This window comes from Nyctibius grandis, chromosome 24 (genome assembly GCF_013368605.1).
Source record: "Nyctibius grandis isolate bNycGra1 chromosome 24, bNycGra1.pri, whole genome shotgun sequence".
Taxonomy (NCBI): Eukaryota; Metazoa; Chordata; class Aves; order Nyctibiiformes; family Nyctibiidae; genus Nyctibius; species Nyctibius grandis.
The window spans coordinates 2,763,718-2,873,336 of NC_090681.1; the positions used below are offsets into that span (position 1 = coordinate 2,763,718).

Here is a 109,619-nt window from a genome sequence, read left to right on the forward strand (position 1 = left end):
CTGGGCCCCGCTCTGCTACTGGGGTGGGGGTCATGGAAAGAAGCAAAAGGGATGATGCAAGGAGGCTGGGTCAGCCTTGGCCGGGTGCCCCCTGCACCCCCAGGGATGGAGCTTGCAGTGAGGGAACCAGGGCAGAACAAAACGGGGGACAAAGCCTCTGTCCTCCCTGTGGCAGGGCAGGTAGGTGCCATGTGCACCCTTGGTGAGATGAGGAGGAGGAGGAGGAGGGCAGTGCTGGAGGTTATTGCAATTATACTGACCCCTGCCCTGCTCCTGGCCGGGCGTGCGAGGAGTCATCCTGCCCATGGCCGTGACCTGGCTGCCTCCGAGGGGTGTGCACAGTGCTGCTCTCCCCAAGGATTTGCAAGATTGCTGCTAGCTTTTCTCTTTCAAAGAGTTTCAACAGAAATTGGGGACGCTTCATTTGTTGCCTCCACTTTTTTTTGGCTCTGCGGGGTTCACGAGGAGTCTTTGTTGAGGTTTTTTGCAGCCAGCTCAGGAGACTAAAAGCACACTGAGCTTGAACAGGGGCCCAGACGTTCCTAGCTGAGCACACCTCCTCTATTTGGGGCTTTTAAGGAAATAGATGGGTTTAAAAAAATGACCATGGGAGTTGATAGCACCGAGCCCTGGGCAAAACTCCAGCCCTAAAGCAGAGACGAGGTCTTGCTTCAGTCGTGATTACAGAGGGCTTTCAGTCCAAGCATGAAGAAAGCCTCTCTGGCAGTCCCCACGGTGAGAGCAGCCGTGCTGTGTCTATTTACCCTACAGGGACAAGTGGAAGTGTGAAAAGCCTCTCCTTGCAGAGAGCAAGAAATAACCCCTTCCTTATCCCCAGGGAAAGGGCAAAGAGCCTCGGGTTTATCTTGCAGCAGGAGAGATTTATGAAACTTTCAAACAGCTGCTGGTGGGGACGGTTTTCCCTTGGCTCCTGGGCTGGAAGGAGCCGTGTGCCCCACGCTGCAGCAGAAACCACCCAGGGCTGGTGTCACGGGCACTTCAAGCTGAACCAAGCACAGGTTCCCAGGGAGAGGGGGGTCTGACAGCGCAGCCACCCCGCTGTGCTCGTATGGTCTCTGTGGGGCTGGATCAGGGAATGGATCCAGCTGGAAATCAGCTCAGCCTGGGAAGCTGAGATTGTGCTCGGGACAGAAGCACTGACCGGCGGGTCACAGCGAGCAGGTCCACCTGCCCGGCACGCTGGTCCCTAGGTGGGCTGGGCTCTGTCACCAGCTGGGCAAGGCAGAGTTAGCGCAGGGCCAGCTGCGCAGTGAGGGGTGCGGGATGGAGGCGTTCCTGGGTACGGCTGTCCCCAGGGGTCACCTCGTCCGTGCCACCCGGCTGAGGTCACTCACTTCATCTGCAAACAGAGACTGAAGGCTACCGACCTGTTTTGGTGGGCTTTAGTTAATGTTTGGCAAACCCACTGTTTCCAGGATGGAAGCAGCCAAGGTGCTGCAGTACGCGGCCAGAAACCGATGGGGCAGCGGGATGGTTTCTTACTACCAAGAAACTCCCTTTTCCCAAGGATTAAGCTTTAAATTGCTTTGCTGGGAAAGGGAACGCTGCATGCAGGCTGGCGCTCAGGCTCAGCCTTACCCAGAGCCGGCTCAGGACTGCCTCGGCCCCTGCCAGGGCTGTGTTGGCTCCTGCAGAGGAGTCGGAGGCTGCTGAGCAGGGCAAGGAGCTGGGCTGGAGCTGGGACAAGTGCCCTCCTCCCACCACAGCAGCGCAGGGACAAGGGCTCACCGGCTGCGAGAAGCCAAAGGGCGCTGCCTAGGGCACACAAAGGCATTTCGTGGCCATTTCATTGTAGCCCTTTCATGGCTAAGAAAAGGAGCAAATATTCCCGTGGTGCTTGGAGGACAGGGGGATGAGGCACCAGCCACCTGGCAGCAGCATGGGGAAGCTGTAAGCTTTTCCCTGGAGACAGGACAGTGACGGGCACAGGCTGGCATGGTTTATGGGCACTGGGATCCCCCACAGAGCACTGACCTGGTTTACAGTCTTCCTGTAAATAGGCAGCCCTTCCGTGACCCGGCCTTACCAGGAACTTGATCTTTGCTCCTTCAGGATCCATGTTCAGCTGAACAGACCCACCCCAGAAGCAAACACACCAGCGTGGGGCTGGGTTGCAATGTCCCCTGTGAGCCACGCTCTTCCTCTCCCCCTTCTCTGGTTATTTCTAGTTCCTCTCCCCAGTCTCGCTTCCTCCTTGCAGACGCAGCCCGGGGGGATGGCTCCTGCCTGTGCTGCCCACCAGGATTGCCCCTGCCCCTGCACCGCTGTGACTGTTATAGGGTGCTACAAAATATAAGTCATTGGCTGCACAGAAAAGAGGTGGTTGTATCTTATTTTCTATTTTGCATTATGTCAATTGATCCTCAGCTGTCTGATCATGATGGGGACAGCTGCAAAAGGCAGATCAGGTGTTGGCAGGGTGGAAAATGAGGCAAGAAAACCAGGCGAATGGCATTGGTGACTGCAGGGAGCTGCTCATCTCCTCTATAGGCTCCAGCCTAACTGGGAAGGACAATGAGAGGGCAATGGTGCGGGTCTCGCTTGGCTCCATGTGCTTTGCTGGGAGCTGGGGGGGGCTACACGGAGGGGAGTGGGGGGATAGGGGTGAGCCGTGTCTTCACCAAGACAACACACAACCCCTACCCGCTGGCTGCTCGGAAAAACCAAACCCTCAGGAGGTTTTGAACGCCTGCCCAGCTCGCAGGGAGCCCGAAGCCGGAGGAGACAACCTCACTAGATGTCAGCAGAGCCACGCTCCTGGCCACCACGCTCCTGGCCACCCCACTCCCGGCCCTTGGCCCATCCCAGGCTTGGCCCCGCTCCCACCTGCCCTGGTCAGGGTCCCGCAGACGGAGCCCGGATCCCCGCCCGGGAGCTCGGCGCTGGCCGGGCCCCGCTCCCACCCCGCGCTGCAGCAGACGTGACCATCTATGGTAGCGGAGCAGAGGGCAGGAAGCGGTGGTAAAGTCAGCCGACCTCGCTGGGTTTTCTCCTCCTTCCCATCCTGCCAACGTGTCTCAGCCCTCGCCGGGACAGATGCTCTGTCTGTTTGTCTGCACAGACCCCCTGCTCCCAGGGCGGCTTCAACTCCCTCCCCACAGCTGCTGGGACCCAAAACACAGAGCAAAGCTCCGGGTCCCTCGCAGCAGGCAGGGACAGCGGCTGCCCTTCCTCTAACCACAGCAGCAAACACCTCTTCAGAGCCAGGCCTGCCCTAATGGCAACAGCAGACAGCGGAGCCTTCTGTGGGGACAACCCCATGTTGACTCTGGGGATCTCTTCTGACTCTGAGGTACTTTTCCCTTGACCGCCTCAGTCTCTCCAGGAACAAAGCTGGGACAAGAATATTTACCCAGCCTCTGCCAAGCGCTTTGAGACCCTCGGATCAAAGAGGGTCTGTGAGAATGGGAGCCTTGTGAGAGCTCTTTGATGCTCGGGATGAGCCACCACACACCACAAGTTAAACCATCTCTGCCGCACAGAGCCAGGGATGACACCCAAGCCCGGCACAGAGCGCCAGGGGCCCAGAGCCCCCCAGGATTTACCCTGTGTAAGGGTGCAGCTGTTTCGTCAGCAGTTCCCCAGAGGGACCTTTCTCCCATCCCACACCCACCAGACGCAGCTTGGAGAGGCCTTGACCCCAGCTCCCCCTGACACAGCCAGATGCCATTCCTGAGGGACAGGACAACCCAAAATCTCCCTTCCACCCCCTCTGGAGCCCCAGGCCGCCCCGCTCCCCAGCCAAGCCCTGTCCCTGCAAGGCCAAGATGATCCCCCTCCCCAAGGGGGGCTCGTCCCATCCAGCCCCACCCTGGGGTCCCAGGTTGCATCCCCCAGCCACATCTCTGAGGCCCCAACCTCCAGCCTAACCCCTGTCTCGGGGGTCCCTGCCTCCTCCCAGCACCCCAAACCACCTCCAACCCCTCTCGGGGGGTCCCAGACCTCCTGAGGACCCCACTGTGGCAAGAGCCCCTCCTGGGGGGCCTGCAGCCCTCCCCCAGACCTGCCCGGGGGGGGTCCCAGCTGCCCCCGCTGGGGCTCTCAGCCCCTCTGGGGGCACCTCGAGAACCTTGGAGCCCCCCCGGCCCCTCTCTGAGGGCCTCGGCCCTCCCTGGGGGTCCCGGAGCCCCCCCAGCCCCTCTCCGGGGGTCCCGGCCCTCCCCGGGGGTCCCGGCCCCCCCCAGCCCCTCGCCCCGCCCCCAGCCCCTCCGTGGCTCCGCCCCCAAGCGAGACCCCGCCCCTCCACCCCCACCCCTCGCCCTCTTTAGCCACGCCCCCAACCCCACCCGCCAATCGCAGGGTGGCGGCCACCCGAAGCCCCGCCCCCCCGGCGCCGCGCTGCGCCGTGCGCACTTCCGGCGCGCGGGGCGGGGGCCGGAAGCGGCGGGCGCGGGGAGTGCTGGGCGGCGCCGGGCGGCGGCGGAGCGGGAGCGCGGCGGGGAGGTGAGTGCCGGGGCGGGGAACCGGGGGTGGATTCAGGGGCCTCCCTGCGGACCCTGCTCTGGAGCCGGTATCGGCGGGAGGAGACTCCCGGGAGGCAGCCGCCAGCGGCCGCGCCGGGCCCCGGGGCTGGCTGGGGGGCGGCGGTGAGGGGTCGGGCCCGCCCGGGCTGGGGCGGGGGCTTCGTCCGCCTCTGCCAGGGCCGCGCTGGGGGAGCGGGAGGGGCTCCGACCCGGCTGCTGGGGTTACATCCGTTAAACGCGGTGGTTTCGGGTTAATTTAGTCACGGAACGGTAAAAACTGCCTGTCGGGGTGTTACCGGCGCCCGCCGCCGCCCGTGGCACCGGGCGGGGCAGCCGCGGGCCCCTCTGGGGCTGCCTGCGCGGAGCGGAGGCGCTTCCTGCCGCGGAGGCCCGGCCCGGGGGTGTCTCCGCGCCCCAGTTCTCCCTGGGCGGGGGGGGAAGTTCCCGGGGTCCGTCCCGCTGCGGCGGGGTGCGCCGGGCCGGGGCGGGGGGTCTGTGCCTGCCCCCCCAACCCCAGCGAGGGGCGTGTGATGCTGCCCGCTGTGGGCCCGTCCCCTGGAAGCGGGGTCGGGGTGTGCTGGCGGCCGCTCCAGAGCCGCCTGTCCCCGGTGGTGCGGTGGGCGAGGGGCCGGCGGGGTACCGGGGCCGGCGGGTTACCGGGGCCAGCAGCGCCTGGGTCACTCACCCGGTGTGTGTGTGCCCACGCGGTCCCGGCAGCTTTCCGTGACGGGACGGGTTTGCGGCAGCCTCAAGCAAGGATATTTCTATAGTTTGCGTTTCCCACTCCCGGGTGCTGTCCCGGTCGCACCGGGGGGCCTGGGGTCGGTGTTACCGTTAGCCTGTGCTGGCTTGTGCCTCGTGCGTTTCGGTGGTGCTTGGGATGGGGTGAACGTGTCGGTGATTGCTTTGGATTTGTGATGGTGGAATGAAAAATAAGCGATATTTTGCGTGTCAGGTCACAGGATTTTGCACGTTGGGTTTTGCACATCGCTGAGAAACCGGGAACCGGTGACCTCGGGAAACTGCTGTATTCCCTTTCTCATCCCGAGGCGATCCTCACGTGTCTGGAATATCGCTGAGCTTTCCGAAAGCCAAAAATACCCCGTTATTCACGTAACGAAGTTGAGCCAAGCAGCCTCTGCCTGAGCAGGCACAGCTCGGGAGCGATGGTGACGAGGTTTGATGCTGACGAGGTTCGATGCTCTGAATTCCTGAGCTGGAGCTTGGTTCTGTATCCAATTTAGCTTCGATCTGGGATCCTCAGTGACTTCCCTGGTGGATTCATCGCCCTGGCGGGGAATGGAAATGAGAGGAACGTAGCAACAGAGTCTGGCAAGTGCAAATCTCCTGTTTCATATAATTGTGATGAAAAAGGAGTCCTTGCGCTGGCTCTAGTGTGGAGTGAAGCGATGCTTTAACTGTCTCTTAATGTTTGAGTAAAAATGCCAAATCACATTTTTAATGATTTCAGTAGCATTTGTTCTTTGAGAGAGCTGAAATAGGGTCCAGATGGATTTTTTTTTAAAAAAAAAGCGCTTTTGGTTTTCTAACTAAAATAGATCTGAAATACCAGAAGTAGCCACCGTGGGTTCTGGAGCAATGTGGACGAGTATTGTACTGTAAACAGCAGAGATCTCTGCCTTGGCAGCCGCTGGGAATAGCAATAGCTGTCTTGTGTTCGTGGCTGGTCCTGACAACTGGCTAAATTCAGGCATTTGAGTCCTGTCTTGCTTCAAATAGTTCCTTACTTGACGAGCTGAACTGTTTAAAAAAAAAATTCTTTGGGCTTTTGGAAGATATAAATGTTAGAAATCATCTGGTAGCAGATCCCCTGAGATATTCCAGTGTCAGCTCAGAAATAAACTGTGGAATGTTCTTAATTTAGTTGTCCCATCTTTATTCCTTTTGCCTGTAGAAACAGGAAGTAGCTGATGCAAATGTCCTGTTGCTGACAGCAGTTTGTGGGGCTTCACCAAAGCTGAACCTGAGCAGAGGCGTAGGTTTGACTTGCTTTGGTTATAAAACTCACATTTGTGTCTTGCAGGATGCCTGTGTGAGCTCTCAGGTTAGCAACCAGAAGAATTTAATTTATGCTGTTTAAAGAGAACTTCCTCCTCTGAGGAAGGGCCTTTGGCTGGGACATGCCGACTCCTTGAGATTCTCCAAACAGGAAACTCCTCTCGCTGTGCTGGTGTAGGGGATCGGCTTTGGGACAGCGAGTGTTTTTACAAATGAAATCCCTTCCCTTTGTTGCTCTGCTCAGTATATCAAAACAGTCTGGTTGTAGATGAAAGCCTGTTTGCTGTGCAGGGTGTTCAAAACCGTGTTCCCAAGCTTTGATGGAAATAAAGGTTAGTTAATAGACGAACCAAATGTGCTATGAAAATGAATGGACGTTCTGGCCCAGGGTGACGTGTGTTTGCTGCAAGTCGACAGCTTCCGCTCCATTGATAATCAAAGTTCAATTGAATTTAAAGACGACCTTGATTTAAATCCTGCATTATAGTGCCAAAAGGGAGAGCTTCACCTCAGCTCCGCTTGAGGCCAGCTGGAGAACTCTAACCCCAGGTGCACGCCGTAGCTTGAAAGCCTTTCTCCTTCCTGCTGAGCATGGGACAATGCGCTGAAAAAATTGACTCTTCAGTGATCTGTATGTCTCAGCGTCCTCTTTAAAGAAGGCAAATGAGATCCCATTTATTACTGAGATCTGTGAAGTCAGTTTGTCGCTTACTGACAAATGATTCTGCGTTCAGAGCGATCAATAGTCAAAACACCGTTAGATGTAGCCCAAGCAGGTCTACTTTGGGACCTTTTTTTTTATCCCTCACTAAACATTAATCACTCTGGATTGCAGCCTCTGGCTGTTGGTTCTGGTCTGTACAACTAAATATTTTTATTTCGTTCCAGATGGGTTTGTAGACAGCAGAAAGAGCTGCGTCCACAGGGCAAAGAGCATAGAAAGGGTGAGTCCAGATAGCTTTAGCGAGGAGTGAGTGAGATGTAGCTGCTTGCTCTAGGACTTTGCTGCCTGCACTTAGTTCTGATTTTGCTGCCAATTTACCAAGTGACTTATCTTGTGAGTTGTGCTAATGCTGCCCATGAAACAGAAGTTAAAATGAGTTCACCATCTGCCAGGTAGTGCCAGGTTTACAAAGCTGGTGTCGAGCACTGTGAGTTTATGGCTTCTGTCAAGGAAACCCACTGAGGCCCAGGAAGGACGTGTCAAACAGCCAGGGGACTGGCAGGAATCGGAGTCTCACGGAATTGTCTTGTTAAAGGACATTAATCCCGCCAGCGTATCTAGAACTGATGCAATATGCTCCTCACAACAGCATGTTTTATAGCTGGGGGTCGGGAGCAGCTTTCCATCTGGACTTTCTGGTTTGTAATCCTGATTTGAAATGCAGTTTGTGACTCGGTAATGGGGCTGATCTGATTAGAGCCTCGGGTGGAATGTGGTGGGGATCAGTGGTGCAGAACAGCAGCTTTGTCTGCCCAGCGCTCCGTAAACCTGGTGTCCTTCCTGAAAGCCCTGCGTTACACCCCTCTGTCTTGCTGCACCCTCAAAGCACAGGAGAATTTCCTTAACAGGTGGCTTTTTTTTGGGAAAAAAAGAAACAACCCACCCTTCTTTTAGTGTGCTGAGAGCGGGGGCGGCAGAGCCCTGCTCTTGGCTGCGCTCCCACTTGAAGGCGTGAGCCCCATTCTGGATGCGCCCGCCTCGGCTGCAGCAGAGCGCTGACGATCCTGCGGTCGGGATTTCTACATTGTACAGAACAAAAAAAAGAGATATTCGTTACTGTTGATTATAGGGGTGACCGCCCACGAGTTTCAGCCTCTCTGAACTTTTTTTTGGTGTCTGGAAGCCATCCAGTTACTGCTGTCTGGTTTTATGCACAGTGTCTCCTCTGGCTCGCTCTTGCACAGAGGAGGAAACCGCTCTCTTCCTCTTGGAAGGGGGGGTGGCCTCTCCCCTGCCCCCCACATCAGCGCTGCTTCTCCTGATGCAAGCGGGAGAAAGAGGGGTGGAAAATGGCCTTGTTTGTCTTGTGACATCAGTGCTGCTCGTGACTAATGCTGGGTCTGCCCCACATCCTCTGGAAATTGGGTGAAAACATGCACTTTGGAGCAGGGCTGAGAAGGCTGGTGAGCAAAAGCAAAACCTTAGTTAGAACTTCAGGTTTCTTTTCTGAGGGAGATCTTGTATCAGTTTGTCAACGCAGCTGGGTGAACCCTGCCTGCCTTTTTGGGTGTGCTGGGGAGGACGTTCTCCTTCAGGCAGGGTTTTGAGCTCTCGCAGGCTGTTGCAGTAAGAAGGAAGCTGTGTCCAGGCCATAATTGTGAGTCACGTTGTAAAATCTTTTGATAAGATAAAAATGCAATTGGTGACTTGCTGCTCCCTCCCTGCATTCCCCGTGCATTCGTGTGCTTGGAGCGTGACTCGTCTTGCTCCGTGGTGCTGAGTCTCTGCAGAGCAGTAATTAATGGAAAGTTTATATGACACTTAAGACTGTTCTAGATGAGACGCTTCAAATGACTTATGTGCCTGAATCGCCTTCCAGTGCAGTGCTTGCAGAGCAGATTCTGCAGTTCAGATACCAAAGGCTGCAGAGGGAGGGTGTGAACAGGGGCACATTGTTGGAGAAGCAGCTATGCCGCCTTAGCTTGTGCAGCTGCTCGTCTTGGCATGTGCCAGGGTGGCTCTTTCTGCACGCTGATGCTCTGTACTGTAGCAGTGCTGGAGTTATAGATGTTCCTTGGAGGAATTCAAGGCTCCGGGAGGTCCCCACGGATGCATTTGCAGAATCAAACCCACTGCTCCTAACCTGAAGCGCGTGAACTCCCAGCGAAGCACTCGATTTGCTGTATGGTCACAACTGGGACTTTGGCCAAGAACTGACTGCAGTGAGATTCTGTGCAGACCTTTGTTTTATTGAGTGGTGTCAATACAAGGTTAGAAGATGTAAGTTTTAGTGTCCTTATACGTGTAAGAAATCCTTACAATGGAATAAGACTGTGTAGCCATTAAGGAGTGACTGTGGCAATTGTGTAATCCGAGTGTCCCTGCTAATTTGAGGGTACCCCGCTGCCCACCATCAAGGTGCAGAGCTAGGTAGAAATTATTCTGCTGGAAGAGGTACCAGCTTGTACCAGACAGCTGATAAACCCTCTTTGATATTTGGCCTACGAGTTTCATGCCGTTGGAGGATGCGAATAACTGTATTGTGTCCTTGCAGGTTGTGGACAGCGGTAGATATGGAAAGGCTGGTTGAACGGTTGGAGAAGGCTGTGGAGCGCCTGGAGACGGCGTGCCAAGGACCTGGCTTGTGTGGAGATGGCTCTTCCAAAGGTAAGGCCCAGAGCACCTCCCCAGCAGCATCACCCCACGGGAGGGCCTGGGCTGAAGCGCTGGGCGGTGCGGCAGCGTGGGACATCAGCAGTAGGTGTTGCAGAGCAGGCGGCGCTCGTGCAGGGCATGCAGAGGGCTGGTAGATGAGCTGGCTGCGTGCAGAGGGAAGTGAGTTTCGCAGCAGATACTGCGCAAACGCAGAGAGGCTTGTGGTTACCGTCCTGCGAAGGTGAGGGCTTCCTGAGGCTGCAGCGCTTCCCTCGTCTGCGTTCAGCTTCGGGCTGAGCCCCCTGCGCTCGGTCGATGTGATCTGGGGGAAGGTTCAGCGTGGAGCGGGTGGGAGGTGCGGCCCAGGAGCCCACCCAGCGCCTCTTGGTGATACCTGTGCTCTGGTTCCTTCTCCGCAGGAGTGGCTCAGTACGTGCAGGCTTTCGATGCCCTTCTGGCTGGCCCGGTAGCTGAGTACGTCAAGATCAGCAAAGAAGTTGGCGGGGATGTGCAGAAGCATGTAAGGACTCGTGTTCTCCCTCCACTCTAAATAGGTGCTGCTTGTTCTTCAGGGCTGTTAAGGACCAAGTTTGCTGTCAGTGTTCACATTCCTTTAGCGCTGTGTTCTAGGATTTTTATAATCCTCAAGGATTCAAAACGGATGCAGATGCCCAGATAACCTCCAGCAGATTGCCACCTACACACCATGAATTAAACCTCCTTGAAATCTTTGTTAGTTAGGTGCCTAGCTCTCATTACATTGGCGCATGCCTTTAGGAGGCCTGTAAACCACCCAGCCCAAGAGCTGTTACACCCCTGTAAGTTTTCTCTGAGGATGGGTGTCTCCAAGAATACATGCTGGGAGATCAGCGCAGCTGCTTTCTTACAGACTAGGTTAGCGTTACGCTGGGTGCAAGGGAAGCTCTCTCATGTTTCTCTCTGTTCTAAGGCTGAGATGGTTCATGCGGGCTTGATGAGCGAGAGGGCTCTTCTGGTGACGGCATCTCAACATCAGCAGCCAACAGAGGTAAGTCTGGGAGATCACGCGTCGGAAACCGTGTACGCCCTTACCTCAGAGCAGGGGATCAATGCCACTGTAGGGGAATCTGGGCCATTACAGTTCCTCCAAATGAGGACCCAGAGGAGGACTGGAGGGGCTTGCATCCATGAGGTGGCGCTTGCTAAAAGCATGAACTGTTCTGGGTGCTCACCCAACACTGGTCAAAATTCCAGAGGCTGATCCTTAGAGCTGCAAAACTGGCATTTTCCAGTCATTAGATGAACAAGTTTTCTGTAGCTGTCAGAGCACCTTGTGAGTGTCACCTCACAGCGTCTGTCTCGAGTGTCACCTGGCACCAACACTGCACAATCACTGTTCCCTCAGATGCAACCTGCAGACAGGAACTTGTCTGAGACAGGAGCCACAGTGGGATTTGCGTAGAGCGTGCTTTTCATTACGTGACGCTTTATGGGCTTTCAGGCATTAAACTCCTTCTGAAGTATAACAGACACTTGTCTCTATTGAATGGCCTCTGAATAATGGCCAGGCTTTTAGGATTGATTTGTCCTTAGTAATTAATTTAATGCTTTACCCTAGGCTGCTGCTTCTCAGCAGGATGTGTGACTGACAATCTGAGCCTGAATGCATTGGCTTTTCCCTGCCGAGAACTGCTTTTCCTGAGCAACAGGATCCCATCTTGCTTTTCTTTGCAGTTATCTGCCTCAGTCATGGCTTCTGCTGTTACACTGTGGTAGCTGGATTGCTGTGCTACTTCCTTATTCACTGCAAAATATATCTGCATCTTTTTCCCCAAATGCAGCTCTGGTGGGTTGTTTATCTTTCACCAGGCTTGCTGGGATGCTGCTCTGCATAGCCTCTAGTCTGAGAATCTGCTTACAAATTCCACTGACACGTTATTTAAATTGCAAAATTATTTACTCTTGCAAGAGTCTAGTGAGTTCTGGAGTAGCCAGTTTAAAATGTAAAATATATGAACTCTCATTGCTTGTGGCAAGGAATTCCCCCAACCTGTTACTTGACAGTGGCGCTAGGCTGGAGCTTCTGAGAGCGTAGCCTGGCCAGTGCTGCTCAGAACCTCTCTGTTCTCATCTAAACAGAGGAAGGGACAACAAAAGGAAAAGCTGAGGCTTTGAAAAGCAAGTTTTGCCCAAATTTGTCCTTCACTGCTGCCACCAGCAGGAGACTTTCTGATCTTAAAGGAAAGAAACGTTGCCTAAGAGGTATCTCTGGAAATGTGTGATTGGCTGCTCTGCTCTGACCTCAGAAGACTTCTACGCACTTTCAGTCTGGACAACACACAGAAACAATTTTTATCATCCAAATACTAAAGGCTGGGATTGATTTGAGAAGTAAATTGAATTCTGAAGTCTAGCTTGATAGGGTGACTTGAGAACGTGATGTGACATCCATTGTAATGCAGGCTGTAGATCCCAAACTGCAAAAACCTGCACAGCACCCCTTTCTCTGAGGGTGAAGGAGAGGAAAAACTTGACAAACTGTCTTGGAACAAAAGAACCCAGGAAAGGCAAATGCTATTTCTGTCCTCGTTACTAACAAGCTTTGTCAGTGTCTCTTGGTTTGAACATGAGTCACAGTTCTTGGCGTACTCCCATAGTACCAATCCGGCTGGGAGCTATGACTTCAGCCCTGGAGGAGCTCGGCTGTGGGACCGAGCTCGGCTCGCGGGGAGGGCCAGGCCTGGACAGGAGCTGTAGCAGTAACTTGTGCCAGTTGGAATCTTCCTATGAGCGACCATCATCTCAGCAGAGCCGCCCATGAAGATGTGCAGCCATTCCAGAGCAACACTGATGTACTTAATTGTTATTGTCCCTCTTGTCCTGCAGAATGCGTTCTCATCGCTTCTGAAACCCATTTCAGAGCAAATCCAGGTGGTGCAGAATTTCAGGGAGAAGAACCGTGGTAGCAAACTGTTCAATCACTTATCAGCCGTCAGCGAGAGCATCCCAGCCCTGGGCTGGGTGGCCATGGTAAGGACTGTGGTGGGAAGTGGTTGTCTTGGGCTGGTGGGAGAAGTCTGGCTCCCTGGTCAGCTGTTTCATGCCAATGTGTTCGTTCTTCTTTAGACTCCAAAGCCTGGTCCTTACGTGAAGGAAATGACCGATGCTGCCATGTTTTATACCAACCGGATCCTCAAGGAGTACAAGGATGTGTAAGTTCACCTTCTCTCTTAAAGACATCATTGAACACAGCTAACTGGGTGTGTAGGGGCTACTCTGGTATCTAACCACAGCTGCCTTGGTCTTTAATTCATTCTTCTTTTTAAAGGCAGGGTATATTTATAAAGCCTCACGTAGCTGTTCTTTCCTGATCCTTAGGGACAAGATTCCTTGCATTCATGTTGCAGCTGGAATCTGGTAGCAAGTGTATTTGCTGCTCTTGTCTCAGCTGAACTGTTTCCCAGGGCAGCAGGTTGTGTCTCGGGAATGGGTCATGTTGGAAGTACCAGACTCCTCAATTAAAACGGGTCACAGTGCAGAGCAGGCCTGGGGCTTCAGTAAGATTAATACTGAAGCTAGAACGTGGCGCTGGAGGTGTGACGCTGCTGTGCTGGTCCAGCTGTGTCTTGCCTGTAGGCTGAGAGGTGGAGAGATGTAAAGAACTGTTTGTAGTCATTTGGGTTTTAAATGGCAAATGCACCTGCTTGCTTCTCATGATCTCCTTGTGTCCTCAGAGATAAAAAGCAAGTGGACTGGGTGAAGGCTTATCTGAGTATCTGGACAGAGCTGCAGGCCTATATCAAAGAGTATCACACCACAGGGCTGACTTGGAGCAAAACAGTAAGTGCTGGCTACATCTGCAGGAGCTTCTTGGATGAGTGTTGCGTGATTATTGCAGCAGATATGGAGCTTGTGCAATTGCCTTTCCTTTTGCTGGCCTCCTACAGGGTCCTGTAGCAACAGAAGGGGCTAAACCACCCTCCGCTCCCCCAGCCGGGGCTGCGCCTCCCCCACCAGGCCCTCCTCCCCCGCCTGCCCCCGCCTGCTCCAGCACGGATGACTCTGCCTCCCGCTCCGCGCTCTTCGCCCAGATCAACCGGGGAGAAGGCATCACCTCTGGTAGGTGGAAGTAGCTCGGGGAGGGATGGCAGCTGCGAGCCAGAGTACTGGTGTGCTGCGAGTCCTTGTTCTGCTGCTGTCCTTCGATACACCTGCTTCGAAAGTAGGATTGCAGAACAAAAGGCCATCTGCTCTGAGGATGAGGCTGGGAGCCAGCAGCAGCCCTGAGGCAGCTCACAGGGACAAAGGGAGCACATCTGAGGTAGAATTCTCAGCCTCGTCTGCCAAGTGTGGCAAGAGATTAATCTCTAGCTGGAACAGAACGAGTGAGCCCTTCGGTTGCCTGCAGGTCTCTGGTACAAAAGGTGCAATTTTGCACCTATTATTTGCACAAAACTTCCCCCTTTTGTGTGTTACCTGGTTAGTGGATCAGGACAGACATGAAACAAAGGTGAGGTGCTTGGCTCCGGGCTTTTTCCAGCTGCAGAGTGGAAGAGCTGGTGCCTTCTGGTTCTACAGTACGTCTTGTGTTCTCATCAATGTTGTGTCAAGTGTTTCTTGCTCCCTCTTTCACCTGCTGTCACTCATGCTCAGGCTCAACTTAGGCCCAGTCTCAATAATTTATTTGCATTTTGAAAAATGTTATCGTGCTGGTTGTGCAATCGCTGATGTCTGGTGTTTGTGAAACTGTGTTCTCGGAGCAGAGCTGGAGCTCAGCTTTGACTTTTCTTGCAGGCTTAAGACATGTTTCAGATGACATGAAGACCCACAAGAACCCAGCACTGAAGAACCAAGGGGGTCCTGTGAGAAGTGGACCCAAACCTTTCACTGCTCCCAAACCAGCCTGTAATGCTAATCCCTCCCCAAAAACCTCTCCAAAGGCACCTGCGTTGTTAGAATTAGAGGGCAAAAAGTGGAGAGTGGTGAGTGCCTGGTGTCTGCATGCATGGGTTGGAGGGATGGGAGCTTTGCAGCAGGGAAGGAGGGTCTCCTGAAGACCTTTCCTGTAAGAGGCACCAGCCTGAAGATACCTGCAGTTTGCTCTTAAAGTGGCTTTTCCCTGCCTTTTCAGGAAAACCAGGAGAATGCCACTAACCTGGTAATCAGCGACACAGAGTTGAAGCAGGTAGCGTATGTTTTCAAGTGCACAAATAGTACACTCCAAATCAAAGGCAAGATCAACTCCATCACCCTCGGTAAGTGGAGAAACCCTGAAAACCACTTCTGCTTGCTGGTCTGTTTGCAGAAGGCTGAATCTCCAAAACCTTTCTGAGAGCTACTCTGTTCTCTGCAGATAACTGTAAGAAGCTAGGGCTGGTGTTCGATGACGTGGTGGGCATCGTAGAGATCATAAACAGCAGGGACATTAAAGTTCAGGTGAGTGCGACCTGTTCTCTGCCTGGAGTATGACTGATGCACTGTACAACAGGGTGTCTGTAGCATCTGCTTCTTTGAGTAGTTTTATTTCCAGAATAGGAATGTGCATCTGTGGAGAACATTCGTGAAACACCATCTGTCCTACTGCTCTGCAGCTCACCCTGCCCAGCTCTTAGGAAAGGGCTGAAAGTTGCCTCGCTGAGCTGCTCTAGATAAAAGATGAGTCTCTGTGAGGCGGGCAGCACAATGTGACTGCCAAAGGAGGAGGCCAGCAGTACTCTTGATTGCAATTTTGGTATCTGATTTGGGATGGTCAATTTGCCCAGCCGTGATTGTAGTTTTGTTCTGAAGAGATCCAAACAAGAAATAACTTTGGATTTTTGCCAAAGGTGGGAGTGCTTGAATCCAGCGTGTCTGCAGCGGGAGCGGGGCTGGAGTCAAACCTCTTGCCTTGAAGGCAAGCGCTAAAGAACGTTGTGGTTGCCCTGTTCAGGCTAATGCTCCTGTAACTGCTGCTTTCACCCCCCTGGTAGGTAATGGGTAAAGTGCCAACGATTTCCATCAACAAGACAGACGGTTGCCACGTGTATCTGAGCAAGAACTCCCTAGACTGTGAAATCGTCAGTGCCAAGTCATCGGAGATGAATGTCCTTATTCCCACAGAGGGTGGTGACTTTGTAAGTGTTAAGTTTTGAAATCATTGTGGTCTGCTCGGGGTTGGGGTAACGCAGGGCAGGAGTTGTATTTTGCACCCTGCAGGGAATGTCACAGTTACAGTGAGGCCTGGAGGGACAATTCTAGAGTCTAGACTTGGAGGTTGTGAATGATGATCTGATGGTAGAACAAGCAAATCAAGTTGTCTTTACGGTGGGATAACTTGCTGTTTTGTGAGAGTTTCTTCTTCCTCAGGATCTTCTGGGGGCAGAACAGGCAGCGTTTGTGATACAGGAGGGGACATAGCATGTATCTGAGAAAAGAAATGCCTAAAGCAGTGGGAGTAGTTACTAGTCTCAGTCATAAACTGTTTTTTTGACAACAGATTTTTATTTTTACCCTCCAGACTGAATTCCCTGTTCCAGAACAGTTCAAGACAGTGTGGAACGGTCAGAAGCTGGTTACCACTGTGACGGAAATTGCTGGCTAAGCAGAAAAGCTCCAAGGCTCATGCCCTCCCCTGGCCCTGCTGTGGGACAAATCTGCTTTCAGATGATTCTTTTAGATTTCTTGTACCTTTCTGCTCTCAAACTGCTTCTCTTCTACCCGAGAGACACAGCTACCTGCCGTCACTGAAACACCTCTGCCTGGGGTTGGTGTAGGTGGCAGGTCAGTTATCGTCCACATCTATTAGCAGGAAGGTGTATTTTTTTTTTCTCCCCTTGTCTGATCTAACTGCACCAATTAATCAAGTCAGATTTTTGGTGACCTTCACAGCCAGTACTGGCAGTTGGCTTTCAGAGTGGTGTTTGGGGTTGTTTTTTGTATTGCCTTTAAGCAAACTGTTCATGTGAGAGAGGAATGTCGTACGCTTTTTAACAAATAGTGGTTTATGTTGGGGTCCGGAGTACCCAGTTGCTATGGCAGATGTCTCGAGAAGGTCCTGGAAGCTGCTAATTCCAGCTCTATGTGCTAGTTGGTGGCATTACAGGACACGGGAATGGCTTTGTCGGACCAAAGGCTGAGGAGCTGGGCCGTAGCATTCCACTTTTGATTTCTCTTTCATCATTCCTTCTAGCTCAGTGTATTTCTGATTGTGCCATGACAGGAGGCTTTATATTAACCAGTGCCACAGGAAGACTGCAGCAGAGTAACGGCAGTTACCCCCCCCAGCAGTCTGGCTGGTAGCTTGGAGCTGAGCACCTCTTATTCCATGAGCCTTCCAAGGGAATCTTTGCCCCTGGGCTTCCTTCTTGGAGCAGCTGAACTCATGTTCAGTCTTCCAGGACAGTTCTTCTGAACCTGTCCCCTCCTGCAGAGGGTCTCCTTCTTTCCAGGGTCAGTAGTGCAGTATTGTAAATACCTGGGTTGGATCAAGTCGGTTCATCACTCTCTTCCTCATCTGCAGTCAGTTCCCATAAAGTGAATCCTCTCAACCTCTCCTTTCCCCTGTTGCTTGGCTCTTTACTTGGGTGGAAGCTTGTAGCCTCTGTTCCAGGGCCCTGGAGCAGAGTGATGGATCTAAGACACCGTACTGTACTGACCCATCAAGGGAGCTGCACGTGCTTTGACCTTCATTTTTCCAACGCCTCGGGTGGCATAAGCATATCTTAAATGCATTTCCTCTGTAAAGTGTCAATGTTCTTTTTCTCTAGGGACAAAACTTACAAAAAAATATGCAATTTTTTTTTTATTTTGAGACTGTCCTGTGACTTGTACTCGTTTTCTCCTGAGGCTTGTGAGAAAAGCCTTTCTTATGTACTTAAGATTATACAGAAGATAGAATAAAGTTAATGCCAACTTGCTCATTACAGTGGCTCTTGTTTCCTCTTTGGGGGCACACACACAGGATCTCAGGTAGGACGAGATGCCCCTTGCTCCCTAACCCTGCCTCGAGTGCTTTGAATGCTTTGCCCATGGGGAAGTACACACTTCCCTCAACTCCCCTTGAATCAAATTGTCAGTAGTTGTCAAATCTCACCTTTTTTTTTAGTTAGTTAGATGTAAAGTTCTTTATTGATTGCAGTTGCTGTACAAAAGTGCATAAAACAAGCCAGTAGTTGAAAACCGTTCAAGCTGTTAATACCCGTTTAATTTAAACCCTCCTTTTTCCCCAGAAACCCCTAAATTTGGCCCTTTTCCCTATCTTGAAGGAGAGGCTGTACTACTGTTCCCCTGCATACAGCCCTGGAAGTCTACTTGCCGATCCCCTGAAGAGATGCAGCATTCTTACACTAGTGGTTTTGGTTAATACTGCCCTTGCGTCCTGCGAGGAACAGGCGATGGGGACAACAAACCTCTCACACAGCTCATCCTTTGGCCACCACCACGTGACCAGTGCGGCCACAGCTCTGAGAACTGAAGCAGACTGACCAGGGCCTGTGCAGGATGGAGCGTTCTGTTCAGAGTCAGGGCAAGGCTCAGTCCACCCCTGCTGGAGTGTAATTACATCCAGAGAAATCCTGGTCTCTTACTGCAGTGTGACACTGTGGAACTGCTGAGCTAAACCCCCTCCTCTTCCCCTTCCCCAGATCCCCGCAGGCTCGTACGCAGAAAGTGCTGTTGCACGGTAGCAGCTGCGTTAACTAGTGACAGACCCTGCCCCGTGCTCTCACAGGGTGCCTCCCCTTAGCTTCACTGGAGGAAGGGGAGGATAGCAGTGTCAAACCACTCTTCTGAGAAGTGCAGGTGATCCCCTTTCACCCCCAGGAACACCAGTTTTCCTGCTTTGTCCATCTCCTGCAGCCCCAGGCGATCCTGCAGAGAGAAGCATGACCGTAGCTGCCTGGGGTCCTGCCACAGCCAAACGCTGGCACTGGCTGAGGAACCCAGCACAGAGAAAAGGGCTGATGGTCAGAGTGGCTGCAGGCTACAGTGGGTCCACCTCTGCTCTTCAAAGCTTCTCCTCATAGAGGGGAAAAAGCCATTTTGGATGACTCTTACAGCAGGGCTTTAAAAAGGAGCAGAGTTCATTAAACACATGCTGAGCCAGGCATGAGACCACCACTGTCATTCCCACTGCCAGGACTGGCCTGGAGGGAAATGCCTTCCCAAACAGCTACTGGCAAGAGGAGGCAATGCCCCAGGAATGGCAGAGATGGTGAGCAGAGCAGAGCTGTGGGGTTTAGAGCTCAAGGCCCCAGGGACGCTACATTCTCTAGAGTGGGAACAGCAGAAACCCCTCAGCCTCCAGCAGAACGTACCTCTGTGTACAGCGAGGTGTCCTTCAGCGGGACAGTCTCCTTGTCTTGGCCACTCTTGTAAAACCCAAACCACTGTCAGGATAAAACAAGGAAACAGTTGCTGGAGGGCTCCCAGGGGAGGGGCAGGCTTTCACCAGCTTCTGCTGGAGACAGGGCAGTATCAGGCCCTTGTTTGTGCTCAGCCTGCTCCTCGCCAACCTCAAGTTCTGCCACCCAAGGACAAACCAGAAACAAGCCAAGCAAGAACCAAACCACCACCCAAAAGCAGCACCCGCCCTGCCTGCCTCACCTCAGAGATCGGAGGGTCCACCATGGTATCATTGAGAAATCTCACCATCACAAACTTTTTCAGAGCCATCAGGTTTTTCTTGTACGTCTCATTGATGCCCTGGATGAAAGCAAAAGAGAACAGATCCAGGTCACTGGAAAGCCCACGGAGACAGGTCAGGGGAACCGCCTGCTGCAACTTGCCCTGCACCTGCAAAGGAAACCCTGGACTGCATCAGCCTCGGAGGCAGGAGTGTGTGTTTCTGCCAGCAGCCCCCCTTGGCTGTGCTCAGGGCATTCAGCCTCATCTCCACGCTGCAAGGAGGGGATGGGCCTCCCCTGCCTTCCCAGGGGAAGGAGAGGATTTGCCTACCTGAAAGGTGGTGGGTGGACTAAGCACATGCCATATCTACATGGCCCACTCCAAAAGAGTGCAGTGACACAGAACTGCTCTGCCATGGACAAGTCTCATTTATAAATCTACCAGCAAAAACACCTTGTACGCTCCTGCAATGCAGGGGAGAAAATGCTCCCCTTTAACTCCAGCACAACTACTGCCAGGGAGAGCTAACGTGAAGGAACTCGCTGCTAAGGCTTCTGCTCTCCTGCCAGCACTGAATCATCAGCCAGGTCCTTACCCTCTCCTGATTTATGTCAGCCAAAAAGATGCTGTTCTTCCTGTAGTCCTCCTCCTTCAGAGGGTTGTGCCAATACTCTGCTTGTACCAAGCTGGAGAAGAGAGAAACCAAAGATCAGATTGGAAACCCAGAGTTTCTCACGTGGGCCCGGCCCCGTCCTTGCAGCCTGATGAATACACTCACTGCTCTTGAACAGCTTGCGTGTAGGCGCCCAGATCCAGTGTCTTTCGGATCCAGTCACAGATATGGGAGCTCTCCCCAGGACAGCGTGGAAAGCCATACACACCTGGGGTACGGAGACATGTGAAACAACTCGGTGAGCCAAACTCAAAGCCCTTAATCCCTCCGGCTGGTAAAGAACCACCCTCTCACAGAGCAGTGGCAAGAATTACCCAGGGAATCAGACGGCCTTTAATCCTGCAATCTCATTACACAGCCCTCCTGCCCCTGGGCACTACCACACACACAGATAATGATGATGTTCTCGAGCTGAGGGTATTGCTCTGGAGAATGGGGGCATGCAGCAAGTGGAACACTGCCCAGCTCGCCTGCTGTGTTCCCAGGAGGGCTCAGGATGGTTCGCTACAACTCTTCCCACTACACTACAAAGAAATAGACTCAAGCCATGGAGCGTCTCAGGGGAGAGGATTTGAAATTCATTGCCAGCCACTCGTAACTGTACACCTCTTAAACTCCATTTCATGCAGCCTCTTTAATCTACTCCAAAAAGCACCTCCCTTTCCTTGGGGCTTTAGCCTTCCAGCTTTTAGCCTGCTGATTGTAAAATACCCTTGTGACCCAGCAGGTGTAGTTTCACAAAGGCTTTGCTCTGTAGTTAGAAATTTATTCTCTGGAAACAACTAACCCCAAGTGCTTCTAAAGTATGTAAGAACTCTACGCAGACAATAAGTCATCTGCTTACAAAGGTCCCTTCTCATTGCCAGTTAAGCAAGACCAAGACAGAAGATAATGTACACATCTAACAACTGGGCCAGTGCAGACCACCAGGTTCAGACAGGAACAAAGGGACAGTTTAATTCACAGGGAAACAGTCAGTTCTTAGGAAAAGGCCAAAAAAATCATTCCTCCTGCCAATAAGAGCCCCCCCCCTTCCCAGTGGTTAGGAGGTGTGATAGCTTAAGAGGACACTACCTTGGTGCTGCCCCCCAACGGAGATCAAATTGAGCATGGGAGGAGAAGGACACCTCTGGGCCACCGCCCTCCTGGGGAGAAAGATGAAGGAGCTGAGCTGGCAGCTCAGCATGCCCAGGCCACCAACGCTGCTTCACACGCAGCCACTGCGTGGGCTCAGGCGCTTGGGTAAGGTTCACAAAGAGAATTAACCCTTCCTGGTAGAGGAAGGTACAGGCAAACACATTCTCGCCTCCTTTGGAGGGCTCCTACCTTTATGAAGGGGTTGGTCAGTTTACATCTGCTTAAAACTCAGAAGAGTTTTAAATCAGAACCTAAAACCCAACGGAAATCACTGGAAAGGGAACAGAAGTGTAAACTTACAGGAACTGGCCTCCTTGGGAGAAGCCCATGGCGTTGTAGCCTCCTTTCAGGTGAGGGTCCTTTGCGAGCTGGCCGCACACCTCTCTCACTTGATCGTTCACATTCATAAAGAAGCTGTTCTCCATATCCTGGTGGATCAGCCAGATGAGAACGTGTAACTTGTACCTTTACAACGGCTGATGTTATTTTAATCTCTGTAAACAGATCGCTAACAGTCCTGCTTGTGAAAGAGGACCTTCACTTTCACAATATGACAGAAGTGAAATTCAGGTTTTGAGACTTCCCTTCACCAGGTCTTTGTTCCTACTCTGCCTGGTGAAATCATCTCACACAGAACACTGACACTTCCCCAAACTCCTCGACAATTTGAGTCCCTTCAGATCCTGTGTGTATATATATATAAAAAAATATATAAAAAAATTAAAAATCAAACTTCACCCATCTTCCCCAGATCCCAGAAAACAACACACATTGCCTCCTGAGAGGCTATTTAAAGAAATTCCATAGGGCTACATAAAACTGTCAAAACCCACGGAGGCGCAGAAGTCTGTATCTCGATTATACTGAAGTTGTGTAGTGAACAAACGGCTGTAAATCAAAAAGGATGGCAAGGGGTAAAGCTCTGCTTCAGCACGATACCTTATCACATGCCTTTGGATAATAACCTGGTGTGGTCAGAGAGTGCTAATCAGTGGATTTGCATATTAATCCAATTTAGACTCAGGACTTGTTTTTCCCCAGGTATTGTCTAGACTTTTTTAATTTCTACCTGTCAAAACTGTTTACTTCACAATGAAAAAAAAATTAGCAGGGAAAGCACAACATGAATCCTTGTGGAACCACGTCAATACCAGAGACTGCAGTAACTATCGCACCTTCGATCCGCACACTGGCCACCACCCTGCCAGGCAGAAACGCGAGTGACAGCAGAGTTAATTACCTGTATCATGTTGCTTCCAATCTTCAGAGACAGAACATAAATCCCTGGTATTTTATTCTCCACTATTTTTTTAATGTAGCCCATGCTTTGTGGATTGCAGCAACTGTCTCCTGTGAAAGGGAACACCGCGACGCACTGTCACGCCACGGCCCAGGCCCTCGCCTCGCCTCCAGAAACACCCCACCAGGACCCCGCCGCTGCAGCGGGGCCAGGAGCTGCCAGCGCACACACGGGCCCGGGGGAGGAGGATCAGCACCTCCGCAGAAACACGCAGGCTGGAGGAAGGGGACCGGCGCGGGGCCGGGGGCGGCCTGCCAGCACCCCTGGGGCCTGCTCGCGTCCCGGCACGGCCCCGTCCGCGGGCCGGCCCAGCTAAGCCCTGCCACCCCGCCCACGCAGCCGTTACCGGAGGATGGTCCCCGCGCCCCGCTGCCGGTCCCCGCTCACCCATGCCGTGCCAGATAACCAGGGGGACGGCGGCGGCCGCGCAGCCCAGGCAGAGCCCCAGCAGCACCAGCACCGCCGCCCTGAGCGCCGCCATCTTGTCTGGGCACATGACTCGCGCGCGGCGCGGGTCAGGCGGCGGGGGCGGGGCCCGCGGGGGAGGGCGGGGCCTGGAGGGGGCGTGGCCTGGCGGCGGGGGGCGTGGCCGCGGGGTTCCCACCCGAGCCGCCGGTTCGAGCCCCGGCCCTGCTCTATCCCTGAAATCCCAAATCCTGCCGCAGCACGTGGCTGCGTCCCGCTCCCCGCCCCGGGACGCGGAGCCGGGACACCCACGATCCCATTGGTCCTCTCTGGGCTGGGGGAGGCACCTCTACCCATACGTGAGCTACCCCGGGGGGACGGGATGGGGTGGGGAAGGCACCTCCCTTTGCACCAGCCGAGGGAGGGCAGTGGGTACCCCCGGGGTGTCTGCAGGAGCACCCCGGGGTGAGAGAGACCCCGCTGCCCTGCCAGACTGTTGCGGTCGAGGGTTATAAACCACGGATGCAAGTAAGGCCGTGCCAGGGTGGTTTGAGGCTCCCGTCAGCCTTGGCCACGGGAAGAAACGCTGCAGCGTGGACAGATCCTAAACAGGACCCGTGGAGAGCGGGTAGAGCTGGCTGTCAGCCCAGCTCTGTAAAGAGCCTGCAGCTATTTCCAGCAAAGCTGTTCTTAGATGAAGTAAATCGATAATGAAGCAGCAATGTTACTTTTTAACTAGTGGCTTCTCACGCCCTCTGCACAGAGACTCTTGACACTTTTTTTCTCTTCTTAATGAGACAAGCTGATTATTCATTCAGCCCTCATCCCCTTTTAGAAGCAGCGGGGGCAAAAAATAAGTGAGGGTGTTACAGAGTTCAACCTGGCAGCCCTGAGCACAGCCCCTGGGAGGTGGGGAAGGTGATAAGCAGGGAAAGCCTTGAGCTGTCATCCTTACAGAGCGAGGGGCTCATTGCAAGCATTCAGCTCAGGACGTGGCCACTGAACGAGATGTTTGGACCCAAAACGGGGTGTGAATTTGGCTTGCCCGCTTCCCAGGGGAGCTGTGTTATGCTCTGCTCCCAGCGGACTGCAACGAGGGTGTGAACTGCGACTCCTCCCTCGCTCCAGACTGAGTCAAAACACGGCCGCGCACCCCCGGGACCCACGGCAACCGGCCGCGGCGCAGCGCCGCCCTCCGGCCGCCAGGGGGCGCCGCCGCTCGCGCCGCGCCCTCCCATAAGACCCCGCGGCGGCGCCCAGCTCCTCTCTTCCCCGCCCCCATCATGGCGGTGAGTGGCGGTGTCTACGGGCCGCGGCCGGGCGGTGCCGTCTCTATCCGCCGCCATCCGCTCTCGGCGGGGCCCGGCCGGGCCACGGCCCGTGCGGGCGGGAGCGGGGGAAGCGGGGAGGGAGAGCTGCGGGGCCGGTGTGGGCAGGGAGGAGCCGCTGGGGAAGCGGCTGCCATGACAGGCCGCGGCCTGCCCGGTGCCTGGGCCGCCGCGGCGGTGCCTCAGAGAGGGCCGCGGCGCCGGGGCTCGCCCCCGGAGTGGAGCAGGGCTCGGTGTCAGGCTGCGGTAGCGGCCTGGCGAAGCCTTCTCCGGCCGCCGAGGCGAGCGGTGAGCTGTCTCCCGGGTGCCCCGCATTAGCCCCCCTTCCCCGTGTCGTTTCTCCGCAGCAAGACCAAGGCGAAAAGGAGAACCCCATGCGGGAGCTGCGCATCCGCAAGCTCTGCCTCAACATCTGCGTTGGGGAGAGCGGGGACAGGCTCACCCGAGCGGCCAAGGTGCTGGAGCAGCTGACGGGCCAGACCCCCGTCTTCTCCAAAGGTGAGGGGTGGGTTTTCCTGCGGGCTTCCAAGGGGAAGCTGCGTGTGCTGGGCGCTGCGAAGGAGCAGTTTGTGTCCTGGCTTCGGCAGTGGTTGTTTTCCTTCGTCTCCTGAGCGTGAAGTGGCAGTGTGGCTCCCAGGGAAGAAGCTCCTTGGCAGAGCCAGTGTGAGGAGGTCTGCTCCAGTGTGGGCCTTGTGAGAGCTGAGGGTCTTAAATACTCGGGTGCTGGTGGTTGTTTCTGTCAGTTCAGTTCTGCCTCCAGACTGGGGCTACTGCTCTGCCCTCATCCCCACAGAGGGAATGTGTGGTTGCCTTGTTGTTTTTTTTTTCTTTCCTTTAAAGTCATTGATCTTTTTAAGCAAACTCTGAATCCGCTGGGTGGGAATTCTTCAATAGCCTCTAAGTGTACTTATTGCTGCCTACAGCACGATACACTGTCAGATCCTTTGGAATCAGAAGAAATGAGAAGATTGCTGTTCATTGCACGGTTCGTGGGGCCAAAGCAGAGGAGATTCTGGAGAGGGGGTTGAAGGTAAGAATTTGCTGGTCTGGATCTTTGATTTTTGAGAGAGCGAAACTTCATCTATACCTGAAAAGATGTGTGCTTTGAAATGTTGCACCTGATGTAGTTATGGGTCAGTCGTGGATGTTCAGGGTTGGGGTACCAGCTTTGTCTGCTGTGTTTGCTGTTTCATTATCTGCTTGCTGTTTCATCCTTAATTAAGAGCCAGTGGGTGCAGTTTCTGCTTTCGAGGTTCTGTCTTGGCTGCTGTGATTTATGAGCAGGCTTTGGGAGCAAAATCTTAGGGCTAAAGACGTAGTAGCATTTAGTGAGTTGTGGGTCTGGGAGCAGTGGGAACACACAGGACTTCTTACTCTGTTTGCAGTCAGTAATGAAATAGTGACTGACAACAAATGTTTCAGGTGCGAGAATACGAGCTGAGGAAAAACAACTTCTCAGACACTGGGAACTTTGGCTTTGGAATCCAGGAGCACATCGACCTGGGGATTAAATACGATCCCAGTATTGGTATCTACGGCTTGGACTTTTACGTGGTGCGTATTCCCCGCCTCCCCTCAGCTACTGGTCTTGTGTGAAAGCTCTGGCAGGAACCTAGAACAATAACTGGCTCACAATAACTTCCTGCCTAGCGCTGGAAGATGGAAAAATATCAACAAAATCCAAGTCTAAACGGAGATTCCCAGGGCTGTGGTAAAATCCTCTATTTATGACATGTCTCACAAAGCCTCTTCAGAAACAAATACTGTTGTTAGTACCAGTACTCTGGGGGTAATGCTGAAAGAGCTGTGCTAGGTTTGGGGAAGGAGGGAGCAGCAGGGGCTTCAGGAACACACTGAAAGATGGGCTGCATTGCTGGAAGGTTCTTCCTGTGTTTAGAGGGCTGGGTCCTGTAGCAGTGGTGGTGGCTGGCGTGTTTGTTGTTCCATGCTGCTGTGCCTCACTATAAGTCCGTGAAATAGAGGGAAGCTGTTCCGTGTGTGTTAGCAATGCTGTTCAGTGTATCTTTTCTCGAGAGCTGAGGCCTCTGGGTATGGAGTAGTGTGTCTGCTACACACATTTTGGTTTCTCTGAGTCAGTGTATGTGCTAAGTTGTCCATCCTAGGAGCTGTCCCTGTCAGTTTACCTGGCTGCTCAGGACTTAAGTTTAAGAAAATAAATAAATGCCAGAATGAAATAGTGCTGTGGGTCTCCTCTCCTGGCAGGTGCTGGGCAGGCCTGGTTTCAGCATTGCTGACAAGAAACGCAGGACTGGCAACATCGGAGCCAAGCACAGAATTGGAAAGGAAGAAGCCATGCGCTGGTTTCAGCAGAAGGTAAAGTCTGTCTTTATTTTTGAATCCCAAGAGTTTCCTAGTAAGTATCAGCAAAATGCTTCACTGTTGAAGGGCTGAAACAAGTCCCTGGGCAGGAGGAGATGGTGATCACTGCTTGAATCATTGATTTTTACTGCTCTGGGGCAGTAGAAGCTGCATTTGAGCGTGGGTGCTGTTCATGCGCCTTTTTTTGTGTGCTGAACTGAAAGAGCAGCTCTTGCAGGATAGCTGAAAGGACCAGCTCTTGTGTAAATCCATCTCCCACAGCTTTTGGAGGTGTTCTGTGTACACTGAGCACAAGGGATGAGGTTTTCTGCCCAGCAGTACTGCGCCTTTACCTGATGGTACTTTCTCACTTGGTTCTTTCTTGTTTTTTCCCTCACAGTATGATGGCATCATCCTTCCTGGTAAATAAGCAGCTCCTGTTACCAAAAAAGCAAATAAAATTTTTCTAACCCCTAACTTCTGTTGTGAATTTTGTGGGGGCTCTTCAATGGGAAGCCAAAGGAAATGGTGCACATATTCTCTTAACAAAGCAGAGCCATAAAGCCAAAATGTGGCTGAGGGTTCTTTGTCTAAGCATGACAGGACTGGCAGGAAGGGGCCGAGGGGATGGGCAAGGCCTGTGGCGCTGGCAGTGCCCGGTGCTGGTGAGGCTCCTGAGCTGAGATTCCAACCTGGTGCCCCGAGAGGAGGCTGGACCAGCCAGCAGAACCCCCCCATCCATGCTGCTTCCATGGGTAGTGTGGGTGCCCTGAGTGCCTGTACCTGCAGCTTGTAGGGTTGTTTCCACCCCAGACTCAATGTGCTGTAGAAATCCTGAAGCAATTACTGGATGTGCTTGGAACATAGAGGGTGAATCTTGACTGGCTTCTTAAAATGTTTCAGGAGTGTGAAGTTACACTGCTGGAATTACCCAGCCAGACAGTTTTCCTCTGCAAAGGAATGGCCTTTATTGTTTAAAGAGAAAATTCCCTGCAGGATAATACAGCTCACACAAGTGGAGTTCAGCCACACCCTTGCCTCTGCTTCTAGTGTTTGGTTCTCTCCTGCATCTTACAGTAAAAAACTGTAATAAAATAATCAAGGAACAAACTCATTTCCATCCAAATCTGTGCACACTAACACCAGTGACTGTGCAGTGTTGTCTCAAAGACCAGACTGTTCTGTTGTCAAGCCTGTTTGGAGTTGCAAACCAGGGGAGGTTGCCAGCGCTGTTCAGGATGGAGCCTGCTCCAAAGTACACAGGGCAGCGTGTGCTGTACATGCTGAAACGCACAGAGGGAGGTGGAATTGGACCAGAAATTATGTTCTGCCTCGGTATAGCTTTATGCTTGATGTGAACTTGAGCAGAAAAGCTCTTCTGTCCTGCTTGCTTCCACGTCTGCCTCGCTCGAGCAATCCCTGCTTGAGGTGCAGGCAGCTCAGAAGACCCTTTCCTAGAGCCCAACACTTGCCATGATGGAACAAGAGTGAGACTTTGCAGTGACTCCAACCATCAGCGTGCCTCCCCATCCAGCTACCCCACACTCCTCAGCTCTGTCTCCTTCCCTAGCTGCTGGCATAAGCCACAGGGCACCCAGGGCTCTTTACGTGCTGGCTGCTGCTGAGGCCACAGAGCTGGCCCAGGACCTGGAGCTCGGGGAGCGTGGTAGGACAATAGTGCAGCACGAGACACCCACAGTGGCCTCGGGGAGGTCCTCGTCCTCGGCCCACTCGTTGAGGTCGGGATTGTAGCACTGCACACATTTCTGATACCTCTTCCTGCTCTCGTTCCAGCCACCCACCAGGCACAAGCGCCCCTCCAGCAGAGCCACCCCCGCGGTGCTGACCCCCGTGGGCAGGGGCGCCACGTAGCTCCACTGCCCCGTGACTGGGCTGTAGCACTCCACGGGCATCACGTCCACCCGCTCGCCCTGGGGACCCAGCTGGCTCCCACCCAGCACATACGCTCGGTTGGCCACGGTGGCGGCGCAGTGCCAGCCCCGGGGGGTGCTGAGCCTTGCCTGCTCCCTCCAGGCGTCAGCGCTGGGCTCGTAGCAGCACGTGGTGCGGGAATAGGCGTGGCTGATGTAGCCGCCGGTGACCAGGAGCTTGCCATCGATGATGGTGGTGGCGTGGCAGCAGCGGGGCGTCTCCAGGCTTGCCTGGCTTTGCCAGCTGTTGGTGGTGGGGACGTAGCACTCGACAGATGCCAACGTGCCCTCGGCGTTGCGCCCTCCGACAGCGTAGAGGAGCCCGTTGGAGGCGCTGAGGCTGAAGTGTGTCCTCCTGTGCTGCATGCTGGCCAGGTGCAGCCAGGTGTTGAAGCGCGGGTCGTACCTGGGGGACGAAGGGCGGATCTGTCTGTCCAGGACTAGCACCAAAGCCGCGGGGAGAAGAGGGGCCTGCCAAACACCTGCCTTCAGAGGAGACAACTCATGCTCTGGAAGAGCCTCTCTGTCTTCTCCAGCAGTAAAAAAGCATCTGGACAAGCGGTACAGATGGAGATGGTGGCACTGCACAGGACTGGATCCTACCTGCGACTGCTGGCATGGTTGCCACTCTAACCCGTGGCACAGCCCAGCATTGCTTCTGCCACCACAAGCTCTGGCCTGGCTTGGAAATGGTGAGTGTTACCGGCCTGAGATGTCCCCAAACCACCATCACTGTCCCCTCTGTTGGGTCTTGGCAGGTAGAAGACGACCTAGGGGCAGGTCTTCCCTGCCCACCCTGCCAGGCCAAAGCCAGGCACATGATAAGAAGCTGGGTCCTTGTGTGTCCAGGAGACAGCAGAGGGAACTGGCACTGCTGTGTCCCTACTGTGGCCACTGGGAAGGTTGCAAACAAACTGCTGCATGTCCAGTTGCCATGGTTCCTCCTCCTTTCTTTGAATAGTAATCCCTTGGCTATCGAGTGACAGGTTTATGGGGATTTAGGAAACAAACCTTGTCATTTAAATGATGAAAAGAGAAATGGAGATGGAGAGAAGAAAACCTGAAGGGTAACAGGAGTCCTACAGACAGTAAATCTACCTTAAAATGAATCCAGACAAACCAGAGACTAGATCAAGGCTTGCACTGGCTGGAGGAACAGCCAGCAGGCACAAAGGGGAGCTCCCCAGGGTTACTTCTAAATAATGAGGGCTCCCATTTCTCCAGGAGCCTCACAGCTTCAAAGAGGCCCTGCCTCACCCTCATCCTGCACTGGTGCTGTGCGCTGCCAGAGGACGTGGGCAGCACAGCCCAGGTGCCAAAGTCCCCAGGGGAAGCCCAGGCTGGGGTCACGCAGACCAAATCCCTGGAAGTGGTTTCCAGGTCTCGCAGTCCAGCACCGTGTGCTGGGCCTCGCTGCATTTGTCCCTCCCTGGCAGCATTACCCCATGGGCCAGATCCTCCTCCTGGTTACTGATGGCAAAGAGGAACCTTTCTGAGGCGTTCGGCCGTCACCCCGTGGTGGGTGCTGGGGCACAGACAGACACGGCACAGCTCTGAACCCCTCCCCAGGGCCTGCGTGGCCAGGTGGAGCCTGTCTTACCTGCTCAGGCTGCTGACAGCGTGCTTGGCCTGGTTCCTGGCGTCATTTTGGTCTTCACCTCCCGCAATGTAGATGAATCCATCCATCACCACCACACACTGGTTAAAACTTTTTGCTGGCATCTCCGTCAGCTTGTTCCAGTTTCCCTCTGTGTCCCTGTAGCTGATCTCCCTGCTAAGAGCCTTCTCGGTCAAAGCTGGACGACGCCCAACTGTGACGAGCACCCTTTGGCCTCCCCGTATCCTGGTTCTCCGAGACTGAAGGCTGTTTTGCTGGTGGGGGAGCAGGTGGTAATTCATAGCATCCACGAGGAGCTTGTGGCACTGCGGATCTTGCATCATGCGTGGCACAGGTTGCACGTGGTTGACCAAGTCTGGAGCCGAGATTGTGCCGAATCGAATGTTGCTCAGGAGGTCAGCAGCATATCGGACCCGTTTCGGGTCAAACTCCAGCCACTTGACAGCGATCTGAAAGGCGGCGACCTCACTGGGTATCTGCAGGCCATCGTCCATCAGCAGCTCATTGATCTGATCAAAGGGAAGTTTCATGAACTGGTCGGTCTTGGAGAACTCCAGGAAGTTTTCCTGGATGAATTTCCGGGTGGCGTCTTTCACCTGGTTGAGGCCGTAGGTGGACGAGATGTTGGCGATGTACACGCAGTTCTCCACGGCCATCTCCCGAACGAGGAAGTCACTGCACATGTTCAGCAGTGCCGGCACCTGCAGCTGGGTAGCGGTGGAGATGGTGCTGCCAATGGTGTACAGCGAGAGGCTCAGCTTCCCCGTGTAGGCGTAGGTGATGAGGGAGGTCAGGCCCAGTGGGGACACGTCATGGAGCTCCACCCGGTGCAGCTGAGGGTCTCTCCGCAGCAGGCGGTGGAAGTACTCACTGCAGGAAGCCAGGAGCAGTTTATGCACCTCGAAGGACTTGGTTTTGGTGGCAATGGTGAGATCGCAGAGGAACCGCTTCTGGCGCATCTGGTTCATCCCCTCCAGAAGGCTGGCTCCGTGGTCCAGCGCCTCAGCCTCTGTGGCCGTGCAGTGGAAGCCGTCGGAGCCGCTGTCGTACAAACCATTCAAGTGCTTGAGGTGTTCGACATCTAGCAAAGCATCTTCCACCATCATCGGGGTGATGGATGCATCTTTTTTACCCACCTTGGGCTTCTTGGGGGTTTTCTTTTTGGGTGCCATCTTGGCAGGATCGGAACAGGACCTGGTGAGAAAGGAGAGGTGAGAAGCCTTGTAGCAGAGGTACAGGTGTCCTTCTGCTCTTTGAGACATTCAGTTAAGCAAAGGAAAAACTCCCAGTGACTCATAAACCCTTTGGGTCAGGCCAAGGGAAAGATGGAAACTGCCTCACAAGCCCTGTACCCCCCTGAGCTGCATTAAAGGTGTCAAGGGCCATGACTGCGAGAGGGGATCCTCAGCTCTTAACCAGTACCAGCAACTTCACTGTGTTAAAAAAGGACTGGGGATATTGGGTGGTTGCCTTGGGAAACTGGGAGCACCCACTGGTTCCTCGGGTGTGGGGCTGTGCTCGGCCCCACTGACAGTTCTGCTGTCTGGGGTGACACAGACTCCAGGCAGAACGAGGGGGTGATCGCAGGGTGTGTTTCACCTCAAGCGCACACCAGATGGGATGAATCAAGTCCCAGTGGTTCTGACAGAGGTTCCCACACAGCAGCAAGATGAGATGAACCCCAGCACTGCAGGACTGCATAGAAAAGGGCGGTCATTTCCCAAATTCCAGCTTGAAACTCCAGTCTGAAACCCGGCAGTGACCTCAGCTCCTCCGAGGGAGCAGCCAATGTCTGAGGGAACAAATCTGCCAGCCAGAAATAGCTGTTACTGCGCTGTCTCACATGTCTGGGTACTGTTTATTACGCTTGGCCATAAAGATCAGGTTTCTTGGAACTGAGTAATCAGCTCGTATTTAGCACTGGGCAAAGAAGAAGGGGGGCATTATGAGATTTCAGTAAAAATATGAAAAAGGGAAAAGTTTAGTAAAAGTCCCTGCCAGGAAAGAGGATTCAGGGCTGAGTCTGAGGGGGAGGGCAGCAGTGATGGCCGGGGTGAGCAGAGGGAGCAGGGACGACACAGACACCCACAGCCCCTGCTCTCTCCTGGCTTTGCACAGAAGCCAACAGGATTCAGGAGAAAAGTCCCAGGCACTTGAGCCGTCCCTGGTATTGCAGCGTTTCATGGGGCTACCCCAATTTACACCAGCGAGGGCTTGTCTGTCACGGTGTCATATCCTGGAGCGAGCGTCAGCCCTTCTGAAACTGGGACGCAAATGCTGCTCTCTGTGCGTTTGGACACGAGATGGTTTCTGACACCCAGCTCAGGCTTGGGAAAAGGAACTGGGATTTACCCTTTCAGAGCAAAAACACTTTGATGTTTCCAAACACACATTTTGTTCAGACTATCCATTCCCCAGGAAATGTGCAGTTTCAGCTTTTCAGATGAATTTGAAGTGACAACATAGGTTAAATACTGGAATTTTCCAGGAAAAGGAAATGTTTTTCCAGGCCTTCTCTCCAGATCCCTCAAGGGAGCAGATCTGTATCTCTCTGTGATGCAACACTGCAAAAACCTCCTTCCTGCTGAACAAACCCAAAGAGAAGCAGGGCTTGTCCTGGAGGGAGGTGGCCGTCCTGCTGCCCCCACACTGAGACCAGTCCCAGCAGGACGGGGGCCAGGTTGGGGTCTGCAGCCTGCCGGCGTGGGAGGGTTTGGCCTTGTGAAATAAGTGACCTGGGTGTCAGCTCCCACCGGGCTGCGCTGAGGATCTGCCCCATCCCTTCTGCTCCCCTGACTGCTTTCATTTTGGCCTTTTTTTTTTTTACAGAAACAAGCACAGTGTCTGCAGCAACCCACTGTTTCTGTCCCTTTGGGCACCTTTGACAGACTCCGATTTGAAGCACGTGTTCATGTTATTCCCGTGTCTGGCTGCAGGAGGGCAGAGCGACCTTTACTACCTGCAGTTAATTTAAAATGGGACATCATTGCTTCTTCTACCACTGTGGTGACTTGAAAGGGATATTTCTCCTACATAATCCTGGCTGCTGGATTAATCTAGGGAGCTGGAATGGTTTGAAGAGATTTCAAAGGGCCCAGACAGAATGGAGGGAAGACAGGGCTTTTTTCTAGCTCTTTAAACTTCTCTTAAAAGACAGTAGTTGTCCCCACATCCTTTCAGTGCTGCTAGTCCCAGCCCTGCACCATACTATTGAGCTAACAGCAAAGCAGGACCTATGCTGGGTGATACTGTGTCTTCAGAAAGTTATGGCAGGCTTATTGTCTTTAATAGCTAACCGAACAGACCGAGTCCCTCTCCTTTACCTGCGGTGCCCCCAGCCCTGGGTTCAAGCAGGGTCTGAGTCACAGCGAACACAAGCTGGCCTGGAAAACTACCTGGACACTGCAGCTCTGGGCACTATTTTCCTGCCAATAATTCCTCAAGCCGCATTTTAGAAAACAACAAAGGCTTTCTCCATGCCATTATTTCATTATTCAGCAGTTCCCGTGCCCCACGCAAGGTCTCTGCAAATCCTGCCAGGCGAGCCCTGGTTCTCCGTGACTCATCTACAGGCTGGGTCTGCTCCTTACCTTGCTGTTCAGACCGGTTAGTCCGAGGGGAAGCTCTGACCAGCACAGGGCTCTGCAGGTTAAGAGACAGAGACCCTCAACTTTCCCCACGCGACATCCTCCTCCCTCCTCTCCCCTCCCAGCCAGCTGACTGCTCTTATCACATCTACGTTTACAGCAGGCTTTTGGGGTGATGCAAGGACAGCTGCCCTCAGCCGAGTCCTGAGAGACATGGAAAGGGCTGGATTCAGGTAGCACTGCTCCGGCCAAGGGCATCGTCGCAGCCAGCACCAGGAGAAGGCAGTAAACCAAAGGCCGGGCATGATTACCTGGCCACTGCCAAGGCCGAGGCAATGAGGAGGCAGCCAAAGGCCTGGCTCCACTGCAGAGGGGTTCACCAGGGTGTGTGGGGATGAGTTGGGGGGACATTGATGCCTTCCCCGCTCTCCTGAGCCGAGGGGATGGCAGCTCCGATCCCCGCCCTGAGTAGCCCCCAGCCTGGGCAGCTGCGGCCCTGCTCTATTTGCCTTTGGCCACAAATTAATCTAAACCCTTACTTTCCACTCGCTCCCAACAGCTGTGGTGGAGCCGTTGGGAGGCAACGGGAATAGGTATGAAGCGACATTTGTCTCAGGAAAGACTGTCCTGACCGCGGCGGGGCCCGAGGCGGCACCACGGCCCCAGCGAGGGGCGGCCACGGCACCCGCGCCCCGCCAGCACTCAGGATGGCGCTGCTCGCCGCCGCTGCCAGGCCCCAAGATGGCACCCGCCGAACTCTGCCCGCACCCGCCATGGCCGTTACCGGCCGGGACAACGGCTGCGCCGCTTCCGTTTCCTGCCCTCAGCCAAGATGGCGGTGGCGGTGGGGAAGCGCCGTGTGGCCAGCGGGCGGTGAAGCCGCTTCCGCCGCCGCGGCCTCTCCCGCAGTAAAAATGGCGGAGTCGGTGCTGGAAGTTGTGGGCAAGCTGCAGTCGCGGCTGGCGGGCAGCTCGGAGCCCAAGAAGGTGACAGGGGCGGCGGCGCGGCCGGGGCTCCCCCTCCCCGGTGGGGGCGGCGCAGCGGGGCTGGGGGTCGGGAGGGCCCGGGTTACCCCGCGGTGGGCACGGGGAGCGGAGCGGGGCCGGGCCGGGCCTGCCCTCCGCCGGGCCCTCCCTTCCCCCCGAAGTTTCCTGCCCGGCGGGGGCCGCGGTCCGTGGGGCGAGGCGGGCGGCCCACTGTCCCCGAGCCGCGGCAGCGGGGCAGGCCCGGGGGGTTGTCACCGGCGGGAGCCCCCCGCGCTGCTGCCAGCCTGGTCCGGGCTCGCAGGCCCCGGCTGCCCCGCGGGAGGCCTGCTGCCGTGTGCCGGGATCGTGGTGCGGGTGCCCCCGTGGCACGTCGGTGGGGTGCGGTTTGAGAGGCAAGCGGGCAACGGGAGAACTTGCTGGAAGAGTCTTGCCCTGGTGACGTGTTCATGGTGGAAGAGCCACGGTGCCCGGCGTGAGGTGACAGGGAGGCGCAGCCCTGCCGTGGTACCGGTGAGGTCCAGGACCGTGACAAGGGCATGACGATCGCTGGCGAGTTGGGGTCAGGGCAAGAAGCTGACGAGTTTTAACTCGGGCCCTGGTGTGGGTTCGCTCTCGGGCCTTGAGGAGGTTGTGTGACACCTCTCGCCCATCTCCACGAGGGAACGTGCCAGCTGCCAAAATCTGCTGCCCGCAGCACTGCCCTGGAGCAGCTGCCGTGTGCGTGCTGCCCTGATCTGCGCTTGTCCTCAAATCTGTTCAGGGACATTCGGCTGCGTCTGTTGCTGACAGCAGCTCTGCTGCTGGGCACCACGGTTCTGAGCTGTTATTTTCAACTGAAATTTGGGATTAGGGTTGAGCTCCGGTGTGGGCTCGCCGCGTGCTGTTATCCCATTCTCTAGGATGTCATATTCTGTAGGGGGAACATCTGCTGTGACCACTTACAGGTGTTTGGTTCATGTTTCACTTAATTCACGTGAGCAGTGAGGGCCACGCAGCCACCCTGCACTTGTCTAACTTTAACTGAGGTGAACACCTGCAGAACCACTCGCTCTCCAAGGCCTCCCACCACCCATGAAGAAGGATGGACACCACAGTGCTCAAGTGCTGACCCTTTGAAATGGAGGCCACTGTACCCAGCTCCAGCCGAGCTGGGGGCAAAGCGATGGGGCGTCTGGTTCCTTTTGTCACCCTCTCAGCCAAGACCAGAGCAGGGTTTAACCGTTGGGGCCCCGAATGGAGCTGAGGGACTGCTGAGGAGTCAGTTCCAGGGGGTCTTGGGCTCTTGGTGCTGAGAGCACGTGCAAGACTTCAAATATTGGCTCAGCACGCTGTGCACAGAGAATCACTGCTCCTGTTTCCTGACCCTTGTGTCAGCTTGGGGCAATAACTGCTGGTCTGTGTTTCTTGGGCATTGTAAGTCTTCGGGCACTGTTTGCGCAGGCTGACTCTTTCTCCAGTAACCTTGCGGTGTTAAGTCACTTCTTTCTCTGTTGATCCTACTCAGTTTTGCCAGGGGAGGGAGAGGTGGTCAGCATTTGCAAGCTGTTACTAGCGAAGATAGTGACTTTAAACTTTTCCCTTCCCCAGCAGAAAGGTCCCATGACCTGTACTCCTTATTTCTGATACCTTTTCAACTATATCCTCGGAAGTGTTAGTGTTTCTAGGCTTGAATTTAGTTGCCATTGCATTGTCTTGGTAGGTTGTGTATCTTCTGGGCACCTTCCTGTGTCAGAAAATGGCTTTCGGCTCTTCTGCTGTAACTGTTTCCACTGTAGTTCTGTAGCAGCTACAGCAGGACAAGTCCACAGCACCTCTGGGTGCTGCCCATATGTTACACCATTTCCAGGCTTCAGTTTTCTTGCCTTGTCCTTTTGAAACATTTTATCAGTAAAGTGAAAGAATAATATTTGCCCAGTATCCTGTACAACTCTATATTGCCTTGATGAAAGGTGTTAAGTATTAATATTGGTTTTGGGTGAAAATCGGGTTGCTGGCACAGAACTACATGAGTGAAACTTTGGATGCTGCTGTAACAGTTTGGAAACAGTCTTTTTTTTCCAGCAGAGAAGATACAAACTCTGCTGCAGGAGTGTTTCTCTTCTGGGGGAAGAAAGAGGGTAAGGGAAACATAAGAGAGCATCTTCACGGGGAGGAAGAGGCCGGGCTGTGCTGTAGTAATTTGATATTAACGTGTGTCGTTAGCATTGACTGGCCTGGCTGACTTCTTTTAGAAAAAAAAAAGCAATCACTCATATTAAACAAAACTTTATTGGAGCTGGAACTAAGCAAAGTTTTTATGGTTTGTGTCTTGTGGCTGATTGACTGAAACTGGTTTCTGGTGAACAGAAACTGTCCTGTGGTTCTGCTTAAGCTAGATGAACCCTTCTCTCTGAGTTGAGTGTTTTACCTCTGAAAGTAATAGCACTCTTCAAATAGGTTAAAGAACATATTTCCTTCAAAAGGAAGGAGACTTCTAAACCTCTTTGATCCTTGCAGGGTGGAAGTGGGGATGATCGGAGTAGCTTAGGCCAACAGTGCTAATTTGAACATGAGCACAGTGCTTTAAAGAGAAGATCTGGATGAGGGACAGCCCTTTGTATGGCGTATAGCACAGCGGTGCTGAGCAAAGCCTGGGCTGTATAGGGGCTATAATAATGGGAACGCTGACGAGGCTGGTCTGTGGCTATAGCTGAGCTGCGGGAAATAATGTGAGGGGCAGCGGTGCTGTCAGATGTGCGTTGCCACGTACTGTAACTAAAAAGCCAGTAGATATCGCTGTGAAGCGATGTCCCAAGCCACCTGGGTGGCAGAGGTACAAGTACGTCCCCTTCACCTGCAGCCCCTCACCGGGGTGCAAGTCGGAGAGGGCTCCTCTTCCCTCCCTGGCCTGCGGAGCAGCTGTACATGCTGGCAGGGCCTTGCTTGGCAGCATGTGTGTGGAGGAGAACATTTTTCACTGGTGTATGGTGAAGGGAAGGTAAGAGTGGGGCAAGAGGCAGTGGCTCTGGAGGGGACGGGTTGCCTTTTTATCACAGACTATAGCCGAGAGGAGAGAGACTGTCAGCAGCACCGACAGAGTGGAGGGTCTGCGGGGGAGATATAAGGGTTCCCTCTTAGATCTTTCAGAGCATCTAGAAATCCTCCTTCCCTCAGTGTCTGGTTTGTAAAACCTCCGAAAGGACTCAATGTTTTTTTTTCCTCCCTCCTCTCAACAAGTGATGCAATTCTCAGCACCACCGTCTGAGAGTCACAAGCTTCCAAGTCCTTTCTTCCACTTGCCGTGCAACAGTGTTGTGTCTCTGTTCCTGATGCTTTAAGCCAAAGATAAGTTGCAGTCCTGGGTGAAGAAAGCATTAATATTTGCATGTGTTTTAAGATTCTCAGATGGGCTCTCCTAGGCAAAGAGGCGGTAATTTCTTTATAGTTGGCCCTTGTGTTCGGCTTCTGAGGAGCTTGATTTGGAGCAAGACAGCAGCTGTCTGCCACTTGGGTCTTTCTAACAAGCTCTCATGCAGTGCAGAATATTCTTCCTCTCTACTCGCAGTATGACAAGTCTGAACGCTTTCCTTCTTGTCTCTACAGCTGCTGAAAAGTCTGAAGAAGCTGTCTGAGTTGCCCATCACAGTCGACATTCTTGTGGTAAGAGCTGTGAAATCTCTCACACTTTCATCGTGTCTGTCAAGTCACAGGATAACTGTTTGCCACAGAAATTCCCTGGAATGGGGCGTGTTGCCTCGGACACCTGCTACAGCCTGATGTCCCAGGCGTGATTGTGATGAGGTTCTAGAGCTGCTAGGCAATGGGGAAGGAGGGTGTCAGAGCAAGTGTGAAGCCGTGGAGGACAGTTTGTCATCCTCCATTCTTCCAAAAGCTTAACACTTGACTAGGATATGAGAGTCGGAGCAGTTCCTAACGATAACTGGATCAGCATGAAATTAGGAAGTGCTAATCCTTAAAATTATTAGTGACTTCTGTCTTCAAACTTACCAACAGTCATGGTAAATACTAACTTGGTTTATTAATACAACTAATTAATGTTTTACTAAGGCAGAGTTAAGTCTTTGATTTACAGAACTGTAGTAAATGATACAATGACCACTGAAAACATAATATATTATATGTGATATCTTTGCTGTTTACATCAAGGAAGTTTATTTCTACCTAGCAGCGATAGGTAGCGGGTTAACTTTATTCACTTTGTAGGAGGTTTAGCAGAGGTGAGAATGTGACTGTTTTGCTAAGATGAATTCATGTCTTGGCTCTCTCGTGAAGGAGACGGGTGTTGGGAAGACTGTGAACAGTTTACGGAAACACGAGCTGGTGGGAGACTTTGCGAAGAATCTCGTAGCCAGGTGGAAGAAGCTAGTGCCGGTGTCCCAGGAGGCAGAGAGGTGAGTGTTGGGTTATCGTGGTGGATAAGCTTTGTTACATTTTTTCAGTAGAGATTATAAACTTCTGTGACCAGGTAATGAAGTGAAAGCTCTGGAGAAACTTGTGACACAAGTGTGCTAACTCTGCATGCAGTTTTTGCCTTGTTTTGGCATAAACTTCCTGCCTCTGCTAGCCACAGAGCGCTGGGGTGCTGACGGCTGCAGTTTTGCAGGAAAGTAGGGACCGATTTTCAAGAATTTGCAGTTTGATGAAGAGATTAACAGTAGAGGCCAGAAAAGTGCCTTTAATAAAGCGAGAGATGCAATCTGCTTGCTTCCCATTTTATGATGCTAAAGAGAGGAAGTTCTAGGCCCGAGTAAAGGAAGTGGCTTCTTTGAAAGAAGGCTTTTATGTGCAAAAATCCTGTGGAAACTGAAAGTTAATGCTAGGCAGCATGTTGTAGTAACAAAGCTGTGCTGAACCCAGCAATGAGATCACTTAGATGTGGGTGATAAAGACCCAGTTACGATAATTTCGATGGCTGTGGTATCCCTGCATGCTTAACTGGCAAACTGGGGGACCTGTTTCCCCTAGGCACCACACAGCCAGGACTGTGTAGGCATGGAGGAGGCTCTGTACACATCTGTCTCCGATTCCCAGTGAACTGTGAAGTTTCTAGTCCTAATAGAAATGCTTAATCAATTCCTGCACGAGAAATGCAGTTTCTAAATCCCTGAATGTTGCTGTGCCTGAGAGAATTAGTGGTATTCTTGCCACAAACCTACCAAATACAACCTTAGTCTTCTCTAAGAGAGGTTCCCGTCCACAGAGTCCGTGGGGACTGGCTCTTTTCATTTATCTTGGGAAGTTTTAGTCTAACTATTTTGGTTTTTTTATCCCTTCAGAAATAACCTAGATTCTGAAGACCGTGACTACGAGAGGAGCAGCTCCAGCAAAAGACATCAAGAACCCTCCCTCAGAGAGGATGAGGAACCTGACCAGGAGTATTCAGAACCCTTTCAGCCGTCTTGCAGCCAGTCCTATAGCCCAGATCATAGGGAAAAGAAGTCCAAAAGGTATCCTAGGCATGAGAGAGCCCATGAGACTTATGGCTATAGCAGCCACGAGGGGAAGGGTTGGGGCAGATCTTCCCCAGTGCTCTCTTCAGATCAGGAGTACTCGGACTATGGACACGCTGTGTCACCTGAGCCCAATGAGAGCCCTCAGGATACGTACACAGACCCTTACGCCTCTGAGGAGCAGGAAGAACCGACAGTATTTCATCGGAAAGCCAGTAAAGGCCACAGCTTTCAGGAGAAGCTGGAGGCAGGCCGAGAGAGGAACCCCAGTGAGTTCTCTGACAAAGGGAACGTGAGCCGAAGCAAAGAGCACAAGTCTTCTCACAAGAAGCAGCGACTTGATGGCAGAGCGGAGGACAGGACCTCTGCCTTCAGCCCAGAAAGATTGCACAAGACCTCTTTTAAAGAGCAGCTCCGAGAAGCCCCCATGGCCGGGGGCAGCAAGGAGAAGCAGAGGATGTCAGATGGTGCCAAGAAGGAGAAGAACCGAGAAAGCGGCACCTCCAGAAAGGAGAAGTTGCACGTGTTGCCGCACTTGGAAGAGTCTTTGGACAACCATGTTAAGAAGCAAAAACATCGAGATTCTGAAAAAAGCAAACTGGAAAAGCCCAGGCTGAGCCTGGAGACCTCTAACACAGAGCGGGAGAAACGGAAAGCTGAGAGTGACGTCTCAAATAGGGTTAAAGAAAAGGTGGTTTCTGGGAGCTTAAAATCTTCAGAGGGGAAGCGCAAAATCTCAGACATGGACAAAAAATCGACGGGCTTTTCCTCACATTTTGGGGAGGGGGAAGCGGAGGATGAATTTGAACAACCTACAATGTCCTTTGAGTCGTACCTCAGCTACGACCAGCCCCAGAAAAAGAAAAAGAAAGTGGTTAAACCCTCTGTGCCAGCTGTGGAGAAAGACCGAGGGCACAGCAAACAGAACGGATCCAAAGCCAGTACCAACAGCTCAAGCTCGAGTCGGAAAAGTCCAAGCCACAAGCGACCAAGTGAGAAAAATGCAGACAAGACACTACCAGAGCCTCCTAAAGCAAAGAGGGTAAGGTTTTGAAGGATATGAAAGTGAACAAAGACGGTGGGATCAGCTGCTTTTGGTTCTCTGTCATCTGGAGTTTATTAGTTTTCCCCTTGGAGGTGCTGGGCGCTGCTCTGCATCAGGGTGCACTGCGGTGTCTTGGTGGTATCTAGGTCTGTGACTCCTGGTTCCTGCTGGGAGACACCGTGTGTTTCATACGCCCTGTGCCACAGGCATTGCTTTGTGCTGTTAGGGTGGAACTGCTGGGAAAGTGGGTGAAGAGGGAGGGGGAAAAAAAAATGCAATAGGCAAAACCCTTGTTTATTCAAAAATGGGGAGAGTGAAAGAGAACCTTCAGCTCAACACACCTATGAAAACATATTGGACACGATGCACTTGTTAAGCATTTAGAATATCTTTAGATATCTATAGAGAAATGGGAGAACTGGTGTTGCAATGCAGCTTATTCTAGAAGACAGACCTTTTGTGAAAGCTTGAAAAATGAGCAGTATTTTGTATTATTATATGTACAAAAAGGTACATATCCATTGCCACATGGGTGCCAGGGTTTTGTATATAAATAGGAACTAACGTGTAAAACCTTTACTGCTTAATCTTTTTACTCAACTTTGAAACCCTTTGCTCTTCAAAAAGTGTTTTTTATAATCTTAGCAGCATTTTAAAATCCTCCTTTGCCATTCATTCTAAGTGCCTTATGTCAGTGTTTTTGGATTCCCTCAGTTTGTGAGGTCCCCCTCCTCCACCACTGCAGGGTTTTTTGCAGGAGGTGGGGAGGAGAAGAAGAGACAAAACGGATAAATGAGTGTTTGAGATCAAGGAAATGCTTCTTCCAGCTTCCTCTTCTGTTTTTTCTCTAGTTCTTTGCATTGTTAATGTGGTTTGGGTTCTTGTCAGAGGCCTTCAGCACTGAACCTAGTAGGTTAAAGATGCAGATGGCTCTTACTGGAGAGAGACGAGTGATTCGGATCCAGAATTTTAGCTTGTGTTGACAGCCTGGACAGAGCCACAGCACTGTGGCAGAAGTGCAGCCTCCCCCTGAGGCTATTTCCTGGTGCAAGCTGATCAGCATCGAGCGGCTTAGTCAAAATATCAAAGAAAATGCATTTCAGTGCTGTTTGTACGCTGGCAGGGTGTAACATTCTCCTGTATTCTTGGCTTACTTGCATGTACATCCTCTCCTTGCAGATACTTTTAGATGTGGTACCAACGTTACCAGACATCCCACTGCCACCGATCCAGGCCAACTACCGCCCTCTTCCTTCGATCGAGTCCATTACCTGCTCCCAGACAAAAAGGAAAGGTATGTTGGGCTGGAAAATAGGTATGGGATGGGCTGCAGCCATTGGTTATGGGAGTAGATGCTAGCTGGGTTCAGGTCTTTCTGTTGGGGTCTGGTGTGCCGCTTCTGATGCGCAGAGCCTGGGTTGGCAGCTGCTTTCCCACGTGCTCTAGCAGAAATGAGGAAGATCCTTTGCTGACCTTTCTTGAGGCTTGGGCTTTGGACTTGCCCTTCCTGAACGAGGTTGCAGGTGTCTTAGAGAAGACTTAGCCCTTTAGGTTGCTTCTGGGCGACTCCAATTTGTGTCTCCTGTGCCATTCATCACGGTGGGCTCTTCTTTTCTCTGTTCCCTTCTTACTCCAAGTGTTTCTCTTTACAGCACTGTCCTCACCAATCGAAGATAGTGAAGCAGGTTTTACAGGGCGACGGTTGAATTCAAAGATGCAAGTGTATTCAGGCTCTAAAACTGCCTACCTTCCAAAGATGATGTCTCTGTATCAGCAGTGCATCAGAGTCCTCAGTAACAACATTGACGGTAAGTACCTTTCCTCTTCTGTTTTAAAGTCATGTTGCTGTGCAGGTACACTGATGTCTTAGTAACTTGTTTGTATATATCCCAGCAGCATGTGGCTTGGAGCATGGGAACAGCTGGTTGCCCCTTGTCACAAGACAAACTAATGTGGGAGGGATCTCACTGAAAGCTCGGGCACTTCTTAACTTGGAGATGCTGGTGCCTGATGACGCACTAGAGCTATTGCACCTACGGTTCCTTTCTCTTTTCCCTCATATTGTGTAGTTGTGTGCAGCACTGCTGGTTTTTTCCACTGCATTTCAGGGTGTCAAGCCCTTTCCTTGGCAAGGAAGGAGCAGGATAATACTCTGTGTATCTTGCTTCTCTCTAGCAATCTATGAAGTGGGTGGTGTCCCTTTCTCAATGCTGGAGCCAGTATTGGAGAAATGCACCCCAGAGCAGCTGTATCGCATTGAGGAGTGTAATCATGTGAGTGCCTTGGCCTGGGGAAGGGATGGTGACATGTGGGAGTGATGTTCTGTCCTCATCTGCAATAGCAGAATAGTAAAGAGTAACGTTCTTTATAACAAGAGGTGGCTTTTGCTAGTCCTGAGTTCCTGGATTTGCCATCTGCCCATCTCTGGCTGCAAGCTGGCCCCTAAGCTGTCTTGCCCTCTGTGGTATTCCAGTGATGGTGGCACTAGCTGGTGCTGAGGGAGAGGGGAGTGAAGGTGTCAGGAGGGATCCCAGCTCACGTGTGGGTTTGCTTCAGGTCCTCGTTGAGAGTACGGATCAACTGTGGCACAATCACTGTCTCCGAGACTTCAAGAACGAGAAACCAGAAGAGTTTGAGTCCTGGCGGGAGATGTACCTTCGACTTCACGACGCACGGGAGCAGCGGCTGCTCATGTTAGCACGGAACATCGGCTCAGCTCATGCCAACAAACCCAAAGGTAGAGTAGGGCTGAATGGTCAGAGAGGGGTCTGGGAATGCTGCCTAGGGGATATCTTTGTGTGGGGAAGGTCTTTTGGAATGACTGGTTTAAATCCAGTCCAATTTAGGAGCTGCTTAGCTCTCTGTTCGTTATATGGTGGTCTTTTCTTAATGGCTTAGCAGGCTCTTGATTTCATCCATCGTGGTGTTGATGCAGACTAGACAGAGCAATATTTTGTGTAGGGCTGCAGAGGCACCTCCTGTTCTAGAGTGGCTTCTCCATGCTGGGGCTGAAGAAAACCAGAGTGGGGGGAAGCATTCCTGCTCTTTTGGTGAACATAATAACTACTGACCTGATCAGTCTGATTTCTCACAACCAGTGTTGTCACTGCAAGAGGTTCAGACCTTAGGGAGGAGGCTATCACCAGAGCTTTGGAATGGATGGATTGTGGAGGGGTGGTTGGAGCTTGCTGGAATAAGACAAGCACTGAGAAGCCTCCTTTATAGTAAGCTGGATCTAAGCAATGTTTCCCTCTGGCCTCCCACAGGTAGAGTGGCCAAAATGGCATTTGTGAACTCTGCAGCAAAGCCCCCTCGGGACGTACGAAGGAGGCAAGAGAAGTTTGGAACTGGAGGACCTTTTCTGCCAGGGAAGACCAAGTGAGTGTTTCTCAGTAGCACTTGCTGTTCAGGGCCTCTTTTCCTGTGGGCTCCTGCCAGCTTCCCCCTGAAGCTCTGCATCCTGACAGGAAAGGATACTGTGGGTCTGGGAGGTTCTTTTGCCGTGAAACTTGGAGCTGTAATAGCCTCTTTCTTGCTGGGAAGCGTGGAGATCCTGGTCGCTGCTGGTTCCATGTGGTATCAGCCATGCTGCTGTTAACAGATGTGGCTTGTGTCTGAAGAATTGCATCAAACCACAGTGACTCCTTTACTGAAATGTCTGTCCCGTCTCTGTTTCAGAATAAAACCAGTCCTGTACACATCTAGCAAAAGCCACACTCGTGTGAGTGAGGAGCAGTCCTATGATGGGCCCAGCACCAGCAGTGCCCATTCTGTCCCATCTTCAGGTAGCACCTTCTCCTCCTATGACCCCAGGAAACCACCAGTGAAGAGTAAGTACAAACCGCAGAACACCTGCGTCTCCTAGAGCTCCTCCTTTACAAATACGTGAATCTGCTGCTTCTGCTGTAAAAGAAACCCAGGCTGTGCAGGAGGGTTGATGTCAGTGGCCTCTCTCCTCTCCCTAAGGATTGGGTAAAGGCTATTCAAACTCCTTGCACAAGAAAAAGCATAGGGAAGCATCTGATTCACCTGCCTGCTCGGTGCAGAGTGGATTCTCCTCTGTCTGTGACCTGAAAATACGATAGCCCATGATCAGAGAGCACACACCCAGCCTGCCTTGCATCTGCTTTGCCAGGGCTGCAGCTTTGAGTTGCTTTCTGCTCTCCTAGTCTGACTGCTGCTTTCATGTGTGGGGGTTTTTTTGTTTGATTTAGGTTTTTTTTTTTTCCTTTCTCTGTTGCAGAAATTGCACCCATGATGGCAAAGACTATCAAAGCTTTCAAAAACAGGTTTTCTCGGAGATAAGTTTGCAGTACAGATCTGGGACTTTCCCTCTCGTGGGGGAGTGGCACTGAAGGGGGAGAAGGTACCCAAACAGCCCTTTTCTTTGAACTCTTTGGAGGCTGCAGCTGCTGGGAGAAGCTTCGATCTGCACAAGACGACAGCACAGTATTTTATCTTTTATTCTTGTCCCTTTCTCAGTGTCAAGCCCCCACTTTTTTCCCCCTGCCCTTAACATCCTCTTTCTAGCTTTGTCATCCATCAAAAGAAGGGTGTACAGAATCTCCCGACACAAGAAAATGTGAAGTCTTGGCACCTGCTGAGAGTGGAAGTTCCAGAGACTATTTACTATTTAACCTCTTAATAAATTATAAAATGGTTTTAATTAATATTTTGCCCCTCTGTCCCACTGGTATTATTTATGTTGCTCCCAGTAGCCTCCTCCCTCCCCATCCAGTACAAGGGCCAGCCTCTCTGTGACTCGAGCTGTCAGGAATCCATCTGTCTGAGTGGACACTGGGTGTCACGGGAGTCTTTCCTAGTGAAGTGGTACCTGCTGGGCCCAAAGTCGCACATGGACTCTGGGACAGGTAGGACTGGTGGCCCATCTGCTTGTCGATCCTTTGGCAAGCGGATCAAGTCCTGAGGCTTTGCTCTCTAATCGTGTATGTTAATAAAATCTTAGCTCTTGACCTTCTCTCTGCTGTTACTGTAGATCATGTACAGATGCTTATGTTCTTGTGCAGGGATGCCAAGAGCCATTGGGGACTTTGCTGCTGTTGTCTTCTGCTGGCTACTGGGAATAAAACTATGAAGAGTTTGGGGAGAAATTTTACTGTGCACCAAGTCAGATTTTAACTTTTTTTTAATAGAGAGATAGGGGACTTTGTCTATGGAATTGAAAACAGTTTTTAAATATCAGTGAAGGCATCGGTTTGCCTCTTTTAGTGGAAAGAAGGAATACTTTAATCTTATTTTCTGTGTGGAATTGGGCAGGATTTATTTCCAGTTTGGAAGCTGGTGCTTAAATCCTGTCTTTTCCCTGTATGTTTTGCCCTGCCCCCTCTTTGGAAAAAGCAAGGATTTTAGTCTTTGAACCTGAAACCACTTGACTGGGGTTGGAGGGAAGTGAATAACGGAATGTGGTTTGTTTTTAATGCGTGCACACTTCATAGCAGGAGTTCAAAACTCTTGGTTGTACTTGGTGTCTGAGCAACTGGAGCTCTGGAAGGAAAGGGTGTGATTGAGCTGGTGGACCCAGAGGATGGGTTTGGTGGAGCGTGAGGAGGTGCCCTGGAGCACGGCTCCTCTGCGGAGGTCGGGAGCCAGAGTGCTGCATGAGGAGTGTGATTTCAGGTGGACTCGTTGAGGCTGTAGCAGAGAACGGGAGCTGGACACAACTAGGCACTGGCTATTAAATGTGAAGCCTTCTTGTGGTGAACGTTTCTGCCTGTGGGTTACGTTTGCCTCGAAAGTGAACTTACCCAGAGGTGGTGCAAGCAGAGGATGGGGCTGGTTAGAGCCAGGTCGTGTGGTGAGGGAGCTGGCCTCTCTGTTAGCGCTCAGAGGTCTGACTGGATCAGAAAGGGGAAAGGTTGTCCTGTTCCAAGCCATATTTGCTGCCTTAGGACTTTGCTGTCTAGGGGTAAAGGTGCTGGTAGTGGATGCTGTTGTTGGTGGCAACTTTTGAGAAGCTCTGCTGCTGCTTCTGTGGCTGCCACGTCCCGAACCGGTGGAGCTGTCTGTGCACACTGACCGGGGGAAACCTTGCTGTGAAGAGTCCTCCCTGGAGGGCTCTAGAAAAATCCCTGTATGCTTCTGTTTCTGTTGGTTCGTTTCTTTTTGTCCTTTTTTCTTTCTTTCTTTAAAACAATCCTGAACACCTGTCTCTTGTTTATTTGGTCTGTTCTCTTATTTTGAAGGTCTTGGAAAAATGTTCTCAGACTCTTACGTGCTGTAAGTTTGTTACAGTCCCAGATGCTTTAATGTTACCGTGCAGCATTTCAGTGTAAAATAATGGCTCCTTACTCTTGCGTTTTTGCTGTATTTAGTTTTGCTGTATTTTTAATTAGACAACAATATATTATCTTCTGCTAACTCTTGTGCTACCATTTATTTCTCCTCTGTATGTGGGGTAGGGGCAGAGGGGAGGGAAGCGGAGTCTGGCATCGTGTTCAGGCTCCAGTGGAGCCTTGAGCAAAGGATCTGGGTGAGGCCCAAGAACAATCTTGTGCACTGCTCTACTGCCACTTCATACTACAGCTCCATACTCAGATGTGGGTATTGCCCAAAGCATCGCTGTTATGGGGTGATACACCTTTCCTCTCAGAGCAGGCTCTTCCCTCTGGGCTTTGCCAACTGTGTCTGTATTTTAGTGTAGCTGGATTGCAGGGACGGGGGGGTACACAGAGGATCAGACGTGACCCAGTGTCTGAATTGATTCCGCTCTGTGCTGAGTCAATTCTCTCTGTCTCCCTTCCTTCCCCTCAGACACTAAAACTGCACAGCTGGAAGAGGTGGGCACTACCAGAGGGGAGAGATACTTCCATGAGCCACAAACTAGGCAAAGTCTAGGGGGAAAGTGCTTGCTCCGGTCCAGTCTCTCGGTGCCCGGGGTGTTACACTTGTGCAATTTTTCTGTGCTACACTACACAGGGCGGAGCTGAGCTGCCTCTTCCCCCTTGGCCGCCCTGCTGGTGGTGGGATGAGTAATGTGGGCAGGAGGGGGAGTGACTTTGACTTGCATTTGTATTTTGGTCCCTAACTGTGTATATACAATTTTCTATGTTCCTTTTTTTGTGGTAACTAAGATGAATATTTTAATTAGATAAGTTATATGAAAAGAGGAAAATCATGTCTCAATAAAAGCCAAACACTGGACCCTCTCTGCTTGTTCTTTTCTGTCTCTAAGCAATAAACATTAAACACGCCAGCAGCAGATCCAGCTCTCCGGGGCCCCGAGGAGCGGCAGCGGGGGCTGCTCCCGTCCCCTCTCCTGCCTGGCACCCCGGGAGCACTTCCGGGCGCTGCTGGAAAGCAGCTCCGCTCTTCCCGCAGCGGCTGGCGCAGCCCGGCCTCCCCCGGGGGCCGGCCGAGGCCGGGCCGGAGCCGAGCTCCCGCCCGGGACCAGCCGCTCGCTGCTGCCCGGTTGACCGGGGCCGCGCTGGATCCAAACACGTGCGGCGCCGAGGACCGGCCCCTCGCGCGCGGGCGGTGGGCGGGGCCACAGGGCGCGGTGGGGCGGTGGCAGTGCGCAGGCGCGGTGGGCGGGGCGGCGGCGGTGGGCGGGGCGGCGGCAGTGCGCAGGCGCAGTGGGCGGGGCGGCGGCGGTGGGCGGGGCGGCGGAAGTGCGCAGGCGCGGTGGGCGGGGCACGGCGCAGTCATGGCGCACGGTCACGGCCGGTGCAGCTGCTGCTGCGGGGAGGCGGCGGCGGCGGGCGGTGGGGAGCGGGGCGCGGCCTGGGGGCTCTACCTGCGTATCGACCGGCAGCGGCTGCAGTGCCTTAACGAGCGCCGCGAGGGCAGCGGCGCACTCGTCTTCCGCGCTTGGGAGGAGCGCGGCGACCGCGCCCAGGTGGGGCCGGGGCCGGGGCCTGCAGCGGCGGTGGGGCCGCCTGAGGAGAGTGGGGCGGCGGGAGGTGGGGCGGGAGTCAGCGAGGTGGTGTGAGTCCCCGCCTTGCCCCTGCGCCCCTCCGGGGTTACACCCCCCCCCCACACCGGTCCCTGTGTTCCCCCGGTGCGACAGCCGCGTACCTGCGCGGCCGGGGCCGGCCCTGACCCGCTCTTCTCTCTCCGCAGTTCGTAGAAAGCGACGACGACGAGGAGCTTCTGTTTAATATCCCGTAAGTTCTTTCCCTGCGCCCCTTCTGGCTGCTGGCAGGGCTTGTTCCTCGCCTTTATGTGCCTGGGCGTGAGGCACGTCTGTGTGCTCCCGCAGGAGCTGATTTGGGGAGAATGGAGACGAAAACGCCACTTCTGTGTCTCTCGGCAGGTTTACGGGCAACGTGAAATTAAAAGGAGTGATTGTGATGGGAGAGGATGACGGTACACATCCAGCAGAGATGAGGCTGTAAGTGAAATGAGCATTAACTTTGCTGGAGCCTAAACTGAACTGATTGACTCGTAGCTAACGAGGAGAGGGATTCTCACGCTGTTGGGTGCCCAAGCACCCAGGGAGGGTGGGCAGTGTTACTCTGTGGCACCTTGGTCACGCCAGGGCCCTGGAAGGAAAAAGAAACTAATGTGTGCGGAGATGAGCGTGGCTGTTTGCTGCCTTGTCTCTAGAGAAATGGGGCACGGATTTTGATGAGAAGAGAGTGTTTGGGTGAGACGCTGGCTGTGCTGTGAAGAAACCACCCTGCTGCTGGCTCAGCGGGCTGCAGAAGGATCGAGGGGCCGAGAAGGGTTATGCTCTGTGGGGGAACTCTGAGGCTTGGGAGGGAGGGACAGGAGTGACGGAGTGTCCTGCAGCCAGGTGGGGTTTGTAAGGCTCTTGGCAGTCGTGGCCTGCTTCAGCTCCTGAAGGGAGAGCGATCCTTAATACTGTTTTGTTTAAATGAAATTATCTGTCGAGTGCTCTGCAGTTCTGGCTTGTGGGGAAAGAAATACACCCTGATCGAGCCCCTGTTTTCCTTGGTCTCCAGTGTCCTGGGGTCTGGGTTTCTCCACGTACCCAAGCGTGCCAAGATCTGTATCTCCCAAGCTTTGTTTCTTGCTCATCCTTGTTATCTCTTCAGGGTGTTGGGTATTGTGAACATGGTGATGCTTTGTGGTGGCGTTGGTATTTTCTCCTGTAGAAGACAAAGCAAATCCAGCTTCTTATTGTTGAGAAGAATCTGGGTAGTGCTAATGGATGAGGAGGAAGCCAATTAGCTGATCTGTGTGTTATTAACTTCCTGGGTTTCCTCCCTCTCTTCCCAGGTTCAGGAACATTCCTCACATGTCCTTTGATGACACAGCCAGGGAACCGGACCAGACGTTCAGCCTGAACCGGGATCCGACGGGCGAGCTGGAGTACCCCACCAAGTACGATTCGGACCCACACGTCTGGGGGTGCGGGGGGCTGCTCCTCCCAAGTCCAGGAGCTGCTCTCTGTCCAGTCTGCTGACACGCTGCCTCATTTTAGGGAAGTGTTAGCAGAGGGCAGTTCCTTCCCTTGCATCTCAAAGCTGCCCAGAGCAGAATTTCCCTCCCCAGCTCCATCCTGCCCTTGTCAGGTGAGAGCTCTGGTCTGAAAACCATCTCCCTGGAGCCAGGGGGGTTCCTGTGCCTGTGACCCAGGACTTTGTGGGGTACAGAATCATCCCAGTGTTGTGTCCCCTGCTCCTGGCCCCAGTGACAGCTTGTTGCTGGCCCACTCACTGCACCCGTGAGGGAAGCTGCTCCTCCTGCACCCTCAAGTCGTTTGCTCCCAAGTCCAAGTCTGACTCGGATTAGGGTAGCTACGCATGGTGTGGGGCCACGGCGCTGTGCTGAGAGGAGGTGGCAAGGCAGCGGAGTGGCAGCCTGTACGTGCAGCTCTGGTTTCAGAGTGTGTTTTCTTTCAGAATTGCCCGTTTCTCCAACGTTTACCACCTCTCCATCCACTTTCCGAAGAACTTCGGAGCAGAGACAACGAAGATTTTTTATATAGGCCTGAAAGGAGAGTGGACGGAGGTAGGTGAGAGCAGAAATGAGCGAGACTGTGCTAATAGTGTAAAAAGGGCTTTAAATTGTAGCTTAAGTTGAGCTCTAGTGGTAAGGATGAAGTGGGAGTAGTGTGGGGGGGTCTGTGATGAAAAATATGTAAGATGGGACCCTGCTCAGCTCTTGCTGGTCAGGTGTTTTAGGAGGGACTTGAATTCTCTGGACTAACATGTTTAATCTTAACTCAGGCTCATCGCCACGAAGTCACCATCTGCAATTACGAGGCATCAGCCAACCCAGCTGATCACAAGTTGGAACAAATCACCCCACAGACTCACTTCATCTCCTAACAGTGCTGTCGGGAATCTCCCGAAGGCTGTGGTACAAGTGTACGGACGCGATGGGCTGACTCGGACAGAAACGGCTTCCTGAAGCGCTGGGGAGTGTTCAGTTTTGGTCTTTGCCTTGGAAAGCAGAGCGCTGAGCGTGTGCAGTGCCTGTACGGAGGTGGCTGCTGAGGGCAGCGGCGTGGTGGGTCCTGCAGAAGGCAGTGGATCTGCCCTCCTAACGGGAGAGCCGGTCTTTAGGCAGTGGCGAGCCGGTGCCGTTTACTTCTCTGACTGCCAATAAAGCGTGTGCTGAGGCGCAGAGCCGCCGCTGCGGCCTGGTCACCCGGATCGCTGTCCCTGAATGCGGGTCGCAGCCTGTGGGCGGAGCGGCCCTCCTCTCCCCGCGGGGAGCCGGCGGGCGCGGGGCTGAGCGAGCAGCGACAGCGGGGACGGCTCCGGGGCTGCGGTTGTGTGGTGGGGAGGGTGGGGTGCTCCGTGCGGGGTGCGGGCAGGGCCGCTGTGGTAACGGCGCGGGAGCGGGGCCGGGGCTGCCGCGCTCGCCTCAGCCCCGCCGCCCCCCTGCCAAGATGGCGGCCGCCTCCCCTCAGGGCCGGGCGCTGCGTCACTTCCGGCGCGCTGACCGCGCCGCCGCTGGGCGGGCGGAAGTTCCGGTGGGAGCGCGTCGGGGGAGCCGGGAGGAGAGCGCGCGCCGGGCCCGCGGGAGAGGTGCGGGGCGGGGGGGGGAGCGGGACGTACCCCCGGGGCGGCGGGAGGCCGGGCGGGCTGAGGGGTCCGTTCCCCGCCAACCGGGGGTGGGGGGGGGAGCGCGGAACGGTCGCTCAGCGGCTGGTGCAGCTGCGGGCCGGGCGCGGGGAGGCCGGAGAGATCCGGGGCTCAGCGGCCGGTAGCCGAGGGCGGGTCCCGGGGGGAGTCCTGGCGACCTCGTGCTCGGGGCGGTGGGGGGAGCCCCCGCTGCCGGTAACGGGTCCGCCCCACGCAGCGTGGAGCCGCCCCACAGCCGCCTCCCCCCACGCCCAGGGCCCTCGCGGGGGTCGGTACGAGCCCTCCAGGCTCCCACCCTTTGGCAAAACCCCCCGAAAGCCCCGTTTCCACGGAAAACCGGCGTTCCCGGAGCAGGCGGGAAGCTCACGGGGGGCGGCCGAGCCGGGTGCGGGGTTCAGGCCCCCCCGGTCCCCCCTCCCCGGTCCATCCGCCTCCAGACGGGGTTTCTCCAGCCTCCTGTTGCATTTCCCCCTCCGCGCCGGTTCCGCTCGGCCGGGTCGGGCCTGGGGGAGCAGGAGAGGCTGGGGCGCGTTAATTAAAGATAATTAACGACTTGCCCCACTCCATAACCCCAGGGCCGGGCCGGGGGTTTCCCGGTGGGCAAGGGGCAGGTATGGGGTGCGAGAGCTGAGGGGCTGCCGCTGAAACAGCCCAAATTGGTCACATTAATTAAAAAATTAATCTTTTTGTGTGTGAGGGGGTGCTTTTATGGAGGCACAGACCCGTTTGGGGGGCTTTATCCTTCCCCTTACAGCTGCCTCTGCTCGATCTGTGCTTGTGGAGGCAGCCCTGGACCCTCCTGTAGATACCCCGGGAGCGGGGCAGAAGCACCCCAGAGAAAGCTGGGGTGGCCCGTGGGGTGCTTGGGGCAGCCGTGACCCTCGACACCCCCCGTTTCCCCGGAGCCTCTGTGAATAAGGCAAAGACGTGCGGCTGTGTGGGCTCCGGGAACGTGCTTCGGCGTCTCCCATCTGTTATGGAAGATGCTTTTATTTATGGCTCTTCTTGCCAGGGATTTTGGCAGGTGCTGTTTTCCCTCGCTGGTTGTTTTGACCCCGGAGTACACACGAGCACGTGGGCTGTGTGTCTGCGAGGTTCGCCAGACCCGAGGAGCTTGTTGTTCCCGATGTTTTTATTTGAGTCGGGGAAACAGTTGATGAACAGTTGGTGAAACGAGTCAGGCAGGTCTTGGCCCAGGCTGGTAGAGGAGGAGGCTGGTTCTGTTGGGTAAGGCTGTCTGCCGGGATACCGGGAGTTCGGGGGGGTTCGGGTGGTCTCGTGCCGTCCGAAACCCTCTGGGGATGGTGCTCGCTGCGAGCTGTGAAGACTTGAGCGTGTCGTGGGGTCTGATCTTGCTCCTGGCAGAGCTGGGAGATGATGGCAGCACTGTAAACGTGCTCTGATCTAATTAGTGCTGGGCGGTAAGTGGGGGTTAGGGCCTGTCACGTGAGGTGCCGTAGTTTTAGTGATGTGCACTGGACTGGGAACAAACACCATCGCCAGTCGTGTCCCAAGGCGGTGTCGTGGGGCTGTGAGCTCGGCCGGAGCCGCCGCCCGCAGGTGACCGGGATCCGGGAGGTGACAGTCGCGGTTCGTGGTTGCGGTGGGGACGGCGGTGGTGGCCTTGGCTGGCTGCCCGGCGGGGAGGGACAGGGATGGCCTCGCTGTGGGGGCACAGGCTCCGGGAGGCAGCGCCAGGCTGGGTGTCTGGCCAGCGCTTGAACGCTCCGGTTTATCCCTAAACAGCTCCATAAACGAGGGCTGGACCTTTTATTAGTGCTGCTGCGCTGCTGCGTGCCGGCGTTTCCTGCTTCCCCCTCGGAGCAGATGTGGGTCAGGCTCCTCCTCGGCTCTGCTGGCAGCTGGGAAGGGATGCTGAGGCTGTGCGCCGCCCGGCCGCCCTCTGCCCACATCCGTGCAGTCACAGAAATAACTTTGGCTTTGAGGTGTCGCAGAAAGAGCTAATTTTAACGCTTCCAACACCCCGCTCACACGCATCTGGTGCCGCGACGTGGGAAGCATTTGTTGCTTCCTGGGGTTGCCGGGCTGGGGATGGAGCGGGGCTGTCCCGAGGGCTTAAACATCAAAGCCTTCACGCACTCTTTAATTTGTTCCCTCTGGAGCAAATTGTTGCCGCGGGGGAAGAAGGGGAGTGTTTTCCTGCCTCACCTTTGTCCCTCTGTCCCGCAGGTGCCAGTGTCTGAGTCCCTCTCGGTGTATGTGTGGTAACAACATGTCTGTCCCCCTCCTCGCTGACGCAGTGACTGTCTCAGGGGCAGAGCGGGAGACTGCTGCGGTAAGAGCCGGACCCCTCCTGCCTCACCTGCTTCTTCCCTTTGAGCACTCTCGAGGAGAAGGAGCTGCTTGCATGGGGTTGAGAGGGGCCGTGAGCCGAGCCCGTAATCCCTCAGCTCCTCAGATGTACATCTTGGTGCATTAAAGGGGGTGCAGGACCAGCAAGGTCTCATCTTGCTGGGGAAAAGTAACTCTCCTTTGGGCTGGGCTGTTTGTTTCTGGTGGAAGCACGGGCACAGCCTTACAGCTAGGCTTGGTCTGCAGGGACGTCAGTGGGAGTTGGATCTGATTTGGCTATTTAAGCTTTTAAAAGTAAATCCCCTAAAGAAAATCCTCTGTGGTTCCCTGGGGCCCCGCAGGCTGCCTTCCCTCTGCTCCCCGTTGCGTAGGGGCTGCTCCAGCCTTAGACGAAAAGCCTGTAGGGGTGGGTTTGGTGGGTCCTTGGCACGCTCAGCCCCTGCTCAGCGTGGTGCTGTGCAGCCTGGCAGGGCCATCCATCGCTCCCTGGCCTTCTGCTACGCTGGGCAGCCACGGGGCCGCCGACGCCCACGAACCTGGCCGTGGCAGCAGGCTCTGTGGCACGATGATGATGATGATGATGTGCCTGTTCCGCCCATCCATCATGCTCAGAGGTGCAGAGACGTGTCATTAGCATCGGCTAATTTCTGCCTGTTTGAGCCTTTAGTTAGTGACTAAGTGGCCTTTTGCCACTTCCCTGCCAGCCCAGCCCTGCCTGCTTCCGGGGCACCGGCTGTCACACCAGCTAATTCTTTTGTTTTTCTGCTTAATTTAACAGGTCATTTTTTTACATGGCCTTGGAGACACGGGGTGAGTATTCCTGGGGCTGGCGCTGGCTGTGATATGTGGTTTGCTGAACGTGGGCCCATTTTTCTGTGAGTGGTGCTGCTCTCCCCAGGGGCAGCTCCGAGATCTGTCTGGGGCTTTGAGCTCGGCTCGGTAGCCGTGCTTGCGCCACCCTCATGGGGAAGCGCCGGCCAGCAGCTGCCTGCACTTGAATATTTATGATCCCAGCGGCCTGGCAGTCCCTCGCCTCCTGCGGGTTTGGTTTTCTGCTTTCTTTAAGGCAAGCAGATAAGCACTGTGGTTTTTACAGTCCTTGGGAGTTTGGTTGTGTCTACGCAAGAGCATCTCTCTAACGTGCAAGGCCACCTTAGAGGAGAGCGTGAGACCCGGCAGCAACAAAAGGCTTCTCCCTGAGCAGGAGACTCTCCTTCCTCCGCTGCTGCTAGCAGCTCCCCTGCCTCCAGCCGCGGGGCTTTGTGTGCTGCCTTCGCCCTGCCGCGGATTCACGTTGGGATTCAGGCTGTGGGGTGGGCAGGACCTGGTTGGAGCAGGGGCAGGGGGCCAGCAGCCTTGGAGAAAACCTGTCCTTGGGGGGAATCCGTCATCTTCGTCAGCATCCTCTAAAACCCTTCAGCAAGCCTTGACCTCCCTCCTCTCCTCTCTCCCCAGGCACAGCTGGGCTGACGCTCTCTCCTCCATCCGCCTCCCCTACGTGAAATATATTTGCCCTCACGCGTAAGTGCCGTCCTCGCTTCAGGAGGGGCCTTGGGGGGGCTGTGACGCTGGTGCCCGCTGCTGAGACTGTTTAGGGAGGCAGACGGTGGCCTGTGCCCTGACCTGCCCCCAGGGCTGTGTGGCAGGGCTTGCTCCCCTGTGGCTGGTTCGTTCAGGGCCCCAGCCCTATTTTCTGCCTGCAGGCAGAGCAGTTCCCCACCAAGCTGATTGGTGCAGGAGCTGCTGCTCTGAGCCTGTTTTCTCCCCTCTCCTCTCCTCTGCCTCTCCCTGATGGCTGCAGTGAAAGCCAAAAGCACTGGACCTCCTTCCCCATCCCCCTGGTCAGGCAGGAGGGGACTCAGCAGAAAGGGAACGCTCCCCGCTGCGTCCCAGCGTGGGTAGCAGCCCGTGCGGGGGGCACTCACCGGGCTGGGGTTGCTCCGCTGCGGCGGCGTCCCCGGCAGCAGGGGCTCGGCTCCCCGGTGTCCGCTCTCAGCAGCAGAGGCAGCGGCTCCGTCAGCATCTCCTGGCTCGGCAGCAGCAAACAGGGGAGGGACGCAGGTGCTCTGCTCCCCAGCGGGGCCCTTGGCAACGCCCTGGAGCTGCCAGCACAGCTGGCATCTGCTTGGGGCTCACGGATGATCCCTGGGGCCACCTTGCAGCCCTCAGGCTGGGGCTGGTGGCACCCACCCGCTGCTGTCCCTTGGGAGGCGTGTCCTGCGGCTGCGGACAGGAGGGCCTGTCATCCTGCTTCCCTTGGCTCGGGTTTTCTTCTCTTATGCTTGAACTAAACCACCCAAACTGTTCTTTCTGCAGGCCCCGGATCCCAGTGACCCTCAACATGAAGATGGTCATGCCCTCCTGGTCAGTGCTTTGGGCGGCGGGGGGGGGTGGGACCCTTCTGAGCTTGTATTTCGGGGAGTGAGAGGGATGAGGGGACTGAAGAGCCAAAACACACTGCCCTGTAGGAGGGAGGGGAAGGGCAGAGCACACCCAGTTCCCACCTCCCCACACCCTGGGTGCTGAGAGAGGTTTGGGCTGACCCTGCTTCTTCTCCCAGGTTTGATCTGATGGGGTTGACTCCGGACGCACCCGAGGATGAAGCTGGGATCAAGAAAGCTGCAGAAAACAGTAAGGAGCTTTGGGGAGGGGGAAGCGCTGAGCTCCTGGGCACCTCTCCCTCGCTGGGACAGGAGCAGGTGTCTTCTTTCCACGTCTCCTTCCTTTCTGCTCTCCTGTGATCCCAGCCCACCTTCTCGCTGGCTGAAGCCAAGTGTGTTCAGTCCCTGGGACCTTGGGCATCTGCCTCTCCCTGACGTGCTGAGGGTCCTGTGTGCACCCCCAGGCCTCGGGTGCTGCTCTTCAGCCTCCCCCTGCCTTTCACTGACCCATTTCTCTGTCTTCTTCCAGTTAAAGCAATCATTGAGCATGAGATGAAGAACGGGATCCCACCCAACCGCATCATCCTGGGGGGCTTCTCACAGGTGAGCTGAGCTGCAGGGGGCTGAGGTGGAGCAGACGGAGGGTTGGGTTCCCTCTTCCCCCTCTGAAGACACCCCTCAAAGGCAGCATCCGTGGCAGGGAGGCGGGTGGATGCCCCAGGGCTGCGGATCCCCCCGTGGCACTAACGGCCCTTCCTCATCTGCTGCAGGGCGGTGCCTTGTCGCTGTACACGGCTCTCACTTGCCAGCACCAGCTGGCCGGCATCGTGGCGCTCAGCTGCTGGCTCCCGCTGCACAAGGCCTTCCCGCAGGTACCCCGCGCTGCTGCTGCCCCGCGTGTCCGCAGGGAGGGTTCGGGGGGGGGGATTTTCCCGTCTGGAGTTTGCTGCACTGTGAGCCTGGGGCTGCTGGAGGCACGAGGTGCCTGTGGTGGGGGCTTCATCCCACTCCCCTGCTTGGTCCGTGGCCGTGTGGGAGGAGGCGGCTGGTGGCCGGGCAGCAGGTCCTGTGTGTGCAGCTCTCCCGCGTCCCTCTGGAGGAGGGGAGCTGCCAGGTGACGTGGACGGGGATGCAGATAAAGCACCTGCCCCCTTCCCCACTGGGGATCTCCCCTCCTGGGCCCCCCTGAGCGTCTCTTTCCACGCTGCAGGCAGCGAATAACGGTGTGAACAAGGACATCGCCATCCTGCAGTGCCACGGGGAGATGGACCCCATGATCCCCGTCCGCTTCGGGGCCCTCACTGCTGAGAAGCTCAAATCTGTCGTCACCCCCACCAAGGTCCAGTTCAAAACCTACCCCGGCGTGATGCACAGTTCCTGTCCTCAGGTCAGTACCTCGGGGCGGAGAGAGGGGACGGGGCTGTCAGGGGCTGCTCTCGCCTTGGGGACTGACCCCAGCACGGTGGGTTGGGCAGGGGAGGGGAATTGCTGAGCCCAGACCACGCAGGGTGTGGTTATTCCCCGATTCACCCCGGGGCGGCTGCACAGCCCCTGTGCCCCTGCGCTTGGCACAGCGCCCAGCCCTTGAGCAGCCCCGCAGTGACGGGCCCTGTGCCCTCCGCAGGAGATGATGGCGGTGAAGGAGTTCATCGAGAAGCTGCTGCCCCGGATCTAAGCGGAGCCGGTCGAGACTGTCGCAGGGAAGGACGCTGAGGTCGCAGCCACCGATCTTTCCCCCGTAACCCGTCCGCTGCGAACGGAAGCCATGGCACCCCACCGCACCTCCCGCCGCGCCCCGGCCCCCGCCGCTCCCCGGCTCCTCGCACCGCGTCCTCTCCGGCTGGGGGGGCCCCGTCTCTCCCTGCTGCTCTCGGAGCTGAGATTGAAGCTGTCTAAGGCGAGTCTTCGCGTGGCCTTTTCTCTCCTCCTCTTGCTCCGAGCAGTTTCTGTGGAGGTCACCATCCCCTCCACTCCCCGTTCGGGCACCGCGGTGTGTGGGGCTGGCATGGCACAGGCAAGGGGTTTTTTTGTTGGGTTTTGGGGTTTTTTTTTTTTGTAACAGTATTAGGGGTGGGACGTGCCCCCGTGCGGCGGGAGGAGCGGTGTGGGCGCAGGGCAGGGCTGGGACACCCTCTGGAGCCCTCTGTGGCCCAGAGCAGCCCGTGCTCCTCCTCTGCCCTTGGCCCATCCTCTCCACGGCTGCTCTCGGTCTCCGCTCAGGCGACTCACGGGTTTTCAATCAGAGCTCAGGAACCCGGGACTCTCCTGCAGACGCCTCAAGGCCCAGGGAGAGGCTCTGCTCCAGGCTGGTACCGCCAAAGGCTGCCCCATCTCCCGGGGCCGGCAGAAAGGCGTCCGTGCAGCTCCTGCACCTCCTGGCACGGGGCCCCGGCCCTCGCCCTGTCGCACACGCACACTCCCCGCCGGGCTCGCCCCGTGCTCCAGCAGCCTCAGTCCCTGGCTTGTGGTAGCTCTGCCCTCAAGATAATCACCTCCTCCTTCCTCCTCCTCCTCCTCCTCTTGTTGCTTTTACAATCTCCTCAGCCTGGCGGGGGTCCCAGAGGTTCCCTCTGCGCCCTCAGAGCCCCAAAGCGCTGCCATTTACAGCCGGTGTCCGAACGGCTTTGCCATGGAGCCTGCCCGGCGCTGGCCCGGTCCTTAACGTCTCTCTTGCTGCTACTTCTCCTTCCTTTTGGACTCAGGCTGGCTCAGGGAGGGAGAGGAGCAGCGAGGAGAGGCCCCCGGCCCCCAGGGATGGCTCCTGCGCAGCTGGAGGAAGCAGGTTTGCTCCCAGCCATCATCTCACCAGCACTGAACGCCTGGGTGCCGCTGTGCCCTGTCCCGGGGGGCAGCACGGGGGTCTCGGCGCTCCCCAGGGCCGTGGGCTCTCTTGGCCTTTCCATGTACAATCACAGGTTACCCCAGGCGCCCTTGCGTGGCTGGAGGCTGCAGCCAAGGCTTGTCCTCTCCTGAGCGGTGGGGTGCGGGGCCAGGCTGTCCCCACCAGCACAGCAGCTCCCCGGGCACAGGGCCCTGTCTCCTCCCTGGGTGGGCTCCTGGCCGCCCCCTCCCCTCCCGCAGGGCTGAGGGCAGGTGCTGCTGAGCAGCGCTGCCCTTCTCCTCGCCTCTCCTCCATGGGCTGAGCCCACCGTGCTGTTGGGCCCTTCGGGGCTGGAGCTGTACATGTCTTTTAAAAAAAAACAACCCCCGCCTGGCCTGAGGGCTGCCGCTCCCTCCGCCTGCTCTTGCTCTGGGGGGGTCAACACCCCATCCAGCCCCTCGCCCCCAGAGCCTCTGCTCTGTGCCCCTGGGCCAGCAGCCGGCTGTGGCCAGGCTTGTGGTCCCTGGGCCGGCACCTCGCCGAGGGTGAGGGCTGCTCCGGGGGGGCCCGGCGCTGGCACCTCCAGCCGTGCCCTCCCCGCCTGGGATGTGTGAAGCAATAACCCGCTCTCCGGAGAGCCGGATCTGTCGGACTCATCCTTGGTTGGTTTCTCGGGTTGTTTTGGGTGGTTGGGCTTTGGGTTTGTCTTTTTTCCCCTCCCTCCCTTTAGGAAGTCTTCAATCAGCAAACCTGCTGCTGGTGTCGGGGGGAGCCCGGCCCTTCCCCTCGCTCTCGGGGTTCAGTCCTGCTGGTTCTTCTATGTTGTCTGTTTGAAAGCTGCTGCGTCCTCCCCTCGCTGCGCTGGGCGGGGGGGAGGCGAGAGGGGCTGGCTGGGACGGGCACGCAGCTCCCTGCAGCTCACCGAGGGCTGGCAGATGGACAGACTGACCTATTTGACTGTGAACTGGAACTGTGTGCGTAGCGGGGGCCCGGGACTCGTGGCCATCCCTGGGCACGGGGCGGGTGGCCGCGCTGGCCCCTTTGCAGAGCGTTCCTGCTCGCTCCCTGCCTGCGTGGCACGCGCCTGGCCGGGGCCGTGCTGGGGACCCAGGAGGGAGAACAGCTTCTCTCCATTCCTCAATACAGCTATTTTTTTTTCCCCCCCTTCTTCTCTCTTTTGTCTTCCTTGTAAATGCTCGGGGTTTTATTTTTTCTTTTGTGTATGTGTGTGTGTTCCACAGAGTCAGAAACAAGGTGAAATAAATCCTAAACCTCGCCCAGAGCTGAGCTGGCGTCATTCGTGGCCGGGCAGAAAGCACCATCAGCACCTCTGTAAGGGAGGTTTGGGTGAGCAGGAGGCCCCCGAGTGCCATTTCTGGGGGAAGCAGAACAGAGCTGCCACTTAGAAAGTAAGAAAGTTTATTTAAAAAGAAATCAAAAGCTCAATTCATAATTTAGTAGCATAAGTTATTAATCCAACTGGCAGCAGCCTGGCCTGACTGCGTCATCACCCGTTAGGGCCGCCCGGAATAAATAGGAGCAGTATTTGTCAGCTGAGCAGAGCCTTCTCCTGGGCAGCGTTTGGCACAGGCAAGGTGGAAGCTAAACCAGGCACCAGCCACGTCTAACAGGAGCTGCATGAGCCAGGCGAGGCCGGCCGTGCCCAGGGCTGGCACAGCCACGGGCAGGGGCTCCTCCAGCTCTGCAGGAGGATGTTGGAGATGAGGTTTGGTCCCCAAAACCACACTGAGGGGCAGGGGAAAAAGAAAGGGGACAGCCCCTGTGGTCCCTGGGGGAATGGGGGGGTCTGGGGGGGTCTGGGGGTTCCTGGGGCCATGAGGTAGGTGCTCAGCAGCCATCTCTGTGCCCAGGGCGGGGAGCAGTGGGTGCCCTGGCCTCCACCCTGAGACCGGGAAGCTCCCCTGCTCCCCGAGCTGGGTGGGGTGGGGGCCTGGGGGCAGTGGGGAATGGGTGGGTTCCTCTGCAGCTGGGGGTCAACAGGACTCGTGTTTGAGGGCTGGATGTGGCTACTGCCCAGGGCACTGGGAGGGCCCAGGAGCAGTTCTGGTAGTCGCTGCAGGGGCCAGCTGAGCACCTTCTCCCTGCTGGGGCTGGCAGCCCCTGCACATTCCCCCAAGGGGGTTTTGTGCCCTGGGTGCCAAAGCTGGGCCCTGGCTCTGTTCTTCCTTCTGTTTCTTCTCTATGAGATGCAAAAGACCTGGGGGGATGAGGAGTGGGGAGGTGGGGGACGCTCCTGCCTTCCAGCCCCATGCAAGAGGCAGGAGGGGGAGCTGGAGCTGCACCCAGGATGCCCCCAGCCTCACTGGGGCCGTGGGGGGAGGCAGGCAGGGCTGGCCCGGAGCAGCCCGGCGAGCCCTGGGGCCACGGCTCAGTTCTTGCTGAAGCCTGTGGGATTCTGCAGCTGCCACCGCCACAGGTCCTCGCCTGCAACAGGGAGAGAGCAGCCGTGAGGGGTGGGCCAGGAGAGGGGCAGCTGGTGGCACATGGTGCACTGGGGAAGGGGATGCTCTTACACATCTTGTCCAGGCCAAAGGCAGCTTTCCAGCCCAGCTCGCGCTCGGCCAGCGCCGGGTCGGCGTAGCAGGAAGCCACATCTCCCTCCCGCCGGCCCGTGATCTTGTACTTGATCTGCAGGGAGAGCAGCACCGTGGGGGCTGGGGGCTCAGCAGAGGGGCCTCATCCAAGGCCCCGGAGCTGGGGGAGCAGTGCCAGGGGCTGCTGCAGACACAGGCACAAAGGCTGCCGTGGCACTGACGGCTTGGGGTGGCGAGGGGGGCCTGTGGAGCAGCTGCCTCTGTGCCTGTGGTCCTGCGGGTCAGACCTTACCTCCCTCCCTGAGGCTTTCTCCATGGCCTGGACCATCTGCAGGACAGAGTAGCCGGTGCCTGTGCCCAGATTGTAGATCTGGGAGGAGGATAAGGGACACGGGTCAGCTGCTTTCGCAAGGGGAGAAGGGCCAGGCCCCACTTTAGCTCCCTGAAGGCTGAGCCCAGCCCCACAGCCCCAGCAGAGCTGACCACCCCAGACAGCAGCCCTCCCGGTACCTTGCAGCCGCAGTTCTCCTTGAGCTTCTTCAAAGCAGCGATATGGCCCTTGGCCAAATCCACGACGTGGATGTAATCCCTGACGCCTGCGGGGACACAGAGGGTGAGCGCAAATCCCTCCTGCCCGGGTCGCGGCTGGGCTGGGGAGCTGCGACGGCTGCCCCAGGGGACGGGCTGTCCCTGCTCCACCCGTGCTGCCACGCACCCGTTCCATCGTCCGTCTTGTAGTCGTTCCCGAACACACTCAGGAATTCCCGGCGTCCCACTGCCACCTGCACAGAGGGACAAACCCATGAGAGCCCCGTCAGCCTGCGCCCCACACAGGCACCATGAGCCTGGGAGTCCTCAAAGGCTGCAGCGGGGCAGTACCTGCGCCACGTAGGGCATGAGGTTGTTCGGGATGCCCTGAGGATCTTCTCCGATCATGCCCGACTCGTGGGCACCGATGGGGTTGAAATAGCGCAGGAGAACGGCATTCCAGTCCTGGGGAGACACACAAATGCGGCTGCCTGGAAAGGGTGTAATGCTGTGCAGCGCTGCCTGGTCGCCCCAGCACGCTCCAGTGGGAAAAGCCCTCGGTTCCCAGCCCCGTGTGCCGTGGGGCAGCTCCTCACCCTCTCTGCTTTGCAGAGATCTCGAATCATCTCCTCGATGAAGTACTTGGATTTGCCGTAGGGGTTGGTGCAGCCTCCAACCGGGTGGTTCTCATCCAGGGGCAGGTACTTGGGGTCTCCGTAGACGGTGGCAGAGCTGCTGAACACGATGTTCCTCACGCCGTGGGCTTTCATGGTCTGGGGAGCAGGGACCAGGCGCCGCTGAGCCAGCGAGCTCCGCGCCCTGCAGCTCACTGCGCGGCTCAGCCCTCCACAGGCAGCAGTTACACCCCTGGGACAGGGCCTGGGGAGCACCGCAGGGACCAGCCAGCACAGCCACCCCAGAGCAGGACCACCTGCAGCACCAGTCACCCATCACCTGTGTGGCCCCGAGCACCGCACGCTGCCTCCCGGCTCCGCTCACCTCCAGCAGCCGGATGGTCCCGGTGAGGTTCACCCTGTAGTACTCCAGGGGCTTCTGCACAGACTCCCCCACTGCCTTCAGCCCCGCAAAGTGCATCACGGCTGAGAAACGGTGCTGCAGAGGGGGAAAGAGCTTGGCCTTAGTGCCACAGCAAGAGGAGATAGAAGCTCCAGGCAGAACCCAGTCACAAGTCTCCCCAGGAGTTTCACTCAGCCAGCCCGTGTGGTCTCCGTGGCCCAGAGGAACATTTGCTGGTCACAGCATTTCCTCAGCACTGTCCTCCCTGCTCAGCTCCTGCACAACCCACGTCTCCCTCCTGGCTCCTACCCCCAGCACAAACCCCTCTCACCCTTGGGAGCCTGTGAGGCCATCTTGGGGCACCACAGCTCTTCCTCTCACCTTACTGAAGAGCTCCTGCAGCGCTGCCTCGTCGGTGATATCCAGCTCCTGGAAGAGGATGGGCTGGCGCACGATCTGCTGCACACGCCGGAGGCTCTTGGGGAGCGCGTCTGCCCCTGGGGAGGTGGAAGGGAGTGAGGCGCTGGGATAGCTGGAGGTCCCAGCACAGGCTGAGAAGGGCCGAGTGCCTTGCATGGGAAGGGATGAAGGCTCTCCCTACCTCGGATGGCATTGTGGAAGTTGTCTATGACCACGGGGACGTAGCCAGCCTCCACCAGCTCCAGCACACAGTGACTGCCGATGTAGCCAGCTCCGCCAGTCACCAGGATCTTCTCTGCCATGGTTCTCTGGGGGAGGAAAGGCCCTTCAGCACAGGGTGCTGTGTGAGGTGGTCTGGGGTGGGCACGGCAGCCAGGGGCCCTGAGAGGGAAGGGGCAGGCAGGACTCCGACACTGTCACGTCAGCACGGCCTTGACATCCGCAGAGGAAGGGGCTGGGCAGGCTGCAGCACGCCCTGCCAACGTGGGTCACACCTCCCGGGCAGGGAGGGTTGATCTGACACCTGCCACACACCGGGGAAAAAACCCTTGTTCTTCCTGTTCAATCCAGTCGAGATCCTGGTGTCACCCATATGCCCCAGCGCAGATCCCTCAGGCTAATTCACCCCTAAGCACAAGGGCAGGGTCATCTAACGGGAGTAACTTGGGTGGTCTCCTCAAGGGGCGTCGGGTTTTTTTTGGGGCATTCCCTGTTTTTTCTCCAGCTCTGAAATCCCCTCTCTACAGCAGTCCCAGCACTCCCTCCAGCCTCCCTTCCCTTGCCCCGTTCCACCCCTGCTTCCCAGGAAGGAGGGCACTGGGTCACTGCAGGCTGCAGGGACATTTGCTGGTGTACACAAAGTGGACACCTGGAAGCTGACCCGCAAGAAAGCCCCTGACCCTGGGAACCGGGCGGGCAGGAGGGAGAATCCACGTTATTACCAAGGCACATGGAGGCAGCACAGGGAAAGTTGCCCCCCGGGGTGGCTTCAGCCACTCTCAGAGCTGCGTCTCAGGCTGAAAATCAACCTGAACCCCCAAAACTGCCCTGCGAGCGCTGCGAAGCCAAAATAACGCCGCTTTTCACCGGGCAGGTGAGCAGGGAGCGGGCCAGGGCAGGGCCCGGGGCCAGGGCAGGGGCGTGGGACGGGGCGCGGAGGTGCCACAGCCGCGGGACGGGGCTACCTGCGGGGCCGGGGACACCTGTGGGCCTGGGGTTGGGGTTGGGAGTGACCTGAGGAGCCGGGGCCAGGGCTGCCCGCGGGGCCGGGGAGTCCCTGAGGGGCCGGGGTCGGGGCCAGCGCTCACCTGAGGGGCCCCCGAGGCGCTGGATGTACCTCAGGGGCTGGATGTACCTCAGGGCCGGGCCGCCGGAGCTCCCCGCTAAGGCGGGCCACGGCCCCGCACGGCAGCACGTCCCTCCCGCCGCCCGCCCTCTCGCTCCCCGGCCGCTCACCCGCCGCTCCGGTCGCCTCCCGCCGCCCCGCCGGGTGCGGCCCCTTTAAGGCCGGGCCGCGCTCCCCGCCCCGCGCGCTGCCACGCGCCCGCTCTCCCATGGAAACGTGTCACGGAGCCCCCGCTACGGCGCGGCAGCGGGGACAAAAAGCCCCGCGGGTGCGCATGCGCGAAGGCCGCGCGGCCACGCCCCGCCCCCTGGGGAGCAAATGGACTGCAGCCATTGGTGCACCGAGCGGGGGGGCGGGGCCACACCGAACAACCCGCGGGAAGGGGCTGGGAGCGCCCGGCCCCGCAGCGCCCCCTGGCGGCGTCAGGAGGCCACTGAGCCCCGGGCTTAAACCCACCCATTCATTCACCGACTCCAGTTTATTCGTGTTACGGTTTATTTAATTTTACAGCTTATTTCAGTGATGTAGAAAGACCCGGAGCACGCTGGGGCAGTCAGAGAGCGGTGCAGCACACAGCTACGAACCAGGCCCACCCCCAGGAAGGACAGGGTCTCTGCACTTGGCTCTGGTCTCACAAAGAAACTATTAAAATAAATTATTTTAAATAGAAGATTGGGGAAGACTTCCCTAGGACCTGTCTCCGTGTACAGAATAAGCGTGTTTCAGGCTGTTTGCTCTCAGGGGATGGGCCACAGCCCACGGCGATGCAGCATTTCCACACTGAGTGCTGGTAGAAGAGGCACTTGGACCCAAACCAGCAGCAAAAGCTCTTTAAGTGGTTTAGCTAAACCAAATTTCTAATAGTTTAGAATATTAAATAACATGTTTATTACTCCTAGCATTCAGAAGTATCTTACAACAGATACAGTCCTTTATTACAATCCCTAAATGCTAACACAGAAGGTCCAAGGCTGCCCCTTGACACTTCAATTACGAAGGGGAGCCTTTCGCCTTCAGCCTCAACATTTGTAGCGAGGAGAGAGAAGGGGAGAAGGGTCAAGCCTGACCTGGAGAACTGCTCTAACGGGACAAGCTGTGGTTTATCCTTTGCTGGTAGTTCATGGCAACACACTCTTGAGGTAGAAGTTACTGGACACTGTTCTGAGCTGGTGCTGGAGACTGCAGCCCTCTGTCCTCTGTGGAAAGCGTTGTGGCCACTTCTCCCTCAGCCCCTCCACGTCCTCCCTTCTCTAAGGCAAATGGCTAATGTCTTCAAGATTGAATACAGAATTCTTGTTTTTTTTAATTTCTTCATAGATTCTGGTGGATCATGCATTTCCTCTCAAGCACTGAGACTGGAAGGAGCACTGAAGATCAGAGGCAGCAGAACAGAGGGGAAACCCCCCCAACGCTGGATCTTTGCTTTTTTCTTGATTCAAGGAGCAACTCGATTCAGTATCACAGCCTGCAGGATGCCTGGGACACTTTGGAATTGGTTCGTCTGTTGAGAGCATTGCAAATAAACGTGCCCGTGTCCATCAGCTTCTGCAGATCCACACCCTTCAGGGGAAAAAAGATACGACACACACTGGTACCAGTTCTGCCATGTAAAGCTGCCCAGTAACAACTGGCGTCACTGGGAGAGACAAGCAGGGGGTGAGGGAGCCTGAAGGGTGCTTTAAGGAGGCCCCAAGCGCCTGCTGCTCCCTGGTGTGATCCTGAGAGTGAGGGTTAAATCACAGAGTGCTGAAAAAGGGAGAGGAGGAAATGCTCCCAGCGGGTGGGGGTGGGATTGGCTCAGGAAGACAAGGCCTGAACAGAGCCATGGTGTTGGCTCAGCTGTTGCAGCAAAGGCTGCCCACTTACCGTGTGGATGCCCAGGCCGTTCAGCATGTACACCAAGTCCTCCGTGGCAACGTTTCCTGACGCTCCTTGGGCGTAGGGGCAGCCTCCAAGGCCAGCGACGGAAGCATCGACCACGCTCACGCCCATCTGCAAACAAAACCACTACCAGTAAACTCCTCTTGAAGGACAAACTGTGGTCCCGCTCCTCAAATCTACGGTGCACAAGCACAGCAGAAACTTGAGGAAAGATGCTGTACTTCAAAGCAAGAATCTTACCTGAAGTGCTACCAAGATGTTGGCAAGAGCTTGCCCGTAGGTGTCATGGCAGTGAACAGCAAGAGCCCCAACTGGCACCTCTTTCATGACTGCTGTCAGCATCTCCTTCATGCTCCCCGGGGTCCCAACGCCAATGGTGTCACCAAGGGAAATCTCGTAGCATCCCATCGAGTACATCTTCTTTGAGACCTGGCCAAAAGCCACGACGTTTACTGAAACGGCAGCTTTGTCATTCCCTTCCCCAGAGCCAAAGACCCACCGCACAGAGGAATCAGAGTGTGCCTCCCTGCAGCACAACAGCCACGGGGACAAGACTCTTCTCCCTGAATTGCCCCCTCCATTTCAGCTAGCTGTAACCTTCCCCAGTCTTCAGTTAAATGGTTTCACACATCCTCCAGCCCCCAGTGCCCAATTCACATCCATAAAAGCGAGCCAAAAACCTCTCAGAAATTCTGGTTATGATGAACTCACCTCTGCAACTTTAGCCACAGAAATCTTCCCTTCATAGGGACATCCAAGGACACAGGACACGTATCTACGGTTAAAAAAAACAGGCACTTTCAGCTAGAGAACTTAACTGAGATTATACTGGCCAAATTAGTCAGGACTTGTGCTGCATCTTGCATGCTCTACACAATGGAAGAGTTCATTTCATATTCTAAAAATCAGCCCAGTGGACAAAGCTTACGTAATTAACTACTCAACAATTACTTCTTCCACGGACATGAAAAATTTGCCAAGACAAGAGTACACAAGACTGTTAGGTTTGTGGATCTACACAATTCCACGTGGAACGTCTGCCAAGAAGCCAGTCTTATTTTGGATTGTTTGGTAAAGCTGAAGACAGAATAATTACACAAAGCGTGAATTCATTGGGAAGAGAGTAACCTGTCATGAGCGGTACAGGGTTTGCACTGAGCCAGCACCTGAAACGGTGTTAGCGTGGTGGTGTTCCAAATTAATGCTTCTCACTGCACTGAGCTCACATCTGCTTGCGCCCATCTGGGCTGAGACACCCCTCAAAAAAAAGGTAAAGTTTAAAAGGAATCCCACTGCTCAGCGCTGCACGGGCTGGACTCCACAGAGATAAACTCAGGCAGTCACATCTCCCCACGCAACCTGCTTGAGGCCAAGTTCACAGCAGGAACTCCTCACCCCCGGACAGGAATGCTGGCTGCTCTCGCTGCTGTCATCACCTCCTCGAACCTCTCCAGACTCTCCTCTATGGAGCAGTTGATGTTCTTCTTAGTGAAGAGCTCAGATGCTGCTCCAAAGATGGACACTTCTCTGGCCCCTGCTGCCACCTGCCAAAAGAAAGCATAAATCAAAGCGAGCTGATTTCTCTTGCAAGGGAAATGACAAGCACAACCACGACCACAGTTCTCTCATTTCATAAAAAATATTTTTTTCTCCAGTTCTTCCACAAACAACCCAATTCTTTCCTCAGTTCATTCTACAACAAAAACATAACGACACATCCAAGTTTGTCTTCAAAGGAAGTGTAAAGTTACAGATGCAGTAGTAAAGCACCACTGTCAATCAAAACAGATTACTTTTTATAACAGAAAATGTACCATGGTATTTTCTATTAAAAAACAACAGGTTTCTATTTCCCCACCAAAATGATCCCTTGTAAAGGAACTGCAAGAGGAGACTGCTGCCTGCCACAAGGAAAGATGCATTTCCCACCCTTAACCACAGTTGAAACGTTCCTCCGTAGGCGACCCTGCACACGAGACCCTGAGGACACTCACACGCTGCCGTCTCTTACCGCTGCCTGAAATCCTTTCAGATTAGGGGTCAGCACAGGATAACTAATACCAGGCAACTTATTAATTCCTTGCATGACTTCAGTATGGTCAGCCATCTGCAGATCAAACAAGGAAAGGCTTCTAAGGGTGACAACATCCACTTCTGCAAATTATAAAATCATTTTTTAAATTTCTTTTCAGAATGGGAACAGAAATATTTAGGAGTAAGAGAAATGGGCCTCTAAAGAGCAAACAGCACTGCACCCTGTGAAGGGTCACAGCTCGGTCACCCAGCGCAGCCAGCGCCAACAACCAGCTGCTTGTATCCGAGCTGTACATTTCTCAGGGTCCAAAAGGAAGGGCTGGGATATCACAAGCTCCTTTATTTGGCTTTGCTGTTTCTTACCTGGTTACAAGCCACAGTAACAAGGATTTTGGAGCAAGCTGAATCTTTTCATTGGATGACTATCTATTATTTACCATCATAAATCCCGTTTGAGTACTGACCTGAGGAACCCACTTGGGGGAAACAAAGCTGGTGGCCTCTATAACCTGAAGCCCTGTCTCTGACAGCATATTGATCAAATTGATTTTCACTGGCGTCGGCACAACATTCTAAGAAGAAGAAAAGAAAAACGACCTTAAGTTATTATTTCCGCAGTAAAGTCTTCCACCACTGCAAAAAACTCTGATCTTTCGGTATCAAAACCCAGCATTTTTCAACAAAACCCGCTGCCATTGGGGCACGTTACGGGTGTTTGGGTAGAGAATAGAGGTTAGGTTACAGATTTGGCTGGAGAACCCCCCCCGGGCGGTGCCGAGAGGGCCGGGACCCCCGCGGGCAGCCCGGGCCCGCCCGTACCTTCTCGTTCTGCAGCCCGTCGCGCGGCCCCACCTCCACCACCTTCACCCGCTTCGGGAAGGCTCCGGCCGCCGCCGCGGCGCTGACCTGCGGGCAGAGGGAGAGCGTCAGCCGAGCCCCGCGCCCCGGCGCCCCCCGCCCGGCCCCGCTCACCGGCCGCAGCGACACGGCACAGCGCGGGAGCAGCCGCCGCGCCGCCGCCATGTCCGCCCGCGCCTCTCACGTGACCGCGCCACCGCCCTCCCCACGTGACCCGAGGGGCGGGGATCGGCGGTCACGTGACAGCCGCGCTCGCCAGGCGGGGCCGGGACCCCGCTCGGGGCCGGGGCGGCTGCGGGACCCCCGGTCCTCTCCGGCCGCCAAGGGCCCTCGCTGCCCGCCCCGAGTCGGCGGAGCGAGGGAGCCCCGGCTCGTACCTGTCCCCGCGGGCCGTCCCGCGACAGCGACCCCGTGGCGCAGCGCGGCATGTTCCCCTCCGGCCCCGGCACTGTGCGGCCGCTCGGACCCGCTCGCTTATACGATGGCTTCTGCGCTGGCTAAATAAACACGGCGTGTTTGTTTTGGATGGGCTCCCTCCCTGCACCAGGGGTTACCAGCGTGATGGGGTTGGGAGGCAAAAAGGCCATCGCTCTGTTGTCCCTTTTTTCCCCCACTTTGTAACAGCGTCACCACCGGAGCCGGGGTGCTGCTCCCGTGAGCGGGGCTCTGGCAGGCTGTGCCAGTTCTCTGAAGTCCACAGACATTCGTCAGTACAGATCGTTATTTGTTAATTGAGTAACAGCTCCTACACCACCAGCTCGGCGCGTGTCCCTTGCGCTAAACTCTTAAGCGTTGGGGCAACTTTTGCTTGTACCATAACAACACACACCCTGCATGCAACGTTGTGGGGCCTTCACAACAACTGCACTGCACAAACACGCACTGTTATGAGGGGTTTCATTGTTTAAGTGCCTCTTGTTCAACCCTTTTTCTAGAAAAGTTCAACATCAACACGGGAAACCTTACGTCACTGAACAGCACAAGTCAGAGGTTCAGTTCAGAACGGTGGCTTCTCTGTTAAATTCACATAATAACAAAAACTCTTCTGCTTGTAGCTGTCTCCTCCAGAATATAAATAAAAGCTTGTTAATGGATTTGTATTAGATTATGATTTTCTATAGCTCGTTTCCTCCAGACCTCTTCAAACAACAAACTTCCATTATATTTATTTGTGATGGAAGTATGTGATCATAATTATTTCAATCAATACCAAAGTGATACAACGCAGCTTATCAAGTACCTATTTTTATGCAAGTACATCACACACAGGAATCTGCAATAGCACTGTGGTTGGTCTTCATTAGAACATGCCCATCACATGCAAGGCTTCATGATTGCACATATAAAAGGATCACGTTGGTTGTCAAAATTAATTTCAGTGAGTGAAGCAGTAACACCCATCAAGAAGCCCAGCTCCACATCAGAAAACCTTCCTGTTCCCAGTGTAGATGTTTGGCTTGCGGGCTGTCACATCCCAGCAGAATACTGCAAAGGACATCCCAGCTTCCAACTGCTGAGCTGAGAGGTCAGTCCTTTGCTGCCAGTAAGGCCCACTGACACACAGGTCACTTATAGACAAAAGGGATCAGAAGAGAAATTCTCTTAAGAGAACACAAATTTATTCAACAATAAATGAAAAATCCTCCTAGACTCAATTGAAAAGAAAGGCAGGGGGAGGCTGCTGCTTTCATCCCGCAGCCGTCACTTCACACCCTCGAGCTTGACAGTCCAGCCAGACTGAGGAAGCAGAGGAGATGGAAACATGCAGGGCAAAGTTATGAGCAGGCCTTTACCCGGGGACTCCTGCCACTTCAGAGTCCCTGCGAAACCCAACATCGTCACCTGCAGAGGAGAGCAGGGAAACACTCACTTGTACCTCACACAGACACTTCCCATTTGAACGCTCACATACACCCAAACCACGTCTGCAGTCTCTGGACGGCGTTTCCCACACACTCAAAGCAATCCTGCACATTTCCACCCATCACTCACAGCGCACAGAAGGTAAGACAGGATATTGTGGGGCCAAACATTTGACTGTAGTATGTTGTTTGTTTTGTTTTTTTTTCCTGGGAAGGCTTTACCTCTGTTTGTCTAGAGCAAAGGGCACGCTGGCATTTGCGTCACTTACAATTGCATTTACAATTAGCGGGTCAGTGTACCCAGTCTGAATTTGAGATGCAATACCAGTGATCCCTTCTATGTGTGAGGCTTCTTATTTGCCTCACCTCCCTGTGTCAACAGGATCAAAAGACCCTGGGGGAGAAGCGTCTCTGCCCATTCTGTGGCAGACTATGAGCCTGTCCTGGCAAGTCCTCTGCAATGTTCTGTGTTGAACAGTGAGCTAAAGCCTGGAGAATAACTTGGGATGCTGCAGGGATCTGGAGGGAGGACAGAGCACCCCAGAACAAGAAGTATGGGATGACAAGTTCTACACTCTCCCCAGTTTCCAAATGAAGTCAGGCTGGACCTTCCCAGCCCACAAGTGCCCAAGATGGGCTCTCAGAATGCGTTATCTTTTTTTTCAAGTTCCTTACTTGTGTGGCTGGGGATGAAGCGGGCGAGGACAGCTCCAAAACGTTGTCCCGAGGCCAGATCAGAAAGATGGCATAGACAACTGCTCCCTTAGAAGTGTACCTAAGAGAGCAAGAGTTCAGCAAGGTGAAGAGCCCCGTAAGAGAGAGAACCAGACATGAGCTTGACCTTTCTAGACAGCATGAGAACACTGGCTTGCCTACCGTCACCGCACCGGGGTCACCTACTTTCCCCTAATTCCAAAATCTGTCACTTTGGACCCACCATTTAGCCAGTCAGCACTGGCTGATGAAACCCAAACAAAGTCCATTTGTGCTTCCTAAAAGCAAATGTCATTTGTCCTTGCCTCAGCTTGTGGTCAACAGAGCAGACACGCTGCCTTATCCTGATCATTGCTCTGCATTTCCACACTGAACACGCTTGGGCACACTTGAGGAAAAAAAAAACCTCTATTTTGCAGCAATTTCTGGCTCTTGACTCACTATGCCCTTCTCAGTCAGTATAAATCTGTTGGGTAACAGCGATTAGTACTATTATATAACAGCTTAAAAGCAAATATCGCTACATTTACAAACTGCATGTGTTTAGGTGAACTACATTTGTGCAATTCAAACTAGCCAGGACCACTGCTTACACAGTCCTGGCAACAGCAGCATGGAAATTTTTTGTTGTTTTTTTTTTTCCAAATCAAGCAAGATGGATGAAGTCCTGATTTTTATTCTTTCAACCAAGATATTCCTTAGGTAACACCCTTGGGCAGTAACTGAGCACTCCATTTGCACCTGATGGCAACACTTCAGAGTGTAACAAATTTAAGAACAATGAAGAGATGTCAGCTCTGGAAGTCCCAGCCCAGACAGTACTGAGCAACGGAGCCCTTACCAGACCGTCTCTGTGCTGTTCTCCATCTGTACTCTCCATGGCTTCGATTCATAAATTGCCTCCCCATTAGTGTCCAGCCACCTCCCAAGGGCCAGAAGTCTTTCTTGGAAGATGGGAACAATCACCCCTTCTTTTGTAGGTCCCACATTGAGAAGGTAGTTGCCACCAAAACTCACAGTCTGCACTAGCTCCTGTGACAGAAAAACCAAGGTCACAAAATGCATTATCTTCCCTTCTGACAACAAAGAAACCTGAGGAGGGCTTTGTCCTCATCAACTGCTCCTTTTAACACCAGCCTGATGGTATGAAACACATGACAACTTTTTCTGCAAGTAGGAGGATGAAGGAAACCTCTGATTCTCAGTAACTCCTCCACACCTGTTATTTTGATTTGAGATTTCTTACCTCAATGATACTTGCTTCATCCATTAACTCAGCAATGTTCATGTTGCTTCGATAGCCCCAGGAAAGCTTGTCAATGGAGGAGCACATCTCCCACTTGTGAGCTGGCAGGGTCCCTGGCTGGTATTTGTCAGCACAATTGTAGTAGCCTCCATGATGGCAAGAGCAGTTATTACACCAACGGTCATTAACAACCACAGTGTCCTGAAAGAAGAAACTCAGCTCAGTAGGGAGCATGTTTTGTCTTGGACTTTTCAGCTTGCATTCATCCCTCCTAAGTTAGCAAAGGCATCTAAGTTACGAGGTAAGTCCTAAAACCCCCTGTGTAATCAACGGAAAGAGAGAGAGGATCCTCCAGAGAAGGCTGAATCTCTCTCTGGGAGAATCTCTCTCTCCATAAAATGCTAGAGGCCATGAGGGATAGCTGAAACCAATACCTTGACGGGACTATCGTTATAAAGCCAGGCAAGGAAAGAGGTAGAATTCCAGTATGACTCCGGAGCTTCCCAGTCTCCATCCGACCAAATCAAATCTGGTTTATATCTAACAGAGAGATGAATATTATTTCAAAATGGCTTATTTTTTTCCTACCACAAAGGAAGCATTGTGTTTCTTGTGTCTGGAGTCTAGCTTCACTCCCTCTTCCTATTGCCTGACGTTACCAGAAGGTTTATGCTGTCACTTTCTGCTTCAGACAAAGCTTTAAGTGAAGTTCTTGCAGCAGCAAAGAACGATGTGTTGATCATGGCTCAAAGGGGATGCAAGTCTTCCAAAAAAACAGAAGTTTGTATCTCAAAGGCAATTAAGCAGCACATTCTTGACCTGGGACAATGGCCATTCTGAGCAACACGTGTCCAAGCCTCATATTTTTATCAACAAAGGGAAGCAAAGCAAGGATGTAAATTCACAGTGAAGTTGCTCTTCTCCTCTACTCCATACTAAGCAGCTTGCTCCACTTTCAAAGCTACTCTGCATGAAAAATTTGTCTCTACCTTATTCTACAAGTTAGACTGTCCACAGGGCAAACGTGAACCCCTTTTCTAATTACCGCAAATCATTATCTAGAGGTAAACAGATTTGCCTTGGCAAAAATTAACATCTGTCACCTCTCTTCTCTGCATCCATTTTGCATCTTTATAGTATCAAAACCAGGAAATGCTCTTAATTCCTCACTGTTTGCAGTTCTTACTTTAAGACAAGATCATAAAGTTCTGGCATTGTCTTCTCTGAAACGAAGTTCTGGGTCTTGAAGCCACTTTCTTTGTCAGCCAGATAGAGCGGATTAAACCACTCTAACAGAGAGTGATACAGGCCGTAGCGTAGGTTGCTAAAGGACAGAAAACACAGAGGAAAGAGTTAGGCTGGCAGTCAGGATTACGAACCAGTGGCAGATTAGATTACTGGCATTATAATTTCACAGATTTCATGACTTCACAAGCACTACTTTTTTCATATTAAACCCATCATTTTTCTGCTGTTTGCCAAGAACAGCCAGGAGAATTCAGTGCACACAGATGAACAGCACAGTTTGGCAGTGCCATACCTCTCCCTCAGGGCTTGTCCCAGCTCTCCTACAAGATCTCGGTGGGGCCCTGTGTCCACAGAATTCCAGTTCCAGGACACGGGCGACCCCCAGTTGGTGAAGCCTTCGTGATGTTTTGTGGTCAGTACCACGTACCTGAGAGAAAAAAAAGTACTCGGTCAGGATGACAAAGGAACTACCTAAGATATACCCCAGCCTCACTGGCAAACCCAGTCACTAAAAAAGTAAGTAAGGGACTAAATAACTGTGCTGTGAGGAGCCCTCTTTCATTACCCTTTACATTTAGAAGCAACTACAAGAATAACAGAGGTTTTAAACGGATTTTAATGCTGGAAAAGAATGCACAATTGAGACTTAGGAAGCAGCAAGACCCATCATCTCTTCAGCACCCTGGGCATGACCCCCCAGGGATCCCCAGCACGGCTCAGGGATCCCCGGTCCCTCAGGGATCCCCAGGCTTGGCCCTTCCATCCCCTCAGGGATCCCTGCGTCCTCCTAGGGACGCCAGACACAGCCCCCCATCCCCTCACGGACCCCAACCTCCTCGGCCAGTGCCCGACACTGACCTGGCACCAGCCCGCTGGAAGAGCTGGGCCCACTCGTGGGGCTTGAAGTCATGGGCGGTGAAGCGGGGCGCGAAGTCCGCGTAGGTAGTGTCGGGCGGGTACTGGCGCTGCACGAAGCGCTCGTAGTCGGCGCGGTGCTCGCCCTGCCAGTGCCACCAGAACCACTCGGAGCCCCAGGCCGGGACGGAGAAGACCCCCCAGTGCACAAACACCCCCACCTTGGCCTGGTCGAACCAGGCCGGCAGCGGCCTCGCGTCCAGGCTGGCCCAGTCCGGGCGGTAGCACGGGGCGGCCAACACCGGCCCCAGGGCCACCGCCACCCACAGCAGCGCGGCGGCCGCCATGTTGTCGCGTGACGTCAGCGCGCCCGCCGCCATGGCTACCGGGGCACGGGGGCCGCCATGGCTACCGGGGCAACGGCGTCACTGTGGCTACCGAGGGTCCACGGGTTCGAGGCTGTGGTCCGCCTGGCAGCGTGGCTGGCGACCCCCTTCCTCCTTCCCTCCCTCCCAGCCCGGCTCCAGCCCTCTTCCTGCGGCGTGAGCCTCTGTGTCTGTCCTGGTTTGGACTAGGGGAGCGCCAATTTTTCCTGTCAGTGATTTTTCCTTGCAGTTAAGCTTCTTCTCAGCAACGGCACTTTCTGAAGGTAACTGCCTGTTTTTCAGTGTCCGCTTCTAGGATTGATAACGCCTGAAGTTTATAGTTATCACTAAGGTAACGGCAGGAATGGTATGCAGAAAGGCTCTTGCTTATACTTATTCAGTTCCCATCTGCTGCTGAGTCCAGCCTGGAGCTTCCCAGAGCCTGCCCTGCAGTGCCAGGGGTGATGTGACTGTCATTGGGGGAGCTCGATCTTGGTTTTGTATATATTTCTATATATTTAATTATTTCCATTATTATTATTATTATACTCTTCTTCATTGCTGCTGTTTATTAAAACTGTTTGAACTTTCCAACCCATACATCTCTCTCCCTTTTCTCTTTTCCTTCCCCTTCTGGGGGAGAGAAAGGGTTAATAGCATCTGCCATCCGTTTAACAGCCAGCCCAGCTCTAAACCATGACAGCGTCTGTCCCATGTCCCATGAGAAGCCAGGGGAGAGCCCACGGACTTGGCCCCATGGCAGCTCAGCCTCCATGAAACCCCTCTCCCCCTGGCCCTCCTGTGCAGCCAGAGCAGACCCAGGACCTGGCCCCCAAACCCACACGGGAGGGCTGGCTGCGTCCTCTGGGGAAACAGGGCAGAGTCCAAGGGCCTCGTGGCCGTGCCCTGGGCCAGGCTTGTTCCCATCGGAGGTGTTCTGGGGCCAAACACCAAACGCAGCCCTGCTGCTCCCTGGGGCGCTGGCGAAGGGCCCTGCCCCACTTTGCTCTCCTTGCAGGTTTTGTGGATAAAGGTGCTGCTTTTGTGTAATTTGCAAAAAAAATCCGTCAAGTTCCTCATGCTCAGAGCATCTGCCCCAGCTTGGGCTTAAACTTGTTGCCTGGAGGAGTGTAAGGAAGACACCACTGAATATAAAAAAAACGGGTTAGGAGGTTACTGGTGGACAGGTGGGAGGCCAGGCAGGATGAGTTGTCATAAAATATCAGGATCTGCTGTTCTGGGGCATGGCCTCACGGCTGGCACACTGACGTGGCACCGGTATCTCTGCACCTTGGGGACCAGCTGCCTGTGTAAGTCTGTGCGCTTTATGTCCCAGCGCCTAAGAATAACATCAGCGGGACCTGGCTCCATGACAGGCACCTGATCCCTCATCTCCCAGGACCTCCATAAGAAAAGAAAAAAGAAAAGTGATCAGGCTGTTTCTGCCAGCCCAAGCACAGACTTTCCACAGCTGCCTCCCTACGTTATGTGCATGTCCTCGCAGACGGTCTCTATCATGGAGGACTTGTGGGCACTCTCTGCTTCTGGGCTTTCCTCAGAGGCCTTCATCTGCCTCCTGAACCGAGAAAAGATCATCCTCAGGGAGGAATATAGCTCCTTGCTCCGCAGGGCATAAATAATGGGGTTCACCATGGAATTGAGCAGGCAGAGGGTGCTGCAGAAGGCAAACACCTTGCGCAGGTCGTTGCTCAGCTTGGCAAAGATGCTGTAGATCATGAGAACGAGGACTGGAGACCAGCACAGCACGAGAACAGTCAGCACCATGACGAGGGTCTTGGCCAGCATGACGTCCATCCTCATCCTGGTGGTGTTTTGCTTTCCTACCTGTGCTTGGTGCTTCTCCATGTAGGCCACATGCTGGTGAGCCCTCCATAGCACGTGCGCATAGGCGTAGGTGATACACACCAGCAGGACCATGGTGAGGCAGACCCAGCTCGACAGATAGTTGACGTCCACAAAAGGGAACAGCTCAGAGCAGGTCGAATCAAGCGTGCAGCAGTTCCAGCCCAGGAGGGGCAGGGAAGCAATGGTCGCACATGTCACCCAGAGCACCCCCAAGGCTATCCACGCTCTCTTCCTTGTCATGAGGAGCTTGTATTCGGAGGGCCGGCTGATGGAGATGTAACGGTCCAGGGCTGTCAGCAGCAAGCTGCTCAGGGAGGCAGAGAAGGACGTGTTCACCCCTCCCAGCTGCAGCAAGAACGTTTCTTTAGAGAAATCAGTTTCATTAAAGACATGGAAGTTAACAAAACTGCAGACGAAGATGATGCTGGCCAGGATGTCAGCCAAGGCCAGGCTGCTGATAAAGAGGTAGGAAGGCTTTCTCCTGGTCCCAGGGGAGGAGAAGATCAAGTACAGCACCAAAGAGTTCTCAAAAATGCACAATGTCCCAAAGAGGCCACACAGCATGGCAATGCTTATCTTCTGCGCTTGCGTGCTGAGGACCATGAAGCACTCCATCGTGTTCGCACTGCATTTGGAGGCATTTTCGTGTATCTTACAAATATCCATTGTCACTAGCTGGAGCTCACAGAGAGCCTTTCTGCTTCCTTCTGCACTTCTTCAGATGCTCTGAAAAAGACCAAGGTGAAGAGGACTTACAGGAGCACAACAAGCAAGAAATTCAACCCACTCAGACACATCCCTCCCTTAAGAGGGAGGCAAGCAAAAGGAAAATAGCCCAGGGAGACCTACTTTCAGATCCACAGCCCAAATGCTGGAGCCAGCTTCCACCCTTTCCCAGCAGAGATCCAGGCTTTGTCCCACCAGTGATTTGGCTGAGACCCGTCTATCACAGCCCATGGGTACTACGTCCGTACCACGTCTGTACTCCGTACCACATTGGTCTCTCAGGCTGTTTCCTCACCACAAGAGGGAAGCGGCAACGCTGAGAATTGTACAAATCCTGGGCCAGCTCTTGTCCGAGTGAAGCTGCCCCAGGAGCTGGCTGGGACGGAGAAGGACGAGGGATATTGGACTTCTGGGGACTCAGTGCAGCTCATGGGGGAACACAAAGTGCACTTTGAAGCATTTACTCTTCACCAGAGCTGTTTGAACACCTAAAATGACAAGACTGGGTTTACATTTAAGCTTGCCCATTGCAGTTTTATAAAGCTCAGCCTCATTAAAGTTACATTTCTCCCCCCCATAATCCCAGTGTCATGAGTCAGTCTGTCCTATGGTCAGAGTGGTTAAAAGTTATTGTTCAACGTCAATTTTGGGGTGTGGGTTGGACATAAAAAAGGGGACATGCAGGAGTCAGACCATCTGAACCTAAGAAGCCCTGTCCATGCCCAGGACTGGGTTAATTTGATCAATATTTTTAGCTTTAGCAGAGATGTGATGGAGGGAAATGCCTTATTTTCCCCTAGGCAGATGCTGAGCTGCTCGGTGCGCTCTGTGGCAGCAAGGTTGTGCTTTTCTCTACACTTCTGCAGCTTAATGCATTTAAATCCCTTCATCTTCATTACGGATGTTATTTTTCTCCCATTCTTGCTCTTGATTATACTCATCCTTTAAACCAAATGCCCTTTCATTGAGGGCTCAGCTGCCTTGCGTTGCCTCATGTAACGGGGAACAAGGTGATCCTGGACCGGGTTACAGAGAGCAGATGAAGAGGCGGGTGTCGGATACACTAAAGCTGCCTTATTAGCAGAGGGAGGTGCTGTGTCCCGAGTGCCACGCACCGGCAGGTCGTACCTCCCTGCTACAAAAGCCCACGGGACAGGAACCCCCTTCCCAAAAACACCCGCCTGGCTTCGAGTACCCAGGATCCCACACCCAGGCAACGGGACCACGAGTTCCCGCGGCTGGAGGAAAGCACTGAGCTGACAGCGTTCCCTTTCCCCCAGCACAAACAAGTCGCCGCCTCGCCCTCCCCTCAGCTCTCTTTCGAAAGAGGAAACGTCCGACACGTGCGAGCCGCAGCGGAGGGGATGTGTGACAGCTACGGCTACCCGGGGAGCGGAGCACCCAGGGGTGCAGGGGCCGGGCTGCTGCGCTGCTGGGCTCCAGGCACCCATGGCCAACACTCTGCAGTTCCTCTGTTTTTTGAATTTCAGCAAAGGCAACGGCTGTCTTTAGAGGCGATGACAGCCAGCAGTGACCAACACGCTAGAAACCTCTGTCTGCAACATCTCCCCAGTGACATGTATTTAATACCTGTCTCCGTTACTTCGTTCCCCGCTGATTCCCCCGTACCCTGACACTCATCACTATCTCTGCGTTTTGCAGTAGTTGCAAAATACCCCTGAACACTTGAGACGACACCCAGGAGGTCACGGAGAAGAGCCCGAGCCCCACGCTTTGCTCCTGCCTGCCCGTCGGGGCTCGAACATCAGCGGTTGCAGGGCGCTGGGTGCAGATTGCAGCCAGAGCAGTTCAACCCTGATTTGCATTTCTTGGCAGGTCAGACTGGAGGAGTCCTGGACTTTGGGCTGAAACGGGGCTCAGCGTTGCAGCAAGACTCTCTCCTCTTACATCAGGCTCTGGCATGGGGTAATCACGCAGGACCGGAGATGTTGCACTCTAATCTCAGCACTCGTTTCCTACAGCTCTTCCCAGAAACACTGCGAGGGCAGCAGTAATTACTAACTGCTGTTATTAAACCTGACAACATCTCTCCCTCCAGAGGAGATGGATTTAGCAGGCAGATGGACTTGAACATATCTCAGGGCTCACCAGGGGCCATCGAGGCAGCAACTGCCTCCTCGAGTACCCAAAACTCCCCAGCCAAAAATCTAGCATCCAAACCAAGACATTTCTTAATTAAGCAGACTCCAGCATCACCTTGACATCTATTAATTGCAGCCAGCACTCCCAGGACCATCTTAAATTCTCAATATCTGCAGTTGTGCCATGCCCAATGAGCATAGTTATGAGCTTGGAAATTGTACTGAACACTAGGCAAGAGGCTGAAGGCCACAAAATGCTGTCCCTCACGTTATGTTGCTTGGGGAGAGAATTTGGGTATAATGGCAAAATACCTCCGGCACTGACTGTTCTGGAACAGCTCTCTCCATTGAGCTGACATGATTCAGATAAGCCCTTAGGTTCAAAATACTGTGCTGGGCTCGTAGCAATGAGCCAGCCAGCCCAGACCTTCTCTTCCCACATCTGTTGTGTCTCAGGCTGAATGACAAGGACAAATCTCACTGCAGTTTTGACTGAGCTCCCCCGAAATCCTCCTTCCAGCTCCCGTGTCAGTGAGGGACAGCATGGGGCTTTGCTCCAGCACAACATCTCTTCTGCAGAGGCTCCACAGCATGAAAACACGGGCAGTGCCCAGAGCCCCTCTCCTTGCACTGCCTGTCCCTTATTATCTTTTGGCCATAAGGCTGCTTTTTTCCTGCCCAGGGGACATTTTTCTCTTGTCAGATGGGCTCCTGGATTCAACCATTTATTTGTTCATGCCCGCTGCCTCCTGCATGCTTCAGCTCCTGGGAAACAAGCCAGCCTGTATCTCGATCCCGGGGGAGAGCTGATCTGCAGCATCCTCCATGGGGCAAGTCCCACTTCCAGGCTGGAAACCCCCTTCTGAGGGGCAGCATCTCCACCTCCCTGGGAATGACAGCCCTGGGCACGGCTGTGCGTCCCTACCACAACCACCCCAACAAGCCCAGAGAGTCCCTGCCCTCCAGGCTGACATTTCAGCTTAGCAAGAAAGAGTGAAGGGGCTTCTCGCCCTCCTTTAGAGCCGGGGGGCTGCGGCACAGAGGGGCTGGTTCCCTGGAAGCCGCAGGAGCTGAGCGGGGATTTCCTGGGGCTCTGCACAGCAAAGTGTCTCCTGCCAGTAGGGTCTCCCAGAGTGGGGAATATTCTGCCAAAATAAAGCAATGGGAACTCTGTCTCTTGCAATGGAGAAACCCCCAGACAGTGCAAGTAACAATAGCAGAGCCCCAGGAGGCAGCAAATAGAAACAACGCACTGAATGAACAAGAAGCCCAGCTATTAGGAACAAAACGCAGATAAGACATTTGGGAAGGCAATATGTTTCTGATCCAGCCTCACTGACTGCAAACTCTGCCCAGAAGCAGCGAGAAACCTTCCCCCCCATTAGATCTGCTTGTGAGCCCACTCACTCCAGCCTAATAATTCTGTTGGCTTCGGTGGAAATTAAATCTACAAGTGAAAAAGTCCTTCTCCATTTCAGTGCATCACTGCGATTGATTTCAGCTGTCAGAGTTACACCGCCTTGCACGCAGCAGCACGGTTTCTGATATCGCTTGGGATGGTTTCTCCATTTGCAGAGACATCTCAGAATCCTTGTGATTAAGAAGTTAACATACTGGTTGCTTAGATAATGTAAAATTAAATTTTCCTGCTGCACTCAGCCGGTGCAATGTGTCTGCAGCACTCTGAAAGCGCTGGCTGTGAATATTTCATCACCAGAATTCCTGAGAGATTTGATCTTTGCAATAAAATAAAATGTCTTAAGTGATCATCTAATATGAACACTGATTTATGCAAAAATTGTCATTAATGCTTGGACATTTCACTTGCTGAAAAATCAAAATACTTTTTGCTTTACAAATATTTTAGTTTGTTTAGAGTTTCTTGTCTCAGTTGCAGAAGTTTTGTCATTATTTTGGAAATAGCTGTTTGTCCTGGTTTGTGCCTCTGACCGTATCCAATAATGCTGAGCAGAGTTACCTCCTTGATGTAAGAACTGCCTGGCACTAGTGCCACACTGAAGATTATATTTATTTCTTTTCAGAGACCGGTTCTGTCCATGTGTGACTGCTCGGGGTGCGTGGGTGCAGAGCAGCCCTGTGAATGCCAGTTTGGGTACAAAGCGTGGCAAAACAGAGCTTCTGCCTCCACCAAAACCACCCTAAACCACAATTTTCCCACCCTTTGTTGCGTTGCAGTTTATCCTGAAGAACACCGGGAATCTCCCCCTGACGAACCCTGCGTGTCAGCGCCGTGGGCTCAAAGGTACGATGTGTTTTACTGCGAGAAAAAGCATCCCTGGCTGCAGGTTCCCCCCACGGGTTAGCAAACGCAAACCACTCACCTGCCGTCGCTCGTTGCGGGCTGGGGATGCTGGGGGGCTTCGCATCCCTCCAGCTCTCAGGGCAGTTTGTGCAGCTGCGGATGGCGCCTGCTTCCTTCTCCTTTCACATCACTTCTGGTTCCATCTGGGTTTCTCGTCCCATTCTGTTTTATTCCCCTGGGCTGGAAATCCATCAGGGTGAATCCTTCCTCTGGGTTCTCGCTCTCTTTCGCGTTCTTTTCGTGAACGTGTGTCAGGTTTTCTTTCGTTCCCCACTTCCCCTCTGGGTTTTGTGTTCTGCTTCTGGCTGCTCTCACAACCACCCCAACCCTCCGACTTGCTGAAATAATTTGCTCAGTCCCTCCAATTCCTCTATGTGCCCGTAGTGCTTGAGGCAAGAGACATTCAGGGTCTTTTCCTGATTTCTCTGGGGAAGTGGAAGAGGAGGGGAAGGAAAAGAGCTAGAAGGCAGGCATGGAAAAATCTGGGTATACCTGGCTGTGTGCAGGTCTAAGGGCAAGCACAGAAATCTGCTGTCTGCGTGTTTGCCAGCCCCAGTAACAGCAAGAATCCCACCTCTCTGTGCCCCAGAAAGTGGGCGAGTCACTCCTCTGTACACAAACGTGCTCTGCTAATGCCAGAAGAGTAAGGTGATTTTTCTCTTTGCAAGTGGAAGGGAAAGGAAATGGCTTAAGGTCTTAAGTTACACAATCATACCCGTGTGGTCATGGTGGAGCCAGGGCTGCAGACGCTGAGGTCTCTGCTCTGCCTGCTCTCAGCCATCCTTCCTCGCAGCTCGGCTGGGCAGCAGCAGCCTGTACCTGGTTATTTGCAGGTTGTGTTGCTGCTGGAAAGCCGGGACATCTGGCAGGTGACCCCAGAGCACCAGGGAGATCGCCTGTTACTCAAGTCCGCGTGTCGGTGGGCAGATGCAAGTTTGCCCCAAATCCCAAAGTAATTGGCCACGTTATGGTTGGGTAAGACCATACAACCTGTAGTGGGGAGCACACGCTGCGCTGGCTGCAAAGGAAAGGCCGTGCTCCTCAGCCCCTGAATGCACCCTGCCCCGCTGCAGGTCCCGCTCTGGCATCCTACAGAGCAGCCCCAGCCCAGCACCATCAACCTGTCTTCTCCCAAGCGGGAACTCAACCTTCCCTCCTGCTCGGATCCCAGTTCCCCCCATTCGGTGGATTCATGCTGGTTTTGCACAGCAGTTACACCTCCTGCTCTCCACATCTTTGCTTCACCTGCTTCCCCTCTGCCATTATTTGTGGCTCAGGAGTTTCCCAGCAGCTGCTGGAGCTCAGCCACGCGCCGTGGTCAGCAATGCTCGGCTGCCCTCTCCAGGGAAGCCCGCAACACCCGCGGGGACATCGGCCTGCGGACGCTTGAGAAAGGCAGAACGGGGAACCCAGCGGTTCCTCTTGGTCCCTGGCTGGGAAAAGGGGGTTCCCCTGCTCGGTGGGGAACGGCTGGGACCTGTCTGAGCCTTGCGATGCCGCTCAGGGCTGGGCTGTTCTGAAAGCCCCTCTCTGGATCTCATGCGTGGGAACCACAATAAAGAGGAAAGGCATCACGGACTATTGTATAAGCAAAGGAGAAGACACAGGTTATCAGCTCTCAGAAAAGAAAGAGTTTCCATTTCAGCTCCCAGGAACTAACAAATTTTCGTTTACAAAGAGCTTGTGAAAAACAGAAAGATACTTTATACTAGTCCTGAGTTAGAAAAGCAGCACTCAGCCCCAGACTATTCCCTGCTCGCCACAGCTTCATGCCCAGCAGGATCCTGGGAAGCACAGAGCCAAGTTTCTTCTGTCTGCAGAGAGCTGTTGTGTCAAAGTAGTGTGTGTTATAAGAAAGAAACATTACTACTGCAGCATAGTGAGAAGCTTGTAATTTGGTTTCTGGACTCTCTTTTATAGCAAAAACTGTCCTGCCAGAACAAAAGAAAACCCTTAAAGGCTGAGTTCTGTAGTGTAAGGGCTTTTTCTTCCCCTCTAGCTTGGATTTTTTCCCCTTGGCATCAGCTGCAGCTAGCACAGCTGTGAACAGCCCTGCTTTGGGAACCCCCCATACCCAGGGTCAACATCTGGGATCAATGATCAGCTTCCCATTCCCATAAAGGTCATGTTCTGCTTCTGTCTTTTTGCCTGCTGGCGCTGAGCAGAAGTACAGTGAACTCATAACTACTGGGCATTAAAGGAGCACCAGCTCTAAGAGTCTGCCTTGGCCGGGTGGGCTTCAAACAGCCCCTCGCTCAATGGGGTGGGGTTGCCTGAATTCAGTGCACCTGTTTTTGTGGTATTTAAGCCAGAAGCACAATCAGCTGTGACTGAGCTGTTACGCAGGTAGTGGTGCAGGGTTTTGCTGAGCTCTTCAGGACAGTCTTGGCAGCAGTTTGTGTTCCTTGCCTTGCTGCTAGTAGCTGTACCAGCTCTCTCCAAGTCAGTGAGGCTGAGCAGAGCTGGCAAGCAGGGGAGATGGCCTCAGAAGGGGTGCTTTCCATGCAGACCTCACACAGGTACTAGCTCTGGCTGCAGAGGTGTCTGGCTGGGGGGCACCCCTGCTTGCTGGGGTGCAGGATGGGCTGGGGCTGTGTCTGGGTGAGCTGCTGGCTCTGGTCTTGCAGTGTGCTGGAGGGAAGGCTCAAAGCTAAGCTGTGTAGGCAATGGGGAAAGGGCTTATGGGCTTGGTCTGGCTCAGTAGTAGTGTCTCTGTCTTCAGAGCAGTAAGGAACAGCCTCTGGGGCTGCTGTTAGGACACAGCTCATGTCATGGGACACTTAGTCACCAGCACTTGCAGAAAGCGTGGCTGTGGCCCAGCCAGGGCTGAGGGTGGAGGTACTGCTCGTGTTGATAAGGTGTGAATCAAAGAGCCAGTGTGACTTTACACTGCTCTCTTAAAGGAAATGGCCATAAAAAAACCTACTTACTCTCTTGTATAGTGTAGCTCATGTGAGAAAAGCAGGGCTTGTCTGAGGAGTTTGCCCTGTGTCCCTGTGCGGCAGTGCTGGTGCTGTCCTGCTGGAGAACCACCTCTGCCTGCTCCGGTGTAGGGAGGTGTGTTGAGGGTGGAAATGTTTTTCCTGCTGATATGGTAGGAACCAGGCATATTGATTTAAATGGGCTGGAGATTCCTGCAGGCTTTTGTGACTCGGTGGTGTGGATTTGAACAGGGAACTGTTGGGACAGAAAACCTACGGGGTGTGACTCAGGAGTCATGTCTGGATGTGCTCTTATTTACAAAGTTCAGACGTCGGCTGCGATGAAGCTGCTTCAGCACAAGCCCTTTAAACCCCCACCACCATAAGGCTCAGGTCTTGGATAACTGATCTTCAGTGAGCTGTGTGGTTCTGTGGTATTTTCACTCTTGGTGCTGAGTTTGTTTTGTTCTGTGTATATGTATATATACAAATGTGCATGTTGCAGTCACCAAAGGGGACACATCCCAAGTATGTGAGTAGTTTCAGCAGTGCAGAGGAGGAAACTTACTCTGGAGATGATGCCATGCAGTGTACTGCTGGACACTGACTTAATTCATATCTACAGCTTATACAGAAAGTATCTTTAGGTACCCTGCCTCTGCTTTATTTAACAACAAACTTATAAGGAGTGTTAAGCAATTAAAATACATAGATTTATTGAATTGTTGGGGTGCCTGCCTTGTACCTCTTCTCTATTTACTCTGGAGAGGTTCAAATATACACCCAGTTCCTGTAGATCACTGCTGTGTATTTCCTGAGCTTTATTTGCTTGAGAAACAGGGGTCTTCTGCCAAACAGAATAAAGGATATTCTAAATGTTACTGTATACTCATTAACTAGTTTCAAGTGTGTCATGGGACTCTTAGTAACCCCAAGGTGTTTACTTTTTATGACTCTCAAAATTGTGTACCACCAGACGCTTGTCACCTGTGGAATGAAACTGGGGCAATGGTTCACTATTGACTTAACAAATGATTCATGTGTGCTGCTTACTTCCTGCAGCATCCATCAGTGGGTATTGCCACCGAAATGCTCTGGCATGAATATGTGCACGGTTAGATCCATCGTAGTCACAGCTGGAAGCATTTCAGTTTGGGGCTAATGAAGCTCTGGGGACTTTGTCTTCACTGGAACTTCTGTGCAAATCGCTAGTTGCAATGCCAGTGCAGATGGAGCTGCTTCCTGGGCTGGTATTAACACTTGCTTTGAGGGGGAATGGAGATGCTGAGTGAAAAATAATAGGGGCTAGGGAAAACCTTGAGCTGTTGTCACTGTGGCAGCAAGATTATGGTGGAGGGCTGAGAGGAGGATGAGAGTAATGTTGACCCTAGTGAAGAAACTGGCTCCCTGGGAACATCAGGAAACGCGGTAGTTATTGCAGTCAGCCTTGGATTACCTGGAGGAAGCAGAATAATCCAGACAGAGCAGACGCTTGCACAATAGAAAAGACACATACAGGAGGTTATAACAGCATGTAGTGAAGGTGTAGTGGGGCTGAGGTCACTGAGTCTGTGTCACCATGTGGCAATGCACAGCAAAGCCAGGTTTGGAGGTTCGAGCAGCATGTTGGAGGGCACTGCCCCTTGGATGGTGGCTTTAGCAGATGGAGGGCTGCATGGCATGAGTGGTGGGGACAAGCTGCTCCTCGAGGCAGCTCACATCTCTCTGTGGCCCAGGCTGCAATCCAGACAGCCTGCCCAGGAGTAACTGAGGTGAATACAGTGCCATAGGCTTTGGAACAGGAAGTCTTGTGTTGAGGCCATTGGAAAAAAAGAAAGAGGGTTTAAAAATCATCATTTGAGGGAGCGGAGTGGATCTCACTTAGTAATATGGGATCAAGACTGAACCCTGGGACCAAGTCTGTGCTGTATTTAGGACATGCAGTCCAGGACATGGCAGGCACTTGAGGTGCTTCTGTACATGTTAGGAGATATTCCCAGAGCTATGGTAACCCTTTTCCTCCATTGCAGGAGGGGAAACCTGCCCAAGGTTTTAGAAGGTGAAGTGTGAAGCATGGGTAACTTTCTCTTTCCTTGCAAGTCAGGCATAATGTTTTGGATATTCTGGACCGCCTCCCCTTTTGATTCAAAAATACCCCTTATATTCCTGCTTGAACTCTGAATGACACAATTTACTGTAGTGTTCAACTGGTTTCCTGGTGTGTGTCAGTGAAACGGTTTCTGCACAAGTAGAGGGTTGATTTATCACTGACACTTCCAGCTCCCCTCTGGCTAAATGTGTCAGCCTGACCCCAAAACCAGTTCTGAAAGACGAGATGTTTTTTAAAACATCTAAAAGATAGCAAGGAAAAACTGCCAGCCCTCATGTCATCCTTGATCTGAATTGAAAAGTACATGGCTGTTCTGCTCCCCAGACAAGAGAGCACATTTGCAGCCAGTAAAATGCTATTTCTAAATCCCAGTGACATATCCTGGCTTAAAAACATGAATACACTGAGATGAGGTGATGTTTTAGCGGATATAAACACATTAAAGATACAACCAAAGCAAAAATCTGCTGATGTGCATTATAGAAGAGTTGTTTGAGATAATTAGTGGAATTTCAAGGCTTAAGTGTTTGATTACAGCAGATACTGTTGTCTTCTATCTAAATGAAAGCTACTAAAAGGATCTTAGCCATAACATTGTGCCAAGAAATACAGAGCAAAGGGAGGAACACAAATTAATCTCAGCTTGGTTTGTGCAAACATACAATAACATGAACAAAGGTCTGGGCTTGGTTATGTCAACACGTCTTGTATATTAAAACATACCATGTCTTTTTCAATAATGCTGCGTAATAAAATACAAACTCTGTAAAGATGCAGCTTCTATTTTGAGTACTTTGTCCTGTTAGTGCCTGAAGACCCTGTGATGGGTCAGGGCCCTGTAGTACTAGGTGCTGGTCAGTAAGAAACCAGCTCTGGTTTAAATGGTTTAATATAAAAGAGGAAAGAGTAATTTTTCCATTCTGTAGCTAAAAATTTGGGGTACCTCGATGAACTCAAGAAGGTGTGTGTCTATGCCTCAAAATAAAACCTCTGCATGTTCATGTGTTGTTTTGAAGTACTTCCTGCCCTGGTGCTGTTTAAACTGAATTAGTTGCTTGTATTTTTCTTTTGAGGTTCCTTTTTTTTGGCCTGTAATGCAGCGTGCAGTGCTTGACTGGCCCCTCAGTGGTGGGCAGGGAGCGGGAGATCTCGTTAAGAGTGTGCAGGTTTCCTGTGTATATGTAATTTTCAATCAGTCTGTACACGGTAAAGGCCAAATCTCATTGCTTTCAGTGTAAACAATAAGAAAAAAATGAGAAAAATATAATTGGGAATATAAACACAAACAGCAGCCGGTGCCAAGGGCTCAGCAGTTTTGAATCCCTTCCCACAATACTAGTTTAAACCTGTGTGAGCTTTTCCCTTTCACGCATTTCCCTACGTTTTGACATTAAAAATCCCTCTGAATTATTTTTAATAATTTAAATTTTAGAAATGGTTTAATTTAAATAAATGCAGTTGTGGGGCATGGGCTCGACAGACTCGAGATGGTCCATTTAGCGATTGGAAAGCTGCGGCGGGGGTCTCTGAGGGGCTGGATTTTCCTCTTTTTTGCTCTTTGTTCGCTGTTCAGTGACTCCCCGCTCCGGGGGACCCTCTTACAGCCCGAGGGTGGTGGGTTTTTTTGTTGTTGTTAATTATTTTCCCTCTCTGAAGGCCCGAGCGGCAGCTGCCGCGGCCGCCCCCCACCTTTTGTTGTGCTAATTCCCCAGCGAGGGGGGAAGGTGGGTGCGTGGCCGGGGGTTGGGGAGTGCAGCCCCGGGACCCCCGGGCCGTGCCGCGGGCGCTGCCCGGCGCAGGGGCCGGTCCCGGACAAAGGGCCGCGGCCCCGGGGCCGCCGCGCTCCCGAGCTGCCCTGCGCCCAGGAGATTCAAACGGCGGCCCCGCCTGCCCGCGGCGGCCAGTCTGCCCCGTCCCCTCCCGGCAACAGGCGGGGCTTGGCTCTCATTGGCGGAGGGAGCAGAGAGCGCGCTGCTATTGGCTGGAGCAGGGTGGTGTGGGGAGGGGGAAGGAGGGTGATGGTGTTATACGGAATAGGGAAGCGGCCGCCATTTTGTGTGGGAGAGCGAGGGGAGCGGCCGGCAGTGGAACGGGTTGGGCTGTGCCGTGCGGAAGGGGGGTGTCGGAGAGCAGCGGCGGAGGAGCAGCGGGGTCGGTTCCTAAAGGCCCGTGTGTGCGTGTGTCTGTGCTTGTGGGCGAACGAGACGGACAGAAGTCGGTAAGGGAGGAGCGGTGCGGAAGGGCCGGGCGCTGTCGCCGCCATGTTGTGCTCGCGGGGCTGCTCCATTGTTGGGGGAGCGGGGACGGGGGTTCCCGGCTCCCGGCGGGGTCTGGCGGGACGAGGGAGCGGGGAGGTGTAGGTAAGAGAAGAAGGGAGGAAGTTTGGAGACGAACAGATGGAGCTCTGGCAAGCGCCGAGCCTGCGAGGGGCGCTCCGGTGGGAGCAGACGGCAGCTGGGGTTGTGCTGGTGACTTTACCTCGGCCCTTCGTTTTAGTCGCAGTGAGGCGAGAGCTCGAAATGGAGATGGGCGGCTCTTCTGGGGAGAGAGGAACTGGGCTGCTGGTGGTCTGAAGAGTGACACATCGATTTGGGGGAGGTGAACAGATTGGAGTGCCTTAAGATTAAAATTTTAAAGGGAGAGGATGAGCCATAGGCTAAACAGGAAATTATTGTAAGAGTTAATAAGGAATTACTTTGCTAACGAAGGTGAAAAAAACAGCTGACAGAGTGGAAACGGAGCTCTGGTGTAATGGCTGGAGGAGGGTTTGGGGGTGCGACTGGTTTCATGGGAAGTGTGGGGACACTTGGGGACAGTTTCTGTGCGCAGCGGTTCTGGGCGGTGCTTTCCTGCCCTGGTCCCACAGAGCCAGGCGGGTGAGTTCTCACCGGGTGGCTTTCAGGGAGGGTTTCTTTGTGCTCGAGACTGATGCATTGAAGCGGTAGTTCCCTAAGAGTTCATCCCAAAGTATTTTCCATTGTATTTGACTTTTTTCCCCCCTATTAAAAAAAGGATAAGGTTGTTGCTTGCCTCTCCTTAATTAAAATATTTAAGATATATATAGCATGATAAAAATGCTTTTCTTTGTGAAATGCTAAGTATGGTGGTGAAGTTTATATAAATATGCTGTTTTTTTTTCTTTAAGTTGGAAGCATATTGTCGTCTTTAACAAGTAAGAGACACAACTGACTTTATGAATTTTCTGAATTATTTCAGCTTGTTTAGATACGTTTTTTAATTTGAAAGGGAAACAATTGTTTCCTTAACCTGAATTCAGACTTCTCATTTATGCAGTGGGACTTCTCCCTTGGAGCTTCTGTGCCGAGAATCCGATGTTGGGCTCGGCTTCCTGGCTGAATACAGCAGATCAGCCCATGAAAACTTCTATTCCCAGCCAAAGGAAGGAGTCCAGCAAAAGGCAGCACCTACTTTTTCAGGCTTGGAAGCAAGAAAGGGGACAAGAGTTGGGGAGTGTGGAATCTGAGAAGACAACTGAAAGGTACATGGGGGTGGGAGATGAACAGGAAACTGTAGGAGAGTCAGCATGAAGGTGCCAAGCACTTTGTGATAGTATCTGGCTGTCTGCTGTGGAAGTGCAGTTACAAATGGCTGCTTTGCATTTGAGGTTGTTTTCAGTTCACTTTGGGTTTATCTTGGACTTTCCAGAAAGACTGGGGAGTGGCTTTATGAGCGCAAACTTTTCCCAGACCTTTAGGTGTAACAAGCTTGGCTTAAATGTCTTCAGAATTAAATACTAACACCTTAAATTTGGCACTATATTTTGCAAGCAGCGTGTCTTTCACATTCTTCCAGCATATTTAGTAGTTGCGCTGGCTGGAGGACCAGCATTTTCATAATGTAGGTAGACAAAGCTGTGACTGTTGATAAGGGGACTGGGGTACAGTTGCTGAAGGATGGGCTGGTACATGACGTGCTGGTCAGCCATCAGCAGCAGAACTGTTACTCCTTGTAGATTCAGTAATCTCCCACTTGGAAGATATGCTGCATTATAATTCAGTTCTCATGAGTGTGTCAGCTAAGTTCTTAGGTGTTATGGAAGTGGCATCCAGTAAAGGAGAAGAAACACTACTTGCAATTGATGGAAGTTTTGGTTAGATTGATTTCAGTCCCCTGGCTTAGAATCTAGAAAGTATCTGAAGTAGTTTGTTTAAAAAAAAATAGTAGTAAGGCAAACTCCACTGACTTTTTCCCCCGTTTGTACAGGTGACATTTAAGTTGAAGATGGGTGGTGGAGAACGATTCAACATTCCAGTTCCCCAGTCTAGAAATACCACCAAGAACCATCAACAACTTAAAAACAGGCAGAAGAATAAAGACCAGAATTTGCAGATGAAGACCTACATGAAGAAAGAAAGAGGACATGGATGCAACTCGTCATCTGGTGCATGGCAGGCCATGCAGAAAGGGGGAAAGAACAATGTTCATTTCCCCAATAATCAAAATTGGAGTCCTGCTTTATCGAATCGCAACCTGTTTTTCACACCTCAAACCAATCAGAACTACGCTGGAGCAAAATTTAGTGAGCCACCCTCACCAAGTGTTCTTCCTAAGCCACCAAGCCACTGGGTACCTGTTTCTTTTAAACCTTCTGATAAAGAAATGATGACATTTCAGCTTAAAACATTACTTAAAGTCCAGGCTTGAGATGTAACTTTTCATATTTTTAAAGTTATTTACAGGGTTTCAAATTTGAGAGTTGTTATTCCTAACTCCAGATGCACAGGTGTACAGAGCTACGTGTTCTTGCTGCATGTAGTGAGTCACCTGGAAGAGAAGGGTGGAAGTTTACATTCCCCTCATGTTTTACCTCAGAAGTTGTGTGCTGTGTTCACTTCACTGTGAAATAAGTATTTTCTCTATAATGGATACAATCAAATCATGAGCAGTCACCATTTATTGTGTTTAGTGTAAAGAGTAAATGGGACTGTCTCCCAAAATTAGAATCATGACTACTTTTTGGTATAGAAAACCAGCTTTTACCTAACTTTAATGCAGCATTAACTGGAAAAAAAATGCACTGAAAGCTTTAGTCAGGTACTTTGCTGCTTTTCAAACTTGCATAAAATTTGCTAGTTAAATAAAAACTCTGCAGAGCAGATTTGTGAGCAGAGGACACCTCCCCCCGGGCACTAGGTGAACCAGATTATTCTCTTGTTTATACCTGTGAGCTTTACTTGGCACTGCTGAATTGCTGGACAAACATTTCAAGCCTGTGACCAAAATTGAGATGTAGGAAACGTATTGGTGTGTGTTCTTGAAAGGGTGGAAGAACACATGAGGCAGATGGTGATTGCTTCTCTCCAGCTCTAGCAACACTTGTGGGGAATCTCAAGTCAGACTGTGCCAACTAACGACGCTGCATTGCCAGATGACTGCCAAAAACCTGAAAAATCCTTTGTATTCCGATGGCACTGATAAGTTCTAAAATAGATTTTTATATCAGTTTTTTAAATCATGAAAAAGGTGGACTAGTTCCTTAGGCTGGTCTTAAATTGGTTACCCTGTAATAATTGTTTTAAGTTACAGTAGCTTGTGGCAGGAATTAAAACGTTCTCATAGGGAAGACAGAGCCATGTAAATAAATGTAAAACTTTGTAGCATATGTAAATTTATGCTGGGCTTTCCTGCACAGAAGTATTTTTAGTACAAAACTGCTGAATGTAAGATGACCATGTTGAGTACATGGCCTGATTTTTAAAAAAGATATTTTGTTAAAAAAAAAAAAACAAAACAGACATTTGTGGCTGTGCCCTTGCACTTAACATACAGTGAATATGCACATTTCACTTGGTTGTGAGCTCCTTTTAAAGTAAACTCAGTGCAAAACAGGCTTATTTAGAATTTTTTAATAAAATGAAAAAATTAAAAAAAAAAGCTGCTCAAGTTTAAGATACTTGTGAATGTATAGGAGAGGTGTGTATTAAATGATGAAAAAACACTAAGGTGTTCAAAATGCAATCAATGTTTTACAAGAAATGCAGATGCAGTTTGGGTGCTCCATGAAGCCTTTGTAACTTGTTTCTGTTTCTAAACCGAATCAGTGCTACCCCCCTGCCTTGTCCCAGTATGTGCTAGAATGTGTCAACTTCAGAGTGGGGACGGGGCAGCTGCAAGCTCTTAGTGCTGTCACCCTTCAGTGGATCCCGCAAGGGAAACAACTGAAGTGTGAGAACACGATCCAAAGTTATTTCCAAATACAGTAATTACTGAAAAAAAGTGCTTTAGCTTTGAAAGGGAGTGTTGCAGACTGAAGTGTTGGAGATGTCTTTCTGTACATTCAAAATGCATTGGCAGCTGGCTGAATGTTTACAATCTCTTGCTCCAAATCAGATGAAATATTGGCAGTCTTTAAACTTGGGTCTTTGTGACCTGGACCTTCACCAGTGTGTGAGCTGTATCCCAGTTACAATCATGTATACTCGACTTCAAATTGTCTATTACTAATGGTGTGTGTACAAATTGGAAACAACAAAAATTTAAATAAACTAAACTTTTCACCCCCTAAAAGCATCTATTTATTTTAAGGTGGTAATGGAAATGTGGGATTACATCTTTTTGGCAGCTCAAGGAGTTCTATAAAGCTCCGACACTTCAGAAGACTGATGGATATATTTAAATGCCCCCTTTTGTATCCTTAACAGGTAAGAAACTCGTAATTACAATTATCTCTATCTGGTAAGAATCTGGGCTAGAGGGAGCTCCCTCGGGTATTCGGTGCTTGGTGAGCCATCTCCACCAGACTACGGCTGTGTTAATTAAGTCAGAAGGTGCTCTCAAGTTATAGTCAAAACTTGTACATTTTATTCCCAATTCACAGGGTTATTTGCACAGATGGAACACAAAACTCAAGAAGAAAGGATGTGTATGAATAAAACATCAGCATCTTTTGATCAAACACACTACAGGGTACATAGTCTTCCCTTCCTATCATAGTCTCATCAGTAAGAGCATCTTTAGACAAATATTATAGCAATGGACTACAGACTTTTAAAGCAAGTTACAAGATAAATGGAGAAAACCAGCAATTATTAATGGGTGATTATGTCCTAAAAATGTGTAAATTTATCCCTTTGTACTTCAAAAGGTTAATCTGCAACATCCCTGCCAAAAAATCAAGTAGCAGTGCTGCAATGTAGATCAATCCAATTGCCCTTCTCTGAACATATTTCAAGCTGTTACCCCAGACTAAACAGTAAGAAAAAAAAAAAAAAGCTCTTTCCAAGAAGAGAGCTCAAAATAACATTGAAATTGAAAATTTCCACTTTCAATAAAGCCATTATACTGTACATTTAAACATCTTTAAAAGACATAGAAAGGATAACATTTAGCTTTCAGAGACCACTCTATTATAGTCCCTAATTTAAACACCCAGCTACTTAACCACTAAATTTAAGATTTTTAATTATCAGTTGGGTGCGTGGACTTGTGGTGAAAAAGAAGTTCCAATAGAGCCTTCTATTACTGCTGAGATAAATCAACACGCTGCAGATACTTTGGAGCACAGCCGTTACTTTCAGCAGAATTTTTACATGCTACTTCAATTCTACAAATTTTGCAGGAATGACAAAATCTAGTTTACCACAGAAAAAAAAAACATAATTCCCACCATTCTTGAGACTCCAAAAGAAAGATGCCTACACACGATCTTTTGTAGCCTGCGTATGTTCTTGCATTCCAGCTGTGCATAACCTGCAGGTAGCTTGCACAAGACAGGCCCCTGCTTTTTTTAGAGCAGGACTAGGATACCTGCACCAAGGAAGGGAGGTGTTATCTAGATGGGCTGAGGCTTGACTTGCCTGAATGCGTAAACATTCCCTGCCCTTTTGGCCACATCCTGCTAACTCGTCCCCAACTGAAAGGCCCACAGAACAGCTTCTTCACAATTTTTCCATGGGAGCAAGAACTAGGACAACATCTTTATTCATGCACTCTTGAAACATCGTGGGTTTGTGTTCGGCTTTTCTGGCTTGTTCATATACACAAGTCAAGTCAAAGTTTAGTCCTACCTCTGGGAGAGAAAGAAAGAACCATCAGAACTGTCAGATACTACATTATACTCGCAATGAATTGGATTTTCAAGACAAAAAAAAAATTTAAACTGTGCTATACATAAATGTTGAGGCACACAATAAAGGACATGCTGACAAAATAGTTAAGGTATAGTTACTATTACGCTGCAGTCTCAAATTAGAACCTCAGCCTGGACACAAGGATGTTCTCCTCCCTCCTCCCCACCGATCCAGCTGTAATTCTGGCTGGACTAACGTGACATTAATTACAGCAATCCCTTGCAGGCTGCTGACAAAAACGTAACCACTCTTTCCCACGACACAGTCAGGTGGACCACTTTTAAGTAGGATTTTAGTTATGCAGACTATATTCATTTAAGAGAGTTGAAAAAAGGGTGGGGTTTGCTGCTGTTACAAGCAGAAAGCTGCAAGATAATCCCAGCTCAATTTACAGAGTGTAGGAGTGGGTTTATCAAAGCAATTAAGTGCTTTTCAGAGCTGTTTTCTTTCAGTGGCATAAGATCCACCAGTTGTATATACAAGTGCCAGGAGGCAGCTTGATTTCTAAACATCATCAGCAAAGTTTTACCACCTTCTAGAGCACCACTGCTGGCATAATTTTTGATATGGCAAACATAAATCAATAAGGTGATACTAGAAATTTGGGTCTGTATGAATCTTTGATTGCTGATTTTAAGTAGTTCATAACCTGGCTAATAATATCAGAATTATAACCATAAGGAAGTCCATCAGAAATAAAGTTAATGGAAAAGAAATTTCAATATATTCAGCTAAAACATATGCTTATCATTGTTATCATAGTACCCCTTTAAAAATGTGAAATGATATTTATTCAGACATTAAATGATAAATTCCTGACTTTACTGAAATACCGTAGTAAGGATTTTACTCCATAAGGGATGTATAGCTCTATTCCTAACCATGCTCTGGAGTCAAATTCTAAAGCTACAATAATTCCAGTGGATCAGTATTTCCTTCATTTTTTTTATTACAGCATGTTTGCTAAATTTACAGCAAGCAGAAAATAAGCTGGGTCTTTAGTTATTTTGATCAAAACATTGATGTTTTAAAGGTAGTACACAATATTTGTTAAAAAGAACATATAAAAATACCTTTTTAGAAGCCTCTATAAGAAAGGAAATACAAAGTTTAATCCCACAACTTTCCTCTGCTAGAGCTGCACGCTACTGCTACAGTTTTAAATAGACTTTTTGCTGTTTTTAAACTATACATCCAGGAAAGTCTACAAAATTAAAGGAACGTGCATATAAATGATTGCATAGCAGAACATGAACATTAACTGCAAACAGTAAAGAAAAAGTTAGAAATACTATCAAATGTACAAAGAGTCTAGAACCAACCCCCTAAGCACGTTCCACTGCCAATATTTAAAAGCCATCTGCATTTCTTCAAAGGCCCTGCTGAAAACACTAAAACCCAAACCTAAAACATTTCTCTAAAGAGGAACTTTTTGAAATCAATGTCTTTATATGCTACTACAGAAGACAGCAAGGAACACGAGGTGTGTGATGCTGGCTTTTGAAGGTAAATAGAAAAAAAACAATGCCAAAAGCCATTTTCATAACAAAGTATCTTGCCTTCTAGAGAAATACTGGTAAGATTACACACTGGTTTTGTTATTTTTCACATTCAATTTACTAAATATACTGTATTAGTGATAAACTAAATAGCTAGAGATGCAGCTCTTTGTTCATATCCAACTTCAAACATTTGTTCTTAAGTAAAATGAAATCTTGTAACCAAACCACTATCCGTTCTGAGGAAGAAGTGATTCAGACTTGCTTGACCAAATACTTTTTGACGTGTAAAAGCAAGCCTTTGTTACTCAAGAAGAGAGATGGCTACAGTTTTATACCTATGAATACACCAACTAACCACAGGAGTCATTGGCATAAAAGTTTAGTTCTTATATACTGTACACACACAACTCGAAACAATCTACTGGTATCTAACAGCAGGAAAACTAAGCAATTTCATGGTTAACTGCTCACTAAAATTTAGAATAGATACAAAAACTGCATAAAATGTACACACAACCTAATATTTAGTTGCTCTGCCATTTGCTGAAATCTGAATTTAATTTTCCATTTCAAGGTGGTTTTTTTCGCCCCCCTCACACATTTAGTACTAGCAGCCAGGTCAAAAGCAGTGAAGCCTCTCTCCTGACAAGTCACGATACTGCACAATCTCAGAACGAGCTTCCAAGACCAACTCTCTCCCCATGTAGTACATGCAATGTTAGTACCATCTCTCTGGATGGCAGGGTTAAAGAGAAATCTCAAAAACATCTCTCCATAGAGCTCCATTTACCAACCTACTCGTGTCAGTGGGCATGGAGAACACAGAAACCTGCCTCTGAACAATGGAAACATAAAATTGCCAGTCTGCATTTCACAGCGGTCAGTGTTGCACTACAGCTGTCCAGTTTTCTGTTTTATCACAAAGTTTTGCATTAAAGAACAAGTTAAACAGTTGGTTTAACTGTTCAGCACAAACTGGTACCAATTTCTCTATGGTATGACATTTTTAATAGGACAATGTTGCAAGTTACGATCAATCAAGTCATCACCAATACCTAAGCATTAAAAATGCAAATCTTTACAAAAATATACATAGAGACACCACAACCAAATCAGTAGCTGCCCATGACATTTAACCAAGTGGACATTCTCTCTCTCTCTTTTTCTCGCTCGCTCTGTCAGTGGCTTCTCAACACTGTTTTGATTTTAACCATTGTTGGCTACAGGGAAAACTGACAAAGAAAATATTTTTTAGCACTGTTGCAACATCATATTCCTGATAATTTAAGTAAACTGAACTGTGTGTAAATGAATCTTACATGCCTAAAACCAACATGGATACACTGTTAGTGGCCACTGGACTTGGGACTAGTCCATGACCTTGATCTGGATTTTGACCTAGATCTAGAATGTGATCTTGACTGTGATTTGGATCTAGCTGGTTCTTTTTTTCTCGACTCCTTTTCATATCTTGAGCTGGACTTATAGTGTGTTTTAGAATCTGTTTTAGAGGTGCCTCTAGATTTGGTGTGAGATGCAGACCTAGACCGTGATTTAGCCTTCATTTCTTTCTTGGGCTGTGACTTGGATCGTGATCTTGAATTGGACTTAGATCTTGAAAAAGATCGATTGCGGTGTTTGAACCTATCAGAATAAAGGGGAGAGAGGAGATTTGAATGTAAAAACACTATTCTTAGACATCTAGTACATTAAAAATTGTTTACCGTTTTTTGCAGGAGAAACTTTTTTTTAAACCTATAGTTAAAGGAATATAGTGATATAGTTTTCAATTTAAAGGGTGTAAAAAGTATTTTACCTATCATTGTCCGAATGGCTTCTGCTACGACGAGGTCTTCCAGTAGGTCTACTGCTAAAAAGGTACATCAGAAAAAGTAAACGGTGACAAATACCTATGTATGTATTCAAATACTTAACAAATTATTTTTCAAGCTGTGCATTTGCTTTTAGTTATTCTTCAATGAAGCACAGAATAATTTCATTCAGTATTTCTGATTTGATGCAGCATGCAAGATACGTAACTCCCACAAGTAATTACAAAGTGAGTATAGAAACAGATTATTCAAAATTTTAACTATTAAATAGTCAATGTGGTGTTTCTCCTCCAACAGACTGCTGTGCAGTTGAAGCCAAACACACACTACACTTACTTTCTGGGACTATACGATCTTCTATAGCTGTAATCAAAAGAACGACTTCTAGACCGTCTCCTTTCGTAACTCCGACTTCTAGATCGCCTATATCTGTCATAGTCATCGTAACGAGAAGAACTGTATAGGTTTCTCCCTTCCTTGGCTTTCATTTGATTTGGTGCTGTAAAAAATAGCAATATTTAACATTTTAAGTTTAAAAAGATGCTGTACTTTCCCTTTTGTGACACTACTAATCCATATATTTGGTGTTTAGCAGAAAACCTAATTCATAACTATGAAAAGGACAGATGAGAGATTGCTGTATGCCATTTGCTTTTTGCTGCTTTAACCACTGGACAAAAATTAATGCAGCCTTGTGGGCATTATAAATCTAGGGGGAAAAAAAACAAACAAAAAACAACCCCAAAAACTAGTAAGGCCTAATGGTCCTTAAAACCAGAACACAACTGGCTAAGGTGATTTCAGGCCACCTGGAAACTGGTATGACAGGCCAAACCCATGACTGAAACATTCCAACATTCCTGAATTTACCCAAAAAGTGAAAGCTAACAGGGAATTAATTAAACACCCATTTGCTTGACTACACAGCACCACGCATTACACCTGATCCACAGTCGTCTTTAATGATTACACAGCAGCAGCAGTGGATGCCACACAAAGAGAAGTTTGATTCAAAAAGTACTCCCTGCCAGTACAATGATGCACGTTCACTCTGTAGCTTAGTTATTAAAATAATTAAGAATGAACTTATTACAACTTATACAACCTCTGTTGTATTTTCTCTAAGCAGCATAGTTATCTCTCCTTTGTATTAAATCCCATTCTCATTCAAACCCAAGACCATGCTCAAAGTTTTTTAAACATATCATGCTGTAATGAACACTAAACGGCTACAATTGTTGTTTTAAGTGCTGCAGTTTACAACACTAAGGTAGATTTTGTTAATTTTTGTTCAGAAACTTAGAAGGAATCCCAATGTTTATATACAGGACAGAAGCTTGTCCTTCAGAGCATATAATGTCCATTGACTTCAATAAAAGTTAAATGTGTGCATTTGAGGGAAGCCTGGACAGTGAGGTTGTTTCTCTGATAGCTTTAACTGAAAGATCTTTAAGGCATTTTTATTCCCAAGCTGGACATTATATATTATTATAGTATTATAGTCCTGTTTTAGATCAACAGGTATGTGTTAGGTTTACCAATAGCATGTTTTATTTTTATTTAATATCACTATCTATATATTAAGAATATGCATATGAATAACAGATGGAAAAGATGTAAGTTCTCTTTACAATTATCTGTTCAGAAAATAAGACTGCTGTTCCATGTTGAATTGAGATACTGTGAAATTTACTTTTATCCTGAAGCCAAAGGAAAATGAAGACGTTACCTCAATCCTGGAAATTAGACTGCGCTGGGAAATGTCAACACAGAATCACTAATATGCTTCAACCCATATAAACATTGCACCACATTAAAACTGGGCTCCTCGTTTTGACAGGGAGAATTTTTAACTGCGTTTCTGTGAAGAAAGCTTGACAGAGCTGACAGAAAGCTCTTAAGAATTTTCAGCTAACAGCAAGAATCAGATTGTGGTAAGTGACCGTTATACGCAGTTATCTGTTTTTAATTGAGTCATTAATAGTTCCTGGATAAAAAGCAAAACATCCACATACTATTTATATACAAGTAAGAACATATCACAACAGTTAATAACACACGTAATGTTGCCTGGCACTAAACATTAAGGCTAAAATCACAGTCTGATGAAATACATGCAAGGCACTTACTCTTCCGATCCCCTTGTGCAAACTGGATTTCTATTTGCCGACCACAAATCCACTTTCGATCCAAATTATGGAGAGCATCTTCTGCATCACGGACATCTTCAAATGTGGAGGGTGTTAAGGTACTTGGGAATTTGAGTAGTTTACAGATTTGGTATTTGAAATTTTGAAAAAAAATAGTTATTTTCTAATTTCACAGGTTTTTTTTGTTTGGGTTGTTTTTTTTTTTTTTTAAGTTCTTTTGGTCATGCCACAGTACACACTAGTAATATTTAATTAACCACCAGCTGAGAACTCCTATAATAAAATTAAAATATCATAATATGACCACGAACTTATCCATCAGCAAGCAACTACTATGTGGTACTCTAACTTTTTTCTTCTCCCACTTGTACTTATGCAAGGAAAAAAAACTGGTATCCTTTTCAAAATACATTTGTTAATGGTCATTCAGTTCTCTCCACTACGTTGACTTTACTAAAATTAAACCCTAGTTCTGAAATTAAGTTAGGCATACCAACAGTAAAAATTAACACGTGCCTATTAATTTTAGAATTGGGATGACGCTTTCCTTTTTTTCACCAACTGATTTTAAGTTTAAATTATGTAATGCCATGGACACGTATACAGACCTTCAACAGTCTGAGATAAAAGCGTACACTGAACCCCCTACACTATCAGTCAGGTCAGATGTTCAGTAACAGACATTACTAATTTTAATCCACTGAGTAGACTGACCACTGCTGTAATTCACACATCTTCCAGCTATGTGACCTGAATGAACAAATTGCCTTTCTCCTCGTAGCAACCCAGTTCATCAGCAGCATAATCTATGCAGAAACTAAACTACCATGCTGTAGGTATGTATCTTGATAAACCAAGAACGAATGCACTTTCATTCAAGACCACAGTTACAACAGCACTCACGAGAGAAATATTACAGGTTTTGTCAATGGACTAAACCAGAATCATTCATCAAATTACTGCTTACGTGACAAACAGAAGAAAAACTGTTATTCTGTAGGATACATCAGGTATGACTCCTTTAATCTTGGCCACCATTCAACTTCATCTTGACCTTTAACTCTTTAAGTGCTTGTCAGAAGGACTTGTCATGAGATGCTTGGCCAAAAATGACAGATGGTTTTATCTTTTACTTTGAAAAACAACCTTTTCCCCCTTTTGTAGATAAAGCGAAGCTTTGTCTCCCATTATGGCTTGTCCTTCTTCCAGCTTTTCTTTATTTTTTCTTTTCCCAAACTCTCCCTTCTCTTCAAGCCTGATCCTTAAGAGGTCTTTGGCTTGTCTACTTGCCTTAATTGTTGAACTCTACTCTAAAGGTTCTTTCATGCTTTCTCTTTGGGGTCGCCATTACTGTACAGCTTTACATTCTGAGGCAACAACAGAGGACAGCAAATTAGGGGACAATATTAAAGAAAGAAGTTCACCTCATTTTTTACACAATCTGATTTTGATCAAGTGATTCCAGTTTCCATTTGTTAAATTAACAATGAATACCAGCCACAGTTTGCTAAGCACAGGTTTACTTACATACCAGTGATAATAAAAATGTGCTAGACAATTTTGAGTCAGCGATAAATTTTCATTTAAATCATATAGTATTAATCTCAGTGACATAAGCAAGCTTTTATATTACTGGACTTGATTTAAGTTTTGCAAAAAGGCAAAGAACAATTGAGAGAAGTTAATCTTCCAAAATAATGAAACACCACAACATAAGTAAGACACTTATTAGATACAACACAAAAGTAAACTGCTTTTTCATTTAGATTTGTTACCTCTTACACAAACTTGAATTTCAAACTTCAACACCCCTCACTAATCAGCCATCTGAAGAAAGGATATTGAACATAAGCAAATCCTCTGGGACGACGAGTGTAGAAGTCAAGTGGAACGTATACATCAACTATAGGCCCGTAACGACCAAATTCACGGCGCAAGTCTTCAGACCTAGAATATCACAAATATCTTGTATGTTTTTTCACTATGTAAGGTGTTACAAAACATCCACCAAACAAAAAATAATAAAAAAAAAAATTAAAAATCTCCAATCAATACGACCACCCATCTTTTTGGAAACAGCTGGCAGAGGATGCATGTAGCAAAACATTTTTTGGGGAAAAAAATGTTTGAGTGGTTCATTGTTGAGCAACACACTAGGCTTTTCTGAAGCACTGAAGACTCAGGATGCTTAAGATCTAGCCTGGCATTTTGAAACCAGTGTTCAGCATAACTCTACAATAGAAGTGTAACCTCAGAAGTGATACATATTAGTCATTCAATGCGGGATGTACTAGTAAAGGTGGGCAGAAAGTGAAAAGAAGGATCTGAGAATTATTGTTATTCAAGTGCCTCATGTAACTCTTGACAATGCTTTTGCACCAAGCAAACATCAACTGTAAGATCCAAAGAAACAGTACGAGAATAAACCAGTCGCACAAACTCATTTCCATAGAACAATCAATACTTACAACCACATCAAATAGAACAAAACTTGAGTGAGCAACCACTCCTGCCCTTAGGATAGCTTTTCCAAAGAGGTGGCTTTAAGAGAGCTGAGCACAAAACCGTTCAACAGATCTGTAACTACACTTGGAACAACTACCATCTCCTCAACAGAGAGGTTTCTTAATCACATCAGCTTCTTTACATGTATTTTCGTGTCATTTTAGGACAATAACCTGTATGAGAAAGACTGATGTAATACCATATTTATGTGGTATGAGAGAGTTACTACTATTCATTTCTCTTTCTCATGCGCTGGGAAAGAATCTACACTGCATATAGTCAATGACAGCAGAAGGGAACGACAACAACCAAGATCAAGATCTCACAATGAAACCACCTCTAAGAGGAATGTACCGTCTCATCACAAGCTTATGGCAAAAGCCTCAATAGGACCCACATCACATTAAAAAGTTTGGAAGTAATAGTCCTCCCTGACTGCTCTTACACTAAAATAAACTACCAGAAAGAGGAAAGAAAAGTCACTAAAAAACCCAAAAAAATTAATTCGAAGCTATTTACATTTTTGACCACAATAAGGTTCCTAATTCATTCCATCGTGCCCATGGTACTGTTATTTACTGAACAACTTTGGTGCAAGCTGTCCAGGCAGCAAGTCTGAAAACTCATGCTTGCATTTTATACAACTAAACCTTACAGGGACTTCCATACAAATTCTACAATTAACAACATTAAGAGTGCTCTAACTCACATATACATTCTATACTAATATGCTCTGTAAGTGTTTCACAGCTGATAAGCACAAAAGGGACACGATAAACTGCAAAAAAGAAACGGAGAAATTTACAAGTTTACTAAAAATATCCAAGCAATAAATAAGAACCTGTGCAATACACACTTTTTAATTATTTCAATTCGCTATGAAAAGTTATTTCACTAAGTTGCTGCACATATTTAGTCCTCATGGAATTTTGCTACAATTATTACTGAGAAATACAACACAATTATTACTCTATACCGAGCGGCATAAGAGGACACGGTGCATAACAATTAATGCAGCAACATTCCACCCGAACTGGCAGCAATTACCATACTAACGGATCGAACTATGCCAAGAATTCTGGGGACACCCGCAGCAAACGCGCTTTTTTTTTTCCCTTCTAGTAACAATCGCTGTATTTCGAAAGAGCATTCACAACTCCAGCGCCTGCTGAGCACTGCCAAGGGGCGCAGGCGGTTATATCCCTGCGGCGGGCACGCAAATCCCGCCTCAGTGTCCCGCTGGACAAACTCAAACGCGGGTACGCGAGGTTCGCTTTCCTCCGGCCCAGCTTTGTTCTTTCTGGAGGTTGTTTTGAAACCGAACCTCGTGGAGAGGAGGGAAATGGAGCAGCATCGCGAGGAGGGAGAGGAAAATGGAGAAGGGAGCGGAAGGCAAGGCAGGGAGAAAGGTAAAGCAGAAGGGAGCAGGCCGGCCTCGCCCCCTCCCTCCCCTCGCTCCGTGAGGGCCCCCGCGCCCCTCCGGCGGCGGCAGCCCGCGCGGCCTAGCGAGCCCGCCAAAGCCTGCGCAGCCCCCGCGCCCCGCTGGCGCCCGCCCCCACTCACCGGGTGTCGTCGGCCACGTTCCGCACGAAGAGCGAGGTGTTGGGAGGGCGCAGGTAGCGGGACATGGCGGCGGCGGCGAGGGGGGCGCGGGGGAGGGAGCGAGCGAGCGGCAGGGCCCAGGCGCTGCGGGGAGCCGAGCGGCTGAGGCGACCCTCCGGAGCTGCACGCAGCGCCACGGCCGCCCGCCCGCCGCCTCTCGCGAGACTTCCCGCGGGGCTTCCGGCGAGGAGGGAAACACGGCGCGGAGCGGGGGGGGCGAGACTGTCGGCGCCAAAAGCGGCCCTGCCCTCAGTGCGCATGCGCCGTCGGCCCGCCGAGAAGGCGCGCATGCGCCGTCGGCCCGCCGAGAAGGCGCGCAAGCGCAGAGCTCGCCCGCCGTCACTCACAGCCCGAGCGGGAATGCGGCCCCCCCTTCCCCGGCACGGCTTTGCCGCCCGCGCATGCGCATTGCTCCTCCCTCGCGGCCGCTGGGTTTTCCCGCCGAAAAAGGGAGGAGAGCGCGAGCGGCGCTCCTCGCGCGGGCAAGATGGCGGCGGGGCCCCCGCTGTGAGGGGAGAGGTGGCTCACGCAGTCACCCCTCACGTGAGGGGAGAGGTACCTCACGCAGTCACCCCTCACGTGAGGGGAGAGGTGTCTCACGCAGTCACCCCTCACGTGAGGGGAGAGGTGCCTCACGCACTCACCTCTAGGTGCTGCGGCTCACTCCTGTGCACTCGGGCAACACAACAAACTGACGCAGCGGCGGGTTGGGGTGTCGGGCTCGCTGTGTGAGGCCTTTTTCCGTGGCTTGAGGAATCACTGTTCTGTGGCTCCGTTACGGACAGCGTTGTTGTGCCCCAGGAGTTTTCATCAGGCAGTTGTAGAGCAGCGCTGTTTGCCAAGGACCTGCCCTTCTTTACTAAAGCCATCTGTGTGATGAGAACAATAAAGTAGGCGGCTAGAGAAATTATTTCTTAACGCCTTAATGTGTGACTCACCAACAGGTATATAGGCAGATAAATGGCAGTTCTGTGACTGAACGGTTACAGGTGATCTGATGAAGGGTTCAATAAAGCAGCATGTCTGCATCTTTGCTGGTGTGAGGAATTTTCAGCAAACTGCAGATGGAAGAGAAACACTAAATAGTTGATGCAGTCCTGATGTCTGTCACTAGCATATTTTCCCTTTTTAATGGCTGAATATGAATGAAAACTCTGGTGGGTGGACACTGCTGTTCATATCCTGGCAATCCCACACTCAGAATTGCCTGACATTTCTACAGGTTTTGAATGACAGATAAAGTTCAATCACTGACACAGGAGGTGTATGTCAACTACATATGCTGCTCTTCCAAAAAAAAAAAAAAGATGGTGGTTTTATGCTCAGTGGTCTGTGTTCAGGACTCTGCAGAAGAGAGATGGGGGGGTCTCTGACAAAGTTTTTTGCATTTAATATCTACAGTTAACATTATTCTGTACTAAGTATGCTAGCAGCGGGTTGAGTTTGTTACCTTGTGCAATGTATATACAGATCTGCTTACACAAGTCATCAAAAGAATATGAAAATCAAGCCAAGAAAGCACATTAGAGACTGAAATGATGGTGAGAGTGCATGACACAAAGCAGAAAAAAATCCATCTGTAGACATTCTGAAAAACCATGGAATCACCAAAGAGTGGAGTTTGGTGATGGATAGAAATACTTGCTGCCAGGATTACGCTTTCGGAGCTTTTTGAATTGGAAATGAACAGTTTTGAACAAGACCAAATAAGATTATAAATACTCTCATGAAGTCCTTTGCAGAAAAATTCACTTGGTTTTGTGGAAGAGTGGATCCAGTGCTAGCATCCAAACCTGTAAGAGTTTGTCATCCAGAAATGATCGATTACTTTGGGCAATGGGGCGAGGTTCACAATCTGATCGAAAACCTTTGGGTTTTGACAGCTTCACGTAAGGAACTGCACTGAGTATTTCACCTAAATCTGAGATGTCCTGTGGCAGAAGAATATTGCCATTGGATTGAAAAGATGGCATGGTTGTTGGAAATATTAAATCACCGCAATTGTGAAGTAAGTAAGGTGAAGTATTCTTTTAAGAACTTTTAGTGCTTTCAAATTAAAATGGTTTAGCATCAGTGCTCTATAGGATTAGTGTGTTTTTAGGATGTAGTATCTACAATCTATAACTTAAACCGCCTTTGTATACCAGTTGTCACGTGTTGAGGATGAACTTTGATAAGGGGTTGAACAGGGAAGAAGTGAGTTTGCAAGGCAGATTATGTCAAGTGAGCTGGCAATATTTGAGTAGTTATTGAACCAAAATAAGACCTTAATGTTTCTGTTAAAAGCAAACAAATATATACACATTTTGGTTTAACACCATTCCCATTTTATGTCATAATGTATCAAAGCAAATAATTGTTATTTTGTAGCAGGCTTTAAATGTGTAATGTTCAGAGTAACGAATGATCTCGGCGTTAGTTTAGAAATAAACCTGAAGTGCCTCATATTTTGTATCCTACAGCTTACTGATGCAGCATTTGGTCATTGAAGACTTGCAGTGTTCTGTGAATTTACTGTTGGAAAACTACACTCCCTTTGGTAGTGTTTCGTTGTGTAGTTAGCAGCAGTTACCCAGCAACTGCCAAACAGAAGTGTTTCAAGCTCTTATATGGCTTTTTGCAGTACGGATGCTTTAAACCAGCCTCTCCCTGAGTTTTACCAGTGTCTTAATTTCTGTTCTGTTGATCTTATTAATGTGTAACTCGCATGGAATTTAATTTAGTCTGTGAAAGTGTACTTAGTGTTAGAACTGCCTGGGAAGCAAAATGAACACAATGATACTTGCACGGTTACGGCAGTAAAACTGCTCCTGAGGACAGCCTTATCCCAGAATAAGAATAAGAACACACTTCCTAGATTGCTTATATCCTGTTGCAAGTGTTATTCACTAAACACAACCTCCCCCCTCACAACTGCTCTTCTCCTAGCGTAGAAAGATGTAGACTCAGCACTTTTAATTGGAATAAAACGTCCCCGTGAGGATTTTAAATGGAATAATCAGTCCAGCAACTTTTTTCACGGAGGTCTTACACACAAGACCAATTCTAACAAATCTGCGGTGACTTAAATAAGTTCTGCAGTGACATAAATAAGTATGAAATAGGACTGCTAATGTAATAGTAGGATCTAATCAGCAGTGAACAGAGAAATCACAGAATCACACACGTGCGTCCTGAGCCTTTTACACTTCAGTAGAGTCACATGATCTTGAACACAAATGGTCTAGTTTACTTGAGCTTCACAAA

General features: G+C 51.7%; 13 protein-coding genes across 24 annotated transcripts; 6 read left to right on the top strand and 7 right to left on the bottom strand.

Moving 5' to 3' along the window:
- Window positions 1-4,391: 4,391 nt before the first annotated feature.
- Window positions 4,392-17,702, top strand: CAP1 (cyclase associated actin cytoskeleton regulatory protein 1). 3 transcript variants are annotated; one of them, XM_068417716.1, is made up of 14 exons: window positions 4,447-4,464; window positions 5,440-5,816; window positions 9,722-9,834; window positions 10,242-10,342; window positions 10,772-10,849; window positions 12,688-12,831; window positions 12,928-13,013; window positions 13,536-13,641; window positions 13,749-13,920; window positions 14,596-14,783; window positions 14,933-15,056; window positions 15,155-15,237; window positions 15,771-15,914; window positions 16,298-17,702. In XM_068417716.1, exons 3-14 carry the CDS (start codon window positions 9,741-9,743, stop codon window positions 16,379-16,381), a joined length of 1,404 nt encoding a protein of 467 aa, XP_068273817.1. In that variant the 5' UTR covers window positions 4,447-4,464; window positions 5,440-5,816; window positions 9,722-9,740; the 3' UTR covers window positions 16,382-17,702. The 3 variants fall into 3 exon arrangements, with proteins under 3 accessions (XP_068273813.1, XP_068273817.1, XP_068273816.1); XM_068417712.1 differs by lacking the exon at window positions 5,440-5,816 and having other exon boundaries at window positions 4,392-4,464; XM_068417715.1 differs by lacking the exons at window positions 4,447-4,464; window positions 5,440-5,816 and adding an exon at window positions 7,392-7,447.
- A 186-nt stretch (window positions 17,703-17,888) lies between these two features.
- On the bottom strand, window positions 17,889-22,995 carry PPT1 (palmitoyl-protein thioesterase 1). The gene is made up of 9 exons (XM_068417717.1): window positions 22,902-22,995; window positions 22,455-22,564; window positions 21,515-21,642; window positions 21,152-21,222; window positions 20,183-20,285; window positions 20,000-20,090; window positions 19,384-19,482; window positions 19,095-19,166; window positions 17,889-18,648 (listed from the first exon to the last, which is right to left on the bottom strand). The coding sequence occupies exons 1-9, from the start codon at window positions 22,993-22,995 to the stop codon at window positions 18,526-18,528; spliced, it is 891 nt and encodes a 296-aa protein (XP_068273818.1). The 3' UTR covers window positions 17,889-18,525.
- A 1,165-nt stretch (window positions 22,996-24,160) lies between these two features.
- Window positions 24,161-27,043, top strand: RPL11 (ribosomal protein L11). Its single transcript, XM_068417657.1, has 6 exons — window positions 24,161-24,208; window positions 24,595-24,745; window positions 25,171-25,277; window positions 25,670-25,801; window positions 26,471-26,581; window positions 26,967-27,043. Exons 1-6 carry the CDS (start codon window positions 24,203-24,205, stop codon window positions 26,994-26,996), a joined length of 537 nt encoding a protein of 178 aa, XP_068273758.1. The 5' UTR covers window positions 24,161-24,202; the 3' UTR covers window positions 26,997-27,043.
- On the bottom strand, window positions 26,570-49,345 carry LOC137673096 (kelch-like protein 31). Of its 2 annotated transcripts, none has more exons than XM_068417656.1 (3): window positions 49,218-49,345; window positions 30,098-31,309; window positions 26,570-28,903 (listed from the first exon to the last, which is right to left on the bottom strand). In XM_068417656.1, exons 2-3 carry the CDS (start codon window positions 31,285-31,287, stop codon window positions 28,171-28,173), a joined length of 1,923 nt encoding a protein of 640 aa, XP_068273757.1. In that variant the 5' UTR covers window positions 31,288-31,309; window positions 49,218-49,345; the 3' UTR covers window positions 26,570-28,170. The 2 variants fall into 2 exon arrangements, with proteins under 2 accessions (XP_068273757.1, XP_068273756.1); XM_068417655.1 differs by lacking the exon at window positions 49,218-49,345 and adding an exon at window positions 33,706-33,802.
- Window positions 34,535-48,335, top strand: ELOA (elongin A). Its single transcript, XM_068418006.1, has 11 exons — window positions 34,535-34,688; window positions 38,271-38,327; window positions 38,961-39,079; window positions 39,965-41,180; window positions 42,363-42,477; window positions 42,836-42,991; window positions 43,359-43,456; window positions 43,740-43,920; window positions 44,450-44,561; window positions 44,862-45,013; window positions 45,427-48,335. The coding sequence occupies exons 1-11, from the start codon at window positions 34,617-34,619 to the stop codon at window positions 45,486-45,488; spliced, it is 2,340 nt and encodes a 779-aa protein (XP_068274107.1). The 5' UTR covers window positions 34,535-34,616; the 3' UTR covers window positions 45,489-48,335.
- PITHD1 (PITH domain containing 1) lies at window positions 48,844-51,760 on the top strand. The gene is made up of 6 exons (XM_068417659.1): window positions 48,844-49,038; window positions 49,263-49,306; window positions 49,456-49,533; window positions 50,385-50,489; window positions 51,011-51,119; window positions 51,338-51,760. Exons 1-6 carry the CDS (start codon window positions 48,847-48,849, stop codon window positions 51,437-51,439), a joined length of 630 nt encoding a protein of 209 aa, XP_068273760.1. The 5' UTR covers window positions 48,844-48,846; the 3' UTR covers window positions 51,440-51,760.
- Window positions 51,761-52,084: 324 nt separating this feature from the next.
- LYPLA2 (lysophospholipase 2) lies at window positions 52,085-58,796 on the top strand. Its single transcript, XM_068417793.1, has 10 exons — window positions 52,085-52,144; window positions 54,392-54,497; window positions 55,293-55,324; window positions 55,970-56,035; window positions 56,831-56,878; window positions 57,075-57,145; window positions 57,425-57,498; window positions 57,666-57,767; window positions 58,106-58,282; window positions 58,520-58,796. The coding sequence occupies exons 2-10, from the start codon at window positions 54,420-54,422 to the stop codon at window positions 58,568-58,570; spliced, it is 699 nt and encodes a 232-aa protein (XP_068273894.1). The 5' UTR covers window positions 52,085-52,144; window positions 54,392-54,419; the 3' UTR covers window positions 58,571-58,796.
- A 3,275-nt stretch (window positions 58,797-62,071) lies between these two features.
- On the bottom strand, window positions 62,072-64,538 carry GALE (UDP-galactose-4-epimerase). The gene is made up of 10 exons (XM_068417959.1): window positions 64,418-64,538; window positions 64,198-64,313; window positions 63,799-63,912; window positions 63,396-63,572; window positions 63,151-63,264; window positions 62,987-63,053; window positions 62,782-62,867; window positions 62,564-62,641; window positions 62,251-62,365; window positions 62,072-62,161 (listed from the first exon to the last, which is right to left on the bottom strand). The coding sequence occupies exons 1-10, from the start codon at window positions 64,536-64,538 to the stop codon at window positions 62,106-62,108; spliced, it is 1,044 nt and encodes a 347-aa protein (XP_068274060.1). The 3' UTR covers window positions 62,072-62,105.
- Window positions 64,539-66,058: 1,520 nt separating this feature from the next.
- Window positions 66,059-70,784, bottom strand: HMGCL (3-hydroxy-3-methylglutaryl-CoA lyase). 3 transcript variants are annotated; one of them, XM_068417844.1, is made up of 9 exons: window positions 70,732-70,784; window positions 70,316-70,402; window positions 69,961-70,068; window positions 69,474-69,569; window positions 68,858-69,006; window positions 68,174-68,237; window positions 67,703-67,891; window positions 67,448-67,573; window positions 66,059-67,141 (listed from the first exon to the last, which is right to left on the bottom strand). In XM_068417844.1, the coding sequence occupies exons 1-9, from the start codon at window positions 70,780-70,782 to the stop codon at window positions 67,040-67,042; spliced, it is 972 nt and encodes a 323-aa protein (XP_068273945.1). In that variant the 5' UTR covers window positions 70,783-70,784; the 3' UTR covers window positions 66,059-67,039. The 3 variants fall into 3 exon arrangements, with proteins under 3 accessions (XP_068273945.1, XP_068273944.1, XP_068273946.1); XM_068417843.1 differs by lacking the exon at window positions 70,732-70,784 and adding an exon at window positions 70,469-70,533; XM_068417845.1 differs by lacking the exons at window positions 70,316-70,402; window positions 70,732-70,784 and having other exon boundaries at window positions 69,474-69,616; window positions 69,961-70,043.
- Window positions 70,785-71,951: 1,167 nt separating this feature from the next.
- On the bottom strand, window positions 71,952-76,626 carry FUCA1 (alpha-L-fucosidase 1). Its single transcript, XM_068417781.1, has 8 exons — window positions 76,283-76,626; window positions 75,717-75,851; window positions 75,363-75,500; window positions 74,611-74,716; window positions 74,177-74,377; window positions 73,772-73,962; window positions 72,892-72,991; window positions 71,952-72,196 (listed from the first exon to the last, which is right to left on the bottom strand). The coding sequence occupies exons 1-8, from the start codon at window positions 76,624-76,626 to the stop codon at window positions 72,056-72,058; spliced, it is 1,356 nt and encodes a 451-aa protein (XP_068273882.1). The 3' UTR covers window positions 71,952-72,055.
- A 1,497-nt stretch (window positions 76,627-78,123) lies between these two features.
- Window positions 78,124-79,176, bottom strand: CNR2 (cannabinoid receptor 2). The gene has a single exon (XM_068417782.1). The coding sequence runs from the start codon at window positions 79,174-79,176 to the stop codon at window positions 78,124-78,126; it is 1,053 nt and encodes a 350-aa protein (XP_068273883.1).
- Window positions 79,177-90,728: 11,552 nt separating this feature from the next.
- PNRC2 (proline rich nuclear receptor coactivator 2) lies at window positions 90,729-95,220 on the top strand. Of its 2 annotated transcripts, XM_068417672.1 has the most exons (4): window positions 90,729-90,910; window positions 91,189-91,290; window positions 91,987-92,191; window positions 92,917-95,220. In XM_068417672.1, exon 4 carries the CDS (start codon window positions 92,935-92,937, stop codon window positions 93,355-93,357), a length of 423 nt encoding a protein of 140 aa, XP_068273773.1. In that variant the 5' UTR covers window positions 90,729-90,910; window positions 91,189-91,290; window positions 91,987-92,191; window positions 92,917-92,934; the 3' UTR covers window positions 93,358-95,220. The 2 variants fall into 2 exon arrangements, with proteins under 2 accessions (XP_068273773.1, XP_068273772.1); XM_068417671.1 differs by lacking the exon at window positions 91,189-91,290.
- Window positions 95,221-95,491: 271 nt separating this feature from the next.
- On the bottom strand, window positions 95,492-106,556 carry SRSF10 (serine and arginine rich splicing factor 10). 6 transcript variants are annotated; one of them, XM_068417668.1, is made up of 7 exons: window positions 106,335-106,555; window positions 104,107-104,213; window positions 102,246-102,347; window positions 100,453-100,615; window positions 100,101-100,154; window positions 99,827-99,928; window positions 95,492-96,721 (listed from the first exon to the last, which is right to left on the bottom strand). In XM_068417668.1, exons 1-7 carry the CDS (start codon window positions 106,397-106,399, stop codon window positions 96,703-96,705), a joined length of 612 nt encoding a protein of 203 aa, XP_068273769.1. In that variant the 5' UTR covers window positions 106,400-106,555; the 3' UTR covers window positions 95,492-96,702. The 6 variants fall into 6 exon arrangements, with proteins under 6 accessions (XP_068273769.1, XP_068273771.1, XP_068273770.1 ...); XM_068417670.1 differs by lacking the exon at window positions 99,827-99,928 and having other exon boundaries at window positions 100,101-100,151; window positions 106,335-106,554; XM_068417669.1 differs by lacking the exon at window positions 99,827-99,928 and having other exon boundaries at window positions 106,335-106,554.
- Between the last annotated feature and the right edge of the window lie 3,063 nt (window positions 106,557-109,619).

What these genes read in the sequence shown, in the direction of transcription:
- CAP1 (XM_068417712.1), top strand. Translation starts at nt 9,741, where the DNA reads ATGGAAAGGCTGGTTGAACGGTTGGAGAAGGCTGTGGAGCGCCTGGAG. An exon ending in TGGAGATGGCTCTTCCAAAG is followed by an intron (nt 9,835 to 10,241) that starts GTAAGGCCCAGA and finishes CCTTCTCCGCAG; the next exon opens with GAGTGGCTCAGTACGTGCAG. An exon ending in AGGGCAAAAAGTGGAGAGTG is followed by an intron (nt 14,784 to 14,932) that starts GTGAGTGCCTGG and finishes CTGCCTTTTCAG; the next exon opens with GAAAACCAGGAGAATGCCAC.
- PPT1 (XM_068417717.1), bottom strand. Translation starts at nt 22,995, where the DNA reads ATGGCGGCGCTCAGGGCGGCGGTGCTGGTGCTGCTGGGGCTCTGCCTG. An exon ending in TTGGAAGCAACATGATACAG is followed by an intron (nt 21,643 to 22,454) that starts GTAATTAACTCT and finishes CTGATCCACCAG; the next exon opens with GATATGGAGAACAGCTTCTT. An exon ending in CTGACATAAATCAGGAGAGG is followed by an intron (nt 19,483 to 19,999) that starts GTAAGGACCTGG and finishes GCTTTCATCCAG; the next exon opens with GGCATCAATGAGACGTACAA.
- RPL11 (XM_068417657.1), top strand. An exon ending in GACCCCCGTCTTCTCCAAAG is followed by an intron (nt 24,746 to 25,170) that starts GTGAGGGGTGGG and finishes TGCTGCCTACAG; the next exon opens with CACGATACACTGTCAGATCC. An exon ending in ACGGCTTGGACTTTTACGTG is followed by an intron (nt 25,802 to 26,470) that starts GTGCGTATTCCC and finishes CTCTCCTGGCAG; the next exon opens with GTGCTGGGCAGGCCTGGTTT.
- LOC137673096 (XM_068417656.1), bottom strand. Translation starts at nt 31,287, where the DNA reads ATGGCACCCAAAAAGAAAACCCCCAAGAAGCCCAAGGTGGGTAAAAAA. An exon ending in GCTGTCAGCAGCCTGAGCAG is followed by an intron (nt 28,904 to 30,097) that starts GTAAGACAGGCT and finishes TTCGTCCCCCAG; the next exon opens with GTACGACCCGCGCTTCAACA.
- ELOA (XM_068418006.1), top strand. Translation starts at nt 34,617, where the DNA reads ATGGCGGAGTCGGTGCTGGAAGTTGTGGGCAAGCTGCAGTCGCGGCTG. An exon ending in TTTCTGCCAGGGAAGACCAA is followed by an intron (nt 44,562 to 44,861) that starts GTGAGTGTTTCT and finishes TCTCTGTTTCAG; the next exon opens with AATAAAACCAGTCCTGTACA. An exon ending in CAGGAAACCACCAGTGAAGA is followed by an intron (nt 45,014 to 45,426) that starts GTAAGTACAAAC and finishes TCTCTGTTGCAG; the next exon opens with AAATTGCACCCATGATGGCA.
- PITHD1 (XM_068417659.1), top strand. Translation starts at nt 48,847, where the DNA reads ATGGCGCACGGTCACGGCCGGTGCAGCTGCTGCTGCGGGGAGGCGGCG. An exon ending in CATCCAGCAGAGATGAGGCT is followed by an intron (nt 49,534 to 50,384) that starts GTAAGTGAAATG and finishes CTCTCTTCCCAG; the next exon opens with GTTCAGGAACATTCCTCACA. An exon ending in TGAAAGGAGAGTGGACGGAG is followed by an intron (nt 51,120 to 51,337) that starts GTAGGTGAGAGC and finishes ATCTTAACTCAG; the next exon opens with GCTCATCGCCACGAAGTCAC.
- LYPLA2 (XM_068417793.1), top strand. Translation starts at nt 54,420, where the DNA reads ATGTGTGGTAACAACATGTCTGTCCCCCTCCTCGCTGACGCAGTGACT. An exon ending in TGCACAAGGCCTTCCCGCAG is followed by an intron (nt 57,768 to 58,105) that starts GTACCCCGCGCT and finishes TCCACGCTGCAG; the next exon opens with GCAGCGAATAACGGTGTGAA. An exon ending in TGCACAGTTCCTGTCCTCAG is followed by an intron (nt 58,283 to 58,519) that starts GTCAGTACCTCG and finishes TGCCCTCCGCAG; the next exon opens with GAGATGATGGCGGTGAAGGA.
- GALE (XM_068417959.1), bottom strand. Translation starts at nt 64,538, where the DNA reads ATGGCAGAGAAGATCCTGGTGACTGGCGGAGCTGGCTACATCGGCAGT. An exon ending in TCATGCCCTACGTGGCGCAG is followed by an intron (nt 63,054 to 63,150) that starts GTACTGCCCCGC and finishes CCCTCTGTGCAG; the next exon opens with GTGGCAGTGGGACGCCGGGA. An exon ending in CTTTGGCCTGGACAAGATGT is followed by an intron (nt 62,162 to 62,250) that starts GTAAGAGCATCC and finishes TCCCTGTTGCAG; the next exon opens with GCGAGGACCTGTGGCGGTGG.
- HMGCL (XM_068417844.1), bottom strand. Translation starts at nt 70,782, where the DNA reads ATGCCGCGCTGCGCCACGGGGTCGCTGTCGCGGGACGGCCCGCGGGGA. An exon ending in CCCCCAAGTGGGTTCCTCAG is followed by an intron (nt 69,570 to 69,960) that starts GTCAGTACTCAA and finishes TTTGATCTGCAG; the next exon opens with ATGGCTGACCATACTGAAGT. An exon ending in ACATCTTGGTAGCACTTCAG is followed by an intron (nt 67,574 to 67,702) that starts GTAAGATTCTTG and finishes TTTTGTTTGCAG; the next exon opens with ATGGGCGTGAGCGTGGTCGA.
- FUCA1 (XM_068417781.1), bottom strand. Translation starts at nt 76,626, where the DNA reads ATGGCGGCCGCCGCGCTGCTGTGGGTGGCGGTGGCCCTGGGGCCGGTG. An exon ending in GGACAAGCCCTGAGGGAGAG is followed by an intron (nt 75,501 to 75,716) that starts GTATGGCACTGC and finishes TCTGTCCTTTAG; the next exon opens with CAACCTACGCTACGGCCTGT. An exon ending in CTTTATGATCTTGTCTTAAA is followed by an intron (nt 74,717 to 75,362) that starts GTAAGAACTGCA and finishes TCTCTCTGTTAG; the next exon opens with ATATAAACCAGATTTGATTT.
- CNR2 (XM_068417782.1), bottom strand. Translation starts at nt 79,176, where the DNA reads ATGGATATTTGTAAGATACACGAAAATGCCTCCAAATGCAGTGCGAAC.
- PNRC2 (XM_068417672.1), top strand. Translation starts at nt 92,935, where the DNA reads ATGGGTGGTGGAGAACGATTCAACATTCCAGTTCCCCAGTCTAGAAAT.
- SRSF10 (XM_068417664.1), bottom strand. Translation starts at nt 106,399, where the DNA reads ATGTCCCGCTACCTGCGCCCTCCCAACACCTCGCTCTTCGTGCGGAAC. An exon ending in AGGATTTGCTTATGTTCAAT is followed by an intron (nt 102,348 to 104,106) that starts ATCCTTTCTTCA and finishes CACCCTCCACAT; the next exon opens with TTGAAGATGTCCGTGATGCA. An exon ending in TGCACAAGGGGATCGGAAGA is followed by an intron (nt 100,616 to 102,245) that starts GTAAGTGCCTTG and finishes TATTTTTTACAG; the next exon opens with CACCAAATCAAATGAAAGCC.